Source organism: Neophocaena asiaeorientalis, unplaced genomic scaffold, assembly GCF_003031525.2.
Source record: "Neophocaena asiaeorientalis asiaeorientalis breed wild unplaced genomic scaffold, Neophocaena_asiaeorientalis_V1.1 scaffold603, whole genome shotgun sequence".
NCBI classification, from domain to species: Eukaryota; Metazoa; Chordata; class Mammalia; order Artiodactyla; family Phocoenidae; genus Neophocaena; species Neophocaena asiaeorientalis.
Genome location: NW_020175662.1, coordinates 3,108,210 through 3,231,289, shown reverse-complemented (window position 1 = coordinate 3,231,289; position 123,080 = coordinate 3,108,210). Strand labels below are relative to the sequence as shown.

The 123,080-nt window shown below is 40.7% G+C and overlaps 1 protein-coding gene across 3 annotated transcripts; it reads left to right on the top strand.

The window, feature by feature from the left end:
• Window positions 1-7,559: 7,559 nt before the first annotated feature.
• TMEM260 (transmembrane protein 260) lies at window positions 7,560-67,344 on the top strand. Of its 3 annotated transcripts, none has more exons than XM_024731461.1 (16): window positions 7,560-7,808; window positions 13,140-13,171; window positions 13,900-14,051; window positions 33,602-33,779; window positions 35,192-35,305; window positions 38,744-38,923; window positions 40,443-40,483; window positions 43,535-43,618; window positions 44,819-44,933; window positions 46,254-46,423; window positions 48,731-48,902; window positions 51,613-51,761; window positions 57,137-57,313; window positions 58,804-58,857; window positions 60,595-60,685; window positions 65,034-67,344. In XM_024731461.1, exons 1-16 carry the CDS (start codon window positions 7,649-7,651, stop codon window positions 65,286-65,288), a joined length of 2,124 nt encoding a protein of 707 aa, XP_024587229.1. In that variant the 5' UTR covers window positions 7,560-7,648; the 3' UTR covers window positions 65,289-67,344. The 3 variants fall into 3 exon arrangements, with proteins under 3 accessions (XP_024587229.1, XP_024587230.1, XP_024587231.1); XM_024731462.1 differs by having other exon boundaries at window positions 7,562-7,808; window positions 64,990-65,216; XM_024731463.1 differs by lacking the exon at window positions 48,731-48,902 and having other exon boundaries at window positions 7,562-7,808; window positions 46,254-46,394.
• Window positions 67,345-123,080: the final 55,736 nt, after the last annotated feature.

Sequence of the window (123,080 nt, the reverse complement as noted above, 5' to 3'; positions counted from 1 at the left end):
CTTCTCCCCCCCCCCCAATTTCCTTCCTTAGAGGCAACCACTTTTAACCTTTTCTGATTTGGGTTCTTCCCATGATTACCTCCCTAAGTAACAGGCCTCTAGAAGATCTGTTGATGTATCACTTTAAGACATTATCTATTAGTCCCCAGACACGATGAGGATGTAGCTCATTGCTACAATCCTCACCTCCACTTCTAACTTTGATAGTTGTAGGTTTAGCTTTTTCAATTGTTTACTTTTGTGTCTTTAAACAATATTTCTTTTTTGTGTGATATCTTAGAGTGTTGTCGGAGAAAAAATTGGTTCATTAAAACTTTGAGGAATACTCACAGATACCAGACTATGAAACCAAGTATTTATTTTTGCCAAAGATTTTTGCCAAATTGAAGCACAATTCACAAAATTTATGTTTAAAAAGAAAATTGGTTTCGTGAGCGAGTTTAGTACTCTATTATATTATATCACCAGAAGGGATTTTGAAAGAGAATTTACTTTCATGCTGAAAGTTATTTTCCTTGAGTATAAAACACCTCCATATAACCACTTATATTACAGGGAACTAAACAAATGCAGAAATATTCATGAGTTATTGCATGCTAACTCAGGGTAATATTCTTGCTAGCATTCATTACAAAACTATCCATTAGGTAACAGCTCTGCAACCTTCCTTCCCTCCTGTCTACTTTTTTTAATCATGAGATATATCATATAGATAGGAAAGTATATATTTATAAATAGTTTAAAGAATAATTATAGGACAGTGGAACTTCCCATGTCTGTCATCATTAGAATACCATTTTTTGGATTACTAGTTAGGCTGGTATTGTGATTTTGATTTATTAAAGACTGTAATTTATTTTAAACCAAAAAAAATCAAAAAAGAATAATTATAAAGGAAATACCCATGTAGCCACCACTCAAGTCAAGAATAGAAACACTGAAGAACAGAATAGCACATAAAGCCCAAAAGTACCCCTTCCCATCAAAGCGCCCACTCATCTCTAGAGGTAACTACCACTGTCTCAACATCTGAGACGATGATTTTTTTATTTTCTTTATAGTTTAAAACTCTATGAATATATCTCTAAACTATTTATCTTTCAGCTTTAAATAACTAGAATCATTCTGTGTGTATTGTTTTATCACTTGTTCCTTTTGCTCACTATTTTTTGTGGGAGTCATCTATATTATTCCATGGTAGCTAGCTGTAGTTTGTTCATTGTTATGCAGTATTTCATTGTATAAATATGCTAGGATTTATTTCTCTATTCCAGCGTTGATGAGTGTCTGAGGTCATTCCTATTTGGGGGGTCTTAGAAACAATATTGCCATAAACATTTTGTATCTGTCTCCTGGCTCCTCTAGGTACAAACATAGAGTAGAACTGCTGAGTTGTAGGCTCTGCATATCTTCGGCTTTACTAGAAAAAAATGTTTGTTTTCCAAAGTGGTTGTACCATTTTGCTCTCCTGCTAACATTTCCATTGTTCTACATGCTTGCCGACTTTATATACAGTTAGACTTTCATTTTTGCTAATCTGGTAAGTGTGTAGTATCCCATTGTGGTTTTAATTTGCATTTCTCTGATTACTAATAAAGTTGAACACATTTTCATATATTTACTCACAATTCTAGGTCAAATTATATGAGTATCTTACAGATTGTTGATACACATAGGTACATTGCCCTATAAAATGTTATACCAAATTCCTTTATCACCGGTACTCTAGAGATATTAAATATCTTTGGAATGGCCATCATCAAAATGTCTACAAATAGTAAATGTTGGAGAGGATGGGGAAAAAAAGGACCCTCCTACATTGTTGGTAGGAATGTAAATTGGTGCAGCCACTGTGGAGAACAGTATGGAGGTTCCTTAAAAACTAAAACTAAAAAAAAATAAAAAATAAAAAAATAAAAATAAAAATAGGGTTTCCATATGATCCAGCAGTCCCACTCCTGGGCATATATCTGGAAAAGATAAAAACTCTAATTTGAAAAGATATATGCACCCCAATGTTCATGGCAGCACTATTTACAATAGTCAATATGTGGAAGAAAGCTAAGTGTCCACTGACAATGAATGAAGAAGATGTGTGTGTGTGTATATATATATGTATTATATATATATATAATACATATATACAATGGACTATTACTCAGCCATAATAAAGGATGAAATAATGCCATTTGCAGCAATACAGATGGACCCAGAGATTATCAAACTAAGTGAAGTAAGTCAGACAAAGACAAATACCATATGATATCACTTACATGTGGAATCTAAAAAAAATGATACAAATGAACTTATTTACAAAACAGAAACAGACTCACAGACACAGAAAACAATCTTATGGTTACCAAAGTGGAAGGGGGGTAAATTAGGCATTTAGGATTAACAGAAACATACTACTATATACAAAATAGGTAACCAACAAGGACCTACTGTATAGCACAGGGAACTATAGTCAATGTCTTGTAATAACCTATAATGAAAAAGGATCTGAAAAAGAATATATATATACATGTATGTGTATATATATATACATATATACATATATATACACACACACATATATATAGCTGAATCACTTTGCTGTATACCTGAAACTAACACAATGTTGTGTATCAGCTACACTTCAATTTTTAAAAATCTTTGATAATTAGAAAGGTGAAAATGGCTTTTCTTTCTTTTATTTTAAATTCCTTTGGTTACTAGTATATTTGAATGTTTAAAATTATTTTTCTAAGGCACTTAACAGGGATGTTTGCATCTTCTTGTATTGTCCTATTGTAGATGGCTTATTGGATAGTATTCCATGTATCTAATTTCTATTGTTTCTAATCTAAAATTTCACAGGTATTTGTAAGATTAAGATACATTTGACTTTATTTCAAGTGGGGTTTTGGGGGATAATGACAAAAATTTCAGGTGAATTTCAGTGCATTAATATCTGTGAAGCTGCCCTGAATGCTCAGAAAGAATAAAACAAAGCGGAGGGACTTCTGCTTCCAGAGAGATGGAGTGGCCATAGTTTTCCCTATTCCTCTTGCTAAGTACAACTAAACACCCTGGATATTATATATAAGACAAATGTAACAAGACGGAAAGGTGGAGAGAATAAGGTAGACCAGACAGGAGCCTTGAAACCTGAAGAACAACACGGTGGTGAGATCCCTGGATTTCTTTTTGCTTCGCGCAGCCCAGACCGTGTGCCAGAGAAGTGAGCAACCCAGAGACACCAACAGCACAGCCAAAAAAAAGACTGCTCTCCCTGGTCAGAGGACGAGGAAAAGGCAAGATAGACACATTTAGAAAATAACTCTCTACTGTAGCCAGAAACCAAAGAGAAAACTGTGGCCATCCACACTCACTCCAGCAAAAGCTGAGTGGGGAACCTTGACCTCCACCCTCTCCAGTCGCCCCAGCACACCCACCAGGCTGATGGCAAAGAAGGCTGAACAGGGAGCCAGACCTTTCATCCATGGCATCAGTGGAGTCCACGTGGGGAGCACACACTCCCACCCACCCAGCAGTAATGAGCTGCCCATCTTTTCCCTGCTGTGGTGGTGTTAGATGGGCCCTAGAGGAGAGTCAGGACTTGTGCCCAGAAAAAGGAGGGCACTTCCCCGCTCTGCCTTCTCCTCACCGTGGTGTCGTGTCGGCGGGGGCAACGGGGGAGCAGTCACGGGCACTCTTACCCCTTTCCCATTTGAGGGCGGTATCTATCAGTGGAGGCCTGGTGGGGAGCTGGGACACCCACCTCTGCCTGGCTGTAATGCGGAGCCTTAGACTGTCCGTAGATGCTAGACTTGGCTTTCCCTGTGGATTTCTCACTGGCCTAGCCAGCCCCACAATCACATGAGACAATTCCTTGCAATAAATCTCCTAATATGTATCTCCCACTAGTTCTGTTTCTCTGGTTGGATCCTAAACGATCCACATATTTTTCTGTTGTACAGTATGTATTTTTTTTTTTTTTTATCTTTGGCTGCGTTGGGTCTTCGTTGCTGCATGCTGGCTTTCTCTAGTTGCGATGAGCGGGGGCTACTCTTCGTTGCGGTGCATGGGCTTCCCATTGTGGTGGCTCCCTTTGTTGCGGAGCCAGGGGTCTAGGTGCGTGCAGGCTCAGGAGTTGTGGCACACGGGCTCAGTAGCTGTGGTGCGTGGGCTTAGTTGCTCCACGGCATGTGGGATCTTCCCGGACCAGGGCTCGAACCTGTGTCCCCTGCATTGGCAGGCGGACTCTTAACCACTGCGCCACCAGGGAAGCCACACTGTATGTATTATAGTAGCTGTCTCTAACCCACTGTGGTGTGAAACAGAGCATACATAACAGATAAATAATACTCTTTGCATATTTTGCTAGTCTGCCCAAGGATAAGGTCCAACTGTCATGTGTTTCCCTCTTTCTTCTACAACTACAACTCTAACATTTTCTGTTTTCATCTCTTCTCTTCTTCCCTCCTTGGTTCCATCCCCTCCATCCTCCAGTACATCTTTATCTCCTCACTGTTTCTCTCCAAATACTCCCTTGGATTACCAAAAACCCATTTGACACTTCAATCCCTGTGACTTGCCACACTACTTCTCTCTTTCCCCTCACTGCCAAACTTCTTGCAAATGTATTCTATTTTCCCTTCTTCCATTTCCTCACTTCTTACCCACTATTACCTTGTTTCCATATGTACTACTCTACCAAAACTCCATCCTCAAAGGAGATTAGCCATGAAGCTAACAAAGCTTAAATTTCACAGCCCAAATTTTATGGTTACGAAAGGGGAAGGGGAGGGAAGGGGAGGGAAGGGATAAATTAGGAGTTGGGGATTAACAGATACACACTACTGTACATAAAATAGATAAACAAGAACCTACGTATATCACAGGGAACTATATCATAATAACCTATAATGGAAAAGAATCTGAAACTAATACAACATTATAAATCAACTATACTTTAATTAAAAAAAATTTTCACAGCCCGTCACTAGCACAAGCTCCTTCCAATGCCCATACCTAATTTTGTATCTGCAGTTTTGTATTCTTTTGCTTACACGACTCTCCAAATTGTATAAACTTAAGCCCCATAAACTTAGATGTGGCTCTCCTCACCATCCTTCTCCTCTCTGTGACAACCTGACCACACATACATCACTGATATCATTTCATCCTTAGGTCCCTGTGGTGCATCCCTCTCTACCACTGTTCTCTCCTCTTCTCCTGCCATTCCCTAAATGAAGATGTGGTCTAACATTTGACCTCAACCTTGTTCTCCCTACATTATGCCTCTGTAAACTTATTAATTCATCTCATCCTTACATGACAACTCCCAAATTCAAACTTCCAGCACTGAGCTCTACCTCTCAAACATGGGCAAATAATAATGTGCTTCTTTTTTTAAGGGATCACTTGGAGCCCTTCTTTTTTAAAAAATTTTTAAAATAAATTTATTTATTTTAGGCTATGTTGGGTCTTCATTGTTGCGCGCGGGCTTTCTCTAGTTGTGGCAAGCGGGGGCTGTTCTTCGTTGTGGTACGCGGGCTTCTCATTGCGGTGGCTCCTCTTGTGGCGGAGCACGGGCTCTAGGTGCACAAGCTTCAGTAGTTGCAGCACACGAGCTCAGTAGTCGTGGCTCGAGGGCTCTACAGCACAAGCTCAGTAGTTGTGGCCCATGGGCTTTGTTGCTCCGCGGCATGTGGGATCTTCCCGGACCAGGGCTCAAACCCCTGTCCCCTGCATTGGCAAGTGGATTCTTAACCACTGCACCCCCGGGGAAGCCCCATAATTATGCTCTTTTGAAAGTAATTGCCATGATAAAAACTTATTTTTTTATAAAGCTCATAAGCAAAAGATGAAGTGGATAAAAAAGGAAAGAAGCATATGCTTGGCTCAGTAAGTATTAATCACTGGCATACTCTTTCAGAAAAGAAATTGAAGGCAGGCTGTCTTAGTAATCTATTGCTGAGCAACAAATTACCCCAAATTTAGTGGACTAAAACAACAACATTTATTATTTCAGTTTTTGCAGGACAGTAATCTGGGTGAGACTTAGCTGGGTCCTCTGCATTAGGGTCTGTAGTCAAGGCTGCAGTCAAGGTCTTGGAGGGAGTTAGTCATTATCTCATGGCTCACGTGGGGAAGGCTCGGCTCCCTAGCTCCCTGGTGAGGTATTAGTGGGATTCAGTTCCTTGCAGGTTGTTGGACTGAGGGCCTCAGCGCCTCGCTGGCTGTTTGGCTGGAGGTGACGCTCAGTTCCTTGCCATGTGGACCTCTCCATAAAGCACCTCACAACATGGTAGGTGACTTCATCAGAGTGAACAAGTGGGAGGGCAAGAGAGGTAGCACCCGCCAAGGGGAGGGCAAGCAAGATGAAAAGTCGGTCTTTTATAACCTAATCTCCAAAGTGACATCCATCACTTTTTCCTTATGCTATTACAGACAGAAGTGAGTCACTAGATCCTGCCCACACACAAGAGGAGAGGATTACACAAGGGAGTGAATACCAGGAGTCAGGGATTACTGGGGGTCCATTTAGAAGCTGCCTACCTACTCTCCAGGGCTCACAATATAGCAGAGAAAGCACTATGTAGTACCTGAGATGCTGGCACAATGGCTGCCTATCTATGCAAGTGTGTTAATCACTCTACATTTGAGACTATGTTCCTGTCAGATTGCTTGTAACACGTTTTAGATTGTCACTGATCTTCAGTGTATTTTGAGATGCATTCCAGGGAGCTTGCCCTCCTCTCCTCCCACTCCAGAATAATTGCTATAATAGTGTAAAATGTAAGCTTAAAGATCTCGCCAAGAGCCATGCTATGTGGTGACCCAAGAGTCCCCATTCTTTTTTGCATCACAGCTAGTTGGAAAATGCAGTATCTTCAGTTCATTTTCTATTGTGTGGTCAAATCTTCATCTAAATACTTCTCTTCATTAAAGTAGGAGACAACTTTATCACGGTGTAAACTATTTGTATTACTACAGAAACTCAAGTTTCTCAACTCATCTCCCAAGTTTTCCTCATGCTATAAGAAACAAAATAGACCAACTAGCTTATTTTAATCTCTCTGAAAATAACTCAGCGATTTAACAATTAGCACACGAGCTTATAATTACTCGCAGTAAACATGCGATTAATGTATGTATTGGCTTACTCGGCACTTATGTGCGCACACGTCCCCTCGGGCTGGCGGTCTGGGGCCCCTTGTGTAGTTCCACGCCACACCGCAGGGGGAAGACGCGGCCCTTCCTCACGCCCGCTTGGCAACCCGGCTCCTGTCTCTGTCAGACCCGACCAAGTCTCTAGGAAGTTGGGGAGGCCATAGAGACGGAGGCCTTGGGCCCAGGCTTCCTTTCTTAAAAGACTGTCAAAAAAAAAAAAAACAAAACAAAGAAGACTGTCGCTTGTGATGCGCTAGTGGAAAGCATATTATAATTCTGTAAACCCGCGCGCCAGAAGGCTGCCTGGGCCTGGCTCCAGCGAGACCCCGCATTTTCTCCCCCCGCGCCGGCGCAGAAGGTGCGGTCCCGTCCGCCCGGCCCGACCCGGAAGTCGCCGCGCGCCGCGCTCGCCCGTCGGAGTGGGGGTACCCGGCTGTCCCGAGTCCTGGGGCCTGCCGTGTCCTCCTTCCTCGGTCCCTTCTGGCCCATGGGTCTCCATGGCGACGGCGGGGGCCCGGCCGGGGGGCGGGCAGCCCGAGCGGGGCCGCGGCGCTCTGGGGGCCTCCGCGGTGGCGTCGCCGTGTTCGCCGCTGTGGCTGCCGTGTTCACCCTCACGCTGCCCCCCTCGGTGCCGGGGGGCGACTCGGGTAACGTACTCTCAGGGTCGTGCCTCCTGCCCCCCACCTCTGGTCCGCACTGTTCCCACGAGGTCTGGTCAGCTCGACCCCTCCATCCACCCGCCGGGGCCCCCGCAGGGTTTCGCGTTCCAGAAACAACCTGTGTTTCCATTCGTGTAATTTTTCTGTAATTCTGGTCTCTTTAGTTCTCAGGCTTTCGAGACGGGGCTGGTTGGTTTCGCCTGATGGGACTTACCGACCTCTCTCTCCACTTCTCCGATCATTTTCCTGGACCTGAGTTTTTGCTTTCCATTCCTTTTTAGTCCACAAACATTACTTACTGAGTGCTTATCGTGTTCCAGACAAAAGGACTAACAGGAGTGGTGGACAGGTGTCTTGGAGAGTGTTGTAATGCGGGCAGAGACAATACTACTGAATAGCCAGCAACATATTAGGTGGGGAGAATTTAGTGGAGACAGAAAGAGGGAAATGTGATTGACAGTGGGGTAGGCAGTGGCTCCATCAGAATGGCTAGTTGGGAAAGGCCTCTGAGGAGGTGATGTTTTAGTTGAAACCTGAATGTTGAAAAGGAACCAGCCTTGCAGACTATTTGCGGGAGAACGCCTGAAAGGGTGGAAGCCAGTTGCGGCTTAAAGCTGCTTCTATTGAAAAGCGTGACCCGTGGGCCATTTAAATCACATGAATAATCGTTATGTATTTGGGATGAGAGGCAAGATGCAGGCTTTGTTTTGCTGCCAAATTGACTAATAATGCCTAATAATGGTCCGTAATTTTGTTAGAATGGTGCTGTAAATTTGGGTCATGAATGTATAGACTGAAAAAAAACTGAGTGCCCTAGTTTCTGCATAACAAAATACCCCCAAAGTGAGTGGCTTAAAACAAAAAACGTTTACTAGTTCACATTTTCTGTTGATCAGGAATCTGGGTGCAGTTTAAGTGGGTGCTTTTAGGACAAGGTTGCTGTCGTGGTATGGGGTAGGGCTGCAGTCCTCTCAGGGTTCATCTTAGCGAGGATTAACTTCTAAACCCCATCCAGCTCTTTGCCAAACGGGTTTCTCTGTAAGCTGACTTTTGTCAGGAGAAAGAGATGGCACCTCTGCCTGACAACTCTGTCATTTCGTAACCTGATCTTGGAAGTGACAGACCACTGCCCTGTTTTATTCTTGGAAATGAGTCAATATGTCAGACCACATTCAAGGGCGAGAGGATTACACAGTGAGAATACTGGAGTTGGGAAGCTTTGGAGGCCATCTTCAAGGCTGCCTACCACATTGGGGATCCTTGATGTTCCTTTTACACGTCATTACCTTGACTCTTTCTTTCAGGTCCTATTGAACAAATAGGAGCAATGTTTCATTAGTATAGTGGGGAACGGAGTTACCGTATTTCTAAGGGTTATACTAAATAATAGAAATAGCTTTATAGTTGTGAGAGTTTTGACATTGGAGAGCATTATTACTCAGAGGTTGAGTAGTTCTGTAACTTTCAGGAAAATCATTGACAGTTCTTTACCATGGTTGTTTGAGCCTGAAGGACGGGATTAGGATGAATAATAATAATACTTACTGAGTACTTACTATGTGCCAGTGCTTTACGTGAATTATTTTAATCCTCCCAGCTACTACCCTGTGAGGTAGGTACTATCAATTTCTTTATTTTATAGATGACAAAACGGTTAAGCTGTGTCCAGAATCACACAGCTAGAAAGTAGAGGCCGTCAAGGAAAGAAACCAAGTAGACTGACTTTAGAACATGCTTTCTTAACCAGCCTGTGCTCTAAAGTCTTTGTTAAATCTGTCATCACGTGTTTAGTGATAAAGTCTATTTAAAATTTACAGTTGTGTTACGGAGCCCAAGCTTGGTCTGCTCACCACATGACAGGCCAATAAATCGAGAGATGTGTTGTTAGAGCAAGGAATAACCGCTTGAATCGGAAAGCTAGCAGACCGAGAAGATGGCTGACTAGTGTTTCAAAAAACATCTTCCCTCAATCCAAATTTGAGCTTCTTTTATACAGATGGGGAGGAGGAGGGGGCCCACTGCAGTGCCAGCCAATGGCTGAGCGGGCTGCTACAGCTCACACCTGTCCCGCCCCTATTACAGCTGTTGCCTTGTTTTTATTAATACTGTCTTTTTTCCCCAAAAGAATAAAGTTATCTATTCACTTTGAGTTATCAGACTTTTTAGGCATTGTGACTTGTTTAGTTTGACGCTGAATAGTGGTTGCTTCTAATAGTTCTATGTTCATTTTTGGGAGTGATAAACTGTTTTCCAAGTGTTGCCAGTAAAATTTGTATAATCATGTCTGATGATTTTGTTTATATGTTGAATGTACTGTTCTCTTTGAATTTTGTGTTTATGAAAATTTTTTTTACCAATAAACAGAAAACATCTCAAAACCAACATAAAGCATGTATTCTTCTTCCTGATAAGTCTTAAATTATACTCCATGAATCCATCGCATTGTGTGGCCTTGCCAAAATTTGTTTTTTGCACTGCTTGATACACATAGTTGATTTATGGGCAGGAGCACTCCTGGTCCTGTAGAGGAAAGGGTAGGAATCTAGCCTTCACTTCTATTTGTTATCCTTGGGAAAAATAAATTAGCTTATATATGTGTTTATATATTTTTAAGATACTGTCTTTAACACACTTGATATATGACAATATAATTTTATAATTAATATAAAAAGTATAATACGGAGGGAGCTGGGTTTTGTAAAGGTGAAGCTTCTGCTAACAACTCTGAGCTTGCCACCCATTTGTGTCCCAGATGAAAAAGCTGTGGTTCTCAAACTTGAATGTACTGGAGAATTGCCTGGGAAACTTGGGCCCCAATGCCAGAGGGTTTAGTGTAGGTAGATTTGGGTTATGGTCAAGAAATCTTCATTTTAAAAAGGCATCTGGGTAATTCTGATGCAGGTTGTAGTAGGACTTAACATTTGAGGCAACCCTAGTGTAAAGGGTTGAGGGAAAGCAAGCACCCTTTTATCATATTTACTTTCTCGTTTGTATCATATTCAATTTTAAGAGTCATGTTTAGCTTTTTATCAAGGGTGCATTCATAGACTTTGAATAGTAGCATCTTTTCTATTTATATTTTAGTTTCACATTTGATAAGAGTTGGTGATGGAGTTTAGTCACATTCCAGATTCATCTTCTTACCGACAACTCCAGCAAAGAATAACAGCATATTGACTTTTCAGTGGTAAAAGGAAATTAGAGAAAACAGGCTATTTTTCGTAATGTTGAATGTAATTCTAAGTACATTTTAAATGGAGGAGAATGAATAGCAACCTTGGAAATCTGAACTGAACTGTGCTTCATAGCACCTACAGAAATATAAAAACCAAAAATTGATTAAAACCATTTGGGACTGAAGACATAAAGAGCAAACCCATTCTAGAGTAAAACTATGAAATACTATAAAATACTGGTAACAGCTACAAAGGGAGGAGTTATTTTAAACATTTTAAAACCATAAACAATTTCTTTATATAAGATAAAAGAAGGGCCTTTGGCTTGTAAGATGCTCTTGAATATCTCCAATAAACGTCAAAGATGTCCTTAAGTAAATGACTTGAGTGAGCAGTATCTGTCTTTGGTGCCCTCGGGATTTCTGTGAAGTGAGCAGTCATTCAACCTGAGATGGGGGTGTCTTGAGTAGCAAGGATGACAACGTGATAGGTCTTTTTGTCAGTCTCTAGGTGCGGGGCTTTTCTGTGTGGCAGGAGGAGGGAGAGGTGCTGATGTCTTGACAGAACCCTGAAATGGATAGGATATTTTCAACTTAGTGGAAAAGACAAATGAGAACAACTAACCAGAATAAAAGGCAATCTAAGTGCTAAATAGAGAGGTTCCAGCAGGTTCTAAGGAGGAAGAGGAAGTGATTCATTCTGATGGGTGAAGCTGGGGAAGGGTATGTGTAAGGAAAGGTGTCACTGAGAAGGTAGCAACTGAACTAGGCCTTGATGGATTTAGGAGAGAATGCTGGATGAGAAAATGAGTGGTAAGAGGTGCAAAAGAGGACCATTCAGAGGAACAGTGGGTAGTCAGATCTGACAAAGGTGAGCATAGGTTTCATGGACATAAGCCTTGGAAGGGGACCTGGAAGCCATAGAGGGCTTGCATGTCACGCTGAGGAATCAACTTCATTCAGTACACAGAGAGCAGCCATTGAGCAGTATTAGTCTAAGGAAACAATCTGACCTCTGGGGAGTGGGGATGGCAGTAATTAGTGATTTCAGTAGGAAGATGAATTGGAATAAAACGTTGGTCAAAGCTATCGCTGTAGCCCAGGCCGGAGAGAGGAAGGGTCTAAAATACGGTCAGGGCAGTAGAAATGAAGAGTACTGATATCCACTGAAGGATAGAAAATGGACATTAATACATTTCCCAATAGATAATAGTACTTTCATAAATCATCAATTAATATTGATTGATTTGTTACACTGTACTGTATTAAGTGTATAGGGATAATCAGAAATAGTCCCTGTGCTCTGGATACTTAAAGTATTAACAAATAAGCACTGAATTACTACATCATAATTTTAGAAGTAATTACTAATGGTGAGGAACTACAAAGAACTATGTAAATAATATGATTTATTGGTTTGAAAAAAATGTACTTTGGTAGTCAAAGCTTACCAAAATAACCTGGAGTTAATAAACATTTGGCAATTGTTTAAAGATATCCAACATAATTAATGTAGAGAATGTATCCAAATGTCAGTTTAGGGCAGAATGGCACATTTTATAGACTGTTCAAATCTCCAGTGTCTGCACATTTTACATATCATAAGGTTGCATCTTTACCGACAGTTTTGTACTAAATTCTTGAGGGATAATACAGCATTTTACACTAATGCTCTGTAAGAGTTTTTTTATATTTGCAAGGGTAGACGACTTTCAGGAGGGAAAGTAGGCATATTTTTAAAATTGAAGGATAGTTGATCTATAATGTGTTAGTTTCTGGTGTACAGCAAAGTGATTCAGTTATACATATTACATATTCTTCATTATAGGTTATTACAAGATATTGAACATGGTTCCCTATGCTATACAGTAGGACCTTGTTGTTTAAAATAAGCATTTTTAGAAACTAGAATTCACATATATTTACACTGACCAGTTATTAAAAACTAACAAAGGTAGTTTGTTCAGTAATACCTAAGGGAGAACATATTCTGAGACTATTTCATGCTGTTAAATCTCCACAGATTTACAGTTTTATCCAGTCAAATTAATGCAAAACCCCAATGCAAGCATTTGGATTTTGAAAACTTTGGAGGAGTGTCATTTTCTAATAGTAATTATTGGTTTTCCATTATTTTTTCACAGGGGAACTGATCACAGCCGCACATGAGCTTGGAGTAAGTATTAGTTTTATTGTTTAATCAATGCTCTCATTAACAGTTTTAGGAATTAAGAAAGTTTAATTAAGCATGGAGTAAAGTAGATTAATTTATTTTCAAACCCCAGTTTTTAGTAACTTATAAGTACAGTACATGACAATTTACTTTAAGTTTTAAATCCAATTAAACTAAATCATAAAGCAAAGCCTTTACTATATATACAGTAGCTGGCTTATTATCACCCCAAATTTTGTATAAGCTATGGAGAATAAAATAAATCGGGTTAACAGTTTTAATAAGTTTATTATTTAATAAACTTTATTGTGGTGCATGATCCCTTTAGGCAAGACCTTAGGACTGTCGGCTCGGCGGTAATCCGATAGCAGTGTGGTCTTTCAACTTACTAACCGATACGATATTTCAGAACCCGCTTTTTTTCAATAGCCTTTTAAATGACCCTAATGTACTGTGAACCCAGAGAACAAACTGCTTAAGAACTGACAATGAAATATGTCACCCTTTCTCTAGGTGACACACCATGTGATAGACCCTGCCAAATCCACTAAAGAAAATATTTATTTGTATTGGCACAAGAGGATTACAATAGAAAACCACTATTCAAACATTTAGTCATTGTCTCTTAATCTTTATACTTGCCTGAGAAAAGCGCTGCTTTTCAATTAAAGCCAGTGTGACTCTTCCTTTACTAGATGAAAACCTTCTGACTGTTGCTGATTTTCCCTTAGGTTGCCCATCCTCCTGGCTATCCTTTGTTCACTCTGGTGGCTAAACTGGCAATTATACTGTTTCCTTTTGGTTCGGTTGCCTACCGAGTCAATCTTCTGTGTGGCTTATTTGGAGCAGTAGCTGCAGCATTACTTTTTTTCACCGTTTTCAGGTAAAGTAGTTGATTAGTTAATTTTGACTAATTGGAGATGGCCCATGTACATACATTACAAAAAAAAAATCTTTTGTTGCTTGAATGGTTTTTCCTAATCACTCATGTGATTTCACTTTCTCAATTTACAGTAATTTCATATGCGTTTGACTGCTTAAATGATTACACAGTTGGTTCTGCTTCATACAACGGAGAGAAGGTGTCACCAGTTCATTATCACAGTTCTCTGGTTAGGCAGAACTAATAAGGTTTGTCATTTCAGGAAGATGCAGATGGGCCAGTTTAATTCAACAATATAAAGTTCATCTTTTGGTAAATGGTAAATATCAATTACTCACAGTATTGCTGATGGGCAGCTGCCTATCAGGTCCAGAGCTAATACCTAATTATATTGTATTTTAAATATGCACATGTATACTTTTTGAAATGAGGCTGTTAACTAAGGAAATCAATTTGGGTTGTGGTTTTAGTAAGGTTTCACTTTGTTCCATTATTGCTGTAGGGAAGACAGGCGAATTAGACACTTACTTCATGATGGAAGGCTTTCTTAGTTTGGAAGGCTATGCTGCTTTTAAAAAAAAAAGGTCATTAGTTTAGGATATTGCTAAACACATTTGCCTTTGCTGTTTCTCTCTCCTTCGGTATTAACTCAGTCTAACTTATGCCTAAAAGGCTTATAGTCAAAAATACAAATTATTCTTCCTGCAAAGGGGAAACCAAGTTAAAACATTTCTTTCAAAAAGTATTGCAGATTTTATTATAAAAACAAATAATTTTTGTATGTAAATAGAGTATAATTTGAATAGACAATTTCAAATGTCATTTTTGGAGACTAATGTTTTTATTTACATTTGTCATATCACTGCCCTTTGACTAAATTCTTTGTAAATTCTCTTTTGATTATTTGTAGAAAGGTAAAAGTTACAATAATTATGGCTAAAGCTTACTATTAAATCTATTTGTGGAAAGCTTTCAGATTCAAAGTTGTAATTGTTGATCATTTACTAAACCTTAATCTGTATTATTTAATTTGTTTCTATTTTGGTCTTACAGGTTTTCAGTGATAGCCATATCTTCAAGTATGAAATGTTTAAAATAACATTTCTGCTTGGATTAATTAGTGTTATGAATACTTTCTCTTTCTAAATGATTAGAATAATCATTATTAGAATTGTTCCTTCTGATCCTTTATAATTAAGACTGTCATTTTCGTTGAGAGAAAAACTTTTTATTTTTAAATATCTAGGTTGAAATTTAGAACTTACCTGTCTTATTAAATGTATGAGTTTTCGCAAGACATTTAAGACAAAGACATTTTAAAGAAAACTAATACTTGTATTTGTTTTGTTAGTTTTGTTAGTTCATCTGTATTTTAGATTATTTCTACAATATATACATATATTTAAATGCTGTAGCCAGCTCTTAAGCAAGTAAAGTGATTCGTTTTCTAAAACTTTTCCATGTTTTCCACTATATTAATTGTCAATGCCCTTCCACATAAAAACCTCTGTAAAAATCATATATAAAAATATTTATCTTTCCAGAATCCGAATAGTTTGGGACAATAATTTTCCTTTGAATTGTCCACATTTTAAAATAGCTTTGATTAGTTATTATGCTTGATTGTAATGGGTTTTAGATTAGCACACAAGCCTGTGACCCTTTTCTTTTAATATACAGTCTTAATGATAAATTCGTATACTTGCTGACATATGTTTTAAATCAAAAACTCTTCATAGACTAAATTGGATATTTGCATGCTTTTAGTAATCTAGTACTTTGGAAAAGTTGCTTTCTTTCTGAAAAGGGACCTGACAACATTATCTCTTACATACTTTTAACATGAAAATACTTCATTATTTTGAATACAAGTAATTGACAAGGTACATGTCCTTTGGGAACAACCTAGTTCAAGTGGCAAATCTGTTTTGTCAAACAATAGCCACCCTTCAGGAAAGAGCAAGCCATCTCTATGGTAATAGGACTAACAGTAGCCTATTGATCCAGTGGAAGAAGACATTATACAATGTCAGCTGGCTTGTTACAATTTCATTTGTCGTATGACCTGAACCTAGCCTTTAAAACCTTCCTTCTGTGAATATAAGCCCAAGAGCAGGATGCGGTTTTTGTGCAGCCATTACAGTGACGGCTATTTTCCTGTCCCAGTGTACAGTAAATGTATTCCTTCACAGGTTGACTCCTTCACCAGCACTCATTCAGGAGACATTTCACTACTTTATTCATTTGCCGACCAAGTCATCATTCCATTTTGTTGTTGAATATTGAAGGGTTTTGATCCAGGAGACAGCTGTATTCTTTCTTTCCCCCATCACTTAAGAGAACATTACTGTACATGTAGGATTAGTGCTGACTGGTGTGCAGGAAATTAATTCTTTTAACAGTTTTAGTTTTTTTTCAGGTAATTGTTCACGTAGCATTCACTATATTTAGCTCTTGGGGTGGGTATAAAGACCTTCTGTACCTTTTAAACAAAGATTGTATTTCAAAAGCAAATTTCTGTTTAAATATGTTGATGTAAAAAGCTCCATTTTTTCGGTAAACATGACTTAGATTGAAAGAACAATTTATTTGTTGTTTCCAATTACTTTGTAATTTTTGCTTTTCTTACATCTTGCTTTTAAAAGCCTTTAAGATGTCATTAACACTGCATATTTTGTCAGTCTTTCCTAATGGTTGGCAAGAGCTCTTTTATATTTGCTTTGCCCTAATGTAGAAAACATGAGTAAAACAGTACATTGAAAGTTGTGTCACTGTAGTTTATTGAATTAAAAATAGTAAGATTGTGGCAGTTGTTTCTGCATGTATTTATTTATGTATTGTCCCCTTCAGGGGTATTTTAAAGCATGCACTATGTTAAGGGAGTTTAATCTAATCTATTTCATTTATAGGAAAGAGTATTCATTTTATTAATATGTACATCTGTGCATTTGACTGTACTACAATTAGTGATTTAGAGAAACTGGGATTTTCTCTTTTAAGGCCAATGAAGTAAATGATTTTTTAGCTTGATAGTATGATATTTAAAATGTCATATTAGAAATTCACAAATCCTATTAATATAAAAATTTAAAAGTTATAGGTATGTAAATCACTAATAGGAACATCATTTAGCTTTCCTTAGTACTTGAATTTCAAAATTGTTTTCTAAGAAACCTCAAACTAGATCCTATATACTTAGTAAGGAAGGAGTACTGAAATCACTGTAGTTAATATCAACATGCTTACATTTCATATGTTCTGGTAACACTGAAATAGAATGGAGTCTGTTGATAGTATCATATAAAAATTCTTTACTTGAGGGAAGATTTAAATTGCTTATGATCTCAGGTGAGGGCATGTCTTGTATCATGTATTTTGATAGTTACAGGGCAGGGAATATATTTTCAACAGGCTTGAGAGTCAGCATATCCTTTTCAAGCTAGTATGGGCCAGATGGAACTATAGAAAAATTCATTGAACAATATTTGTTACACACTCATATGAATTGAAAGTAAAATTCTTTTAGTTTTTATAATCAAAATTCAGTGCTTACTTTAAAGAAAGTAAGACAAAGTTACTATTAAATAAACAGTTTTTCTAAAAGGCACTGTTTCAGGAAACTTGCATAAAAAAGCTTTCTAACACCATTAACATTGTACAGTAAGAAATCAGATCTCTTAATGTCAAGCAGGTTCCCTAGAATATATGAATATTAATTATAATTAAAGGTATCTTGAAACTATGCCTGCTTACTACAAAGAACTTACAACCAATTTCAGTGATATTTAAATATCTCCTGGAAGACTGTTTTGTGGCAGTATTTTATTGATGCATATTTTATTTTTTATAAGTTATGGATACCTAAACATTATGCCGCTGCTAAAAATTAATTTTATTAAACTTTTGGAACAGGAACACTTGACTCTGAGCACTGTGTCTGCTGTTCTTATAGCTTCAGCTAAGATTCCATTCAATAAAAATCGAAAATTAAAATGCCATACCTTAGAGAACGTAGAATCTCCTGCTTAAGAGACATTTGGATTTTCCAGCTCAAAGAGTATTTTAGATTATTGCCATAGAGAATAATGTGAAGCTCTTCCTAATTTCAGAGGTAACTATGCATAAGTAACAAATAGTCACCAAGTTTTTGTAGTTGAAGAAGAATGCAAAGTACTGGAGTATTAATTTCTATTCAGGAGAATATCTGTCTTGATCCCTGGTTAATTGATCATATATTTCTCTCATACTTGTATTAAAACTGCATTGACTCAGACTGGCTAAGCATATTAAGAGCTTGGTTCATTTGCATTTTCTTATAAGTAGAGGGACATATTAGGCTCAAATAGCATTTCGTTTTGAAGGGAAAAAAGCAGGGCAAAAACTCTTTTTTAAGACTGTAGAGTCTCTTCTGACAGCTAGTCAGAGTTAGAATTAGTTCAAGGAAATGTTAATAATGCATTGCCTGGCCTAATCCCTTTGATATCACCAGGTATCCTCCTGTTCATGGGTTAATTGCTTTAAAAGCGAAGGCAATATTCTGAGCGGTGGGCCGCTTCACCTTTTCACAGCTGTTACCATTGAGTGACAACTAAATCCCATGTGTAAGATGAGGAAGAGCTCAATCTCCAATTGGGAGAAAATTTATGTAAACCACAATCCCTTCAGAATGTGCGGAAGTCATAGACTTTCTTGATTTACTCTGCTTTTCCCAGAAAGCTCTATTGTTCACTTTCCTAAGTCCCATCAACCCTTTGTAGCAGAATATCACAGCGGCAGCAGATAGCTTGAAATATATAAATGCTATCATAGCTCTGATTAATAGCAGTGCTTATGAGTCAAGTCTGATAACAGTGCAGCTCTCCACTCAATTTCAGATACTGCTAATGGAATCTGTCTTCTCCAATTGTAATATGAGAAGGCCTAATTTGCCATGGAGCTTGGAGCTGTCACCAGTAGGGGATTGTGGGGTCAGATGGGAGCTGCCAGGTTTTTGCCCTGCAGCTTGTATCTCTCACTTTGAATAGAGCAGCCCCCTGCCTGCCAGTTAGCTGATAGGCCGCCGTGGGGTTTATGCCACTATATACAATAGGAAAGGGCTACATAGGCTGACTTTATAATTGTGAAGCTAGCTCATATTTCCACAGCTACTGTGCTGCATAATTTCTAATAAGTGGTTTTAACAAACGTCAGATTATGAAAAGTTTCCTCAATTACAGAAACTTATAAAACATTTAAATTGCTAAATCTGTTTCCTGCCGAGATTTTGCCACTGGAACTAGTCATCAGTCATTATGGCTATAATAATAAATGCATATATTTCTTAAAGTTACAAATAAAATTATAAACCATAACTCATATAGATTTGCTGCTTTTCAAAGCCATACAAAGTAGAAAACAGTCTTAATGAATTGAAATATTACGATATACTTCATAACTTTGCATAATAAGACTACTTTCTATTAAATCTCTGTTGTTAGTTAGTGTTGCTGATGAAAGTAGTTTAATACCCTCATTCTGTTGATCTTAGTTATTTGGATCTTTTACGTTTACTTCATATACCTTTAGTGTATAACATTTTTTAAATTATGCAGCATTTTCTAAGTTTTCAGTTAAGAAGGACTTTGAGAATAATATGCTGGACTACACTTTTAACCAATTTCAGTTTTGCTACCGAATACAAAATACACTGTCAAGATGGAGTAATAAGCTAATCTTGAGGCTTTGTGTGTGTGCTTTTTTCTTTTCTTTTCTAAATTAATTTATTTGTTTATTTTTGGCTGTGTTGGGTCTTTGCTGCTGCGCGTGGGCTTTCTCTAGTTGCGGTGAGCAGGGCTACTCTTCGTTGTGGTGCGCGGGCTTCTCACTGCGGTGGCTTCTCTTGTTGTGGAGCACGGGCTCTAGGCGCGCAGGCTTCAGTAGTTGTGGCTCGCGGGCTCTAGAGTGCAGGCTCAGTAGTTGTGGTGCACGGGCTTAGTTGCTCCAGGGCATGTGGGATCTTCCTGGACCAGGGCTTGAACCGTGTCCCCTGCATGGTCAGGCAGATTCTTAACCACTCTGCCACCGGGGAAGCCTAAGCCCTTGTGTGTTTTTAAAAATTTCAAACAAAATTGATGAAAATCTGTAATTTGGGAGTTATTTTAAGCTAGGCTGTACCTTAAGATATTGCCTCCCATGGTGCAAGTCATTTGGCATACTATGGAAACTTGGTAAAATGTAAAGTAAATGATGGTGATTCCTATAAAGCTCAGTTCATTGTTTTCCTTTTAGATATTTGGGTATAAGGTTGATGAGCTGTAATAAAGTGAATTGTTCTAAGCCTTGACTAGTTTCATCATTTATTGGTTAGTGAACAAATTTTAATTCTAATGGAAATTGTGTAATTACATTTTATTTATGGAAGCTATTCATAATCTTGTTCCTTCCATTTCACTTGTGCCTTTTTCCTTTTCGAAGCCTTTTCCATTTTTTTCCCAAGTTTATTTAGTGGTTTTAAATCAGGAATAATACTTCGTATTTTTCCTTTCAGTGTACTGGTAGTTGATATTTACGTAGCTGAAAATTCAGGGTAGAACAGTTTTCTTCCTTTTGATAGAATCGCATGGAACAGAATAAACCTTGGTAGAATTTTACCTGGAGTGAAAGTAAATTTTTATAAAATATAGGAAAATGGGATTACTTGCAAATTTACTAAAGATGGAAATGTTTTACATTATTTTTTAGGTGCAGTGATGGTGGCTTCAGAGGTAGAACTTTAATATACCATGTCCTCAATTATTGATTTATGTTTATTAGGTCTAAACTTGAAAATGACAAGAAAAAATTTAGATTCTACTGCTCTCCAAATGCCCACTGACTTATAATTTGCCCACCTGGAACATGTTAGCTACGCAATACGTATTTGTTGAAAGGGTCTTGAATGAACTGCCACTCAATGAGAAAGGTTCAGCTGAAACTGAAAACCTTTCTTGTCAGTAGCTTAGCTTCCCAGTTTGACCATCTCCAGGTACATGGAAGAGAGAAATATATGGGTGTTGATTTTGTGCATGGGAGCCAGAGATAACATTTGTATAATCTTCATGAACAAGACCCAGAAAGATAAGAACCTGGGAGGACAGGGGCAGTAGATTTGCCACTAATTGTACCCTGCTTTACCATATGTGTTCCCTGTAATCCACTGTATTTTTTTAAAGTCGTGAATATGAGTTGACACTAATAATAATTTATTTAACAGTAATGCTCAGATGCTGCATTGTGGCCTTCCTACTCGATTCTACTCACTTCAAGTAGGAGTTTTCAGTGTTGAAGGAAAGTAGTGTACCCTCCATGTTGGGTTCTCTGCACACAAGTAACACTGAAGACAAATACATTCATGGATTTTATGAGGCATGTCAAATGTGTGTTCTGAAAGAATTTCAGGTTTCTGTTATTTGCCTTTTGATTGAGGGTTAGACAAACATGTGACTACACATGAAAATCAAATACTGTATAGCGGAAAGAAAAATATACCTTATCATCAATAGCAAACCTGTGTCAGTGGTGTAAATTGTAACCTCCTGATTGATCCATTGTGTCAACAGATGAATAGCATTCCATAAGTGAGAAAACTGCTGCACAGTCAGTACCTTTCTTAGGAATCTCATGTAGGCCTTACAGAATTCTGAGCCTCACATTTGTTAGGATGCTCTTAAAAGCATCACATAGTCCTTACCCTAGTGGAGAATTTCTGTCATTTGCATTTTCTGGGTGAAATTTTAAATACTTAACCACCTTTCCCATACTATCTGTCATACTCTTGGTATATCTTTTCTCAGTGACTGACCACTGTGATCTCCTGGAATGTGAACTACATGGTTTTAGTGTTAGCCCAAGTTAAAAATAATTAGGAAAATTTATTTACTGCCAATATACTGCAAAATATATTTTATATATAACATATTTGTAAGATATTTATTTATATAAAACATACTTCAATGACTTTTAGGTTATTTGTTATTTTGAATCATCCGTATCATTACCTTACTCTGTTAATGTGAGACCTTGAAAATTAAGCATGCCTCTCTAATAGTGTAAAAACTTGATTTTGATTGTTGGCCTGTGACTATCTTTTAAAATACAATGGTTGTTTTAGTAAACTTTCACAGTAATGTTTGAAGTGTGTGTTCTTCATATAGCCTTGTGAGACATTATCTTTCTGTAAGTCAGGTTAGATTCTGAGAATATGTATTTCACTTGAAGAAGTGTCTCCCTTGATATCCTTCTATGAGGCTTTATGAGCCTCTAGATTGGGAATAGAAAACAGTTTTTTCTCATATTATATATAACTTATCACGAGGTGTTCTTTAGTTCAAGTGGAAAACAGTTTAGATTATTTTGCAATTTATTAGTGAGTTCTGCTGAAAACAGTTCTCATTTTATTCACAACCTCACTTGAATTTCCCTTTTTTTCCCCTCCAGCTTCCTATTAGTGTGGTTGAAGTAGGTTCATCAATTTCAGTAGAAAAATGTATGTCTTTTAATTTTAATGAGCTAATTTTAAGATGTCACTTTAGCATATTAAGGGTAAATAAATTCATTAATTCCTTAGTTGCTTTCTAAAAAAATAATAATTACTTAAGCATATTTATTTAAAAGAATGAAATGAAAATTGAAAGTAGGCCTCCTTGACTGCTAAGTGAAAACACAATGGTGTTTTTGATTATGCCAGTTTTCGTTGGGAAGAAAACCCTTCATACTTAGTCTACAGATAGATGACAATTGTTTATACTCCATCTGTACATTTGACTTTATGGATGATACCAAACAGCTCGTTTTGTGGACTCAGAACAACAATTTCATTTAAAACTCATGTTTAAATAACAATATCAGATTAGATATTCCTTTCATATATTTTTGAAAGAAATATTGCTTAGCCAGAAATTTGGACTACCAATTCATGTACCAGTATTTATGCATAGTGTTTCACTCTACTTATATAATCTGACTCTGCCAAAAAATTACAAATATATGTTGTAGCCTTTTCAGGGGAAAAAAAATGTAGAATGTGTGTTCTGGTTAGAATTATTGCCCAAAAGAGTTAGATTACAACTAACTTGTTTAATCACCCATTTTGGGGAACCCTTCATCGAGAAGGCTCATAATTGGTCCAACTCATAACAAAGGCCCCAGCAATCAAAACAGATTATGGATTAATTAGAGGCTTTAAGAATTCATGGGGAAGGGTAAGCTGGGACAAAGTGAGAGAATGGCATGGACATATATACACTACCAAACGTAAAATAGATAGCTAGTGGGAAGCAGCTGCATAGCACAGGGAGATCAGCTCAGTGGTTTGTGACCACCTAGAGGGGTGGGATAGGGAGAGTGGGAGGGAGGGAGACACAAGAGGGAAGAGATATGGGGACATATGTATATGTATAACTGATTCACTTTGTTATAAAGTAGAAACTAACACACCATTGTAAAGCAATTATGCTCTAATAAAGATGTTTTTATAAAAAAGGATTCAGTAGATTCATAGTATTCATAGAATTCATGCCATTTTTAAAAAAACTGATAAACAGATTTAAAACAGTGCTTGCTAAGTCATCTTTTCTTTTTAATTTATTTATTTATTACTTATTTGGCTGCATCGGGTCTTAGTTCCGGTATGCGGGATCTTTCGTTGCAGCGCGCAGGCTCTTTGTTGTGGTGCACAGGCTTCAGAGCACGCAGCCTCAGTAGTTGTGGCACGTGGGCTCTCTAGTTGTGGCACATGGGCTCCAGAGCGCATGGGCTCAGTAGTTGCAGAGCGTGCGCTTAGTTGCCCTGTGGCATGTGGGATCTTAGTTCCCTGACCAGGGATTGAACCTGTGTCCCCTGCGTTGGAAGGTGGATTCTTAACCACTGGATCACCAGGGAAGTCCTGCTAAGTCATCTTATTTGCTTAAAATGTTTAAGACCAGATTCACCTACAGACATGTTTGTCAATGTGATTTTTGCAGCATCACTTAGATAAGTCTCTGCACATTTAATGTCTTTTTCTATCTCAAATTCACAGTGGCTTATTGATATGAAAGGTTCATTGATATTTGGCTCAAAAAGACATAAAATGGAAACTTTGAGGTATTTCGTTTGAAATTTCACAGAAGTTTGAGAAACTGTAAGGGATCTTCTTTACACATCAGTGTGAAAGGCAATATGAGTAACTGTGAACCTTCCATATTTTATTTTTCCCTTTGAAATATTTGTGTTACAGACAAGGAATAAATCAAGTAATATGAAAAAAACTTTTAAAGTAAATTATTATTTCTATACTGTTACCAAAAGAATATTTAAACACTTGAATTAAAGTACAGAATGATGAAATGATTATTCCCTAGTTTCTGAAAGATATATCCATATGGACCTCACTTTATTTTAAAAAAATCAGCGTAACAAAATCAAAATGAATTTTTTAGTTCTTTTCCCTTAATCGCATTTGTTACTAAAACATCACTTTTATAACAGTAAAGGACAGCAGTGATAAAGGACATGGTCCTTAAAAGAAACAAAATTTACTCCACTACCAAAACATCTTTTCTTTCAATTTTTTACAATTAAAAGAGAATAATTTCTAAGTAATGGCATAAGCTATTTTATAAAGCATTACTAGAGATGGTTGGACTTAGGTTGAGGTAATTAGAAACCATTGCTATTTGGATATTTGAAGAGCATTAAAAACTGAAGATAAAGTATATCTGAAATTATATATATATATAAACATTTAGTTTTCAGAAAATCATATAGCTTTTCTATATGGGATACACAAATACACATATATGTAAAGTGCAATATACTTTTACCTTTTAAAAAGTGCTAAAATGCTGACATGGCTATCTAGTGGTATCAGTAATCCAAAAATAATTCTCTTGGAGAGTTTTAAGTTCCTCACATCTGGTTTCCTTCCTATGTTTTGATTAGGTTACAGTTAAAATATTCTATGCCTCAGAAATACAGAAAAATCTGCCTATTCAGTACCCATTTAATATGTTTAATTTAATGAGAATCGCGAGATGGAGCAACTACCCTAGTCTTGGTGAAAGCACTTTCGGGAAAACTTCTTGGAAAGGTGACGCCCGTATTGAGTTGTACACAATGAGTGGCAGTGGCCAAGTGAAGGCAGAACCATGTTCCAGATACAGAGAACCTCCTGTGCAGAGAAACCCAGAGGTGGAGGAGAAAGAGCCTGTGAGCACAGGGACTTAACAAGTCATTCAGTGTTGCTGGAGCACAGCTCGAAATGGGTTATGTCAAAAATGAAGCTGCAGGTGGACTGAGACCAGATCACGAAAATCCTTGTCTATTGTCATGGGGAGCTTGGAATATGCTTGATAGTCAAAGAGGAATCCTTAAAGGGTTGGAGGCAGAAAAGTTCAAGATCAGATATGCTTGAGGTCCCTCACTCTGGTGGCAGTGGTGGGCCTAGCACTGGAAGCAGGCAGCACGCAAAGCTGCAGTATTGGTGTGAACCTGAGGTGTGGATTCAGATGAGCTGAACTAGGGCAGTGGTGATGTGGGTGGAGAGAAGAGCGTGAGTTTTTAAAATGTTGATGAAGTACAGTTGGCAGGATGTGATATGTTTTGCAGGGAGAAGGGGAGAGGAGCTCTGATGATGACTCATAAGTCTCTTAACTTAGATTACTAAACGAGGAAGATAATGAAATTTACTAAGATAGAGAACACGGGAGCAGGAATTATTTCAGGGAGGGGGATGAGAAATCAGTTTTGCATGTACGGACACTGAGGTTCTATGGAATGTCCAGAGTTGGGGTGGCTTTGTGGTGAGGGTACAACAGTAAGTTGGGGATAAGGTAAGTTCAACACTAAGGGAGAGGCATTTCTGGAGACATTTGGTTCCTTTAGTTTGTAGCTGGCAGATGAAATCAAGATGGTGAATAAAGTCACCCAGGCAGAGCAGAGTGAGAACAATGTCCTGAGAAAGAAATCTTGGGAAACGCTGGCTTTAAAGGAGTTAAATGCAAGAAGAGGAGCCATTTGGAGAAAACACATAAGGAAGATCCAGAGCCATAGAAGGAAACCCAGAGGATGTGAGGTCCAGATGTCAACTCAATGAGTGTGGCTGTGGGAGTGACCCAGGGCAGCAGAGGGGTCCCCAGAGCTTATTGTATTTGGCAGTTAGATGGTCATCGGGGACCCCAGCGAGAACAATTTTAGTAGAGAACCAGGGTGAGAACAGAGGGTGGAGGCTGCAGATGTGGACAGTGTGAAGCCAATCCTGAGCCTCACCATGACCCTGAAACTTGCCTTCAGAAAAGCATCCTCGACGTCAGCTTGCTCTTTAGTCGTTTATCTCCATCTCAGTAAGGTGAAACGAAGCATGCGCAGATAATGTGTATACCGTGAACAGTATAATGAGACTGCCCGCCTACAGAGTCAGTGAATGAACTGGAGACCCCCTCACCATTGCTGACATCATCCTTTGATGGGTTAGCCAGTCACAGGCCCAGCTTGCTGTGTACTCACGTGGGGGGGGGCACATCTCCTCGTTAGCCTGCGTGTGATGTGGCACTGGGCCGCACACCTGTCTTCCTACACTGGGCTCACCCTGCAGACTTATTAATGTGTGATGTACTGCTTGTCTTTTGAGAAAAATGCTTAATTTTAATGAATATCATATGACTTTGAGAACAGCTTTATTAAACTCTTCCATCACAGGCCCCTTTCAGCAGTAGAGTCATCTTACTTTACAGGCCTGTTCCATCCTTCAGCAATTTTCCGTCCCCTTTCCCAACCCACTTCCCACTCCCTGCCTGACTTGAGCTTTCAGCTCCCTCATTTCCTCGATGCCCCTACACTTGTCTTCCATTTAATTGACACCTAGATCCCTTTGCTCATCTTTTTGATCCCTCCATCAGCCCCCTGCTGGCTCTGCTTCCGTCCCCATCCAATGTAGACCCTGTGGTTCATACTTTAACACCTTTCCCTCTTGTCCTTCTGTCCTGCTTACCTAGTAAAGCCCCTAACCCCAGCTCCGTCCAGCCTGCCCAGGCCCAGCTCAGGCTGCTGCAGACCTTTCCACAGCCATGCGGACTGAGGCTATAGTGCCCCATATCCATAGCCCCTGTGGTCTCCAGCCTCAGCTGAGCATTTATTATTACGTGTTATTTGCTACCTACAAGTCCTTGTTATGTAGCCCTCCTCAGCTTGTGGAGTTTTCTCACAACAGATGTTTCAAATTATCTCTACTTTTCTTAATCCATTAATTTGTACATGTGACGTGGTCAGTAAATGTTGGTTGATTCTGAATCTTAGTATGAAGTAAACTTTTAAAGGCAGTGTGTTCAAACGTGTGTGTTTGAAGAGACATTCACAGTTTGACTTATAAAACGCTGTTGGAATCAAAGAACTTCTCACAGGCTTAGCCTATATACATTATTTTATGGAAAACATAAATAGTAAAATGACGAGGCCTCCAAAATGTTTTAGTATATTCTATTTATGGATGCACACGTAACTTTCTGCTCTTAAGCATACTGCCGTCTCTTCTGTGTCCCACAAAGCTCTGACAACTTAAGCATTTATTTTCAGAATTTCCTCACACAGTTTTTCTTGAAGACTTAATAGAAATAATAAACAGGGAAGGCAGGTTGTTTTAGTCAGGATTCTTGATTGCAAGCAATTGACTCTGGCTGTGTTTAGCAAAAAAGAAACATATTGAAAGGAAGTTGGGAAGAATGCTACAACTCAATAATAAAAAGACAACACAATTTTAAAAATGGGCAAAAGATCTGAATAGACATTTCTCCAGGGAAGATGTACAAATGGCCAATAAGTGCTTAAAAAGTTGTGCAACATCATTAGCCATTAGGGAAGTGCAAATCAAAATCTCAATGTGAGGGACTGCCCCAGTGGCGCAGTGGTTACGACTCCGCACTCCCAATGCAGGGGGCCCGGATTCGATCCCTACTCAAGGAACTAGATCCCACATGCATGTTGCAACTAAGAGGTCGCATGCCTCAACTAAGGAGCTGGAGAGCTGCAACTAAGGAGCCTGCCTGCCACAACTAAGACCCAGCGCAACCAAATACATGTTTTTTAAAAAAGTGCTTTAAAAAAAAATCTCAGGGAGATCCACTTCACACCCACTAGGATGGCTAGAATCAAAAAATCAGATAACAGGTGTTCACTAGGTTGTGGAAAAATCAGAACCCTCATCCATTGCTAGTGTGAATGTAAAATTATGTAGTGACTTTGGAAAACAGTCTAGCAGTTCCTCAGATGATTAAATGGGTTGCCGTAGGCTCCAGCAATTCCACTCCTAGTTACATACCCTAGAGAAATGAAAGCATATGTCCACACAAAAACTTGTACACAAATGTTTATAGGCGCACTATTCATAGTAGGCAAAAGGTGGAAACAATCCAAATGTCCATCAACGGAAGAATGAATAAGCAAAATTTGGTATATCTATACAGTGGAATATTAATTCAGCCATAAAAAGAAATGATACTACAAGTTGGATGAACCTCGAACACATTGTGCTAAGTGAAAGAAGCCGGTCACAGAAGTCCACATATTCTATGATTCCATTTATAAGAAAGCCCAGAAGAGGGAAATTCACAGACAGAAAGTAGATTAGTGGTTGCTTAAGCCTGGCAGTGAGATTGCGGGTGGGGATGGGGGGAGATAGTTAAAGGAGAGAGAGTTTCTTTCTGAGGTGATGAAAATGTTATAAAATTGACTGTAGTGATGGTTGCATATATCTGTAAATATACTAAAAATATTTAATTGTACACTTTACATGGGTGAATGTATAGTATATGAATTATGTCTCAATAAAGCTTTTTACAAAAGGAAACATTCAAATCTAGCATTGGAAAAAAAAAAGAGAAGGAAGTTGCAGAGCTTGCAGAATTTCTAGGAGGGATGGATTACCAGGCTCAGAGCCCAAAATATTCAGAGTCCTAGGCAGGTATATGCTAGTGAAACCACCACTGCTGCCATCTCTGGGCCCCAGACACCCCAGCTTACACCACCAACACTGACCTGGATTCTGAGCACTGCCCTTCCAAGTGCTGCCATCGTTGTCTGTGAAAATGATGCACAAATCCCACCAGCCATGTCTGATTCTGTCTCCATCCCTGCTTCTTGGCCTCACGATTTTCCAATTCAAAGAATGGAGCAGGTGATTCTGACAGACAGAGCCCAGGTCATACACACCCATGCTCTAGCTGCAAGGGAGGTTGGAAACGTATCTCATATTTTTAGTGTGTATAATAGGAGGGGCCTTGCCTCATAAACTCATATCCCTCAAGCATAGGAGAGGATTTTAGATGTTAAGCAACAAAACCAAAAGAAAAAAGGTCCACTATCCTTTTGTCTTCAATTTATATTAGGACTACAACCCAAATTCCTATAGACTGAGTTGATTTCTAGGCAAGCTCATTTGAGATGCTAAAAAGATCATGATTATAGGTTTGATTTCCATTACTGGTTTTATAATCAGTTATTTTCTCTCCTATCACCTTACTCACAGTCTCACAAATTATTTCTCTGATACCAAGAAAAATCTAATGAAAGAGTATACGGATTGTTTGTTGTAAAACCATCCTGACCTTGGCAGGAGGGTGGTGTGGGACAGAAATCAGGTGGGGAAAATTCAGATTATAAAGACCTTGCTGTTGTAGGATAAGTCTTCAATAAAATGCTAATGTACATAACTATCTGTAATAGTCTAAGGTGACTGGATAAATTTTATCACTGAAGTTGATAATTTTACCTTTACTCTTCAGTTTCTAAAAACTTATGAAATATTTGAAAAGGCAGTTAACATAGTTCATTCATAATTCCAATAATTAATGTCAACAATTCAAACACTAGGATGTCTTTCTGAGTATAATAATGTGTTAAAAATCATTGTAGATTAGTGAGTCATGAGTTTTCTTATTGAGGATTTGTACATATCAGTTCTCTTTAATTAACTGTTTGGTGGTTTTAAACTTTAATTGCCCTTTCAAAAAAAAAAGGTTAAAATCAATCTTGACAGGTGTGTACAATTCAAGTTGGTAGTATGTTGTGTTGATAAAACATAGACATAAACACGATTCTAATAATGGACAAAACTTCTGTTCTATTTACTCAAGGAGAGCATAGTTAACCAAGTAAAAGTACAATGTATCATTAGTCTGAAATAAATTATTTGACATTAAAACTAAAATAACCATCTTTTACCCCATAATGTCATGGTCCTAAATAGCTAGACTAACAATTTCAATCCTGGTTCTGCCACTTAATTACCTACCATAGGACTTGGAAAAATTACTTGGCCTCCCTGAGCCTCAGTTTCTTCATTTGAAAAAAGGAGACAAATCCCATCTACTCATAGGGTTATTGTGCATATAAAATGAATTAATATAAAGAAGGCACTTAGAGCAATACCTGAAACACAGTAGCAAGAAACTCAATAAATGTTAGCAAAGTATCTTGGAAATTTGCTGATTTTTTTTTTTTTTTGCGGTACACGGGCCTCTCACTGTTGCGGCCTCTCCCGTTGCGGAGCTCTGGACACGCAGACTCAGCGGCCATGGCTCACGGGCCCAGCCGCTCCGCGGCATGTGGGATCCTCCCGGACCGGGGCACGAACCCGTGTCCCCTGCATCGGCAGGCGGACTCAACCACTGCGCCACCAGGGAAGCCCCTGATTTGTTTTTTTAACTTCTTATTTTGCCGTAATTTCAGATTTATAGAAAAGTGGCAAGAAGAGCCCAACTCTGTCTACCCTTTACCCAGGTTCCCCAGATGTTAGTATTTTACCACATTCGCTTTATGCTTGACTCAGTGAGTATGCATGTATTGTTTTGTTTTGTTTTTTAACCATTTAAGAGTAAGCTGCAGTCATAGTATCCTTTTACCCTTAAATGCTTCAAGATATGTTCCTTAAAAACATTTTCTTGTATATCCACAGTGGAGGTCTCAAAGAAATTATCAGTGATACAACACTGTTACCTAACCTTCAGACTTGATTCAGTTTTTCCAATTTTCTCAGATAGTGTGCTTACAGTAGAAGAAAATCCTAGATCATGTCTTTTATTCTGTTGTGTATTCCTCTTTAATCTGAAACTGTTCCTCATGATGTTTTTTTTGTTTTTTGTCAAGACCTTGATATTTTTTGATACATACAGGCCAGTTATTTTGTAGTGTCCTTCAGTTTGAGTTTGTCTTTCGTCTTGCTTAAATTCAGGTAATGCATTTTTGGCAGGAATGCCGTAGAAATGATGCTGTATTCTTTTTATTGCAATAGCTAAGGAAGCATATGACGTTTGTTTGTCCCATTACTGGGCTGTTAACTTTGATCACGTGGTTAAGATTGTGTCTGTCCAGTTTGCCACTGTAAAGTTACCATTTCTCCCTTTGTAATTAATCTATTTACAGGATGATACCTTTAGACTATGTACATATTTCTGTTACTGCAAACCTCTTACCCACTATTTTGGTATCCCTTGATTATTATGACAGTTGCCAAATGGTGATTTTAATTCCATCATTTCTTCTACAGTTATTAGTTGACTTTCCATGGACTTTCTCTTCTCACCCAATTTTTGTATCACTATAGATTCATAGATTCTTATTTATTCATTGGGTTACAGTCTATTACTATAATTTTCTTGATGATCAAGTTATCCCCAGTTTGGCCATGAGAGCCCTGTAAGCTGGCTCCTATGTCCTTTTGTCATGTCTCCGTTTGAGCACTTCCTTTCTTTTAAGTAGAGGAAGGAATCTTGTATCTTATGCTGACTGTCCAGAGTCATATTGAGAGCTGAAACTTAGTTCCTTTAAAATGTTACTAATACATGAAGATTAATTCATTCTCTCATTTGCTAAGTTTCCTTTCTGTGCTTGGGGCTAGATGCTTCCAATCTAAGTGAAGTTTAACTCCAGTTCATATTTCAAAAACAATGTAAAAATAATTGTTACAGACAATTAAATGCTATCAATATGCAGAGATGGGCTAGAAACCAGGGAATTGAAGAGAAAATTGAGAAAAGAGCAGAGTTTTAATAAAGGAGCAGCGAGGATATTCAGTTCAGCACTACAGCATGAGCAAAGGTGCAGAGCTAAGAATAGTCCTGTCTTAGGGAATTTTGAGGAGCTTGACTAGTTGGTGGGAGATCATGTTGGTAATTAGTGGCTAGGGGTGTCTGGTTTATTGGGAGCCTGGATTCCAGGCTAACTCATTTCTTATTTATCCTATAGGGATGGAGAGAATTCACAAAGAGTATGTTTCAGAAAGTTTACTCCGATGTTATATTGCAGAAGCGTTGGAAAAACATAAGACAAGTTAGGCAACTATTAAAATAATTGAGTCTAAGGCAATAGGAATACAAATCGAAAGGAATCTGGGAAGGAATTTGGAAGGAAGAAATAACTTTAGGGTCCTGAATCAGGATAACTGGGAGAATGGGGTACTCTGCAAGAAATAGGAAACTGATGAATTTTATAAGGGAAAGAAAACAGAAAAATTGTAAAGAGAAACTCAAAGAAAAACAGGTTTGGTGATACTGAAATTTTTTAGCTTTTTTTTTTTTCTATTAAGATTGATTAAAAGCCATGCAATTACCCCATAAATTTTATACAAAGCAATACAGCTAAAAAGTAATGCCCTGGGACCATATAATATCATAATTATTAGACATAGAGATGCTTGCTGAGTAATGCTTGTAAGCAATAGATATTCAGTAATAGCTTTAATTTTCATAGCTTTAGATTTATAGTGAAATAGGAAGTTGTTTTGGTTTGATATGCCACATTACCAGTCTGAAATCTTATCTCTGAATTGAGATCCAGTTTCCTTGACTGATTTGAAATATGGGGCTCTTGTTGGCATTTGGGGGCGAAGAATTTGTTTCCAAGTGTAGCATTTGATTCTTCTGGGTTTCTAAAATTCACATTCCCATCCTTCTCTTTAAAAGATATATCATTTTTAACTTTGACTTTGTGTAAAGAAGAAATCATCAGAAACTAAGAATCTAGCTTACAAGATCTTAAAAGCACCAAATATTGTGACCAAGACATATTTTGCCAAATGTTGGGAGATAAATGTAGGAAGTACCTAGATCCAAACATTCCACAATAAGTGAATGTTCCTGAACAGATATTCTGCCGTTTCATTAATTTTTACAATTAAACGCATTTCAGTCTTAACCAGTCGTTATCATTCTTCTTCTTAGATATAGCAAGAAAAATGACACAGGTTTGTTATCTCTCTAGCTACTGTCTCTTCAGGCTTTCTGAACTGGCTTGAATCCTAAAGGTTACATCTGAGAACTAAACCTCATCCAATCCATAGGATACCAAGCAGGTTTGTTCATTTGTTTGTTAATAGGTTAATATATGGACTTCATAATTAAAATCTGTTGAAAGGAATTATTACATGAAGTAATGTATTAACCATCTAATGTGTTGGGATAGTGCTGGGCGACTGTCATAATTGCTGCTGCTACAGTTCACAAAAAGGAAAGTAAAGTCGGTTCTTTTGGTTGGGAAAGAAGATTTCATGTTATCTGTATTTGCAGGCTTTCTGGCTCATATGCTGGAGGAATCCTTGCTGCGGGGGTGTTTTCATTTTCTCGTCTAACATGGCAGTGGTCCATTGCAGCAGAGGTTTTTAGCTTAAACAATCTGTTTGTGGGGCTGCTTATGGCTCTTACTGTACATTTTGAGGAGGCAACAACTGCACAAGAAAGATCAAAGGTAACCTATTTTGATCAAAGTGAAATCACTTTTTGTTTTAATTTTTTGACAGATGCTCTATTTCTTTTTAACTTTGGTTTAGATATTGTTTATCTATTCTGATTACTGTCAAGGTAATCTAGGCATGTTGAGAGAGAAAATATTCTCAATTCTTTTACTATGAACGATGAGAGCCTTTATAAAACATGGAATTTTTTTTTTTCTTTCACAGTTCAGAAGGTTTTTGAAGAATGAGGGTATTCTGAAATCCCTTTTGAGTCCTATGAGAAAGATAGACTTGTTGGTTAATCCACCATCGTGTGTGTGTGTGTGTGTGTGTGTGTGTGTGTGTGTGTGTGTGTGATCTTAAGATGCCAAGTCCTAGGTTGACTACCTTAAATTATTTACCATTATGGCACATTGACTTATTCTCTAATTGCAAAAAAGATCAAATTTGCACTTTTTTTTTTTTTAACTAAAAGGAGAGGATCAACTGTAAAATGAAGTAGTCCCAAAGAGATTACAGTGACTTCTAAGGCCAACACTATCATCAAAATAATTTGAAATGTGGAGGAACCCTGTCTTCTAAGGGCTTACCGTCTATACATTGAAGAGTGCCAGATCATCTTAGTATATGCACAGCCTGTGTCATTAAAGATTATAGAAACAAAAGAATATAAAAGTTTATCTGAGGCTTCCATAAACAAACCTGTGGTGCTGTTAGAGTTTATTTATTTATTTATTTTGTGGTACGCGGGCCTCTCACTGTCGTGGCCTCTCCCGTTGCGGACCACAGGCTCCGGACGCGCAGGCTCAGCAGCCACGGCTCACGGGCCCAGCCGCTCCGCGGCATGTGGGATCTTCCCGGACCGGGGCACGAACCCGTGTCCCCTGCATCGGCAGGCGGACTCTCAACCACTGTGCCACCAGGGAAGCCCTTAGAGTTTATTTTTTATTTAAAATAAACTTTTTTCTGATTATGAAAATAACACATGTTCAAAAATAGCAGAAAGACCACCCATAGAGAACCAGGTTTCTAAATAAAAGTGTTATATTCAGTTTATTTAATTCAATAGGAGAAAAAGTCAAACAGAATTGTTGAACTTCAGTTCTAGATTTCACTTGAATGAGAATTACACAATATCCTGTTACTGTTAGGACATGTCATCATATAGGACTTTGTAAAACTTAGTTTGAAGACAGTAATTTAAGGTCACACTCTGCAATGATTTGATGAGAATGAAAAATAATAATAAAAAATAATGGTGATAAATATTAGTGCATGTTAAAGCATGACTGTTTGCATCTAAGATGTTGATTTTAACCAGACTTATCGTACAAATGCTTAGCTTTAATATAAAGAATAGCTTTTTACTATTGTGCTGTTTTTGGTGAATTTTTAACTTGGATTTTTTTCTTTTATTTATTTTCAGATATCTAAAATTGGTGCTTTCTGCTGTGGCCTTAGCTTATGTAATCAGCACACAGTAGTAGTCTATGTTTTGTGCATAATACCATGGATTCTCTTTCGACTTTTAAAAGAGAAGGTAAGTTTTTCTGTTTTTTTTTTTTTTTTTTGCGGTATGTGGGCCTCTCACTGCTGTGGCCTCTCCCATTGCGGAGCACAGGCTCCAGACGCGCAGGCTCAGCGGCCATGGCTCACGGGCCCAGCTGCTCCACGGCATTTGGGATCTTCCCGGACCGGGGCACAAACCCGTGTCCCCTGCATCGGCAGGTGGACTCTCAACCACTGCCCCACCAGGGAAGCCCCGAAGGTAAGTTTTTGAGTAAAAACGAAAATTCATAATATTTTATTTATGCTCACTATGACATTTATGGAATCAGAAAACACGGGCTTGCTTTATTTATTTCATATAAAGCTTGATAGGAATATCATTGAATCTATAGATGGCGTTGGGTAGTATGAACATTTTAACAATATTAATTATTTTAATCCATGAACATGATATATCTTTTCATTTGTGTCTTCTTCAGTTTCTTTCATCAACGTCTTATAGTTTTCAGTACACAGATATTTCACCTCCTTGGTTACATTTATTCCTAAGCATTTTATCTTTTTGATGTTATTGTAAATGAGATAGTTTTTTTTTCCCAGATAGTTCATTGTTATTATATAGAAACACAACTAATTTTTGTGTGTTGATTTTGTATCCTGCAACTTTCCTGAATTTGTTTATTAGTTCTAACAGCTTTTTGATGGAATCTTTAGGATTTTCTATATAAGATCATGTCATTGGCAAACAGAGACAATTTTATTTCTTCTTCTTTTTTTTTTTTTCTTTTGGCCCTGCTGAGCTGCATGTGGGATCTTAGTTCTCCCACCAGGGATCGAACCTCTGCCACCTGCAGTGGAAGCGTGGATTCCTAACCGCTGGACTGCCAGGGAATTCCCACTTCTTCCTTTCTAATTTGGATTCCTTTTATTTCTTTTTCTTGCCTGATTACTCTGAGTAGGACTTCAGTACTATGTTGAACATGAGTGGTGAGACTGGTGAGTGGGTACCCTTGTCTTGTCTTGTTCCTGATCTTAAAGGAGAAGCTTTCAATCTGTCACCACTGAGTACGATGTTAGCTGTGGGCTTGTCATATATGGATTTTATTACATTAATGTATGACCCACATCCATTAAATCAGAATTATTTTAGATTGGGATCAGCCACTGGCTCGGCTCTGCAGATGTGCAGAACTGCTGGCTAAGATCTCTGCTCTGGCACTGCTGCAAGCAGGAACGTGGTCTGCCAAGATGGGAGACTGGTTGCTGTAAGCCTTGCTCCCCTTCTCCGTCTCTATCTGATCCCCAGTGGTTGAGCCCTGAAGATCCCCCCAGTGGTCCCTGCGAGGTGAGAACTGAGTGAGCCTCCTGGGAAGCATCCTGCAATGCTGGAGGAGCGGGATATCCACCTTGGGCTCTCTTTTCCCACTGGAAAAACTGTAGTCCTAGGGGAGTCCTCTTGGTGCAGTGCTGTGCTGGCCTAGGGGAGGGGTGATGTGGTCAGAGTGCCCCCTGACACTTCGAAAGTGGTCCTTCTCAGTCTCTGTGGTCCAGGAATATGCTTTAGCCTCAACCCCAGTTTCTGGGATTTTCACAGTGGTGCCATGTCTATGGATGGTTGCTGATGGTGTTTTGTGAGAAGGACTGAAGTTGGGAATGATTTATGTTGCCATCTTGATGCTGTCACTCTTAGCCAGTCTTCTGATATCACGGGAGGTGCATTTAGATATCAGAGAGGTACATTCTCTGGCATGAACTTAAAAAGCAAATCTTTTGTGTTAGTTCTTTGAAGGGAGAGCCGTATTCTTATATAAAACATGCAAGACTCATGGTTGACAAGTTAGGAGCCTGGTCTGAGAGCCTGTTTACTCTACTTAGATCAGCTACTGCTGAATGATGAAATTTGGGAAAGTATGACTCTTCAAAGGACCTTTTATTTTCATTATTTAAAGAGCAGAGGCTAGAAAATAAGATCTACCAGTGAAGTGACAGGGAGTTGGATCTCACTGGTCAGATGACCTAAGGCAGCGCTGGAAGTCCTGAGTCAGTTGGTTGCGACCCTGACAGCTCACTTAAATTATCTGGGAAGCTTTAAGAAAGTAAGTAAGAGAGAGTGTGCGTGTGTGTGTGTGTGTGTGTGTGTGTGTGTGTGATCCCACCACCCTAAACTAATTCTGATTTAATTGATTTGGGGTAAAGCCCAGATATTAATATTTTTTAAAAGTTCCCCAGGTGATTCCAGTATACGTGCAGCTGGGACTCAGAACCTCTCTCCTGTACTCTCTGAAATAGATCTCATGTGATTGTTTCCCTGTTTATTTCCCATACAAAAGGAAAATTCTGCAACAACTGCACCTTGCCATTCTAAACTGAACCTTATAATATGCAGAAACTACCAAAATCTAAACATTTACTTTCTTTAAAGGTACTCTTAAGAATAGCAAAGCCATATTTTTCAATTAGTTATTTCTTACACTTTTTTCATCCCATCATTTTTATGAATCTCATTACCACTTTAGAAATGTCAAGCAAAATTAGTACTATAATAAAAGCACTCCATTTTCAATTAAGAATGTTTATTTGAAAATGCTGATGTAAGTCAACTGCTTTTCTACTTCTGGTGAATGCAAACTTTGGTACTTATATTCACTGTCACCTATGAATTTTCCATTTTGTAAAGGAAAGATGGGCAATTTCTAATCACAATATTTGTAAGAGACCCTTTTCCCAGTTACTAAAGCAACCACTATTTGAATCTTTCTAGTATACCAGGATTCTTCTGGACTTAATCTTTATAAAAATTTGGCAGTGTTGTCCTTTGTTTTAGAAATGTGAAGATGAGAAATATATTCTCCTTGAGGCAAGACTGTTGCATACAACAAGTTTCCTTCCTTCCTATGTAAATTGAGAAAAAAGAACATTTGGATGAACTGGGATGTTACTTAAAAACTAGCTTCATTTGTGCCAAGTATTTTCATTAAATGTCCCAAACACTTGTAGAAAGAACATATTGTCAGTGTACAGTCATAATAAAGTATATAATTGAAGTCTGCTTCTGATGATGGGAATGAAGTGAATCAGTATTAGAACAATATTTTGGGCATTTTCAAAAACTGCCAGACACCGTAATCACTTCCAAGTGGGTTATCTCAGCTGTGCAATGCTGCATGTCATGACATGGTTTTAAATGTAAAAGATGCAATAGACATGATACTCATGAGTCTTTGCTAATATTATTTGCTTCACTCAGATTTCACCTGCCATGCAAAGGAATTCAGACTGATGCAATTTTCTAGTAATCCACAGTAATCAGAAAGTTTAACATCGTATTCTGTGGTGACTTAATATAAATTGAGAGATCAGCTCTGAGTAAACATATTTGATGTTTTCCTTGATGTGTTCTTGAAGTTCCAGGATGAATCTGACTAAAATAAACATTATTATACATGTGACACCATGTGCTCTGATGCAGGAACTGTCCCTGGGCTCTTTGTTGAAGTTGGGTCTGTACCTCTCTGCTGGTTTGCTGCCCTATGTCTACCTTCCTATCTCATCCTACCTCCATCAAGCCCGTTGGACCTGGGGAGACCAGACAACATTGCTAGGATTTTTGACACATTTTCTCAGGGAAGAATATGGAACATTCAGTCTGGTAAATTTATATTTCAAGCCCTTTTAAGGAAATAAGTGGCAAAATTTCAGTGTTCTGCCTGGACCTTGAGTGGAAAAAAAAAAAATCAGTGTTTTTGTGTCAATGACAGTACCTGGAATTTTCATTTGTTATTTGTATAGCAGACTTGCCCCTTGGAATGTAGCCTTTCACATATGTTAGAAAAAAAAATGGATCACTTAATCCGACATCATCCTGTTGTATACCCTGAATGTGTTTTTCAGGATAACAAGCAGTAAAAAGATTGCTGCCCGCAGTTGAAGCATTTCAGTCTTGTTAGCATTCGGTATCACTTTGGGCTCTTGGTCTGTGATTAAAAATATTTGGAAATGATTAAAGGGAAAAAAATCTCAAAAATTTTAATATACCTTAATGAGTATATTTGTTTCTTTTTTTAAAACATATTTGATGAACAGTGTTCATGTTAGTATTCAGTGGGGGATCTAAATATGTAAATGCTTCATAAAATATGATCTCACTTAATGGAAACTGTATGTTCTAAAGAATTTCAAAAGGCCTTTCTTTCCCTAAGACATAAATTAGGGGAAAACACTAAATGTGGCTGTAGGTAATGGCTATCTGAAAAGTGAAAGGATAAATAGATGGGTTTTTATTTTAAGAAAGACAGTTGTGTCTGATTTTTCTTTCATGGTTTGCACTTTCTGTGTCTTAAGAAGGCAAATCTCAGAAGACTACAATATTATATGATACCATTTATACAAAATTCTAAGCCATGCAAAAACTAAACAGTCTATTGCTGAAGGATACATAAAAAGTAGTAAAACTATATAGTAAAACTGTATATATATATATACAGTTACCACTGGGGGACAAGAAAGCCCCTTTGAGAGCTTTGTGAGATACCTTATGGTATTCGTGCAGTTCTGTTTCTTCAGTGAGTGGTGAGTCTATAGATTTTTAAAAACTCTTTATTCCCTAAATATATATTATATATGTTTTTTTTATGTAGGAGGTATTTCATAATAAAGTCATTTAATAAAAGGATAATTATTATTTTTTGACTTAGAAAGTTTGGTACTTTAAATTTATACTCTGGTTTACTTACATTGGTTATTCCATTGAAATATTGCTTGAGGGCCATTCCAGATTTGAAATGTGTATAATTCACACATAATTGTGAAATTACAGGCAGGCGATAATGAGCTTTAACCAAAGTGCCCAAAAAAAGAGCTTAAAGAGACTTTGTAATGAAAGTGTAAAATCTGTTAGTTCATTAATGTGTTAATCATTCCCGCTGGAAGAGTTTAACTGATTTTTAGCCAATTATTGTCTCTGAAATTATTCCTAAGGGATATCTGTGTTTAGTTTTCACTGACTTCTCCTAAAAAATCCAATAAGGCTCTGAAGTAAACACTTTGAATGAAGAGACAAGTTGCATTGTATATTTAAACGTGTATCTTTTAAATCAGGGTAATTAAAACACAATAGTCTACCAAAGCTTCAGTTTAATGCTTATGCAAATAAACTTTTTTATGTTTAGGCCAAATCTGAAATAGGATCCAGTATGTCTGAAATATTGCTGTGAGTATGAAATATCTTAAACTATTTTTAAATGAATTCTTTATTAGTTCCTTTAAACGATTTTAGGGATTTCTGAGTTTATCTCTTTGTGAAGCAGTACGTCTGAGATGTAGTTTTCACCTCTGTGGTTAACAGTTTTTGTGTATAATGACAAATATTCCAGCATTTCCTTCAATAAGATAAAGCTTAAAATGAGTAATAAATAAAACAGTAAATAAGACTATTAGGAGACTAAATAGAATATATAAAATGAAAATGTTTCAACTTTCAGTTGTATACAAAATTACCCAATGTATTGTTGCTTTAGAAATAACTTTTTCTTTGTTTATATCTTCTTTCTTTTGGAGACATTTTAGAACATTGTATTTAACACAATTTGAACAATTATTTTCTTGTTATTTTGGTTTGAGCTATATTCATTTAATTCTTCAAACATTAATTTATTTAATGTTTTTTAAGACTTCCTTCAAGCTGTCTGTAAGCTCTATTTTTGACTTGCGTATGTTTAAACATCCAGCCTTATTAGAACCAGCTTAAGCAAATATATTTTCATCTATATTATCTATTAGAGTTCTTTGAAAAATGGGTTAATATTTGCTTTAAAACCTATACAAAGCTGGGATGAAGTGAGAGAGTAACACTGACATATATACACTACCAAATGTAAAATAGATAGCTAGTGGGAAGCAGCTGCATAGCACAGGGAGATCAGCTCCGTGCTTTGTGACCACCTAGAGGGGTGGGATAGGGAGGGTGGGAGGGAGATGCAAGAGGGAGGGGACATGGGGATATATGTATATGTATAGCTGATTCACTTTGTTATAAAGCAGAAACTAGCACACCATTGTAAAGCAATTATACTCCAGTAAAGATGTTAAAAAAAAAAACTATACAGATTAAGGCAACTTGAAAAATATACATACCAGTTCTGTAATATTCTTACAATATTTTCAATATAAAATTAGGGATGAATAGGTTTCTCTAACACTAAAGTGATCTCCTAAACTATTAATATGGAATTCACAGGACTACTTGAAAACTATTTTTAAAATATGGGGGAAATATTTCAAATCTGTATGTGAGGTAGTTCACAGGTTCTCACAATTTCTGTCTTGTTCATTAGCTAGCTTGTTTGCTTCCTTCCATACTTCCTTCTTTTCTTTTTAAATTACTTTCTTTTTACTCCAATAAATGATACATAATTATTACAGAAAATTTAGCAAATACAGGCAAGCAAACCAAGAAATTAAAATTACTATAATTCCAACATGCAGAGATAACCACTGTTCTCAATCCATTAACATTTTTGTCTATATCCTTCCAATATTTTTAATATTTTTGCTTGTTTTTGAAAATGTAATCATAATGTATACTCTGTTTTGTTAGCCTGCTGTTTTTCATTTAATACTATATCTTGAAAATATTTCCCTGCCACCAGTTATTCTTATATAACCTTTTGAGGTTCTTACAATTGACTTTAAATATTTCTTTTTATGTCTGACAGAGACTTTTGTGGCTCCTTTTTCTTTTCTGTTGGGAAGAAGGTAGTAAGAAGCTCAGTTCCCCTTTTAAAGATAAAGACAACTTTATCAGTGTCTCTGGGCTTCTCCTTTGTTCTGCTTTTCTCCATGCCAAGACTCCCTGCCGGCTCTTTTCTACCTACCTTCCGAAGTTGTCACATTCAGGATCACTAGTATATTTTGTCTTAACAATCCCACATGAACTCCAGAGAAGCCTCAAGACTAATCCTAGACCATACATCTAACTTTCATTAGTAGCACATAAAAGTCATTTATTGGGGAACTTAAAGGCCTCCTTTACATTGAAATAATAGCAGTTAGGTCATATACTTAGAAAAAAAGACAAGAGCGATGACCACTCACACCGACACTGTTTGCTCAAACGAAATCGTAATACGGTATGGGGGCATAATCCTAGCACTCTCTGAATGAGTGAGAGAATTTCTAGTCTTTGTTTCAGGTGGACAAGAATATTGAGAAAGGCAACTCATAATTAACTTACTAGAAAATCCTTCAACATGATGGAACCTAATCATCTTCTCTTTTCCAGTCAAGCAAATTACGTTCTTTCTCCATGCATATCTTTAAATTGCAATCCTGTTGAATTGCATTCTGGAAATTATTGAATCTAACCCTAGGCAGTGACCATGTTTTAGAGCTTACATTTAAGCAACAGATCTCCAAGAATAAATTTTGAGACTGACTTCATTCCTTTTGAAGAATGGTTTGAAATGGGCCTCATGCTGGAATCAATTTTTCAAGTGTATTTGAAAATGAGGAAGGATATCTTCTCATAGTAGATAAGTTTCCATTAGTAAAATACACACTGTGTGGTTTCCATAATTATGGCATCACATTTTCTCCAGTAAAATTGCCAGTAGGGAGAAAGTTCTTTGAGATAGTGTATAGAGTCATTTCTTTTTTAAAAATTGGAGACTGCTAGAGCTATTTGAGAACTCAGATAACACTTAGAAAATGCTTATTAGTTAATGAAATAATTTAGATTAATTGTAGGGGAAAAATACATTTCTTGGAGATTGCTTAAACATGTTTTGAACCAAATAGTATAGAAAACAAGGAAGCCTTTTACGGAAGAAGATAACCTAGAAAACGATGGTTAGAGATCACTTCTCTTTCCTTTTTTCTTCATGATTGGATCTCCAGAAAATTATTTGAATTGTTTTATTTTCAGTTTCATATGACTTCTTATCAAACTAATCTAGGATACAAATTGGTTTATAATATCAGTATAGTATACCAATATCAAAAATACCGAATAATTATTTGTTCTTATCTCAGGTCACATTGTGTAAGTTGTTAACCAGATGTTACAACTGGAAAATATCTTAGACTGTTTAACTCTTTCTTGTGGTACTTTTTCTTCCCAATTTAAAAGAATACAAAATTTTAAAATCTGACTCAAAGCCTTAAAATTATTCATTGCATAATCAGATATGGTCTATAAAGAATGCTTTATTTGGAACTCACAAATTTGGTTTTTGCCAACAATAAATTAGATTGTCTTTTACAGTTCTCAGGTGACAAATATGAGGACCCAACTCTCATTCAACATTCAAGCCCTTGCAGTTTGGGCAAATATATGTTTAGTAAGAAAGTGAGTAAAGTAATTCCTTTTTCCATTATTTTTCCCATGTTCATTAATTGAATTAATATATTCAATGTCATTATAGAACATTGCCAGTAGTATTTTATATTCCAAATAAATGACTCTAACCAGTTGTATTAAGGCAAATATGTATTGCTTTTTTGCTAGGTGTTTTTTCTAATTATAAATTAATGACTTTGGAACATTGAACAGTATATTATAATCTAACTAAGTGGGCCATCTGATATCTTAAACTTCTGGTTTGATCTCTTACTATCCCATAGCCAATTATCGTTGCTTTGCAAAAGAGGCAAACAATTATTTGAACTCCCCTGGAGAAAAAAGTAACCTCCAATGATAAAAGGAAACCTAAAAAAATATAGCACTATTTACCTCCATTATTTTCTTGTTCATTTACTTTCTAGCCTGTTGAGTGTATTTTACGTAAATATATATTTGTATATACATTTATAGTTTTATTTCCTTAACATTATATTTTGAGCTTTTTCCCATACCATAAGAGATACTTAGAATCAGTTAAATTTCTGTATAATATTCCATACTATAACCTAGGACAGTTAATTTAAATGTTCTCCTATTTGAGGGTCTTAGATTGCTTCCACTTTTTCCACTATTATAAGTAATACCAAAGCATTGTTGTGGATTAATTCTTATCCACATTTCTGGTTCTTGCTTAAAAATTTATTCCCACATGTCAAATTACTGGGTCAATGAATGTGAATATTTTCTTTAAGGTTCTTGATATATATTATCAAATTAACTTTTCTTGAACATTGTACTAACATATATTCTCATACAACTGCATTCTCACCAGCACTGAGATTTGTCATTTTTAAATCTTTATTATTTTGATGCATGAAATTACTCTTTTGTTTTGCGTATGTTTAATTACATCTTAAATTTAACAAGATTAGTAATTTATATTTCTTCTGCAGATTTTAACTTCGTATCTTTTGCTGCATAGTTCCAAATTATGCTGTCGACAATATGTAGTGCAGTATATGGTTTATTACTATGCTTTGGTTATCTATTCCAACTCATATTTTTAAACCTACGATCTTTCTTTTTTCCTACTTAAAAATGGAAAGTTTTTTAGTTCCATTTTTTTTTCATAGTTTAAAATTGTGTAATATTATTGATATTCATGTCACATAAATAATTTTGGACATATTTTAATTTTTTTTATAGGGACAGACAGAACTCATCATTAGTATGGCTTTTTACTGGAATGTTTTGCATTTATTCATTGTTCTTTGCTTGGAGGGCAAATTTAGATATTTCAAAACCACTTTTCATGGGTGTGGTAAGTTTTACTTAGATATATCCTTTGACCAGAAAGTTAGTGAAGAATGTACAAATTTGTCTTTCATGAGTCTTGTAGAAGAGCAAGTTATCTCAGAAATAGTTGAAATTGTATATACATTATTATAAATCAAAATTTAAATTATTGAACCAGTAAGGCTAAGCCTTCTTTTTTGGGCGGGTGAGGGGAAGGGGGCGGGAAGCACTGTTTAGTTAACACAATAGTTAAATAAAAAAATAAATGTAAGGTAGATTTCAGTGAGTCATTTTATATGTGTGCTAGGTACTACTGCATTTCTCCTGGGATTTTCTTTTAAAAATAGCAAAGAAATAAGGGTTGTAATTAGGGCCTCTACCAACACATTCCCTTATTTCTTACCTCACCAGTCCAAGCCTGTGCAAAAGAGCAAGTATATTTCTGTTTTTCCCTGACTACCATATCTGAGATTAGAGTACTTCTTCTCCTTACAGAAGAAACTATATAAATGTAGATAGCTCTTTTTTGAACAGCTGAAACAGTTTGTGTGTGTGTGTGTGTGTGTGTGTGTGTGTGTGTGTGTTCAAGAGGCCTGGTGAATAATACCTTACTTGAGCACCCGAGTTCTGAATCAGTTGAGAACACGGTAAACCAGTACATTGGGTGGGAGAATCACCTTTGTTACCCATAATGCTGAGATTGGAGAATGTGGTTAATATCTGTGGGGAAGGGAGTCTCCTCATCCTGCATCCCTGAATGGACTAGTCACAGGCAGTGCTGCACAGGGCGGGCCTCTCCCCTCCCCAGCTCACCTCACCCCAGAGTCTTCCCCTGGACAAGTACTTCCTGTGGGCGGCTCACTTCCAAGAGGAAGAGAGAGGAAAGAGGAGGGCTATGCAGGCCCAGTCCCAGCTCCCAAACTCCCCAGTCAGCTCAGTCCCTACAATCCTTCAGGAAGAAATAAGTGAGGGTAGAGAGAGGCCAGGAGTGTTATACTAGTGGAGCTTCTCTACATGGAAGGAAACATCAGGAGTTAAGCAAAAGCATTTCTCCACCTCTTCTGCTTTGAATGTTAGAATAAAGAGTTCAAGATGAAGTTTGTAGTATAGAAAAGAATGTGTGGATCCAAAAAGGGAGATCCACACGTCAAACAGGGAAGGAGGAATGCTTGAAAATTGAAAAATAAAGTGACATGGAGTTAGGTTGGAGAAGTCAGTTAAGAATACCTAAATGACACAGGCATAAGCAACTATATACATGCAATATATTTTTAAAATATATAAATACCTGATTGATTGCATGAACCAGTCAACTGGACGCACTGTTTGCATGCCTCTTTCACAGGTGGAACGGTTCTGGATGCAGAGCAATGCGGTGGTGGCTGTCCTCGCTGGCATCGGTTTGGCTGCACTTGTTTCTGAGAGTAACCGAGTACTGAACACCAGTGGGCTTCAGTGTCTGGAATGGCTTTCAGCAACTCTTTTTGTAATTTACCAAATATATTCTAATTATAGGTAACACATGGTTATTTTTATGAAAAGTAGCATTCAAGCCAGAGGCATTTGGATATTTAGATTCTAGGGGTTTGTCTTTTACTTTCCACTAGTTTTCAAAGTGAGACAGCTTGGTCTGAATGCAGTGGTTCTTAAACTTTTGAACAAGAATCTCAGCACAAGTGATGTGTAGTTTCAGGCCATTGCAAACAAGGTTTTGGCTGGTGCGTGTAAACACCCTGTATATTTTCCACTAAGGAATCCTAGAGATACTTCGTAGAATCTGGAGTGTACCTAAAATTCCATGATCTGAAATACCACTTAGATGGAGACTAAAGACATTTGGGGTTTTTTTGTATGCCCTAAAATAATTCACTTTATGCTTCAAAGATTTCATCTTTTGAGTAATCCTTGGCCCTTATCTTGTGCTCTCTGTAGTAGTGTATATTAAGTATTTTAAATAATCAAAGTTCTAGAAGTTTCTTAGCCCTGATGCATTATTAGTATTATATGTGTTTTTCAAAATCTGCTTAATAACCATTATAATGAAAACTTCAGTCTAACATAAAAGATGTAAAAGTTTAGACGATAGTTCATTTATTTGCGGCAGTATTGAGTAAACATTACAGAAGTGGAAGAGTCCATTGGAGTTTTGTTACACTGAGATTTGATTGGTACTTTAAAAGGTTACACTCCCCCTTTCAACTTAACTTGAAAAACTGATGTTCTTTATAATACTGAGGAAGAGCCTGTGTTAGGAAGGCTGTGTCACCAGGAGGCCTTGTGGGAAGGGGATGCAGGTCCCAGATACAACTCCAAGTTCAAGAAGGGTTTGCCGAGCCCATAGTGTGTTTCCCACCCTTTTAAAAAAAAAAAAAAAAAAAAACCTTAACTATTTATTTGTTTTTTTGGCTGCACTGGGTCTTTGTTGCTGTGCACAGGCTTTCTCTAGTTATGGCGAGCGGGGGCTCCTCTTCATTGCGGTGTGAGGGCTTCTTATTGCGGTGCCTTCTCTTGTTGCGGAGCACCGGCTCTAGGCGCGCGGGGTCAGTAGCTGTGGCTCGCGGGCTCTAGGCGCGCGGGCTTCAGTAGTTGTGGCACATGGGCTTAGTTGCTCCGCGGCATGTGGGATCTTCCTGGAGCAGGGCTCGAACCTGTGTCCCCTGCATTAGCAGGCGGATTCTTAACCACTGTGCCACCAGGGAAGTTCCACTCACCCTTTTTTATCCCAGTCTTCTCGTGGCTCAGGTCTTCAGGGCAATTCCAGTTCCACACCAGGGATGCCTGCACAGACTGGGTGGTTTGGTTTTGTTTTGATTCTTTTTTTACCCCAGGTGAATGGAATAGACAGCAACTTTCCTGGATGGCAAAATGTGAGGCATTGCCCTGCAATGTAGGGAATCACAGTAGAAGATGGTTGCATCAGTTACAAAGGCAAGGATAATATTTTGTTCCCGGAAGTATTCATTTGCTTTGTGATGCTAACCCAGTGATTCAACTTTAGGCTGTGTTTTTCAGTACCATTACATGTAATGGACCTGATAATAACAGGAAAGACATTGCTGCTTCTGTTTTTCGATGCTTTTCCTTTCTTGTATTCTTTTTCTTTTTTCATGGAAAGCTCTCAGAATTCATGCCAGTTTTTTCTTTGAAGTTAGAAAGTCCACTTCATCCCTGAAAAGAGTTGTACTGCTGTTGTTGGCAATGGCAAATAATGCCTGGAGAGAAGTAAACATCTCAACAAATTATTCCTTCCCTTCTTTCTCATTGGTCTCATTCTCTAGTGATTTCTCAGTCTAGAAGGGAGAGAGGAACACAGGGAGTCTTTGGTCCAGGGAAGTGGTGGAAAGGATCAACCTCTATGTGCAAGAGAGTCAGACAAACGTGCAAATTTATGCCAGAAACTGGCAGATTTCCTTTTGCATTTCTGAAAATTCCTTTGAGCTAAATGGAATTAACATGAAATTACCTTAAACTCCAAGTGGAATCAGAAACGTTACTTCTTTTTAGTGAAATTGGATATGCTTTTAGGAAAAAAAGTACTTATTATTGACCACTAACTGATTCCCTTTTTTATGGAAATGATAATGAATTCCAGAATTAAAGCAGTATGCTGAGTTTTCTCAATTAGTTCCTTCTTTTTTTTTTCCCAGTTAATAGTGTTCCCTTTTCAAATATATGCATCCTCTTAGAAGATATGTTAGAATATTTTAAAGCACTAAATGTAGATTGTGTGATGGGAAAGGAATGGAGCAGGAAATAAGCCCAGTCTTATTAAAACTAAAACAATGTGTTGCTATTTTAATATTTTGTAATCCTTTCATTTAGCATTTGTGACCAAAGGACCAACTATGTGATCGATAAGTTTGCAAAGAATCTTCTAGCCTCTATGCCTCATGGTGCAATTATCTTACTCAGAGGAGATCTGCCAGGGAATTCTCTCCGTTACATGCATTATTGTGAGGGACTGAGGCCAGATATTTCATTAGTGGATCAGGAAGTAAGTATATGAAAGATACACTTAGAATATAGTAGTAGCCATCATTTTAAAACATATGTTTTTTAAAGAACTATTTTTTTTAAACATTGAGTGGGTACAGTTTCTATGATCACTCTTAGGTAAAATATATATCACATTCTTTTATTTATTTTAACTAATAGGAAAAGTCATGAGTTGCTTCTTTCCTTTTTAAACTGAATGTTCTAAGAATTAATGTGTTTCATATTAGATTCAAACAGCATCCTAGGTCTGTAGTTCACGTGACAGACCATGACAATGTTGTGTTGTAAATTTATTTTTAAATTGTTCTTTTACATCCAGCTAACTCAACCATTCAAATGAACACTTCCCAGTGATCCAGGGATTAAATTAAATTAGGCTGACTATAAAATAAGTCATACCGCAGGTTGGTATACATTTCATGCAAAATAGAAATTATTAACCACAATTCTGCTATAGAATTTATTTGTAAATTTTGTTGATCTTAAGACAAAAGTATTTTTGGAGAGGACTTGTGAAAATTTCAAGGTCTATTAAAACAATCTTCTTGAACTGAAAAAAATATATGTAAACTATAGGGTTTATTGTTTAAGCCATAAATAGTTAAAGGGAACAAATCTTTCTCTGGTGTTTTTAGAACGGTTGTCAGGAAAACAGAAATTCTTAACCTTGAAAAAATACATTTAGTTTGAGCAAACTATTAGGCACAATACTTACTTAATAAATTTCATTCAATTAATGAATAATTAAAATTTTTTGAGAACACTATAAACAGATTTGAAAATATAGGGAAATTTGAAAATTACACATATTTTTAGAAGGAGTTTGCACTTATGTACACAAATGATTAATTTGATCTTCAGTCTAGCACCTGACCAAAGCTAGATCATTTGTTGAAAATATGGTATCATAATGTGATTTTAAATACTATTTGGGATGACAGCTACTATGATTGAGAAGCTTGGATTTCAAAGTTAATTAGACCCAAATTCAAGTCCTCATCCTCTCACTTCCTTGGATGTGTGACTTGGGTCTATTGATTTTTCCTCTCAGAGCTTCTGTTTCCTTATCTATAAAATGGAAATGATCATTAGATAAGTAAGTTAGGATGCTTCTGAATGTAAGGAACAAAATCCCTGACTAAAGAGTATCTTAAACTATGGAGTTTTTAATCTCATAAGACAAGTAGTCTGGAGAGAGGAGGCTTTAGGATTGATAATACAAGCAGTTCGATGATGACAGTGTTCTGGGGCAGCTTTTCTGCAGGTCTCTTGAACTGATGGATGCCTGGTTCCAAACATCACATGCAAAGTGCTTCTCCTGGGGTCTCTCTCTTTCTCTCTCTCTCTCTGTATTGGGAGTAACATGTACCCCAGATGCCCCCAGCAGACCTCTACTTGGGCCCCACTAACCAGTATTGGGTCACTTGACCACTCCTAAACTACTCACTAGCAAAGGAGAATGACTAGAACTACCTGATTAAAACCAAGATTGTGTTAGTTGGAAAGGATTGGCTGTTGAGTGGGCAATCAACAGTGTCTGATATAACTTAATTATTCTCACATAATAAGGTTATTATGAGAATTAAATTAGAAAGAGTAAGGCCATAGCACACAGTGGGTAGTTAATGTTACTATACCCAAGAACTGAAACTGTTGGGTAATAAACTCTAATTCAATAAGTATTTTTTGAGTATTTACAGTGTACACGTAGATTAAAACTAATTTGTCGCTTCTAGTTAAATGACTTGTATAGACAAGTAAAACATAAGCATAATTGCTCAAACGATGATATCCAAACTTAATGAAGCTTTGAAGGTGTAAATAGGAGTCTTTTCTTTAAAAAAAAAAAAAAAGAAATCTGTACATATGAAAGTATAGAATGAAGTATATATTAAGTATAGAATTAAGAAAAAATTTTTGATATAATGATTTATTTTAATCAAAAGACTATGTAATTAATTTGGAGCTACTAATAAATTCAGATAATTTAGCCAAAGGGTTTTTAATTTTGAGGCCTAGGTTATCATATAATTGAGCTTCTCAAGGGCAGGGATTGATATCTTCTTCATTATAGGTGAGCAATACTTGTTTTTTGAATGAATGAATGAATGAAAGAACAGAGTAATGACACGTCTCTGTATTTTGCCTAGGTTGTCTAGTCTGGCCATCAGAAAGACATTTCAGGTCCAGCAAACATAGTTTGGGAAGTATTCTGTGCCAGGCAATGTGATAGGCGCAGAGGCAGTGAGATGAAAACAGCCCTTTTCATGTAGGAGCTTGCAGTCTAGTGAGGAATAGGCTAAGAGCTAACTGAGGTAGGTACAAAGTGCTATAAGAGCATGGGACCTGGGGAGGGCATCTGAGAGGCACTGGTGTTTAAGCTGGTTCCGAAAGCTCAGTACACTCTCTAGGCATGAGAGCAGGAGGTCATTCTGGGTAGTCTGGCAAATGCATGGAGGTAAGTGAAACTAGGTGCTGCTTTTATTGGTGGCTGATAGTTATAATTGAAGGCATGAAACCTAAGGTCTAAGGCATTAGAAGAAGAGTCAGTGCCACACACCTCAGTTGCATTTGTATGTACTTTTCAATTATGTTTATATTTAATGAGTACCTCCACATTTTAGAACTTTTTCATTGTCCTTGATAAACTCGATTCTTTTTAAAGAAACATATTAAAAGCATGATACCATATTTTATCTTTCTGGCAGATGATGACTTATGAGTGGTATTTACCCAAGATGGCAAAGCATTTACCAGGCGTCAAATTTCCTGGGAACCGGTGGAATCCTGTGGAAGGAATATTACCTAGTGGAATGGTCACATTTAATCTTTATCATTTTCTTGAAGTAAATAAACTGTAAGCACTCTTTTCATATAATAGCTTTTCTAAAATCTTAAGCTTTTCTAAAATTGTTTATGTAGCAGCTGTGCTTCATCCAAAAGACCAATTTTCTACACCTATTTCCCTGTCACCGGTGAGATTATCTCTGTAATTAAATTGAATATCTGTGCATAAATGAGGCCAGGCAGAAATAAATGTTATTGTTCTGGGTAAAAGAAAAATAAAGACAGATTAGCAAGAATAGCAAATAAGATCTTAGTACAATTCAGAGAAATTGGAGATGTGCCTGCCTACTTGAAATCATTGCAGGTAGATCGCAAGCAATTATAGTTTCCCCCTGATCAACACCATGGCCCCCTTTTAAGTTTAATGCAAATGTTTTCCAGGAATAATCACTATATAAAAATAGCTTAAGGATTTTTTTCTAAAGGATAAGCCATTTTTATAAATAAGAAAAACACCTACAGTTATGTTGGCTGAGATAACATATGAGAATTGTGAATTCTATACTTGAGAACATAAAATTATTCATAGTTAAGGTCAAGAATAAATAACTCCTTCAGTGGTAGAGTGTTGAACATTTTTCCTGTCCGTGAAATGCTTGGGATTGTCCAGAGCGTGAAGAAGAAAACTTATTTCATAATTTCTATTCTCTTATAAAGGGGACTTCAGAAATTCTTTGTAAAAGTTAAACTATCCCTTACCAAGAACCTAATGATGTGGTACTTCTGGTGTTCAGAGCCTGAAGTTTACTCTGGCTCATGAAGTAATATGAAGGTGATAGGTATAAATGTGCTGTGAGAGTAATATTTAATTGTTCTATTGTGGAATAAAATGTTAACAATTAACATCTCCAAATCAGCATTTTTTGGTGAATTTTATTTAATTCAACCTTATAAACATCAATTGAGCGTACTATGTACCAGTTTGTATTAGGCAATAAAGTGAGACAGTTCCAGATTTAAGTAAGACTACAATCTAGTTGTATCTATACACAGATATGAATACAATTGGCCATAATATGATGGCGCAAGCTCTATACTAACAAAGCCTTGTAAAGTGTGAGACACAGTAAATGTTCAATGTGTGTTTACTAAATAGATGATTTAATTGACAGTATAAGCCAAGTGTTCTGGGAGCATGGATGAGGAAGCAATTAATTCTTCCCAGGGGCATTCATGCAGTATTTATTTAATAAATATTGGGTATTCAAAATGTCCCAAGACCTATACTAGCTGCAGATGCATGGGTGTGATCCCTGCTGTCACAGTCTTTCAGAGAGGTGTCAAGTGGTACCTTAAACATGAAACTGATAAGTTATAGTATCAGCTGGCAAGCATGATAATAGTGGTATGGATAAAATGTTGGAAACTTAAAGGCTAAGTAAGAATTTGCCAAGTGGGTAGGAACAATTAGGATACAGGACACATCCATGACCCCAGAAACTCCCTTTCGCTGTCCTGTGTCATCATACTGTCCCCGAAGCCCTAACTCTCACAACCACTGATCTATTCTCTGTTCCTATAGTTTTAACTTTTCCAGAATGTCATATAAATGGACTCATAAAGTATGTGACTTTTTGACATCAGCATATTTCACTTAGCATAATGCCTTAGAGATCCATACAAGTTATTGTTGTATATCAATAGTTTATTCCTTTTCGTTACTGAGTAGTATTCCATTGTATGGATGTACTACAGTTTATCCATCCACCTGCAGAAGGACATTTGGGTTGTTTCTAGTTTGGGGCATTTGTGAATAGAGCTGCTATAAACGTTCATGTACACGTTTGTGTGTAAATATGTTTTCATACCTAGGAGTGGGATTACTGGATTGTTTGTTTTTTTTACTATTGAGTTATGAGAGTTCTGTGTATATTCTAGATTCAAATCCTTTGTCAAATACGTGATTCATAAATATTTTCTCCCAGTCTTTTTGTTCTCTTCAAAGTGTCTTTTGCAAATAAAAGTTTCTTTATTTTGATGAAATCCAGCTATCATTTTTTTATTTTATAGATCATACTTTTTGATCTCATATCTAAGAACTCTGCCTAATACCAGGTCACAAAGATTCTCTCATGTTTTCTTCTAAGCGTTTTATAGTTTTATGCTTTACATTTCAGATCAATGGCCCCTTTTGAGTTAACTTTGCAAGGGTATTGCTTAGAACAGAGGTCTTTTTTTGCATATGAATATCATTTGTTGAAAACATTATTCTTTCTTCGTTGAATTGCATTTGCACCTTTTTCTATACTTACAAAAACATCCTTCTGGGTTTTTGGTTGGTTTTAATTTGATTAGTGTTTTCATGGTATTTCTCTTTTTGTCCTTTTGCTTTTAACCACCTATGTCACGTTTAAAGTGGGTTTCTTGTAGACAGTACATATTTGGCTCTTGTTTTATTATCCATTCTGACAATGTCTATGTTTTCATTGTGTATTCAGATCATTTGCATTTAATGTAAATATTGATATGTTTTAGATGTACATCTATCATTTTACTATTTGTTTTCTGTTTGTTTCTCTGTTTTTCATTCCACTGTTTCCCTTCCTGCTTTGTTTGGGATACTTTGATTTTTTTCTAGTATTCCATGTTAAATTATTTTTACTATGTCTCTTGGTAAATTTTTTCAGTGGTTGCTCTTGGAATTACAGTACACAGACATACTTAACTTTTTACAATCTACTTACTACTTCAAGTGAACTGTAGAAACCTTAGTGGCATATAAGTTCCTTTAACCTCCCCACTTTTGATTGAGTTGTCAAATATATTAGACATGTGATAATTTTTGTTTTCAACCCTCATACATATATTTTGAAATCTAAGAGAAAAGATAATCTAAAATATTTGTCCACATATTTACCAGATCTGTTGCTCTTCCTTCAATCCTCATATTCCAGGCTGCCCTCTTGTATCATTTCTCTTCATCTGAAATTAGTCCTTTAGCATTTCTTTTAGAGCAAGACTGTTAGCAGTGAATTCTCTTAGTTTTCCTGTATCTGAAAATGTCTTTATTTCACCTTCATTTTTGAAGGATATTTCTGGGTATGGAATTCTGGCTTGATAGTTCTTTTCTTTCCCCACCACTTTAACAATGTTATTTTATATCCTTTTGACATGCATGGTTTCTGATGAGAAATCTGCAGTTATTCAAATCATTGTTTCCCTTGTGTGAAATGTGTTGTTTTTCTCTGGCTGCTTTCAAGATTTTTTATTTGTCTTTAGTTTTCAGCAGTTTGATTATGATGTATCTGGGCATGACTTTCTTTGAGTTTAACCTCCTTGGGATTTACTGAGTATCTCGAATCTGAAAGATTATGTCTTTCACAAAATTTGGAAGCTTCCTGACATTATTTCTTTAAGTAGTTTTTCTGCCCCACCTTCTTTCTCTTCTCCTTCTGGGATTCTGATGACACCAATGTTAGACCTTTTGATATTGTCCCACAGGTGCCTAAACTCTGTACATTTTTCTCAATATTTTTTCTCTTTGTTTAAATTGTATAATTTCTCTTGATCTGTCTTCAAGTTCACCCAGTCGAGGAGTAATAGGAATTTGCTCCCAACCTTTGGAACCACAGCTCCTCTGATTAGTGAGAAGTGTTCCCCTTCCTCAGAGCTATAGGGACCTGCCCAGCTGCCACTGCTGTAACTGTGCTGCTGCTGGCACAGTATTGCCCGGTGCCCAGGGAAGGAAAGAAGGGAAAACATCCTGGGGATTTCCTCTGCTCTCCCCAGTCCGTACAAGTTCCTTTTCCTGCCCTTTGGACTAGGAAAAAGGGAGGCGGCCGGGCTTTTCTTGGAGTTCTTTCTGTCCTTACTTGGTATGTGCTTTTGGGTTTCAGGCTTCCTTTGAGTCCAGGCCAGGTAATCCTGGAAGGGGAAAAGGGATAAACTCACTGCGGATTTGGTGGAACTTAAGAATTCTGCTTTCTTCCTTCAATCCTCTTTCTACCATTTACTTTTCAGAGTCTTCAGATAGTTGTTCTAGGTCTTCTGTTCAGAAATTATAGTTGTGTGCAGTGAGAGAGACAGAATAGAATACGATGACTCCATCTTCCCTAGAACCAGAACTCTGTTATGTTTTACTTTATGTCAGATATCTCATTTAATCTTAAACAGCTGTGAAAGATAGTTCATACCAATTTCATTGATGAGGAGACCAGACACAGGTAATTAAGTGATTTCCCCAAAATCATAGAGGTAATACATGGTGGAAAAAATCCAAAATCTAAGCCAGAAGTGTCTTGTTTCAAAGTTCATGAAGTTTTTACTTTCAAGTAATTGCTCCTAATATGCTCCTTTTTTTTTCTACTTGGTAATAGCTGTTAAGGTATACACCAAAAATTGGAATAGAACCAGTCAATTATAATGTTTTTGAGCCAAGCTTATTTAAACCATTTCTGTTACGAATTTTTGCAGGATTTGAAGATGCTAATAGTTAGTCAAATCTAATTAATTTTATTCAGCAAATATTCTGTATTAGCTATGCATCGTGCTGTGGGATTTCGAATTAATTCAGAGATAGAGAGCCTATCCTCAGGATGCTTCTGGGCTTCTCAGAAAGATTTATAAATGAAGATAACAAGTTCAATAAAATAATGTTAAAAGAGATTAAAAATAAAATGCAATGGAAATTTGAGGAAGGAGAGATTAGTAGTAGTAGTACTACTACTGCTACTACTATGAAGACATATTTCCACCTATAAAATTTTAAAGGTATCAAATAATATGTATATTTACACATGAGACAGAACCACAGAAGCGTTCCTTGTAACAGTGCTTATCCCCAAGTGATTTCCTACAGTGTCACAAACGGTAGTTTTATCATTTATGTCTGTGTGCTTCGCCTCAACCTCCCAAACAGCATTTTTTACACTAATATCAATGTAAATTTATTTATTTATTTTTGGCTGCATTGGGTCTTTGTTGCTGCGCACGGGCTTTCTCTAGTTGCGGCGAGCGGGGGCTACTCTTCGTTGCGATGCGCGGGCTTCTCATTGCGGCGGCTTCTCTTGTGGTGGAGCACGGGCTCTAGGCGCGCGGGCTTCAGTAGTTGTGGCATGCGAGCTCAGTAGTTATGGCTCACGGGCTCTAGATCGCAGGCTCAGTAGTGGTGGCTTAGTTGCTCCGCGGCATGTGGGATATTCCCGGACTAGGGATCGAACCTGTGTTCCCTACATTGGCAGGTGGATTCCCAACCACTGCACCACCAGGGAAGTCCCTCAATGTAAATTTAAAACAATCTATTTGGGAGAGATTTAAATAAACCAAAGTGTTCACAAATGGTTTATTGGTAACCAAGGTTTAAAGAGTCAGAAATGACCCTTCACGAGTTATACTTTAACATTTAGAACTTTAAGTTAAAAATGCATATTTTTCTGTTTTCAATAGAAAAGAAACATTTGTTTGCATAGGAATTCATGAAGGCGACCCAACGTGGAAAAAGAACTATTCACTTTGGCCATGGGGTTCTTGTGACAAATTAGTTTCTTCGGAGATTGTATTCAACCCTGAGGAGTGGATTAAACTTACGAGAAACATCTATAACTGGACTGAAGACTATGGAAGGTATGGAGAGCAGTTATGGTTTTCATCAGTGTATAGCCATTTTGTGTGCCTAAACAACTTACTAGATTTTGAGATGCCTTTTAATTATTTGATGTATTTTGTGGCTTTTTATTACTAGTTAATATTGTTATTTGCTGCCCACAGAGTATTGTAATAGAGGAAGAGAACATACGTTTCTTGTCCTCAGGCTTGGAGATGGAGGAAGGGCGGTGGTGGTTGATTGGGCACCACAGTAGTTAAACGTGTGCCACCGTCCACCTCCAGCTCTTGTAATGCTACACGGTCCACCATCCTGTAGCTTAGAGCCTAAAAGTGGAAGAGATTTATTAACTGCAACAGAGCTTTAAAAGGCACTCACCCTGTTGCCCGTGATAGTTTCCACCTGCATAAACTCATATTTTTTTTCCTTCAAGAATGGCAGATCACTTCTCTGTAGGGAAGCCTGGGATTTGAGTAACTTTTTCTTCAGTTGTTTGTCATCAGCCTTGGTCTGTCGTTTTGGGCATGATTAGTCTTCCTGGAAGCATTTCTACCTAGACTTGACTCTCTCCCATATGGAAGATGAGTCACCGTCTGAAGATAGGTGTCTCCATTGCCTGTTTTTTAAATTATGAATTATTCAAAGATTAGATAATTATTGCTTATAATTTAAGAACAACAGTCAAGATCATATGAACAAATGGTACCAAAGTTTTTTGAGTCAATATGAGCAAATAGACCACATTGCTGTGCACCAGCGAGAGCTGGATAGGTAGTTCTACCTCAGAGCACTCTGTGACGGGAATTCCCTGGCAGTCAAGTGGTTAGGACTCAGCGCTTTCACTGCCGTGGCCCAGGTTCAATGCCTGGTCAGAGAACTAAGATCCCACAAGCTGCACGGTGCGGCCAAAAAAAAAGTACTCTGTGACCATTGTGAGGAAAAGTTAGAAAATCACCTGTTCTCCAGACAGCTAACAACAGTACAGGTACATGGCATCACTCATTATCTCCATTCTGTCAAAATAGATACATAATAAAAGAAATTTTAATTAAGTGAAAAAAAATCAGCAAATGGTTCAGCCAGTGTTTTTGGAGCAGCATCCTAGCTCCAGCAATGATTTATCCAAGCCGGGAGTCCCCTCTCTTTACAGCTCAGTGGCTCTTAGCTGTGTCCATAGAGTGACCCAGGCCTCACCCTTGCCCCATCGCCCACCTGACAGTTCTTAGGAACAGCTGGCTCCCCAAATGCCTCCAGCCTCTTCCCACTAATCTTTAGTTTGCCCCCATGAGGCACTGGGGCTCGTTATGCAGATTAAGAATACATTTACCCAAACCTCAAATTCCTAATGATCAAATTTTTCTAGGAGAATAAGTTTGTTATTTTGGTCTCTATCAGTACTTCAGGATGCAGCCTATTTTATTTGCCCTGTAAGGTTATAAAACAAGAATTACATGTCCACAGCGATAAAGGTAGCTAGCAGAAACATGTTACCGTTTTCTTGTAACTGCAGGTTTGCTCCATCTTCCTGGGAATCTGTGGCCAATGAAGAGATGTGGCAAGCCAGGTGAATAATGTACACGTGTGTGTTTGCAGTCTGTTTGTAATGCAGCAGAAGAGCCTCTGGCGCTTTTCACCTGGGGAGTAGTGGTGCGTGGGGATCATAAAAATAATACTTATGAGCAATTATTTTGTTTGAGGCATTGTACTAATCATTACCCGTGCATAATCTCATTTCATCCTCACGATAACCTGTGAAGAAGTTATTATTATCCCCGTTTTACAGAAGAACGAACCGGAGGTAGAGAGGTTACTTGTCCAAGGCCACATAGTTCTACCAGTAGAGTCCAAAACTCACATCTGTCTGACTCTGGAACATTCCTAATTCCTATGCTCTCCTATCTCAACTAAACCAAAGTGAGTGTAATTGATTGAGGAGAAGTTGATAATTACAACCCTGTCTCCATGTGTAATGTGCTAGTTAATTATTTAAGCACTTATTGAAAACTTCCTAGAGACCAGGCACTGTGCTAGGCATGGAAGCTACACATATGAATATGACACAGTTCCTACTCTCACGGAGCTCAGTCTAGTGGAACAGACAGACATGTTCAAAGAGATCTGACTCTTCATAGATACTGTACTTTCCTGTTGTTCCTGTGTGGAACAAACACTTCATGGTGACGCTCTTGACTCTCTGGGTTCCTGTCATTCTTTTAAAATACTCAAAACATCTAACACTAACAGACTTTGGCCTAAATATTAATGTAAAAGTCTTAAGTGTTGCAGACAGGGGTACCAAGTATGAAGTGCTTCCTCCAGTAAAAATGCGTTGATGCCCACTCTGGGCCAGGGACTGTGCTTTGCACCAAGAATTGAGTTAGGGTGTAAAGGGCTTACATACATTTAAAGAGGTTTTTTTAAAAAATTGTCAAGAGGGACTTCCCTGGTGGTCCAGTGGCTGGGGCTTTGCCTTCTGGTGCGGGGGGTGCGGGTTCGATCCCTGGTTGGGGAGCTGGGATCCCGCATGCCTCGCGGCCAAAGGGCCAAAGCGTAAAGCAGGGGCAACGTTGTGACAGATGCAATAAAGACTTTGAAAGTGGTCCACATTAAAAAAATCTTAAAAAAAAAAATTGCTAAGAAATGGTTCTTGACAAAACAACAATTACAAAAAAGATACAGTTTTTGCAGTAGTGTTTTTGAAAAAGTCAGCAAATTGCATATTGCAAGTTATCAGCCCAGTTATAGGAACAAATAGTCGCTTTGAAGAACTAATCAAAGATACACCGAATGTCTCCACAATTCCTCACTGTGATTGAATGCGGGAAAGCTGGGGGAGAAATCACATAAAAGAAGAAAGCAGGTCATTATTCAGGTAGGTATTGATTTAACTGGTGTGCTGACTACAATTTGGATGAGTTCATGTGGTCAAAGAGTCCAGCCATCTTTGAAGAAGTGGTCACACATGGCATGAACTGTCGCGATGGGTACCTTCAGGGATATGCTGACGAACTCAGCAAGTCTCCGCCTCCTAGCCGCTCTTGCATAATGAAGTGTACATCTGGAGGGAAGGTGATGTACAGTAGGGATGATGAACATAAGCTTTTTTCTAAGATTTGGCACTAGGTGTGAGTGCAGTGTCTTGGGATGGTGGGGGAGGATTACCGTTGGTTCAGAGTAAACCATTAATACGAGAGAAGTGAAAAGAATACAATAAATGGTTTTGTATGTTCCTTATCAATGGAAAAGTCTGGCAGATTTAGCTTTGAATGTAAAATTGACATGAACACCCTCCCACTCCCAGGATGAAAACACCGTTCTTCATCTTTAACCTGGCAGAAACTGCAAGTTTGCCTTCAAATGTGAAAGCTCAGCTCTACACTCACGCGTATGACGTATGTTGTACTTTTACATATATAAATTTATTTGGTGGGAGGGTGGTGGCTGTTTGGGATGGAGAAAGGGTGTATCACAGTAGAGTTTTTACTTTTCTGTTTCCAGCTTTATTTGGCATTATAAAGCAGTATAAATGGAAAAATAGTCATGTGTATCACAAATAATATCTAAAGTGGCTGTGGTCCGCAGATTAATGAAAGGAGTTCATGTCCTAATCTCCAGAACCTATGAATATATGGCCTTACGTGGCAAAGGGCACTTTGCAGATGTGATTAAGGATCTTGCGGTGGGGAGATTATCCTGGATTATCCGGGTGGGCCCAACGTAATCACAAGGGTCCTTAGAAGAAGGAGGCAGGAAGGTCAGAGTCAGAGAAGGAGATGTGGCATTGCAAGCAGAGGTCAGAGAGAAAGACTTAAAAGATTGCCACACGTACAACCTGAAAGATGGAGGAAGGGGCCACAAGTTTGGGAGTGCAGGCAGCCTCTGGAAGCTGGAAAGGGCAAAGAAATAGATTCCAGAGCCTCCAGAAGGAACACAGCCCTGCTGATTTTACAAAAACCTTCATTTTTATGACTTTTGACCCCTAGAAGTATTCGATAATACATTTATATTGTTTCAAGCCACTACATTTGTGGTGATTAGTTACAACAGCAATAGGAAACTAATATGATGGCTTTATTTAAAAAAAGAAACAAGTTTTGATGGGTTGCCCTCTACGCAAAATCATGACCCTGGCTGCACTTGAAATGATCGGGCCGTGGCTGATTGGGATTTCTTTTTTTTTTAATTAATTAATTTTTATTTATTTATTTTTGGCTGCGTTGGGTCTTCGTTGCTGTGCGCGGGCTTTCTCTAGTTGCGGCGAGCGGGGGCTACTCTTCGTTGCAGTGCACGGGCTTCTCATTGTGGTGGCTTCTCTTGTTGTGGAGCACGGGCTCTAAGGCGTGTGGGCTTCAGTAGCTGTGGCACTCGGGCTCAGTGGTTGTGGCTCGCGGGCTGTAGAGCGCAGGCTTAGTAGTTGTGATACACGGGCTTAGTTGCTCTGGGGCATGTGGGATCTTCCTGAACCAGGGCTTGAACCCGTATCCCCTGCATTGGCAGGCGGATTCTTAACCACTGTGCCACCAGGGAAGCCCTGGTTGGGATTTTATGAGAGAGATAAAGGGTCATAGAGAGTGGCTCTGTCTTCTGATGTGGCCCCAGGAAACCAAACAGCCTTCACATCCAGCCACACTGAGGCTCTTGCTTAGCTGGTCCTCTGTGATGGCAAGGGGAGTCCAGAGCAGAGGCTTGCTTTGCTGTAGCACTATGTTAACAAGTCCCTGCTTTTCTGAGATTTATAGCACTGGGCTGTTCATCACCGTCAGAGATAGTCTTGGAGCCTGCTGTGTAGGAAATAGACATCCTGGTGAAGGCCAATAAGAACAGAGCCCAGGAGCTGTATGTCTAAGCAAGTGAGGAGGTATTTCTGCTGTCTCTGGGCTGCTGTAGATCTACTCAGCCAGGGCATTTGTTTGGTGCTGAGTCAAAATTGCATGATGTCCAATTGGTATGACAGATTTTACTCCTCACTTTTGTGCTCATTGGTCCATTGTTTATTCATTTATTCATTCACTCACGGAGCATTTATGGAGCACCCAGTCTGTACCAAATACTGTGATGGAGACAATCAGGAATATTCCCGCTGTCAAAGAGGCACAAGCTAGAGAGAGAGGTGGAAGATAAGGTCCTCAGTTAATTCAGTCGTGAGAGTTACGAGAGGTTTGCAGAGGTGCAGTGGGAGCAGAGAGCAGCACATGAGTACAGCCTTCTGGGGAGGGGCTGGTGAGGAAGGGAGGGAAGGCTTCTAGAGGAGATGTCACCGCAGTGTCATCCTGAAAGATCAGAAGGAACTGGCCAGGCAGATGTGGGGCAGGGTAGCGAGAAAGTGGGGCAGGGCAGACAGTCCGTTATGACGGAACCACAGGGACAAAGGTGGAAACCTCCTAGGTGCCCACTCAAGGACAGCCAGGGACTAGTTATAGGAAACGGCATGCTGGAGTTCTGTCTGGCAGTCAGGAGGTCCAGGTTCAAGGCCTGCTCCACCATTCACTGTCAACTGTGAGCCAGTTAACCTTTCCAGACCTCTATTTTTTCTTTAAAAAAAAAAGTGGACTGTAAACTTTATAGATTATCTCTCATATCCTGGTCATATCCAGTTCATCTCTAATACCCTGTATAATTCTGTGAAAAACAAGTAGTATTTAGTTGGGAGAAATCTGAGACTTAACTAATATTTTATATTCTCATCAGTGATCTGTTCCATGGTCAGTTGTTAGGCCACCACTGAAGCTAATTCATGGATTTATTGTCCCTTTGGGCCTGTAAGCATTACTCTGTTCAGTGAACACAAGTCTGTAGCAGTCTATAGGTATCTCCTTCACATATGTCTCCAGATGTGTGACACCATTTGCAAGACAAATGAGGCCAAGTACTCCATGGGTCAACACAAATCAGCCCCTAGTACAGGTTTTTCAAGAACAGTCTTGTTAGCTATAAAAGATATTTTTGTTATTATTAAATTATCCTGCTCAATAGCTTATACAGGACATTAAGTTCAGGTGTAGTGGGAGAGCAAGAATGATCTTTGTTATCTTTAGGAATACATGTGATACATTGAAGATTTCCCCCGCAAGACAGAATACGTTCCACTAACACTAATGTCACAGTGATACACGCCTAGAGGGGGAAATGTAATTCCACATGATGAGAAATGACTCTTAGCTTCTTAAGATACAGCACATGTGGCCTAATGGGCCATCCAGAATGAGTCGATGTTCTAGAAAAGGGTAGCGTAGTTGTTCTGATGTCTGCAGACTGAAGCAGGGAGGTCATGAGCTGCCTCTTATTCTCTTGAGCCATTGGGAAATCAAGTGCTAGCGTCTGTCTTGCACTCCAGAACCTCATCAGGATTTTGAAAACTTGGGGAAGAAAAGAACCTGAGCAGTTCCTGAGCACCTACTTTGTTCCGGGCAGCCTGCCATGCAGTTTACGAGGCTTGGGAAGAGGAGCAACGGATAGGGGAAAAAAAAAGCCAAAAACTATGAGGAAAGGTAGAGAAGCTTTGAATATTTTACCAAGAAAATAAACGGGTAGGAGGCTGACTCAATAGCTTTGATGTCTATGAAAGTGCGAGGTGACTCTCCTATTTTATGGAGTGAAGAGAACTAAGGGGAAAATAGCTTTAAAAGGCAGCTTGAGGCCTGAGGGTTATTAAATATCAAAATGACATATCACATGCGGATTGGGGACTTTTTCATGGGGATGTTGTTTTGAAACAGATTAGGTAGGCATTTGTCTGCTCTGGAGTAGGGGTTGGGGAAATAGATAATGTAATTGGGTCCCTTTCAACTGGATGATGTAATGAGTGTAGTTCTAATTCAGAAAGCCCTTGTCCCTGGAGAAAGCACCATTGCTTGTCCTGTGCTCTCCTGGAGGCTACTGGTTAACTCAAGTGCCTGTGGATCTGACTCCAATTTGATAATCCCCAAGAAGGCTGTGAAATTCCCAAATATGCAAGTATAATATTCTGTTTTGTAGATTTGCATCTACTTTTTGGTTTATTTGTTAAATTTTGATGTTTTTCCTCTGGAAAAATCAGTATTAAAGATTCTAACTCTATCCAATTAATACTATCTCTGATATTGAAAAACAAAACTCTGAATTCCTGTGGGCAAAGTTTTAACTATGAAAATTGTAATTTTAGGACACTGTGAAGATTTTCAATATCTCACTTTAAGGGTGTCTCTTAAATTCTGTTATGCCCAGTCTGTTTGATGCTGGATTTGTTTGATGTGTTTTATTGTCGCTATTGTTATTACTGTTGTTTATAATATAGGGAGAAATTTATGTAAAAATGAGGGACAACATTTAAATTTCTTCAAGTTCTTTTTCCGTGCAGTTTTCTAAAGAAAGCTATCTTTTTCTCCTATAGCTAAATTTAGAGTTTCATCCTTTCTGCCTGTTGAGTAAATAGCTTTCCATGAATTAGAACTAAATCCCTTTCTCAGAACATCTTTCTGGAGGAACAGCATTTTGTCCTGACACAGTGTGTCTTAGGTTCCCTCTGCAACATCCAAAAAACCCCAGAAGCAGTTTCAGGTGAAGCACATTGGCCTCCTGCTACTGTAATAATTATAGTAGCATCCTTGCATTTTCTGCATGGCCTAGCAACAATTAGATTTTTACTGTAGGCTGGTTGGATTTTTTTTTCTTGTGTTAATTTCTCTGTGTTTTCTGTTTTTTTTTTTTTTGAAAAAAGTCAAGGGATAACAATGGAATACCAACATTTTTGCTGTCTTCCAGCTTTATAAGGAGATTGTCTATTTACGAAAGGAACATCCAGTGAACTGGCATAAGAACTATGCCATTGCCTGTGAACGGATGCTGCGCCTTCGGGAAAGAGGTGCAGACCCTGAAGTCTTGTTATCTGAAACCATCAGACACTTCCGTCTCTACACTCAGAAGGCCCAGAATGATCCACAGCTGGCCGATATTTCAGTTGCTCTAAAACACCTAAGAAAAGAACTGCAAAGTCTGAGAAATATGAAAAATGGCTGAGACAGCAAACTGTGAAAAACCTGCTTGGCGTTTGGCTTCCAAAATCTAAAAGTTTTTCATCCAAGAAAAGAAACAGCATAAAAAAATGGGGGCCTAAGTCATCTCCCAGATATAAGTACATGGTGCAGCCGTACTGTTTCGGGGGAGGGGGGGTGGTTAGAGACCGAGATGTGCTATTTATGCAAATACTATTTAGCCCATGTTACTGAATTAGCATTTCAGCAAGAATATTTTGAAAAATCTTCCTAATTCCACAGTCTTTCACCAAATGAGTTGCTTGATGAGATTCTAGAAGAGAATGAACTGTTTTCATATACTTAAAATATTGACCATATATCTTAAAGGCCCTGCTTATTGGGATTGGGATTGAAATTAAATTCTTCAAACATTAATACCATACCAAAGACATTCTTTGTTTTCGAGAAGTGAAATCATTTTTTTTAAGAATGAATCTTGTTATGCTTCAAGTTAGAATACTGTTGGTTTTTTTTTTTTTTTTTTTTTTTTTTTTTTTTTGAGTAGCTGTGGTTGTTACATAATCTCACACTTCAAACTAAATACCAACCAAATGGTATTTTGAAAAGGTTAGGGTTTTATTGTCTTAGATCATTCTCTGAAATCACTAAAAAATTAAGCTAATTGTTGTTTGCTTTTTTTTTCAGTTGCTTAAACTGATTGGCAAGTAAAAAGGATTTTGTCTTTCCTTAATTAATTTTATATTCATGTTTTACTTCCATTTGGGCTCATAAATCTGGGCCCAATAATTAGTCCTGCTGCCAAAATGCGAAAAAAAAAAAAGGGCAGGGGCTCGGGGGGTGTGGGGAAGTGGTTCAATAAATTCATTTCTGTTACAAGCATCTTTTATACATATTACTAAAGAGAACATAGTAAGAAATGCAAATAATAGTTCTTTATTTTATTATGACAGTTAATTAATAGCAACCTGTTTTAATGAATAAAGTCACTCAGAGTCCTTCAGCACTTCCTAAGTAGAGGCCTGAATCTGTAGGGATTCTTTTCCCCCCAATTGTATAGCTCCTAGACTCCAAGAACTATATAGGCCCCTGTATAGAAATGCTCACTAATGAAGAGGGAGGGCTAGAAGCTTGTCTGCATTCAAAGATCACTGGTGAGTCATTCAGCAAGAAAAGGCCCCTTACCAGGAATAGTCACAGTTCCGTGGCATTGTACTAGCAAAAGGGTCTGATCAAAGGTCTCCTGTGGAGCTTGCATGGTTCCCTTTCATACTACGACCATAATTAAAACCACTAATTCTCTTTTAAAATGCTGCAGGATGCCATGTAGGCATCTGTCTGGAGTGTCCTTTGTGATGTCATAAGCTGTTAAGGACCAGTGCCGAGGGCTTTTGAGTGAAATGCCAGTCATGAAGGTGCTTCAAGACAAGGGTGCCTCTAAAAGCTTGACAGGGCCTTGACTGCACAATTCGAGCTGAATTTGCCCCTTGTCAGCTGCCAGTAAATAAATCTCAAAGGGGGAAAAGCTGAAGTTTCATTACCTGATCCATGGGGCTTTGTTGGTTTTGGCATCACACAGGGGAAGCTCTTGCCCCTCCATTCTCTGGATTTGAAGATGTCCATTGGAGCCTGCAGTGCCTGGACGGGGTTCAGAGCGGAACCTTTTGAAGAGTGTCAATAGTTGTAACAGTTCAGCTGTTAGGAAGACAAATAAATGGAGGAGCTCATTAATCCGCTTTTGGCTCTCGGTGCCTTTTGCCCTTTTATCACAGCCTTATTAGGCTCCTACTCATCTTGAACCAGAAAAAAATGAATTGAAGTTGTTGAGTACTAATTGGCAAAGACTTTTAATCATGGGCCAAGAACTTTCACTGACTTGAAAGTAACTTCTCCACAGGGAAGAACCAAAAACCTGGTTTACCTTAAAACAAAAACCTGTTGGAGTGCAGTGTGGTGTAAAAATTTAAGGAAGCATTGATAAATTGTCTAAGTTGATCCATTTGAAAGAATTATATAAGATGATGATTTCCACTTTCCTTTAAAAAGAGTACAATAAAATTCATATATGCCTTCCCTGGAAATGCACTGTCTTTATTATTTCAGAAAAGAGATTGCATGCGTATGTGAGATGATCATATTGGTTTTGAACATCTGCATATTGTATATGGAATAATATGTAAATATTATTACAGCATCTACATACACATCTGGTGTTGGAGTAATAGTTCCTATTTATGGCCTTAAGAATGGAAAATAAGGGCCTCTTTTTGAAAATATCTGCATTTTAAATGTGTCGATAATGTGGACACACATATTCAGCATATGCCTGAATATGCTTTGCGTATTGACTGTTGTCTGATGGTACATAGATTATTCTGTATTTGTGCATCAGTGGCTTTGGACCACTCTCTGTTTGAGAAAGCAATGATATGATGGCCCACAGTAGACAGGCTCATAATCATTTAAATTTCCAAAAAACCAGCAGTGAATGAAAAAAGAGCAAACTGAGCTGAGATTTTGGGATGTTGGGCTTCATTCCCAGATCAACTACTTTTTGAAGAATTCTTTCCTTTCTACTGTGTGAGGTTAAACAAGTTGCTTTCTTTTCCTTTCTCTTACTTCTCCTTGGCTAGTACACAAACACCATAAGATCTGACAGAAGGGGTATCCTTTAGTCTAACCCCCGACATGGAAGAGGATGTGAAGGAGGTGACTTCTGCACGTTTTGGCTGGCATTCTCCTAGCAGTGTCCCTGGAGTGCCGAGGCTTGGCAGGATGACAGGAACCCTGCAAGGCCAAGTTCTGCCTGGACTTTGGCCTGAGGAGCAAGTGGGAGCCAGCAAAACTGTCTGCCTCTCCACATGCTGTGGTGCCCTCCTGCCCGGCACCGAGGCTGGCACACACCAGAGAGTGAGTGGAGAGGGAGATTGTGGCTTCCATGTTCCCTAACAAACCGCCCCAGCCCTGTTCCCGATGATGGAGGTATGCTTGCTTCTTGCTGTTGACTTTCCTCTTCTCTTTGTTTTTTCAAAGGATCCTTTTTTTTTTTAATACTTTTGTTCTATGACTCAAAATGCAGCCAAAATAGAAGTGAGTCAATGACTAGTGTCCTATTTTGAAGTCTTCTAATAGAAATTGTGAAATGTTATTTCTGCCTATATTCGTAGTCCTTTCTAATGACAGAACCATGATGTTTAGCCTTTATTATACTTAAATAAAGCCATTTTGAGTGTTAGGATTATTTGTATGATACCCTGCTGATTTCTTTAAGTCATCAGATTAGGATATGAAGAGTAGTTTTTTAATTTATATTTTGAAAGTTAAACAGTGTGTGAGTCCTTTTTCATAGTTCCTACCAATATCCCTCAGAATTTAGAAATGTTAATACTTTTAATATTCAGGACAAAAAGTTAACACCAAAGATTTTTTTTAAAAAGTGGATCCTATTACAGCAAATCCTTTTACTCTGTTTTAATTCTGGTATATTCTGTAAAAGCACCAATGTAGAGTATTACTTAAAATTCTGTTCTTCTAACTGGCTCCAAGCCCTATGGTTCGGTAAAGAAAAAAAACTCAAACTCAGTAAGAGATTCACACTGCTTTGTTCACCCTCATATTTTGCTGTGAATGCAAACCCATTCTAAGGCTTATACTCACAAACAAATAAGTAATGTTTCCAGGGATTCTGGAAACATCTAAAAGGCCAAGATCTTGGCACAGCATTACAGAGCAAACAGGGAGCTAAAGCTTTAGCCGCGATCATATTCAATGAAGACGTCATTGTCAGTACCCTCTAAAGGTCTGTTTGACTTGGATCAGCGTGGACGGTATAAAACAAGCCTCAGGAATAGCACGATGTGCTTACCTGGATATCGGAAGGTAAACTAGTACGAATATATCTTGAGGAAGGGATTTTTCTGAAAAAAAAATCTGATTGCTCTTCAACAATGTAACATATATTTGTATATCCTGGAAAGATTAGCTTATGTCATATCGCAAAAAGAAAAAGATGGGAGAGACAGGTAGAGGTTACAAAACTGTAAACACAGAGCCTGAAATTATTGCCCTGTAAATAGAGTTATCTGGATCTTTTCCACCGATCCCGTGTTATTGGTGAGGGTTAATTTTCATTAGCACAGATATTGTTATGATTTTAAAAAGTTGATAAGGTTGAGAAAGTTTCAAGGTACAGATCGAATACAAAGACAAATAATTGGACCATGTTCCCATCCACGTGATCCAACTTCACAGAGTACCTAAGTAGTTGCAAGTCTTTTTGTACATAATTGCCATTAGATGAGGTTAATGTTAAATAAATGTCTAATAAAAGATTAAGAGAAATAAGCCCAATCGAAGTTTTAACCCATTCAGAATGTTAATTGTTCAGAATCTGTTATAAATCTGTACAAGTAGTATGGGGGGGTGGGTAACATAGGTGAATTATAATTTTTATATTGGTAAATTCATTATATATTATAAACTAATAAATGAAGATTACATCCTGTTTTTTAAAATATGCAAACAAACCATAACCATCTTCTATTTTAGAAATGTTATCTGGGGACTTCCCTGGTAGTCCAGTGGTTAAGAATCCGCCTTGCAATGCGGGGGATGCAGGTTTGATCCCTAGTCGGGAAACTAAGATCCCACATGCCACAGGGCAGCTAAGCCGTTAAGCCTCAACTACTGAGCACATGAGCCACAGCTAGAGAGAAGCCCATGTGCCACAACTAGAGAAAAGCCCGCGCACCACAACTAGAGAGAAACCCGTGCTACAATGAAGAGCCCATGCGCCGCAACGAAGATCCCGCGTACTTAGCTGCGTTACAACTAAGACCCAACGCAGCCAAAAATAAAAAGTAAATAAATATTTTAAAAAAAGAAATGTTGTCTGAGGAGTTATTTTATAATATAACCTTTTAAAGAAAATCTTTGGAGATTTCTCTCATATAAATAAGATATTCCCTAATGGTTGAACCATTGGAAATACCCTCACTTATATGCAAAAGTATGTGTGATTAAAGCCACAAGGGAACAATGCTTGTGAAGTCAGACCCAATTTTCTCTTCCTTGGATTATAGTGTAATGGAACCTAAATGAATCACTTATTACCACACATCCTTGAGTACCATCTGAGACACAAGAAATCCCTGTAATATCTGGCATGCCAAGACTTTTACTCAAAAACTGCCACAGAGGATTTGAGGACAGGGTAAAAGATGCAAGGACTAGAATCTTGTTACAGTATCTCCCCAAAAAATGGGTTTTGAAAGTGGAAGGAAAACATTATATAATTGTTTCATTTATTTAAAAAAATTTTTTTGGCCTGCACCATGCGGTTTGCGGGACTTTAGCTCCCTGACCAGGGATCAAACCTGGGCCCCCTGCAGTGGAAGCACGGATATCCTAACCACTGGACCACCAGGAAATTCCCTAAAATTGTTGTATTATTAACAGTGCTTTTAAAAGTTAATATTAAAAAAAATCAAGGGCTCTTTTAAAATACTCCAGCAAAAGCCACAGAAGCTTTAAAAGGGGTGGTTTATAAATAGAAGATGATTCATTTATCAAAACTCTAGGTTCCTTTGCTTGAAGACTTAAAAGCCAATCTACCAGGTGAGAGGAAGTTTCAAAAATAGATTTGCTTATAGAAGAATGAAAAACCAAAGTTCAATTATGCAGAGTTTAAAATGGGTAAGTTCACTGATAGAGAGTACTTGTACTTAGTGGTTGTTTCTATTTAGTGTGTCATAATTTTTCACTAAAATTAGAGCATATTCCTTCAATATGTGGAATGGTATCCACACAGTTTTTATATTTTTCTTTCAGCGATCAGAGAGTTAACCATTAACCTGTGCAGTAACCTGCGTTCATCTGGAGGCAGCTGCCCAAAGTGCAGCACTGTGCCTACTTACAGCGATAGTAAGGCTGGGTCGTAACATCAATTTAAAGGAAATTGACCAGCTTTTTCATAATGAAATAGAATAAAAAATATAATGCATCAGAGGTAACAAGGGTAGCTGTTGTTTCACAAAATTTTGTTTCATTTCACATATATGTGTGTGTGGTTTATGTACAGCACATATATCATACTATGAATGATATATAGATATAACATTTACATATAAATCTATAAATGTATGTGAACAAGGTCATAATATAAAATGTACTTCTTATTGTGGATCACAGTAAAGAATAAATGTGAAAGCCGCTGGCCTAGGAGAATTTATCCAAATTTATTGAATATTAATGCCAAAAAGGTTGGCTAAGGGATCATCTAGTATAACTAGCACAACTAATCTAGTTAGGGACTAGAAACAAGGTTCTTGGCTCAATCTGGTATACTTTCCCCTCTTCCATCACAGTTAAATGAAACCAGTTACATTCTACTATCAACTCTGTGTCACATTGACCCAAATTATGCAGTCATGTTAAAATTATGATAAACTTTTCTAGCTGTAAAAGGTGTGTGAAATCAAGAGCTGTGTCGTAGGAAATTGTTTAAAAGCCATACACTGAACTGCTTTCTTGCCCTCCTCCAAACCTCTGGAATATAATTTCTTTTTTTTTCTTCCTTTCTACACAGGGCCAGTTGTATCCCTGGCTTTTGATAGAGAATTTTCCTACCCATTCTGGACTTAGGAATATATACCCAAATTAAAGGTTTTAGTGTGATAAGAAAAAGTCACTTTGAAATCCAGGAACTTATTAGCATAAATTACATTCCAGCTGAATCAGCTACTGAAAGCTCCATTTGAAAAATGTCGCTCTAGATTATATACTCCTTCCCCCTCCTATGCAGGGTTCAGAACATAATAGTGTTTCTATGTTTTACAGAAGGAAATATGTCCCAGCTCCACTGGAATGTTCATTGAGTTGGGAATTAGACTTTTCCTCCCAGAAACCAAAACCACCTAGAGCCAGTGTTCATGATTGTTCTGTTTGGTTCAGCCACTCTATTAAACATTTTTGACGGTGTCCAGAAGGCCAGAGGCCTCTGTGAAGAACTAAATATCTGTTTTCCTAATTATGAGCCTTACCAATTCGGTGTTTAGATGATAATTTCTTCCCAATTTGGTTCTGAAGTCATAAGTATGATTTGTAAAAAGGTATAACGACAGTAACAATTATTGTTATAACAGCGAATTCCACTTGACATCCATTGAATGGCTTCGTGCCTGCATTTACTGTCAGAGCTGGAAGTAGTTTGGCTTTTCATCTGTGGGAGGCAAATAAATTTAGTGTCATTCGTGCGACAAAGACTCCTTCTGATGTGACCACACAAGCCATGCTGCATGCGTTTATGTGACGATACTTTTCTCCTTTCACATGTCCCCTTGTGAACAATTAAATAGTTGATCTACAGAGCCTAAACCTGTTGAATACTATGAGCTCATTTGTACGAGATAAATGTGGGAGCCTGTGCGAGAGTCAAACAAAACTAGAGCTTTATTTTAAATCAATGCCATAAGATTTCCTAGTAATTGTGCCAATAATTGTCACGTGAAACATGTGGCCTGCTTGAAATTTTGTAAGCTAGACCTTTCATGTTCCTTTTTTATTATAGTGCTGCTGGATTAAAGAAATACTTCAACAAACACCTTCATCTCATCTGAAAGCTCCCCCAGCAGTGTGCAGTCTCCTGCAGGAACTCACTGTCACCTCCCGTGGAGGGAAGGACAACTCGAGATCTTGTTGCCTGCGTGAAGCGGTACACACACACACACACACACACACAGAGGGACGTGTGCCTGGCGGGGTCATCGTGTCCCTGAAACAGCAGAATCCTAGTCCTTCCCAACTCTTCCATTCACATTTCCAGCTGCCAGGCTGTTCCAGATAGCACGGGCCTTTTCTAGACTGCACTAGAACACTGTATAGCACAGTGGTTAGGGCTGGACAAGGGCTCTGCCACTTGGTAGCTGGATGACGTGGTGCACGTGTCTGTGTGCCTTAACCTCCTCATCTGGAGAAGGGAGTTATAGCAGACTTACCTCACGGTGTGTCTGTAAGGACGAAATGGGCCGATGCAGACAGCGTGCACGGAAGCGTACCCGGCGCATAGCCACCGTTCGGGGTGCTGACTGTTATTAATGCGCCAGGACACCAGTGCTCCACTCTACACACCTGAGTAAAACCCATTCCACGCAACCCCATTACCATCACTGTCTTCCCTTCTTTACTGGCTTCCCCAAACCATGGTCCACGAGGCAGGAAGCTCCAACATTAGTACTATTTGCCTCTTCCCAAACTGAGATTTTGCCATCTACACATTTGATCTGATTCCACTTTCCCCCAAAGAGTGTAGATTCCGTTGTAGATTCCCAGGACCTCTCAAAGAACAGCCTCCCCACAACACAGCTTCGCCAGGCACTTTGAGGACAGATATGGGTCGGAAAGCTTGGAGCCCTGAACTCACAGCCACCACTGGGCTTCCAAAACCATGCTGGGGGCGGGGCCACAGACTTGCAATAAAGAATGAGTGGAGTGCCTGTCAGTGTGTTTTGTAAATGAGTATCTCATCCACTCAATTTTTTAAAACTCATTTTAAAAAATTCATTTAATCAATAAACACATTTTGAGCTCTACAGTGTTCCAGGCCCCGGGTACTAGGTTTTCAGAGGGGGAGGGGAACCAGACAGACTAGGGCCTGTTCCCTAGGGAACTTCCAATCTAGAGAAGGAGAAAACCAAAATGCAAGCATTTAAAATCTGCCCGAGGGTCCTTTTGTACCACCACTACATTTAACCCCACTGAGGAAATCAAACCTGCCGTCTCATTGTTACAAATGCTGATTGAGAAATGTTTACCACCACTGCCTCAACACAAATTAACACGGTTCCCACCCACGGAGACGTCCTCATCTCACTCCTAGGTCATAGAGAGCCCTGCTGAATCCACAAACGGCTGCACTGGATCACAAAGCAGTTCCTTTCCCCACACTTCCATCGTGGTCCTCCTCTCCCCACACCTCTTCTCCCCCCAGCATCCATAATACTCCGCTTTCCTTGGCTACACCTTGTCCTTCTGTGGATCTCAACGGCGCCGGATTAAGAAAATACTAGTGCTATCTGCCTACAGAGAAGAAAACTTCTCGCTTCTCCATTGCCACCATGGTAACAGAGAAGGGAAGAGACAGGTAAGAAAAGCATGCTGAGTGCTCTCAGGCTCAGTGCCTGACTCTCTGGGACCCACACCCAGGTTCTAAGAGGTGCAATGGCTCCCTCAGGCCCTCAGCACATGCTGCTGCTTCACTCCGTTGCTGGAAGAGAACAGGCCCCTCTTCCACAAAGCAATGAGAAGGAATCAGCCCTTCTGTAACATTCTTGCCAAAAATGTATAACCTCAATGTAGTCACAAGAAAATAGCACCCAAACCCAAATTAAGGGACACTCTGCAAAATACCTGACCAGTACTCTTCAAAAGTGTCAAAGTTGTGAACGACAAGGAAAGACAAAGAGTGTGACACAGATTGAAGGGGACTGAGGAGTTGTGACAACTAAATGCAATAAGGGATCCCGGATTAGATTCTAGAACGGAAGAAATATTAGTGGAAACGCTAGTGAAACCAAATCCAACTCTGCCGTGTAGTTAATAGTTAATAATGTTGCACTAATGTCAGTTTCTTGGTTTTGATCATTGTACTGTAGTCACCTAAGCTATTAAATTAGGTGGAATCGGGGGACGGGTATACAGGAACTCTCTGAGTTATTTTTGCAACTTTTCTATAATTCTAAGATGATTTCAAAATAAAGCGGTTTAAAGAATTTTTTTTAAGGCAAAGCACTTCTTTTCTCTCTTAGTCCTTGTCGTTCTTTATTGAAAGCTTTAAGCCTCAAGATGAGCAATAGCTAGCACAGTGGTCTTTACTACCTGGGCGCACCAATGATCAAAGAGACAAGATCCTTAAGGCCAAAGGCCACAGCCCTGCCATTCGGGTAGGTGGTCCTCACTGGCCCTGGGCCTGAGTCCCCTCCTAGTGGCTGTCCAGTGGGACCTGGGTGAGGATTGGGCATCTCCAGGGAGCCTGAGGCTCTGTTGCAGCATCTTGGCGGAGGCTCAGGAGAGGTCTGCGGGATTAACTTCCCCGAAAAGCCACTGGACTCACACCCAGTTTGAAGACAGCAGGCTCTCGCCTTGGATTATTCCTGTGGTCTGGGTTTCTCTCTTCAGGCAGTCCTTCTCCAGGAGAAGAGGGAGTGAAGGCAAAGCACCCTTAATTCCCTAATTCTTTCCAAAGATGATTCAGGTTTTTGCAGCTTCATTAGCATTTGCAGATAGAAATACATTTTAAGTGGCATTATGCTAAGTAATTATTCTTACAGGATGTGAAATTAAACACATTTTACTCAGCATGAAATTATTCCTGCCATGTACAGAGTTTGGTGACAGCTTGAGAGTTGGGACAGTGGGTTGCACGAAGGGGAGAAGCAATCTATGTATTAAAAAAAAAAAAAAAAAAGGCCAACCCAAAATATTCCACCAAAGGTAAGTCCTTGTAGCAAAATAATTTTGGCTGGATGGAACATTAAACCTGCTACTATAAATTTCACGCCTTGCATTCTTAAAGCAGATGCAGAGGGATGATGCCAAAAATTAATTGGAAATAACGCGACTTGTCTTGTGTACTCTATCCAGTAGAGGGCATAGCAGATAAGCATTGTGTGTCTTGGCGACTTAGCGACTGATAAGGCTTGTGTGTAATTGCTTCTGTAAAGATATGTAGCAGCATGCTTGGTTGCTTATTTACATTTAGGAATGTGGTTCGGAATAGGAGGTTTAGATTTATAACTTTGTTTCTGTCTGTCAGCACATGGGAGACTTTGGGTCGTCGTGAGCATTACATTTACCAATGCGTAATGTTAAATTGCTGGATTTAATTGTTACAGTACAGTGAATTATTCTATTATTTCTTACTTTTTTATCCTAAGGAAAATTCAAACTTTCCAGGCTTTAGGGCAGGATAAAATGGCTCTGAGCATGTCAATGTCTCAAGAGCACATTATTTTCTTATTGGATTGTATTAACTTTACAGATGGAAATTTGAAGGAGAATTAGAAGGCTTAGAGATGGGAAATTTGGAGAAGAAAAGAATAATGTCTTAAGATTTCTGGAGGGGTTAACTGGTAAGTCATTTTGAAAGCTGCTGATGCTAATTCTCATAGCAAGAGACATAGCAGACCCTAAAAATATCAGGAACGAGGCACGGAACTGCTAAGAAAGAAGAGAATCTTGTGTCACACTCAGAACTGCCAGAGGATTATTCAGGTTTTCTGTCTCTGTCTCAGTCTGTGGCTCTGGCTCTCCCTCCCTCCTCCTCTCTCAATACCTGCTATAACTGGCACCGATTTTTCTTCCGTAAACTCCTAATAGGGCAACTTTCCATGTTCTGGGCAGAGGGTGTTTGGCAGTTCCACTTAGTTTAAAAAACAAACACGGCCTCCCGCCTCAGATGCATGTATTTGGACCTGAAAGGACAGCAACATGACATATATAAACAAACATTCATCCATAAGCACTCTACTTTGCAGCTGAAGGGAAAGCTGTGGGAATAAACCACAACATAATAAAACCTAGCAGACAATAACCTTAAAGGAAAACGGCACAGGCCCGCCTCCTGCCAGGGAACGGGCTATTTCCTGAGGATCAAGCGGCTGGGAGGCGGAAAGCACAGGTGTCCTGTCCACGCTGCGGGATCGGATCTCGGCCAGGCACCAGCCGGCTGGGCTGGAGTCCTGGCCGTCACCGCCTCCGCCACCACCATGGACGCCCCTTCCTCCACCTTTACCCCCAGAGCTCTTCCCCACCATTTCAGAGGCTTCCATGCAATGCCCAGGTCCGAAGTGCCCCTTTGGGAAAACGAGCTGGGGAAGAAACTCACCACAGTGCTGGCTGCTGAGTCGGGGAGGAGGAGTGTGGGCTCCAGGGTGGCAGGAGACTTGCTGTGTGCCCATTTTTGTACCATGAGCAAGTACTGCCTAATCTTAAAAGTGTAGAGTAACGGAACCTGAACCTAAGAGAGATGAAGAGAGACTTGCGGGTTCTCGGACCTGCTCTTGTTTACTGTCTCCTTGCCACATTGTCTTTCTCCCCTTGTGCTTTTCATAAAGGAACAATGAGCCTTTCTCCCCGGGACAGACTCTACTGCAAATCTTGTTATTTCTCCTTGGAAACTTTAATTTGTTGTTTATAGCACTCTGTTTCTTTACAAATGGACTCCTCCCTTGTGTGTGTGTGTGTGTGTGTGTGTGTGTGTGTGTGTGTTTCTGTGTGTCTGTGTGTCTGTGATGGGTGACTAGAGGTGGTGAAGGGCCCCTGTAGGAGGGGAGGGAAGGAACCAGAGAGATGACAGGGAGAGAATGGGGAGGGGCTGCTCATCATTGGAAAAGTTGGGGCAGGAGAATGTGACCTGAAAGCTTATAAACTTAGGGTTGAGTTTTAGGATAAATTCAAGTTAATGTGGAAGTTAGGGCCTCCAGAGCTCTGCCTCCCATCCATCACTCAAACCCCTGTTGGCACAGAAAGTTATATATGCACCCAAAATGGCAAGAGCCTCCATTTGGTTCCTACATAGCTGCAGCTGCCAATAAAAAGCCTGAATCGGGCTTCCCTGGTGGCGCAGAGGTTGAGAGTCCGCCTGCCGATACAGGGAACACGGGTTTGTGCCCCGGTCCGGGAAGATCCCACATGCCGCGGAGCGGCTGGGCCCGTGAGCCATGGCCGCTGAGTCTGCGCGTCCGGAGCCTGTGCTCCGCAACGGGAGAAGCCACAACAATCAGAGGCCCGCGTACAGCAAAAAACAAAACAAAACAAAAGAAAGCCTGAATCTTGCCTCTCTTCTTAGATAGCTGCTTCTCTTGCCTTAAAATCTTTCTAAGCAGAAGCTGTATTTAATATTGCAAATAACTACTCCCATGGTTTATCGGTCAGGGTCCCCCTTGCAAAGTCCGGAATCCATTCCAGCTAGTGTCAGCAGAAAGGGCCTTAGTACATGGCCTTAAATGGCTCACAAATTAGCAGAGACAGGCTCTAGGTTGGTCCTTTCCAGGATGAGCTCCACACTGCTCTGCAGAGCTGGGTCACCAGCAGAACTGTGGCTTCCACCACCAGGAAGCTCTCTGCCAAAGCAGGAAGCTACTCCAGAACCACAACACCCCTGCCGCCCTCGGGAAGCTGCCATGGCCAGGAAGCCCCTGCATCTGCTACAGCCTGAACCACCCGAGTGGACACTAGAACCCACACCAGGAAACAGCTGACCTGCTATAGCTTTCAACACACAGAGCCAGTGATCAGACACAATGAAAATAAATGTGCATGACCACACCTCCAGCGAAAAGAACAGAAGCAAGGGCTGTGTCTCACTCCTGCCTTCCAAACCCCATGCATCTGAATGGCTGAACGGAGCTCACTTCCAGAATCCCAGCTGCAAGGTTGGTGTCTGAGAAATACAGTTTTCATTTCCCAGCCTCTGCAGTATGGACGGCATTCTAGAAGGCGGCTGGAATGAATGTCAAGCATCAGTGCACTGTACCTGCTACACTTCAGAGTTACAGTGCTGAAAACATGGTTTTTTGGAAAAAGCTTATTTACAAATAAGAGAAAATAGTTTCTTTTGAACCAAAAATAAATGTGCATTCTGAAATGGACAAATTCGTAAAGCGGGATTGTCCCAACAAGAATTTATAGGTATTGAGGTCAACACACAAAGAAGCCGGGGATGGGAATTCTTTCATTTCCTCTATCCTAGTAATAGAGGAATCAGCAAAGGCCAATATACTGTAACTGCTTATGTGATATCTGGAGCATGGTAAACAGTACATTATTAGAAGATGGAGCAGAAGGGCAAGTAGCAGCTGATTTCACCTAGTAATGGCACACGAACTGGCGTGGACTCACCTGTTGTGAAGGCTAGAACTGAGAAAGGAAACTATTACATCACCAATGGAACGGGTTAAAGATGTAAAGTGGTCACGGTGGGAATTGGGTCTGCGTACAGGAGTAGTGGAATCAACATGCCTCCAACAAGATCAGAGGGCCTGCTGATAGGAGAGAAATACGTGTTGTATTTCTTTTCCATTGTCACTTGAGAAGCCATCTGAGGACAACTTGGGCATGAGTGGGAGTATCTCCCTGGGCCACTGCTGGAAGGCAGAGCAGGAAGTACCACTCAAGAGTCAGAACTAGGACAAAGTGGTTTTTGCTGCAGGAAAAAAGCAGCTTAAAAAAAGAATTTCTGAGAACTCAAAATCCAATGACCCAAGAGACTACAATACACACACTGTCCCAAGACTTACAGAAGCTGGAAGACCACTTATAAAGAAAAGCATAACCTATAATCAAATAACAGAGGCCACAGATTGTGGAAGGAGGTGGATAGAGCAAAAAGACAGCAGAGATTATCCTGTGGGGAACCCTTACAAAGCCTCGCGCGATTTATGATGGAAAGTCAGGAGTCCAACTGAGAACCAGAGCGTGAAACAGGTAGCTGAGTTGCGATGGCCATGCAGAGTGAAGTTCCCTGATGTCACAGCATAAAGTTCAATCGCATCGTGCCTTGAGGGGAAGCAGAGTCAACCGCTCTAAAGCTTTGCGTTACTGACGACCTTCAGCATAGACATTAACTTGTCTTCGTCTTTTCATTTATTTACTTTTTTAATAGATTTTAAGTATCCACTATGTGTAAAGTAATATGAAAACCATAGGTATGGTACTTTAGGGGGGTTATTGCTTTATGAGGGCCAAATAGAAATGAAAAAGCAATTACATTGTAATGTGGTAACTGAAGGAGAGCACAGAGGGTTATGCAGGAAACCCACCCAAACTCGGAGTGAGGGAATGGCAGAGAAAGCTGCCTGGGGAGGAGACACTGAGAGGGGAGAAGGAGAGTCAACCAGGCAGACAGCGGAGGGGGCTAGAGCAGGAGGAGAAAGTATTTCAGGAAGAAGGAATAGTGAGTGAAAGGCCTCAGAGTGGAGAGAGAGTGGAGCACTTTCAAGAATTTGTAGTAATCCTGGATGTTTGAAATGTGGAATTTGAAGTAGTAGTGGCAAGAAATGAGGCTGTGAAGCGAGCATGGACCAGCCCATAAAGGACCTGAAGACTCACGTGAAAGAGCTTGGGTTGTATGTTAGGGTGATGGGAAACTATTGGAAGAGTTCTACGCTGGAGTGTGATACCACGTGAATGTAGGATGATCAGAGCGACAGCAGTGTAGAGAATAGACTGGAGTAGGGGCAAGGTTGAGAAAGAGGAACCCATCAGATGTGGCTGCAGTCACATAGGGGTGATAATGTGGCCTGAGCTGGGGCGACAGTGAAAGGCAGAAAAATGGGCATATTCTAGAGAACCACAAACCTGGAAAGGGCTCTTAACTCTCCTAGCAATCCTGGTACGCTTGATCTCTCTCTCTCCAAGACAACTATCACAAGTTTCTTCTCTCCTCTAAACTCCAGCTCGTTTCCTCCTTTCCTCCTTTCCTCTTAGCTATCTCCCATTTAATTGAAAAAATAGAAGCCATTAGAAAGGATTTCTCTTTTCCTCGCCATCACACCTACCTGCTCCTGTACCCATCTTCCCCTTCTCTGCTTTCGAACCCTCCTCCTATCACAAGCCAACCCTGTCCCAGCCGTGACATCCTACGATGGCCACCTTCTCAAGGACTCTGATCCTTCGGACTTCTTATCTTCCACATCATTCGTACCTCATTCCTTCCCTCTCCCTCTCCCTCTTTCCTCCACCATCTGGCTTTGCCTCTCTCTGCAAGCTTCCGTGGGTCTGTTCTACTCCTGACACCTACACTTTAGCCACACTGGCTCCAAACACTCCAAGCTCCTTCCTACCTGAAGGGCCTGTGTAAAAGCTGCTCCACCTACTTGGAAAGGATCTTGCCATTTGTACTGGGTTGAATCATGTCTCCCCCAAAATTCATGTCCACCTAGAATTTCAGGATGTGAACTTATTTGGAAATAGGACCTTCGTAGATATAATTAATTAAGATTAAGTCATACTGGGTAAAAGTGGGCCCTAAATCCAATGACTGGTATTCTTATAAGAAGAGGAGAGGACATATAAAGATATAGACACAGAGGGAAGGGGACCATGTGAAGATGGAGGCAGACGTTGGAGTGGTGTGTCTACAAGCCAAGGACTGTGGGTAACCATAGCAACCAGGAAGGGGCGACAAAAAATCCTTCCCTAGAGCCTTTGGAGGGAGCATGGCCCTGTTGATACCTTGGTTTCTGACCTCTAGCCTCGAGAACTGTGAGGGATAAAACTCTGTTGTTTGCAGCCTCCCAATTTGTGGTCCTTAGCTATGGCACCATTGTCACATGACCCATCCCTTCTTAGCCCTATGCCTTCCCTAGGGGGCTCTTCCCTGGCCACCTTATCTAAGAGTTTCTCTCATATTTTTCTTCTTTGCTGAAACAAGTTCATTTTCTTTATAGTCCTTATCATGAGAGGATGTCATATGTGTATTGGCTTATTTTTGTCTATATTTTCTATTTCCCACACTAAACTCTAAGCTCCAAGAGGGCAGGGATCACATCTGATTGTTTACCTCTCTAGTACTGGCCTAAAACCTGGTAAGTATTCAGTAGAGAGTTGGTAAATGAGTGAAATAATAAATAAAGGAAGGAAGGAATGAGGTACTTAGACGTTGGAGTGGACAGGATTCATGACTGGTTAGATGGAAAGGAAGGGGGCTGGAGTGGTCAGGGATTCCAGGTATCCCACTCAAGTCCTTGGTGGATTCAGCTGCCTTTCACTGAACTGCAAAGCGTGGGAGGAAGAGCAAGTTTGGGGAAAGGTACTGAGTTCGGTTTTGGAGTTTTGAGTCTGAGGTGTCTGTGGGTCATTCAAAAGTAGAGGTCAACTAACTGGCATCCCTGTTTCTGCCTTCCCCCCTCCCCCAGCCTGTCTGTAACACAGCAGGCCAGGGGAGCCTTTAAAAACATGAACAGATGACATCCCTGCTCTGCTTACCACCTTCCAATGGCTCTCACTATTTATTTTACTGGTTTATTCATTCTCCGACTTCTCTGATTCTAGCGAGATATTTGTTCCATGAGGGCAGGGCTTTCTGTCTGTTTTGTTCACTACATATATCCAGTACCTACAACAATGTCTGGCAGGTAGGAGGTACCCAATAAAATGTTGGATAAAGCAATAGGATTCCGTTGGGACTCTGGGTTATGGGTCTGGCACTCAAGGAGTGAATTCTGGGCTGAAGATGACGATTGGAAGCCGTTGACAGGTGATAGATTAGATGGGTAGATAGATAGATAGGTAGGTAGAGAAAGCTCCCACAGTGGATGTGATCTCCCTTGGGCAGGACATAAAGTGGAAGAGAAAGTGGGTTAGGACCAAGCCCCAAGAAACATGAACCTTTAAGAGAAGGGCAGAGAAAGTGGTATCCTCAAAGGAGACTAGGAGGCAACAGCCGGTGTGGTATCAACCAACCAAGGCTAGAGAGCATTCCATAGAGGGAGTGATCCACCGTCAAGTACGACTGAGAGGAAGCAGACAAAGAATGGCAGCTTCATGAGATGGTAGAGGTGACAATCCAATTTCAGTGTGGAGGAATGAGTTGGAGGGAATATGCAGACAGGAAGTTTAGCAGCTGGTATGGACAAATCTCCAAGAAATCAGACTGAGGAGAGACTGGATGATTACTGGGGTCAATATGGAGGTTTTCATTTAATGATTGGAGAGAGAGCCAGCTTCAATGCTGATGAGAAGGAATAAGCAAAAAGAACAGTTGGTGGATGTAGCTGAGAGCCTGAAGTGCCTGTTCTACAGCAGTGAGAAAGGGCTGTAGAACAGGTAAAGAAAAGGGACAAGTCCTGTGAAGGAGGGGTCAAAGAAAGGTGGGGCAGTCACTTACAATGGCAAGAATTTGTTTCTCGCTCACAGTCTGTAATTAGATTGGAGATCGGCCGATCTAAGTTGGAGCTGGCCCTTGGCTCCAGGCTGTTCAAAGAATCTCTCATTTTCTGGGACCAGCAGAGCATGTTCTTATTGCAATGGCAGAAGCCAGTGGAGAAAACCCAGCCATACAAGCACATCTCTAGCCTGTGCTGACATTCCATATGCTATCATCCCATCAGTGAAGGAAAGTCACTTGGCCAAGCTCAAAATCAAGAGTTGGGGAAAGGATACTTTGCCAGCTTGAGGCCATGGCAAGGTTGTGAATGTGTAATTCTATTATGGGGGTGGGGGCAGGTGAAGAATTGAGGATGATATTATCATTTTTATTTATTTTTTTTACATTTTGGCCACACAGCTTGCAGGATCTTAGTTCCCTGACCAGGGATTGAACCCACACCCTCAGCAGTGAAAGCACAGAGTCCTAACCACTGGACCACCAGGGAATCCCTGATATCATTTTAATGACTATCACCTCATCTAGGCTGTATGTGGTACAATTGCTGTAGCTCCCAACCAGCCTCCCCACTTCTGATTAATCCTTTAAGGCATCAGATTCATCCTTCTCACATGCCATTATCATGGTGTCACATCTCTTTCCAAACCCTGTCTATAAGATAAAGTCCAAAGTCCTTGGCCAGGTCCCCAAAGCCTCCCAACCCAACTCATGCAGTGTATCCCCTTCACTGTCCCAGGTGTGCGCTCCGCTTGGGCCAGTTCAATACTACTCACCCACCCCCAACACTTCCACTTCACCACTTACCTAAAGTTTCCTTATCCAAGGTCTAGCTTCCATGGATTCATCCCAAACTCCTCCAGCCCCTCTTCTGAACGCCTAGAAGTAAACGTCAACTGAGTTTTTACTACCCTTTTAAAACTTCATTATATAGGAACTTAAATATAGTGACTTAAATTATGACTATGTTTTGTTTACATATTTGCTAAACAAATATTTGCTCTTTTCAGACTCCATTTGTCGACCAACTAATATTGTGATTGGCCTCCTACCAGGAGCTGAATGCTCATTGGAAACCTGGCAGAGCCCTGCCCCTCAGGAGGCCCCAGTGGAGTACAAAAACAGGGCAGTGGGTACTTATAATGCAATAAATGCTACCCTGGGGGGGAGTATGGAAAGTCCGTAGGAGGGCACTGTCCCAATTTAGAGGAAATGGGAGGCTTTCCAGAGGAAGGTGAGATAGATCTGGATGGTCAGGGGCTAACTAAGTCTAAGAGAGGGTAAGGTGGTCCAGGCTGAGAGGACGGCGCTGGTAAAGGCATGGAGGCTTGAAGGAAGGCAGTGTGTTTAGGGAATAAGGTCTGTGTGATTCCTAAGTAGGAGCGAGGGCTGGAGTAACAGGGAGACAGCGTGGAATGGTGGGTTGAGGCCATCTGCTGAAGGATTTTGTGTGCCACCCGCAGGAACTTCAACTTTATCGGGGAGTGGGGACGAGATGAGGCCAGAGAAACATATGGGGTGGACGGGCCTCCCCTTTATGTTTCTTCTCAGGGTTACTCATGGCAGTATTTGCCCTCCAAACGGCAGCCAAGGGATGAACATACAGCGAGAGCCCCGTGCCATCCTAGAGCCTGCTTCCCCTCTTAGCATGTCTCAGCCCTAAATTGAAAGGGGGATCTTTGAGATGATTTAGCAGTTTCCCATTGCCAGACAGTCTCTGGATCCTCTGTCCTACCCACCTCCCAGGACGATGAGCAGTGGGTCCCATTCTGGGGTAGGGCTGCATCAACACATGCACGACCCTCTTCACTCCTGCCCGTGGCAGCCAGGGAGTGGACTGTCCTTTTAGGAACTGTTAACGTAGGCTTGATCTTCAATTTGATCTCCAATTTATCCCTAATTTAGAGGCAGGGAAAAGTATTTCATCTCCCTCCATCTTTTCAAAGTGTTTTCAGGCACCATCCATAGGAGCCTCGGCTGCTTGGCAGAGAGATCCCTTTGGAAACTGGCGCCCTCCGAGGCTGGCGGTAATTGGAAGTCCCCATCACAGGGTCACCTCTCAACATGGCTCTGTGTGTTCTGGAGTTTGATAAATACCAGGAAAGATAAATTTGATAAATACCAGCATCACAACGCTGTTTCCTTTGTTAACTCGTTCGTATGCTGTCACCCTTCCTCTCATCGTTCCATGCAGGTGTGCATGGTTCATTCACAACGTTGTCCCACTGCCCCCAGGCCCTTCATGCCCTGGCCCTGTGCTTGATAAGGTGGACATTGTCTTCCTCTCATCTGCCAGAGACAGAAGCAGGACCTCCCCAGCGTCCACAGTTCCATGGTCCCCACTTAGGAGTGTCCTACTCAATACTGCTTTCTGGCTACAGCCCCTTTCTTTGCCTTCAGAGATTGGCAGAAAGCTTCCCACATAGCTCTCTACCTAGACATTCAGAATGACATGTGTAATTTTATTGTAACCTGAGATGTTTCTAGAGGAGGTCAGTGAACCACACTGAGCCTTCGAACATTCCTCACTAAGTCTTTTGCCCAACACACCTTTACATCTTACCGCCACAACCTGTTTGCTTTCTTGAGATGACTGCGCATCTCCCTGGTTATGAGGATGGAGCGGGGCCTGCCGGCTCCAGCCTCCAGTTTGCGTCTCTAGGCACTTCTTCCAGGAGGGCTAGCCCGGGGTGAGGCCCTGGCGTGTGGCATGTGGTCAAGAGTGTGAGCTCTGAGCCCAGGGGACTTGTGATGCCACCCTCCCTTCTCATTTACCAGCTACGGGGGTCTCTGTCTGAGTTGAAGCCACCAGCAGGTGGTAGGAATTCTGTTCTTCCAAAGCCCTAAGTTTGAATACCAACTCTGCCATCTTCTGGTTGAACAATCTTACCCAAATTCCTGAACTTCCCTGAGCTTCTTTTGCTACCCTGTAGAATGGGCACACTACTTACATGGAACTTATACATTGGAAATACACATGGGAGTTAATACTACATTATCCATTTCATCCCTCTACCATTAGGTAGTGGCAATGTTACCATCTGGAGAAAGAGGGAAGCTACCAGAAGCCATCCTATAACTACAAGGAGAGTTCTGACTCTGTGGAGTACAATCAGCAAGACTGAATGAACCCAAAGTCTTTAGTAAAATATTTATAATGGTTGTTTGAATTGTTGTCTCTCCAACAGACTGTAGGCTTCTCTAAGATAGGGACTTTGATAGGTCTAGCACATAGGTAGTATCAGTCCTCAAACTTCATTCTTCTTGAATATTGTGTTGACTCTGCCGGGTCTTTTGCCTTTCTATATGAAGTTTCTAATCAGCTTGCTAATATTCACTTGCTGGGATTTTTATTTTATTTAATTTAATTTTATTTTTTTGCGGTACGCAGGCCTCTCACTGTTGTGGCCTCTCCCGTTGCGGAGCACAGGCTCCGGACACGCAGGCTCAGCGGCCATGGCTCACAGGCCCAGCCGCTCCGCGGCATGTGGGATCTTCCTAGACCGGGGCACAAACCCGTGTCCCCTGCATCGGCAGGCGGACTCTCAACCACTGCGCCACCAGGGAAGCCCTCTTGCCGGGATTTTGATAGGAATTACATTAAATCTATATAGATCAAGTTGGGAAGAATTGACTTCTTAACAATATTGAGTCTTCCTAGCCATAAGCACTGAATACCTCTCAATTTACTTAGATCTTCTGCGATTTCTTTCATCAGAGTTTTTTGTTTTCCTCATATAGATCTTGCACACATTTGTTAAACATACACCTAAATATTTCATTTTTATGTGCTAATGCAAAGACTGTTAATGTTATGTTACAGGCAATAGGAAGTCAAAGAAATGGCTAAACAGAGGAGTAATAATGTACATTAATTTTTAAGGAGATTGTTCTACTAACAGTGTGAAAGATGGATTATAGTTAAGTAAAATTAGAGGTAAGAAGACCAGTCAGGAGAATTTTTTCTCAATGTGTACAAGTGGAAGCAAAGACCTAAGAGAAGTAAGTAAAGGCAGAAGGTATAGGAAATGTTAAATCTGACTCAAGAAATAAGGCGAATAATAAGGATGCTCTTTCTCTGAGAAAGCCAAGCAGACAGATGTTGCAACAGCCTTGACGACTATTCACCTACACCAGTCTGCCCAGGGAAGTGGTATTTAAAGACCAAAAATGGCGGTGTTAGCTGTCTACTCCAGCATCCATTAATCCCCTGCCCTTTTTCCTGCCTAACACAATCCCAGTTTTGCTCAGGAATCCTCCTTCCCCACCTGGCCAAGAACTACAGGGTTGGCCTGCTTGGTCTATGGGTGCCCCTATCCCCCTTGCCAGGACTGAATCAGAAATGGGCAAGTGGGCCAATTCTGGCCAGTTGGACAAAAAAGGCCATCTGCTGAATGAGGTGGGGACGGCAGCAATAAAAAAATTTTCCTCCATCCTAAGTGAAAGCCGCAGGAAGAAATGGTCTCCTACCTTGCTCTGGAGGTTGTCCTGAATTTGTGACTTCTAGAGCTACTGTATCCAAATTGCTATCAGCCTGAGGATGGAGCCAACAGTGAAGGTGGTGTAGCACAAGGAAAGCACTGTTGAGCTGCTGAATCAAAGAAAGCACATTTCTTTATTGGTTGAGCCAGTATAAGTTGGGATTTCTGAGACTTGCATCTGAAAGCATCCTCTCTGTTACACCTGACCTTATTCAGCAGCTAAGCTAAAGAAAGCTCACCTGCTACCCACCCACCCCTCTGAGGATGCTAAGTTCTTTCCTAGTGCCAGGTTAGATCATACCTCTAGAGTAAGGACTTTGCCTGCTTGTTTACTGCTCTACTCTCCACATCTAGAACCTGACATTTAGTAGGAACTTAATAAACATCTAATATATCAGTGAATGAATGAGACACTGAAGAGCTAAAATTTGAATCACATTTGTTTGGCTACTCCCCACCCCACACTCTGTTTTCTCCCATTAAAACTTACCATTATTGGGCTTCCCTGGTGGTGCAGTGGTTGAGAGTCCGCCTGCCAATACAGGGGACACGGGTTCGTGCCCCAGTCCGGGAAGATCCCACATGCCGCGGAGCAGCTGGGTCCGTGAGCCATGGCCGCTGAGCCTGCGTGTCCGGAGCCTGTGCTCCACAACGGGAGAGGCCACAACAGTGAGAGGCCCACATACTGCAAAAAAAAAACAAAAAACTTACCATTATTGAGTTGTGAATGTTGTATGCCTTTGACAAGTGACAAAGATTATAGCAAGAAATAGCTATATCAGAATAGCCTCTGCGTTTGCTATATGAAAAGACAGTCCAACACACATCTATGATGTTTTCAGAGTTCCTATACAAAGTCTTCTACAAGAAAATTAATGCCAGAAAAAAAGCATATCTCTCTTGGAGAATTGTTCTACTTCCTTCCAGTAGGTTGTATGGATGATCTAATTGAATGTCCTTTTTCACCCTGGCTGCCAGGAAGCTCAAAGCCTAATCTGATGCTAAATCACAGTAACTCTATTACACTTCACAGTCAATGCTTGCTTCTTCTTCCTTTCCATGGCTCTGCTTTTCTAATTTTAGTTAAATGACCTTATTGTGTTTGCCTTTATTGTAAGTTGCTTCAAATCCTTTTCAGAAAGAGGTGCGTATTTTAAAAAAAAAATTAACAACTCAATTCTAAAAAGCCATGCAGAGCCTGAGTTGGCACCACTTGCTCTTTGTAATAGCCTGGAAGGGCCCCCAAAGTAGCCTGGTGCTTTATCTTTACAAACACATGTCAGCCAGAGCAGCGGTGCTCACCGGAGATCTCCCGAGACAAGGGCAAAAATCACCCGTCATTTTCTACTGAATGGGTGTCTGGAGGACCATTCAGTCTCCCAGTGGCTGGATTTGGTGGAGCGGATTAACGTGGAGAGCCCTTGGAAAAATCAGCATCGCCCCTGCCTAAACCAGCTATTGTGCCAGAGTTGAGTGTTCTGTCTAGTTTTGGAGATAGAATCTCTTTCCTGCCTGGCCCCTAGCCCCGCTGGCTTTGTATGCAGAGTCCCGTGCCCTTCCCCTTCCCCGCACACCCCCTCCCCCGACTCTGGACCTCAGGTCTCTCCAGCCAGCCCTCTGTGCCAACTGGCAGAGGGTGCTCTTGTATAGCAGATCTGAATCCCTCCCCACCAATGAGCTCCCGATGCCTTCCTGCTCCAGCCAGGCTGTCTCCACCAGCTGGAGGCCCTGGAACCCTCACGTGGGGCAAATTGCTATTTTTCTTTCCAAAGACTGGCCTAGGCCATGCCCCCAAACACCGCTGAGCTGGCCTCATTCCCCTGCAAGCTTGTGTACCCCTCTCTGCGCTCCAATTTCCCCACAGGTGGAACAGAATGAAGCTAAATATGGGAGGACATAGTTTGATTTGTGATATCTATGTTGAGTCAGAGAGAGAGAGAGAGAGAGAGAGAGCCCTCTCCGAGCTCTGCAATAATACATTCTGTGATTTAATTGGAAATTTAGTAAATCTGCTAAAACATTTAGTGGTTTAAATTTTTCCTGTTCTGCAAAGAAACAAAGGCTTCTGGTTTACCCTGTGTCTTTCAACAACTTTAATTTCATTTGTAGATTACGGATGGAAGTAGCATTTCCACTCGATTGCATACTGGGCATTAAGAAGACAAAAACCTTCATTGTTTGCAGCCCTCGGAATTTTTTTTCAGACATTAAGCTGTAGGTGGCATTCTTTATACCTGACATCAGAGCACTTTTGTCAGGCGTTTAGTTGACAGGATTTACTGCAAGCCCATCCTAGGTGTGTGAAGCAGAGAAAACAAGGAAATATATCGTTCGGGTGGGCAGACAGAGGAGTGCACAGGCCCATCAGCCTGACTGGGTAACCGCTGCTTTTCAAACTGTGTAATTAAAGATCTTTAGAGTTCTTTGAAGGGAATTAATTAGTAGAGGAAGGCTGTTTCGTTTACAGTCTTTATCATCAACATAATCAAAAGCTAGCCTTGATATTGGTGGCAAATTGGACTGAATTCTCCCGAAGCGAAACATGCTTCCTGCAGAGCTGTTCTTGTTTTTGGAGGTTTGTTCCATCTGTGTGTTAGCTTGCCATTGGGTGGAGGGGAGAGGCCGGTGGGGAAACAGAGCACTGTGTCTGGGACGGGATTGCCAAAACACCCGTGGCCCACGTAGAGGCCCCATCACCAATCCCCACGTGTGGATGGTGTGTTGGGAGGTTGCGGTCAGTGTTTAGGTTCACCTGTTTGGATGCTTTGTCCCCGGGTAGCTGTGTTTTCAGGTCTGGGAAACCCTAAAGAAATCATCTGGTAATGTGTCACAGTGGATCTCACTGTACTGGCCTGGTGGCATCAGTGCTTCGTAGTCAAGGCTGACATCTGGGTCCCACTCAGACCTACTGAAGAACCTCCTGGGATAGGAATCAGGAATCTGTGTTATTAACTCACTACCCAGGTGCTTCTGATATGCAGCCAGGTCTGAAATGTCGAACTACTGACTCATGCCCATGTCCTTTTGGTGAAAGGACTGGGGGCAGCTTCGGCCCCATTGCTCCCCTTCCCCCAAGAATCCCATTTCATGGTGCCAGGAAATGTTCTAAAGGACCAGCATCTTAGGGGAGGGAGCTGAGTTGGTCATATGTTTATCCGAGTGAGAAGCAGGTCTTAGTAGAATCTAGGTTTTATAGGCCAAATTTCATCTGATTACCTTATGATCATATTCCAGAAACTATCTTGTCTTGGTCATTACAAGAGCTCAAAGACTTCCTCGGTTGCCCAAATTGTCTTTACCTGGCCACCTCTGTAATCCATACCCACCAGTCCTATCCCTTTACTTTAGTTTCATTTTCAATGAAAAGTTTCTATTGTAGAAATAATACAAGTGTGTAGTTAGGAAGAATTTTCTTAAACGAGAGAGGTGTTCAAAGTGGGGAGGGAAAGCTCTCCCTGCAATCTCACACTTCAGAGAGAATCCCTGTCAAAGGTATCAACAACCTCATTTTCCAGATGTGGACACGAGGGTCCAGAGAGGTGAAGTCAGTGATTCTGTGGCAAAGCAGGAACAGGGGCCCCTGACCTCTCCGCCCAATGCTCTTTCCACCTATTCCTCTTTGAAGGAGGCCTCTTCCAGCACCCCAAGCTGTCAGAAACTTTTCAATGCTATTGACAAGGAGATGACTTACTCATTTCTCATGAATCAGTAAAGGTGATCAACACACTTCTCTGGAAGCCTGAAGCCACACCTCAAAACCGATTCTTCGGGATTACAGGAAACACCTCCTGTGGCTGATTTCTCTTCCACCCCTCTGGCCTTTATACCCATCACTTTCTCATCACAAGGTTTCACTATTCTGAACCAGGTTCCCAGAGGTTACAGATTCTCAACTAGGAAAGCAGAACTGAGCATGCTTCATCCCTGTTGGCCAGCTGGGGCCCAAAAGCAGAGCACCTGCAGCCATGCTGAAAGATGCCGTGGCGAAAGGAAAGAGGATAAGGCAGGTGGAGTTAAAGTCCCCTAGCAGAGCCCACTATGCTTTTCTAAGAGTTCTCCAAAGGGATTTTTCACTTTTTCCCAACATTCGTGGGGACTCAAGCTTCCCCAGGGTTGTCATATCTTTATACCACACACAATCTGGTGAAGAGGTCGTGAGTGGAGAATTAAATATTCTTGATTCCCAAGTCCTGGGGGGCATCCAGGCGCAGTTTGATTACAGTGAGAGTCTTTCAACGACACTAGAAAAGCGGAGGTTTATGCTTCAGGATGTGTTTTGTTTTGTTTAACAGACCCAGGGCACAGGTGCTCTCAGCCCGGTCCCCAGTACTTGCAGAGTCATAATACAACAATAATAAGTTTCATTGCATTAACTCACGTATTAAGAATCAAGCATGTGCCAGGCACTGGGCTAGCTGCTTCACATAAATTACCTCATTTAACCAACTCAAGCAGAGGGAGTTATTATCACTTCATTTATAGATGAAGAAATTGAGACTCAGAAAAGCTACCCAAGGTCACACAGCCAGTTGACAAAAGAGTGAAGTTTCCAGTCCAGGTTGATTTCCTTGCAAAGCCGGATAGTTTATGAATATAAATGCAGGCCTGGTGTTGGGTGTCAGCCTATACCTCCCACACCCTGAGACAAAGCTCATGGGGGAAGGCAAGGTTGGCTAAAGTGAGGACTGGTTTCCCACCCTGCACCCCTAGTGGATGATGAGCCATGTCCACCTGTCGCGTTGGGAAGAACTTTGGGGGCCACCATGTTCCCTGAAAACATGACAACTGCAGACTCAGCTGAGGCTAGGAATTGGTTATTCTGCCTTGTTGATTTCTTTATTTTACATTTAATCCCCTTTTTCCCTAGAAAAATAATCTCCACCTCTTTTGAAGCCCTTTACCAATAGTTCTGTTAACTGCAGTTATGTATGCTGAGCACAGCAACTGATAAAGAAATAAAGGCTTCTGTCAGATCTCAGGGTGGAGGGAAGCCAAGGGGGCACTAATCAGCGAGGGAGACCTGGCCAGCTTGAAAGTAATTTTCAGGCTAGCCAAGAGCCCAGAGTGGTGGGGGTTTTTTCCTTTCCTTTTCTTTTTTTCTTCTTTTACCATTTTAAATCCATGTCGGCAGAGTCAGGTTCTTGGTGCACCCCTCTGAGAAACCTCTTGCTTTTTCAGCTTAGTCTGAATCTCCCCTGTATTGGCCATGCCATTATTGAAAGAGATCTCAATTTTAATTCTCTTCTCTTCTGTGGGCCCCTCCTTCTTTCCCTCCTCCCCAAATGTTTTAGCATCTGTTAATCCCAGTTGGAAACCTCAGCAGATAAAAGTCGTGTTCTGTGTAGATTGCTTCCAGAACAAATACGGGGTGGTAGATAATTTAGCATTTGATTTCAAGAGGGCTTAGCATAGGGGCTGCAGAGGACACCACCTCTTCCTCATAAGACATCCAGTAAAAGCAAAAGCAAAGTTAATTCCCAAGCTCAGATGGAACACATGTAGATCAGGTTCATTTCCAGGACGGCGGCTGCCTGCGTTTAGGTGATATTAGAAGCCACCATGACAGCAAAGTTGTTCTATGCATAGCGGCTTAGTGAACACTCTGAGAACTAGTTTTTAGTGAAGCTATCAGGTTGAAAAATACCAAGTCACAAAGTTTTAATGAAACTAAATGTGGATCAACGTATCATAAAGAGCATCCAGGACGACTTAAAAGATCCACGGGTGGAAATTAGAATGGATCTTCAGGATTTATTTGGCAAAGCCCGTCTATTTTGACCTTTTTTCCGTTTCATATTAGGGCTACTCAAAGTGTGTTTTGTTTGGCTAAGGCTGGAGGAGTTCAGCAGCTACTGGGGCTGTTACACTGATGCCGCCACTGAAGTTTAGAGGCATTAATTGACTGATAAGGGCCTGGGCATCAAACAGCAGAGAGAAAGGCCATCGGAGATTTTCTTGCTTTATTTCTCTCTGCACTTCATTTACATCTTAAGCCATATTGGTGATCCAGATTTGAATAAAGCCACAGCTTAAGCAGTGATTAGATCTCAATAGCTTGGATTTTCTATGAAATTGCAGCATTTTTACTAGATGTATTTAGAAATACTGGTGAAAACTGACACCTTGGGTAACTTTATCATTTAAAATGGAGCTTCGTGTAGATAAAAAAAAAAACAGCTAAGATGTGGGTATTAGTCGCCAGGCCTTTGACTCAAGCAGTGTCAGAGGTTAGAATTAGACAAAAGCCAAGCTCAGCACGACTTGGGCAGGAAAGAATGCAGATAAGTCAACCCACCACCTTCCCCATCAGCCTACTCTCCCCGCAAATGTTAATTGAAGCAGTGATCCCATAACCTGAAGAAAAATAAGGAAGCCGAAAGGAATATATAATGCAACAGGGAGCTTTTTTTATTCTGAGATTTTTTTTTTTTAATCACGAAGCAATATTTTTAACTCTGAGGTTAACCTGCTAATCCTTAAGCTGGTGATATGACAGTGTCAAATGTGATGGGATTTTTGTGATTCTCATTATTGTTATGTATTGTTCTTTCCCTGGTATTCCATATTAATATTTATAAATGCCCTTTTTATAGAACCAAGAGGACCAAAACCCATTATTAAATTTTTTAAATGGACAAACCTTGCATCCAATATAGTTGATTACAATTTAGAACAAAAAGGATTTTGGTAGTAATCCACTTCTTGTTTCTCATTGTTGTTGATTTGTGTAGACAGCAGAGCTCCTGACGTTATAAACTACTGTTTGCACAAAGTAACATCCAAATGACAGAGAATAACAGAATATCGATTGTGCTCCACAAGAAGGAGGTGAAAGGCACCATGAGTAGGTAAGAGGGCATAATGGAGAAAAGGTGTGCATTTAAAATGCTAAGTCACCCACCAAGAGCAAGGGCAAAATGAAAGAATCGATAAAAATTTTTAAAAGAGGGGTTGTTCATTCAGTTGTTTTCAAGTGCCTCGTTTTACTTGACAAGTGGCCTCTGGAGGGTTCGGTAGGCATCCACGTATGTGAAAGAGGAACTCTTGTAATAAAGAGAGGCAAATCAATCGTGCCATGGCCTAACCATAGACTACAGTCAAAACTCACAACTAATCTACCCAGTACCTTCTCCTTTCAGCATCACGGGATGATGCAATCAAACATCCTTTGGAGTCAGAAGGAAGAAAAAGTCTCCACCCAGCTCAGGGTAGACTGTGTTCCCAGCACTAGGCAGCCAAGAATAGGCTTCAGCCCCAGAGAGGAATATTCATGGAAGGAAGATATTTCATGGCCGACTGGCCCCACCACTCCCTCTGCATTTAAAAGGACCTAAATAACTCAGCATAATTAGCCGGAGTGTGTAGGGCTAATTGGTTGTGGTTTGGGGGAGGGGTGGGGGGTGGTGGCTAGGTGGCCTGGTTTTGTAGAAGAACAATCAAGAAAGAGAAAAGGTAGCATCTCTGCTCGTGAGGCCGAGAATCCGAAGCAATTATGACAAATTACTAGAAACGTCTCAACTCTTCTTAGCCTTTTGGAGAGAAGGTGTTTTCATGGGGGATATTTTTATTCTTGTTTATAAGAATCATTTTTTCCCAATTCAATGTCCAAAGCCTGGGCTTCAGAATCAGACCTAAGCGTGAGTCCTGGGTCTTCCCCTTCAAGCCGTGTGATCTTGGGCAAGTCACTTTGTCAAGCTCTCTTGATTATAAAATTGGGAAATGGGGAAGGATAAATTAGGAGTCTGGGATTAGCAGATACAAACTACTATACATAAAATAGATAAACAACAAGGACCTATTGTATAGCACAGGGAACTATATTCAATATCCAGTAATAAACTATGTATAATGGAAAAGAATATGAAAAAGAATATATATATGTATAACTGAATCACTTTGCTGTATACCAGAAACTAACACAACATTGTAAATTAACTATACTTCAATTAAAAAAAAATGGGGCAATGGACACCCACTTCATGCTGTTGTGGTGAGGATTAAACAAGGAGATGCATGTTACGTGGGGCCTGGCACACAGTGCAAGCATGCAAGAAACGGCAGCTCTAATTAATAAATCTATGACTGGAGATTTGAAACTCTTTTTCTTGTGGATTATTTTCTCTCTTTTATCCTCTTCTGGTTTAGGAATCACAACCCATGCATATGGATCTCTGTAGGTTTGCACATGTGAAAAATAAACCACGTGGGATACTGTGGAGGCCCAGGCTGCTTGAAGAATTCCAGGCTATATTTGGCCTTCTGGGATAAAACACTTGGGCACTTATTTTTACTTGCAGTTTTTTATTTTTTAATTTTTTTATTGGAATATAGTTGATTTACAATGTTGTGTTAGTTTCTGCTGTACAGCAAAGTGAATCAGTTATACATATACATATATCCACTTTTGTTAGATTCTATTCCCATATAGGTCATTACAGAGTATTGAGAAGAGTTCCCTGTGCTATATAATTTATTTATTTTTGACTCTGTTGGGTCTTCATTGCTGCGCGTGGGCTTTCTGTAGTTGCGGCGAGCGGGGGCTACTCTTCGTTGTGTGGTGCACGGGCTTCTCATTGCGGTGGCTTCTCTTGTTGCGGAGCACGGGGTCTAGGCACGTGGGCTTCAGTAGTTGTGGGACGCGGGCTCAGTAGTTGTGGCTCGCGGGCTCTAGAGCGCAGGCTCAGTAGTTGTGGCGCACGGGCTTAGTTGCTCCGTGGCATGTGGGGTCTTCCCAGACCAGGGCTCGAACCCGTGTCCCCTGCATTGGCAGGTGGATTCTTAACCACTGCGCCACCAGGGAAGCCTGGGCATTTATTCTTAAACACAACTATGGTATTTTCCAATGACAATAAAGAAAGAAGGGTCAGAACCGATGCCTAGTGGTTCTGACAGTTATTGTATTATAGCACAGGGTTCCAGCCACAGAGCTGGCTTGTTAGCTCCCAGCTGAGGAATATTGTATGTTCAAAGCAGCAATAGTGTAACTCAATTCCAATGAAACCCAAGTTTGATGAAGCAATGAGAAGGCTATTCATGACGACCAATCTTTGTAGAAACTGGCCTCGCCTTCTGGGGAAGCATGTCTTGTTTCAAGTATGCGCAATGGCCTGAGTTTGCAATTGGCATTAGTTTAAAAAATATGCTGAGGATGCAAGCTTCTCAGACCTCTCGAAGACTTGTCAGCCTACCTCTTCTTGAAGTCCCTGAGTCCTGAGTAAAGTAGCAGAGATTTGCTTTGGGTGCTTTCCTCTTCCTTTTCACAAGATACCCCAGGCTTCTCTCCATGCTCTCCTCAGGTGACCTGAGTTGGCCTCCTGGGTCTTCCCTCTCCATCATCAAACTGTTCTCCTCCCACTGACTTATCAAAATCTACTGTCCTCTACTCTGTTTCCTCAGGACCCTGAATGAGCAACCCAGCACTCTTGATAAATGCTTGATCATAGTTGAATACATGTATTCAGCGGCTGGCACTAACCTAAAGTAATAATGACTTATTTCCCCTCAGATAACATTTCCTTTTTGCCAGACAGCTTTTGTGCCCTTCCCCATATAGACTAAGGGCACCTTTTCGCTCCAGTGGTTACTGTGGCACACCTGCACCCAGCTGCTGCCCGACAGTCCCTTTCCTCAGCTGTGCCTCCTTTCTCCCACTTTCTGCCCAGGTCTCCTCTCCCTCCCTGCCTGTGGGGACCAGCTTGGCCACCCTAATACAACCACGCACAGATCTGGAGTGTGAGGGCGCTGGCACTCCCCAGAGCAAATTTTGACCAATGGAGATAAGAGCCAGTGGGTAAAACTCCCCTCTCCCCTGTCCTCCACGTGGTTCTTCCGAAACTCCCCCGGGGGACTGATCTCACTTACCCACAGTGATAACCAGCCCCCTAATGCAACCCTGGATTGGCTTTCCTCCACTCCAGATTCCTAAGTTCACATCTCAAAATAAACAACCTGCACATAAGCCCTTAGCTCAGACTCTCCTTTTTCGGAGAACACAAGGTAAGACATCCCTTCTAATAGAGAACTTCTCAAGAAGCTTCGCTCCCTTAACCTAAGACAATACATCTCCATAGTGGCATTTCTGTTCTGTGGGATATATGTTTGGGAAGTGCTCTTCCCTGGAGCCCCCAGAGCTACCAAGGCATAATCTCCCATAGCTTTTGTCATGTTAGATTATCACGACCTGTTTGTTTCCCTCCCCAGTATACCGAATTTAGGGACAGTGTCTCTTCTTTCTGTACCCATGTGCCTAGCCGAGTAACTGGCATGCGGTAGATACTTAATAAACATATGTTTGATGGATGGATGAATGAATGAATGAATGAGTGAATGCAAGAGAACCACGGCTGTCCCATATCACACATGGTAGTTAACTATTTACATAAACCCTATCTACATCCTCCCACATACAAATATAGTACAATATAAAAATAATAGAACAGAAATTAAATTTTAGGGGAAGAAAACAGAAATATAAACTCTCATGGATAATCCCTCCCACACACAAAGAACGCTTCTGCCATTGCACACACCCCTTCAGTGGCGTCCCTCTGTTGTCGCTTCTTACTCTTGCTACTGACAAGCCAGTCCCATTTCGGTCCCTTTCTTCTGCCTTCCTGGGTGATCCTTTAGGTATAATTTGGATCTGCATAGATTTACCTTCAGAGATTCCTTGAGGGGATCTGTAAGAGAGTCTTCTCTCAAGAATATCAGGTCTTTCCCCTGTGCTCCTGCAGGAACTTTCTGTCTACAGGCCCTTGTGGAACATTCTGGAAGAGTTTTCCAGCTCCAGTTCGATGAATTCCGGATTGTCAGTAGTTCACATGATGACACAATCCTCATCGGGGACTTCCTAAATGATCCAGCTGCCCAAGCCGAACACCCGCTGCTCTCCTTCTCGAACATACACCTGTATCTCGAGATAAGTAATCATACACTGACCTCCGACTTGCCCAGCACCCATTAAAGTTGTGGTATTTAGTGTATCTGCCAATACCAGGATTAGGAACAACAGTAACAATCAAACTACCACTCACTTTCCCCGGACTAGCATTGGAGCGGGGTTTTAAGACTCCTATTGGGACACAGTTGGTCTGCAGTCGACCCTGGATGGTCTACTCAGCACAGCTGACTGCTTCCATGCTGCTATCAGATGTCTTTTATCTTTTGTGAATGATTGGAAGTTTTAAACCTCACTTCCCTCCCCTCCCCTCCTTCTTTCCCCTCTGCACCCGTTTTTTCCTCATTTGGTCCCAGACAAAGATGACTTATAAATATATTTAGTGTTTTGCCAGGAAAAAAAAAAAAAAGACTATCAGGTCCTTTCTATGAGGCTTTAAGAACACTCACAACTGGAGTGACAACACACATATTTTACCTGGACTTCCCACAATAAAAGACAAAGCCGTCTTGGGAAGTTGGTACGAGAAGAGAAATTCATCTTACAAGGCATTCCAGGGTGCAAACAAGCTCTGCTGAGATTCCCTTACCTTCCATCTGAAACATCCTGTGCAACTGTGAGATTTTTCTCTGAAACCCATATGTTCCATTTGGGGAGATGCTGAACTAGCAGGTCGGGAAGCAGGATCTCTATGGGAGACTATATCTCCAGGGTTGAGCACCCCTCTGTGGCCAGTAAGACTCAGCATCTCTGTGCCATCCCCACAGCTGGTAGACATATTCTCTCACTGGCTTAAGCGGAGTTTAAGACTTAATTACAATAAAGCATTTGGAACAACTGCAGGTCTGGACATCATCTTACTTTAAATTTAGTTTCCCACTAAATGAGAAATTGAGCTTTTAGCAGTGTTTTTCCTATAAGAGTAGTAGTTGCAGTGAACTGAAGTAAGTTTAATCTTGCCTTGCTAATAGCCATGATTTATCAGTTACGATGTTTTTGGTTACAAGTAACAGAAAGTCCAAATCAAACCAATCTGAACAATAGGGAGATTTATTATCTCATATAACGGGGAAGAAAAGTGATATGGTGAGTTCCAAGACTGGTTGATTCTGGGAATTCCCTGGTGGTCCAGTGGTTAGGACTGCTGTGGGTCTGGGTTCCATCCCTGGTAGGGGAACTAAGATCCCATACGCTGCATGGTGCGTTCAAAAAAAAAAAAACAAAAAAAACTGCAGCTTAAAGATGTCATCTAGGACCCAAGTTCTCTCTACTCTGCCACCTTAAGTGTTAGCCCCACCTTTGCGCTGTGAGTGAGATAGCTGTAGCAGTCCACCCCAGGCTTCACACCCAGACCCAAAATCCAGAGGAAAAAGAGAAATTACCTCGTGTGTGTGTGTGTATGTGTGTGTGTGTGTGTGTGTGTGTGTGTATTTAGAAGAGAGGAAACATTTCCTTAAAGTACCCCATCAGACTTTATCTCACATCTCATATCTAGAATAGGATCATAGCATAAGCTAAATTACACTCTAGTAAGAAATAATCCCCAAACCTCAGTGGTCTCACACAGCAGTTTCTTTCTTTCTTCATGAAAAATCTGCTGTGAGTCCAGAGACTTTCCAGGGTGGAGATCTCTATGAGTTGGCTCAGAAATCTTGTAGCATCTGCATCCCCAAATATTCTTCCACACTCATTGTGGCAGAGGAATAGAGTGGTAGAGGGTCTTGTGCAATAATCCAAAGCTGAATCCTGGAGCGATACTTGCCACTTTCATTCATTGCCCACTAGTCATATGGCCCCATCCAGACACAAGTGGATGAAAAGTGTGATCTTCTTACATCCTAGGGAAGGAAAGTAGAAATAGATATGGAGGATGCTGGAAAGCCTCCACCACTGTACCCAGTCCTGACCAACTGCTTGCAAAACTGGTGGGAATAGAGCAGTGGAATAAGATTAGGCTAATCTAAGGTGGGATGGATGTTGGGAGTAAATTACAAATCTACTCCAGGTAATTTGAAGATTAAGAAGACAACAAACATAAGCCTTTTAGATTCTTCGACGATGACGCAGAGATCTGAGAGCAGTTCTTTCTGGATTGCTCATGTATTGATTACCCAATCATTGATTTGATCATCAGAGAAAAGGAGAAGAATGCCAATTCCAGTTTCACGTGTTAGAATCTTACCTAAACACACCACTACCTAAACAACTTGAATTTGGAGATACAGATGTTTTTTACATCAGGATTCATTTGCACACCACAATAGAATATTTGACGGCCCATACCATGCTTTTTGACCCTGCAGAGCTACCTCTATTAAATTAAAACTCAATTAAATCTCTAGCAATAACACTCAATCCTGGATATCAGTAAGAAGCTGGTGGGCAACTTTTGGAAGCTCTTTTTTCCTATAATACCAAACAGAGGACACTATAAAACGGTTCTTCATGTAGTCTCAATTTCTCAAAATGGGCCTTGGACTCCTCTCTAACAGCATCTGCCACTTCTTTAAAAACTTCTTTTAGTCCTCTCGCCCATCCAATGACCAGCTGCATAAAAATTCCCCAGAGAATTGTGAAACCATGCACAAACAGGTAAAAGTAAATAAATAAGTATAAATAGAAGCAGCTCAAGTCTGGAGATTCAGCTAGAGGAGCTGTAGTATGTGGCTTGGGAATCTGCATTTTTAAAAAGGCTCTCAAGTAATCGGGATGTGCTGCCAGGTCTCACATCACAGCTGCCTGTCAACAGGTAAAGAGCTCCCTATTGACAGTTTTTTTCTTCACTTGGTTAGTTTATTTAACAAATCATGGTTCTCTTTACCGTATTAGGGCAACAAAGTAATGTTTATTGAGCTAAACAGAATGACAAATCCAGTTGGCAGTCACTTTATTGGGTCCAAGTTCAGTTCTTTTGTTTCTTAACGCTTTTCTGATGAGCTGGATGAGGATGTCTCCAAAGGAAGCACAGACGTTTCTTTCTGATTTGACCCTTTATAGAATAAATTGTAATGTAATGGAGCCCACCTTTAATACAGCTTTCTCTCATTATAAGTAGAAGTGTTCGAAAGTGTTCATTGCTTGCCCCTTACAGTAGAAAAGTGGATGATAGAAACCTTGCTTCCAACTTTGTCCCTTAGTTTCTTCATCTGTAAAGTAGAGATAGCAATAGCATCTATTGCAAAGGGTTGTTAAAAATTAAGCAAAACAGAACAGAGAACCTAGAAACAGACTCACACAAATATACCCAACTGAATTTTGACAAAGGTTAAAAAGAAATTCAATACAGGAAAATAGTCTTTTCAAGGTTGCTGGTGCTAGAGGAATTGGATGTCCATAGGGAATGAGGGGGAAGAAAGACTTCAGTGTCACATCTCATATAAAAATGAACTCAAAATGGATCATGGTCTTAAACATAAAATGGAAACTATAAAACTTTTAGAAACAAACATAGGAGAAAATCTAGGACTAGGCAAGGAGTTTTTATACTTGACACCAAAAGCATGATCCATAAAAGGAAAAATTAATCAATTGGACTTCATCAAAATTTAAAAGTCTGCTCTGCAAAAGACCCAGCTAAGATGATGAAAAAAAAACAAGCTACAGGGCTTCCCTGGTGGCACAGTGGTTGAGAGTCCGCTTGCCGATGCAGGGGACATGGGTTCATGCCCCGGTACGGGAAGATCCCACATGCCGCGGAGCGGCTGGTCCCGTGAGCCATGGCTGCTGAGCCTGCGGGTCCGGAGCCTGTGCTCCACAACGGAAGAGGCCACAACAGTGAGAGGCCCACGTACCGCAAAAAAAATAAAAATAAAAAAATAAAAACAAGCTACAGAGTGGAAGAAAATATTGCAGATCATATATCCAATAAAGGACCAGTATCTGGAACATCTAAAACTCAAAAACACAAACCTCAACAGTAAAAAAGAATAAAATAAAACCGAAAACGAACAACAATCCAATAGAAAATGAGCAAAAGACATGAAGAGATACTTTAGCAAAAATGATATACAAATAAATGAGCATATGAAAAGACGTTCAACAGCATTGGGGAAATGCAAAAAAAACATACAATGAAATATCAGTACACACCTATCAGAAAGACTAAAATAAAAAGAGTGAGGGACTTCCCTGATGGTCCAGTGGTAAAGAATACGCCTTCCAATGTAGGGGACACAGGTTCGATCCCTGGTCAGGGAACTAAGATCCCACATGCCACAGGGAAACTAAGCCCGGGCGCCACAACTACTGAGCCTGCGTGCCTCAACTAGAGAGCCCACACGCCCTGGAGCCCATGTGCCACAAGTAGAGAAAGAAAAACCTGCACACCACAACTAGAGAGAAGCCTGCGTGCTGCAGCGAAGAGACCATGCCACAACGAAAGATACCGCATGGCGCAACGAAGATCCCATGTGCCACAACTAAGACCTGACACAGTCAAAAATAAAAATAAATACATAAATAAAAAATAAATATGAAAAATAAATTAAAATAGTGACAACACCAAATGCTGGTAAGGATGTGGAAAAACTGGATTGCTCATGTATTGCTGGTAGGAATGTAAAACAGCTTGGCAATTGCCTAAGAAACTAAACACATAACTATCATACGACCCAATAATTGCAACCCTGGGTATTTTCCCCAGAGAAATGAAGACACACAAACTTATACACAAATGTTCATAATAACTTTCTTCATATTAGCCCCAAAATGGAAACAACCCAGATTGTCCTTCAGGAGGTGAATGGTTAAACAAACTTTGAGCATCGTATCATGGAATACAACTCAGCAATAAAGAGGAATGAACTTCTGATGCAGGAGACAACCCAGATGAATCTCTAGACAACTATGCTGAGTGGAGGAATAAAAAACACAAAAGAGTACATGCTGTATAATTCCATTATGTAATAATCTTGAAATAACAAATTTATAGAAATGGAAATCAGATCAGTGGCTGTCAAGCGTTAAGGAGGGATGGGGGTGAGACTGAAGTAGGTGTGAATAAAAGGACAACGTGAGGGATCCTGGGGTGATGGAAATATTGTATATCTTGACTGTGTCCATGTCAATATCCTGGTTCTGACATTGTTCTGTAGTTCTGCAAGACATCACCAATGGAAAAAACCCTCTTCATTTTTTTTTTTTTTTTTTTTTTGCGGTACGCGGACCTCTCTCTGCTGTGGCCTCTCCCGCTGCGGAGCACAGGCTCCGGACGCGCAGGCTCAGCGGCCATGGCCCACGGGCCCAGCCGCTCCGCGGCATATGGGATCCTCCCAAACCGGGGCACGAACCCGCGTCCCCTGCATCGGCAGGCGGACCCCCAACCACTGCACCACAAGGGAAGCCCTTCTTATTTCCCACAATTGCGTGTGCATCTACAGCTACCCCAAACTAAAAAGTTTAAAATTATTAAATGACTTAATATCCACGACAGACACCTGGTAAGCCTAGTAATACATTTTAGTTATTATTGATTGAACTTTCCTGCAATCACTTAATACAACTTCTGTTTTGTCCCCCCGTCCCTTCTGAAATACCATGAGGCAACATGGCACAGCAGTAAGGGAGTGCTAGCTCGGAGTCACACTCAAGTTCTAATCATAACGCTGACACTTATGACGCAGCTGTGTGACATTGGGCAAGATTAAATCTTTCTTGAGCCTTATTTTCTTCATCAGTAAAATGAGGATAATAATTCCCCTCTGTCCTCATCACAGGGCTTTTGGGTTTGTTGTTTAAGAATCAAATAGATGATGTACAGGGGGTAAAAAAAAAAGCTTTGAAAACTGTTAAGTGCTATAGAAATGCTACACATTCAACATACATTTATTAAATACCTCTTACTCATCTACTACTGCTATTACAAATAAATATGACCATTTACTCGCTTGAAACCCTTGTTGGAATTTGGCATGCAAATTTCCAGTGTTGCTCATTTGCATTGGAAAAAGGGAAAGAGGTGGGAGGCCTTTTGAAGCCATTTGAAAATTGAGCTCACAGGGGATGAATTCTTATCACTGGGCTCAAGGTATAATTGATTTTCTACACAATGGCTCACAGGTGCTACGTTTAACACCCTGAGTAGTAGGAGGATGGAAATGTATCCCAAGGTGCAGCTTTCACTTAATATATCTACATAGTCAGCCTCTTCACTCGGGGGAAAGTTGAGAAGGCTGAGGGACTGGGGTACCCCACCTTTCCACCACTTATCTAAATGTGCTGATGGAGGCACCTGCTCCATACTTGTCATCCCACCGGGAGAACTGGGCTTTGGGTTTCTTGTTTTCAGTGGCCAGCTGCCAAAAGCACTTCTTTTCAGACCTGGATCACAAGGTTAGAGAAGAACACAGGGCAAGCCCACCATGAAATACATATTAATATTATAACAGCTCTTTCAGAATTCACTGTTGCTATGTCAACAAAGCAGCTGGGGAAATTGGGTCTTTGGGAAATTGGGAAATGAGGTTGGCTTTGGCAACATGGCAAATGCTTCCTTCTCTCAGAACGATTGCTCTGTGACACCAGCCAACCTTTTTCTACCTATCCTTTCTCCTTCTTATTTATAGGAAAATTGAGCAGCAAAACAATGGCCCTTAAGATTTGGGATTAGGGCATGTCTGCGTCACCGGTTTGTATCAGTTTCTCACTCCCAGTCTGGACTCCAATGGACTGAAAATGGATTCTGTAACCAGCTCTGCAACTTTAAATGAATCACTGACTTCCTCTCAGTCTCAATTACTACCTCTTGTGAAATTAAGGTATATTTGCAGGATCAGCTACATAATTTAGGGGGCCCAATACAAGGTGAAAATGCAGGGCCCCTTATTCAAAAATTAAGAATTTCAAGATGAGATTCTAAAGAGCCTAAAACCAAGATCAGTGCCTTCCTAAGCATGGGGACCTGTGCAAATGCCCAGGTCTCACATTCATGAAGCCAGCCCTCTATACTAGTTATGAGTCTAGATTTACAAATGAGAGAAGCCAAGTCATACTCATTCTAAAGGTAAAGATAATTTAGTGGATGTTTACTGTGGTATCGTGGGACCAAGGGAGAGCTGAACAACTAAGGGGCCCAAGGGACACCTCTAGGGCTCTGTTCTCTCATCTCTGCTCTCCTCAGAGTAACGGCTCCATCCTACCCTGATGATAAAGCGGAGCCCAGACAGCTCATGAGTTTTCCTTCTCACAGTTTCAGCCACCAGGATGTGCTCTTGGTCTAAATGCGGAATCTTGGTTAGGGCCACTCTGGCTCACCTTAGGTCAGGTGCCCACACTAGATCAATCAACCCTGGGTGGAGGGCCCAGGTGAATTTCAGAATACTGGTGGAAGCCCAACAGATAATCCCACAGCTTCCCTACAAATTGTCAGAACAGAGATAACAGATTTTATCTCAACGCTACTGGGGATCTGTTGGTAGCAGCCGCCTACAGGGAGGTGTAGATGCCTGGGGCTACACGGGACTGTCACGTGGGCAGGCCATCCTGCACGTCTGCCAAGAAAAGTGATGGCCCAGGTGACTGCATTTGCCATCCCTGGACTAGATTCTGTGAGCTCCAAGTTTTCTTACAGCCCTAACACTCTATGAGTATTTCCTCTTGTGCTCATGTTCAGCCCCAATTCAACTTTTAGGAAGGCTTCACATGTAGGGACAATTTATTTCATTCAACGGATGTTGGTGAAATGTGATTAAATCTTTTAAAAATAAATGGATGTATTTGAAATACACAAGAGAAATGCTCAGGCTTAAGCAAATCCTTTGGTAGCGAATCCTTTGGTAAAGCAGACTCTTATTTAAATTGAAATGAATATCTTAGTTCCTTAGCTAAGACAGAGAGACTGAGGGTCCAACTTGGAAAGACAACCACTGAGGAAGAAGGTGATTGCAGCTTGTAGAAAAATGCACCAATAGGCTTCAATCTATCCCACTCCCACCTAAGCAACAAGGGGGGATTCTCCTTCATCTGTACATGCTTGGGTGGCTTGCCTCCTTCAAGGATGTCTAAGTGTTTATTCTAGCGTGAGTCCACTTTAAGAGCATTTTTTCTTTTGGGGGATGGGGTGGGGCAAATACCAGTGACAGGGCTTTAGACCTGCACTGTCCAATACAGTAGCTGCTAGCCACTAGCACTTGAGAGGTGGATTGAATTGAAACAGGCTGTATGTGTAAAATACACACCAGGTTTTGAAGATTCCGTATAAAAAAAGAATGTAAAATATCTCAATAATTTTATTGATTGATTACAGGCATACCTTGGAGTTTGGTTCCAGACCACACAATAAAGCAAATATGGCTATAAAGCAAATCACATGAATTTTTGGGGTTTCCCAGGGTATATGAAAATTATGTTTATACTGTAGTCTATGAAGTGTGCAATTGCATTATATCTTTAAAAACAATGTACATAACTTAATTAAAAATAGTTTACTGCTAAAAAATGCCAACTGTCATCTCAACCTTCAGTGAGTCTTAGTAGTAACATCAAAGACCACTGATCACCATAATAAATATAATTAAAAAGTTTGAAATACTGTGAGAATTACCAAATGGGACACAGAGACACGAAGTGAGCCAGTGGTGTTGGAAAAATGGCACCAATAGACTTTCTCAATGCCGGGTTGCCACAAACCTTCAATTTGTAAAAAATACAATATCTGCAAAGCACAAGAAAGTTAGACGTGCCTGTATATGTTGAAATAAGTTCTTCATATATTGCGTCAAGTAAAATATATTAATTTCACTTGTTTCTTTTTTACTTTTTAATGTAGCTACTAGAAAACTTAAAGTAACTCATGTGGCTTGCATTATATTTCTATTAGACAGAGCTGCTCTAGACTCCATTGTCCAGTGGTGTCCTGGGTCTGGCCATGATGTCTCATTGATTCAAGCTTTGCCAAAGGAGAAGATAAGAGTAGGTCAGTTAAGGGAGACTAGGTAAAGGGCAGAGGTAAAATAAGGGGAGAAGTGAAGATTTTTTTTCCACTTCAGGGCTATGCTGACAACAGGGTCTGAAAGAAACTTGTAGAATTGTAAAGGTGGAAGCTGCAACTTGACATCTGTGCTATAATATCACCCATACAGTTAATCTACCCTGTCATGGAGGATTCGAGTCCACTGTAAATACTTAAGACACCTCCCATCAGGAGCTGGGTCTGTGTGTCTCTCTCTCTCTCTCTCTCTCTCTCTCTCTCTCTCTCTCTCTCTCTCTCTCACACACACACACACACACACACACACACACACACACACACACACACACACACACACACACACACCTGCTCCACCAGCCCTGGGAACAGCCTTTAGGAGGACTGCAAGTCTCTGCTGCCTTCCTCTCATGCCCTGAGCCATTATGGAAAAAGTTCCATTCCCTCTCTGGGTAGTGGAGACCACATAGAGGAGAGGAAACCAGTTGAGCCTAGCCTGCCCACTGTCTACACTGAGATGACAGGACATGCAAAGGGAAGCCATCTTCGATCCTCCTGACCAGACCAGCTCCCAGCTGATACCACCAAGCACCCCCGTTGACACCACATGGAACAAAAGAATTGCCCAGCAGAACCCTGACCAAATTCCTGACCCAAGGGTTTATAATAAAAATAAAATTGGTTGAAGATACTAAGATTTGAGTAGTTTATGATGCAGCATTAGTCAATTGAAAAGGAAACAGTAGAGAGTAAGGAATGTGAAGGCCAGTTTGTACAGTCTTGAATGCAAGGCTAAGGAGTTAGATTTTATTACAGAGGCAGTAGAGAGCTACTCAGTGTTTTGAACAGGGAGTAATTTAATCAGAGGTGTGCTTTAGAGACATTACTTAACAGCTTTGTGAAAAATGGATTGGAGAAAGGAGAGATGAGGAGTGAGAAGGCCAGTTAGAGCGTGCAAAATCCAACACCCCCATGAAAGTAAATTGTCAGAGTCCAGGGCAGTGACACTTCCTGTGTGTCTCAACTGGGATGACATTGAGCCCGGGGGATATTTGGGGAAGTTGAGATCTGTTTCTGATTGTCACAGTGGCTGGAGGGCATTACTGGCATTTGGTGTGCAGGGATCAAGAATGCTAAATGATCTGCAATGCATAGGACAGTCCCACAAAATGAAGAAGTATTCTACCCACCACGCCCTGTTGAATAATACTAGTAGATAGAAGACTCTGCATGGGGTAGAGTCAATAGAACTCAGCAAGTGATTGAATGAAGGTGGAGCAAAGGGGGAGACAGGAGTCAATGACCATGCTGAGGTTCTAGATTTGATGACTGGTATCATAAAGAGTTGGAAATTCAGGAAGAAGAACAGGCTTCGGTGGAAGCTATAGAGTTTGAGGTGGTCATAAGGCCTCCAGATGGAGGTATCTCACCAGCAGTAGGATGGAAGTCAGGACACACTCAGAAAAGAGGCCATGGGGTGGAGGTGTTGTAAAGCCAGAAGCCCACTCTCCCGTTTATGCTTTCCACCACTCTTCAGGGTCTGCGTACCCCCTGCTTTAGGTCTTATATAAGGCTCATGACTCCCTGCTCTAGCAGACCCCCCCTCTGGCCTGGGGACAGCCATCAGCATTTAGAGACCATCTAGCCTGAGAAAGGTGATTTGGGGCAGGGAGGATTCTGGGCCAAAGAGCAGCAACCTTGGTCTGCAACAAACTCTGCTCTTCACCCACCATGCGGACGCAGCCAAGCAGCTGACCTTCTGTAAAACAGCAGTGTTGAACCACTGGATGTGCCATGAAGATGGTGCAAAGCTAAACTGGACTGGGGACCACGGCTCCAGGGAGGGACCCTCATTATGACGGTCCTCCTGCATGAGGGGGAAGGGTTCTCACAGAACCATGGGGGGTTCTCTAAGATGACAAGCCACTGCTCCCCCAAAGGAAGAAAAGGGGGTTTCCATGGACACTCAGGTTCAGATGATGGACAACTTAAGCTTCCCTCTCTCTCTCCTCCTTGATTCTGTTCTAACCTAAGGCCTGTCTTCTGCTCATCTTGCACCTGCTCTTTTCTTCAGGACTGGCGAGACACAGCTCTCCCTGTTCCACTAGATGCCCACATCAGACCTGAGCCTGCCCATCGCTTCAGTACCTTCCCTTCCCTCTCCCTCCAGGCAGGTGCCATAAGACTTGTTTCCTGTGTGAGAAATAAAAGCAGAATGTGGCGATGGACCATCCGTTGCCAATTCTGAGGTGCATTATATAGCAAGGAGATTTGGGGACCCAGAGCAGCTAAGTGACACCTTTGCTCCCCGGGGGCGGTATTTGAAAGTGACGTCACCCCCAATACCCAATTAAAATTCACACCCTTTAACCTCCACAATCATCTGAGATGCATATCATTCAGTTTGATTCTGGTAAGATGCCTCGATATTCTAAATTATTTATCAGCCTGGCACAGCAAATAAACATTTGTGAAATTCATTTCAAAAGATGTTAACACTGGTGAAACCCACGTGCCCCCAGAGGGATTATACAAATTTCCATGTCAAATATTTGAGGCAAAGTACTCGTAGAGAAACAGTGTTTTTTTGTGTTTTGATGCCTTTCATTTCCATAAACTAGATTACTTTCTGAAATTACTTTCACACAGAGAACAGCTTCTATTGAATTCCAGTCAGTGAACTCCTCCGAGTGTGAGGTGAATAAAATATCTCGGGGCTGTGGGGCTTCCCTGATGCATATGCACCCGTGTTGTGTACGGAGGGCAAACCGAGTTGAGATGTTATCTTTAGAAAGCTCATGTACTCAGATCTGCTGTCTAACAGTAATTGCTAAACAACCAATTCATTTAGAGCCTAACAAGGAAGCTCTGGGGCTTTCTCTTCCCCACCATCTCTCCCACCTGGCTAACAATGACTCCAGCTCTGTTGTTAACTGGAGATTTGCTAGCAGGCAGCTGCTTGCTACAGCAAGGTTCTTCAACAGTCAAGTTTTATCTGCTTCTTGCAAACACTGATTCTGCCAAAAAAATTCGCACAAAAAAATTTGATCCGAGCAAACATTGTCCTATTGTCCTAGTTCTGTCAAGCCCATAAAATTAAAACAGACTTAGTTTTCTTAAAGGGAAGAAAAAAGAGGAAAAAGTAGTTGAAGGCCCAAGTACAAGAAAGCTGCTGGGTTAAATGTTGCTTGAAACAAACAGGTGTTTCCTATAGGTGTGTGTTCTGAGCTGCCACATGACAATGTGCTGATTCCTAGCTGGGTGGGGACAAAAGGGACAACCTCTCCTTAGATAAAGCCACTAGAAGGTCTTATCTTCCAGGGCTGGGAGGGGGACTTCCCGGATCTGGGGTAGACATTTCTTAGCAAATCTAACCTTGACCAACTTTAAAATGACCAGCTGATTAGCATGTGAGGATAACTGGAACCAGGGTGTGGCCCTGAAAACATCAGCAGCCCTGGCGCTCTCACAAGAGAGCGAGGGAGAACAAAACGGTGTTGCCTAGAACAGGCAAGGCTTGTTTTTTTGTTTTTGCTTTTTTCCAGAAAGCAGCAGTGAAGAGAGCAGCTTCCAGCTTGACTCCTCAGGGTGAGCAAGAAGCCAGTGGAGGGCGTAATCCAAGGAACCAGCTGATCTGAGTTGCTTTTTTAACAAGATCACTCGGGCTGCTGAGTTAAGAGTAGACCAAGGGAAGAAAGAGCAGGAGGCTGTTGGAATAGCCAAAGCAAGACATGATGATGGCTTAGACCAGAGTGGTAGCAGAGGAAATGGTGGGAAAAGATTCTGGATTTATTTGGAGGGGAACCAATGCTTTCAGGGTGTTACAATAAAGGAACAGTAAAAGATGACCCCAGATTTGTTGTCCTGAGCAGCTGGGAAAATGAAGTTGCCATTTACTTAGATGGAGAAGGCTGCAGATGGATACCAGGATTTGGGCATTATAGTTGTCATCTTAAGATGTTTATTAGACTTCCCAGTGGAAAAGTCAGATAGGCAGAGAGGGTGATCTACATGGAATATAAATTTGAGTTACCTATTTATCTATTTATAGATGCATTTAAAAGCCTTGAAACCGGATGAGATCACCAAAGAGGTGAATGTAAAGGCAAGAAAAAGTCCTGGGACACTTCAACCTTAGGCAAATTTGTAGCCTATCAAAATGTAATACAAATGCATAACCAGATAACTTTGTATAGAAAAAATTAACCATCTGGTCACTTAATGGACCCTGGAGGATTGAACCACAGGATGTGTATTATAAAGGAGACAAGGCAAGGTCACAAGGAAATGGTGACATCTAAGGGGCTGGAAGGGACGGTGGTGATATCTACCATCTTCAGAGCAGATTCGCCCAGGAAGAAGAGGATGTAGCAAGGGTCACAGTGCAGGTGAAGAAGATTGGGTGTGCTGGGAGTGTTGAAAGAGAACATAAACAGACAAATAGGCTGATGCCCAAGGAACAAGCCTTCTTTGGAAGTTTTGCTTGGTCTCCTTGTTCCTCCTCTCTCTCTGTTTCACTGCCCTCACTCCCAGCGTTCCATGCAGTGCAGGTGCCCATTCGTGTGCCCACACGCACCCCCGCCTGTTCTCTTCTCGTCCAGGAAAGAGACTGGCAACGCAATGCACTCTGCTGGAGACACGCCTGACGCTGAATGGACAGGCGCTCAAGAGCCACCCCCTGCTTTCATTCTCCATCCCCTCCCCCCTGCTTCATGTTTCTTCATCTCCTTGCCACTGCCCAACATCACATCACGTGTCTGTTTACTGCCTTCTCAACCATCAGGTTAGAGACTCCATGAGGAAGAGACTTTGTTTTGTCACCACTGTATCCTTAGTGCCAGGAACTGTGCCTAGCACATAGTAGGTGCTCAAGGAAGTTCTGTATTGATTAAATGGATGATGTGCTGAAAGGCAGTGAGGGTCAGCAATGCCAGTACCTCCTAGTTACTTGACTTCATACAAGTTTCATCATCCCTCCTAGCCTCAGTTTTTTGAACTATAATATGGAAATCTTGGGACTTCCCTGGTGGCACAGTGGTTAAGAATCTGCCTGCCAATGCAGGCGACACGGGTTCGATCCCTGGTCTGGGAAGATCCCACATGCCATGGAGCAACTAAGCCCATATGCCACAACTACTGAGCCTGCACCCTAGGGCCCACGCGCCACAACTACTGAGCCCGTGTGCTGCAACTACTGAAGCCCGTGTGCCTAGAGCCCGCACTCCACAACAAGAGAAGCCACTGCAATGAGAAGCCCATGCACCACAATGAAGAGTAGCCCTTGCTCGCTGCAACTAAAGAAAGCCCGCACGCAGCAGTGAAGACCCAAAACAGCCGAAAATAAATAAAAGATTAAAAATAAATGGAAATCTTACCTATCTGTGGGTTGTGAGAATTAAAATTGAATGGGATTATTTTTGTAAAGCATCTGGTCTATAATAGGTACACAAGAAAAGTTTTCTCCCTACATGCCCTCCACTTTGGTCCTATGAGAGTCAAGGCAGAGAGTTCCAACATTGATCTTAGTGATGGCAACTAGCTTCTGGCACGTGGGTTCTCTCTAGCATCATAGCTTCCTATGAAGGAAAAAGTTTTAAGTGTCAGAGAATGAACTTTCACGGTAAGAACTGCATTCTAAAAAAGTTTAATAATGTAAAACAACATGATTAACAAGGTTTCTCAGAAAAGAACCATATAACATTTTCTAAATGAGAACTTGGCACAAATTAGACATTTGGTAATATTTGATGAATGAATAAATAGACAGTGAGATCAATTTAAATTTAAGTTAAAAGTAAAGACTTTATTAAATCTCACGCTAGATTATCAACAAATTTCATTTTAATGAAAGTAACCCACACTGCATTTTTGTTGTGGCCTCTCCCGTTGCGGAGCGCAGGCTCAGCGGCCATGGCTCATGGGCCCAGCCGCTTCGCGGCATGTGGGATCTTCCCAGACTGGGCACGAACCCGCATCCCCTGCATCAGCAGGTGGACTCTCAACCACTGCACCACCAGGGAAGCCCCCACACTGCATTTTTAAGAGCTCTCATTTTGTCAGTGGGCTTTCCTTTCATCAAATGGTAAAGTGCAAAATTTACACTTCTGCATTGAAAAAAATTATATTTGAGTCTAATTTCTTTAATTTTCTCAGCAAAAATGCTAACTTCTTAGTAATTACGTGTGGGATTTAAGCACTTCAAACATCCCTCATCCTCCCTTGTCCTTTTTTTGTACATCCTATACTGTTTAGAAGGTGTTTCTCTCTACTTGCAAGATTCTCACTAGTGCCCAGGGAAATTCTGGGCACAGAAAGAAATAAAAGGAGTTGATGCCAGGAGGAAGGCTGTGATGTTTGCCCCCAGCCTGTTTCACTCTAGTGGAGTCAGCTAAGGACCTGAGAGGGACACAATTACAGACATTAAGGTCACTTGGCCCTTGCCATTCTTAAGGGAAAACAAGGCTGTCTAAGCTTTTTCCCATGACCTTGTGAGTGGCCACCTGGCTAATCTTGGTGGCCAAGAATGTTGACCTTATCTGGGTTATCAGTTTTTAACAGGATTGGTTTTCTTATTTCTGGGGTAACATGGATGTTTCCAGTTGCTCTGTATCAATCTATGACCACCTATTAGAAAAGAGACTGCCTGTATAGAACAAATGAACGGTCTTTTTCCAGTTATGCTAATGTGGGCTGCTGGGGAAACCTTAGACCCCTCTGATTTCTAATTTTTGTGGTCACATAGAAGGCTTTTGGGACTCAGCAGCAAAGGTAGCCTCCATATCCTGGGTGATAAATGCAAATAAGATCAGATCAGACCAAGTTAACAGCTAGTACTTTACTGACTCAAAATATGTCACAAGACATCTAGGGATTTAGTTGACAGGAAGTGCACAAGCCTCTTCTCAAAAGTAGATCTCCAGTCGTGGCTCAGTTTCCAAATACTTGTAGTTCATTAAAGATGGATAAAGACAGCAAATGTGAGGCCCAGCTCAGAGACCAAGGATAAGGAGACAGACCTGGCCACTGGACCTGGATTGCAGCAGGCCTCCACTGACCACCTTCTCCCTGGGTGGGTTAGGCCTTGCAGTACCAGCCCAATACTGCTCAATCACACTCCCTGCAGCCAGGTCGGCTCTGGAAGGACCCTCTCCCCTCAGTTCCTGCCTCTGTCCCCTGTCCCCAGGGCCTCACCATATCCACATCCATCTTCACCTCTGCCCTCTCTCTATGCTTCCTTACCTCCCTCCCTCACCTTCTTCACCACACGCCATCCTTAGTCTCAGGCTTGGAACCAGGGATACTCCCGAGGCTTTTTTCTTGGGAGCGGAAGTATCAGAGATGTCTTAGAAAAATATTTGAGAGTCGGTGTCTTAATCAGGCTCCTTGAAAAAATCGTTAGGCAGGGCTTCCCTGGTGGCGCAGTGGTTGAGAGTCCGCCTGCTGATGCAGGGGACACGGGTTCGTGCCCCGGTCCGGGAAGATCCCACATGCCGCGGAGCGGCTGGGCCAGTGAGCCATGGCCGCTGAGCCTGCGTGTCCGGAGCCTGTGCAATCGTTAGGCAAATGTGAAGAGGGGCAAGAGGGCCCCCAATCCCATCCTGAAGGCCTTAGCTCTCGCCTGTGTCCCCACTACCCACAGACAGAAACCGGCCGGCAGTGGGGCTCTTTGCTCCCAAGAACCCCTGGTTAGTGAAGCTGCCATCAAGGGGCTGCCTGCTACTTCCGGTATTCAAGGTAAGCCCTCTCTCTTCTCCAGGGCCTCCCAGGCAGGCGGGACATGGAGAGAACCATAGGATGACATCTGTCCCCACTTGCCTTGGGGAGCAATTCCCCCCCACCCCCACCTATGGGGGTTAAACGCACGCCCCTCAGGAACATAACAGCTGTCCCTTCCCAGGTAGCACATGGCTGTCCTTTCCACACAGTGTCACATTTGGAAGATTTGTTTATGTTTTACAGGTAATTAATTCATTGTGAAAACAAACACCTACAGAAAGCAAACTTTTCTCAGGGATGCAAATAACCGTGGATGTTCTATGTACTAGAAAGACGACGGAACACTGCTGGTTTCATGAATGGCTTTATGCAGAAATTTAGCCTCACTCCCAATCAACATGAGTGATTTGTAATCACAAACTTTGTGACAGAAAGACACATGAGGAAATCTCAGGACCAAATTAGGCATAATTAGTATCCATACAGGAAACTCTCCAGTAACCTGGCAATTTGCAGCCAGGGGAGGACACATGCGGCATTGTCTTAACAACAAGTTCATCAAACATGTAATTAGCCACCGGCCACCAGCCACCTTTGCAAACTGAATCTGAGCTGCTGCCAGTCACAGACTGGCCCGCGGATGCCTCTTAACAGAAGCCTAGGTGGATATGCAAATGCGGTGTGTGCCGGTAGGGGCAAACAGCCTGTCTGGCTTTTTATTTGATGGACTCACAGTATTTTTCCTCATTTTAATGAACTTGGATTTCAGGGGTCAGTTTCACTCAAGTTACTTTCTGAAGCAAGAAGCTCAGGGCATCGCTTTTTGTCAGAGTTTACTGTCAGCAATGAAGAGAGCTGGCCTGTAGAGGATGGCCTTGATTCAGACAATCAGATTTTCCATCGGAAGGAGTTGATTTCAAACATTTCTAATAAGGAGAAATAATCGGAACCCCAGTACCCCTACCCCCCTACATCCAGTACACTGAGAAAGGCCTCAGGATCCCACCTTCCCATTCCAGCATTGCAGAAAGAATTAACTGAAAAATGTTGTCTCTGCAAATAAAAAATAATAGTACATCCAATTAAGCATGACCAATAAAGATTAAAGTCTGTGGCTTTTCTTTCTGGACATATCTGTCAATTCACTCTAGGACCAATATAGACTATTTCTCTCAGGAGGTAAGATTACAAAGGAAGAAAAATGTTCTCAGAGCTCAGTTGGTAATTAATCTTTGCATATGACTTCCTCATAGTTCCTATTAATTATCAATATTCAATCATGCATTAAAAATGGATTTTTCTTTGACAGAATTTAGCTGTTTATAAGACTTACTATATCAAACTTACTTCTAACATAATCACAGAGCTTGGCCTTGTAAACCTTCATTACGTTTTTACAAATCCTTTAGTGGAAGGTTACATACAAACACATTAATAATAGCCAATTCAGCAGGATCAATGTTCAAAAATGTATCAAAAGCGAACATGAGCATGTCAATCAACTGTAGTGTGTGGACTTTATGTGTATTCTGATTCAAACAAATTGAATTTTTAAAAAAATTATGACATTTTGAGATTGGAAATTGAACACTGGATATTTTTAAGAAATGTTTGTTTTTAGGGGTGATAACCATATTATGGTTATGTTTAAATATTTATGGATAAGATAATATGATATCTGAGGGTTGCTTGAAAATAATATGGGACGAAGTGAGTACAGTTAAAATAATATTGACCATTAGTTGATAAATGCACATGGGAGATTTTAATGTCTCCTCAGCCAGATATTATATTAAAAAAAAAAAAGTAAAGCACATGAAGTCAACACAAGTGTTGTCTCTCTAAAGATCATTTGCCAGGTAGCAGTCACTTAATAGAAAAGAAAGCCAGTTCTTTTTAATAATAAAAACTCTAAGTCAGAGGCATCAACCCAAAGACCTGCTGATTGAATCCGGCTTGCTGTCATGTTTTGCTTGGCTTGCATAGTGTTTTATCAAAATTTTGTATTTTTTACTAACATAATAAAATCAGGATCTTTTGCCAGATTCCTGGCTTCTCTCGAAAAGTCACAAGCCTTGGCAACCCAAAGTCCACGTTCCTACTTAGCAGTACTCAGCTGGAGCTAAGTAGAGGCTGCCCCCTTTGGATGCGGCAGGATTACTAGATTGCCAGTCCTTACCAGGCCCACTTAACTCACTGACATTATGGATGTATCTGGGCTTTGGATGCTCACTCTTAGAACAACCCTCCAGGGTTATTCAGGAACCCATTGCCTGAGGGCAAAGGACTTTAAATCAGCTTTTTAGCAATTACAACCAGACACCCACATTTTCAAACAGAGTCCCTTTTCTCAAAAAGGGCACAATTCTCTCAGAGGCTGGAGGAGACCTTGAAGACCACCTAGCTCAGGGGTTCTCAACCTTGGCTGCAAAACTAGAATCACCCAAGGGGATTTTAAAAATTCCAAAGGGCAATCTTCAATAGAGCCCTTTAAATCAGACTCTCTAGGGAATTCCCTGGTGGTCCAGCGGTTAGGACTCAGCGCTTTCACTGCCCTGGGCCTGGGGTTCAATCCCTGGTGGGGGAATTAAGATCCCACAAGCCTCGCAGCGCGGCCAAAAAAAATCAGACTCTCTAGGGGTAATATGTAAATTCATCGGGCCCTCGCTCTAGCCTGGCAGTCCGCCTTCCACAGCAGGCTTACCAGGCCCACACTGTCCAGGCATTCTTGGCTGTTCCTGATGGCCTAACTATGCCCCAGATTTCTCATGCCCTTACGCAGCTTTCATGCCCTTACGCAGCACCCTTACGCAACCTTCAAAAACGTCCTCTGCCTGATGAAATCCTTTCAAGTCTTCAAATGCCACCTCCTACCAATGCCTTCCCTGATTTCATTCCCCAAGGGAGGTATTTTTCCCTCTTCTGACCCCCCCCCACCGACAGCAAGAAACTGATAGCTTTCATATAATGTTTACTCTATTCTACCTGTGCTACAGCTATTTTATATACTTGCTTTGCTATACATACTAGATTTTTTTTTTTTTTGGCGGTACGCAGGCCTCTCGCTGCTGTGGCCTCCCCCGTTGCAGAGCACAGGCTCCGGACGCGCAGGCTCAGCGGCCATGGCTCACGGGCCCAGCCGCTCCGCGGCATGTGGGATCTTCCCAGATCGGGGCACGAACCCGTGTCCCCTGCATTGGCAGGCGGACTCTCAACCACTGCGCCACCAGGGAAGCCCTATACATACTAGATTTTAATCCCCTGGAGGCCAGGGGTTGTGCCTTCATTATTTTATCCCCACAGCATGTCTGGAAACAAGTATTCCAAGATGTCAGTGAAATGAATTGAGTTGCATTAGATGACTGGGAGCTCATTAGTTTCACAATCTTAAGTAATACCCACGTATTTTTAAAGTTTGTTTTGTGTTTTGTTTTGTTGGTTTACTAAGAGGGGGAGTGGGAGCTAGGTATTTTTATTTTAGAGATAGGCCTATTAGAGTAACAAGAGGATTCTGCCTAAAGCCATTTGGAGTTGATGGCAGAAAAGGAGCCAGACGTCCAGCTTGCTGGCTCTCACATCAACCTTTCTTTTTCTCCCTGCCCTGCTTGGATGGGGTTATTCCAGTCAAGGGGCCAGAAACATTCCTAGACACTTTCTATGCTCAGCAGGTATGGGGCTCTCTGTTCTTATTACTACCAGGTAAGACTGAGGGCTCTAAAAGGAATGCTGGGACTTCCCTGGCGGTCCAGTGGTTAAAGACTTCAAGCTTCCACTGCAGAGGGCACAGGTTTGATCCCTGGTTTCCTGATCGGGGCACTAAGATCCTGGAGCTTGGTGCTTAGTGACCGCCTGGAGGGGTGGGATAGGGAGGGTGGGAGGGAGGGAGACTTAAGAGGGAAGAGATATGGGAACATATGTATATGTATAACTGATTCACTTTGTTATAAAGCAGAAACTAACACACCATTGTAAAGCAATTATACCCCAATAAAGATGTAAAAAAAAAGTGCATTACATGAAAAAAAAAAAAAGATCCCGCTCGCTCGCGGAGTGGTGTAGCCTAAATAAATAAATTAATTAATAGATGTTAAAAAGGAATGCCAGTACCTTTCCCCCACCCCTGCCCCAGTCAATCAATGACAGCACTCAGCAGAGCTGGCACCTAGTAGGTCCTCAACAAATCGTAGTTGTTGATGTATGATTGTTACTAAAGTATCTGGCCAAATCCAAGTGCAGAATGAGAAGCATGTGTGTTGAGTGCCCCAAAGCCCTCAGTCACTGGTCCTCATGGAAAGCTCAGGGCAGTAGTGCTTATTATTTTTTGAATCATGGAGCCTTTTCAGAACTGAAGAAAGCTATGGACCCCCTCCTCAAAAAGGTGTACATACATACAAGTTCTGTATACCAGTTCAGGGACTCAGTGGCTTGGCTGAAGCTCACCATTCTTAACGCCTTAAGAAACTCTGCCCCACACTGGCGAGACTCTGTGCGCTTAGGCCTGAGAGATCGTGCAGAATGCCAGCACTACGGGGGTACGTGGTCATACGCACACTTACTGGCTATGTGGCCTTGGACAAGTTACATATCCTCTCTGCTTCTCATGGTTTTTAGAAGTAAAATGGGGATTTTTAACCCCATTTACTCACAGGATTTTTGAGGCACTTAAAAATGAGACACTGTTAGGTGGGTTTTTGTTTTCTGTTTTTGTTTTTTTCTTTAATGCCTGGCACATTGTAGATGCTCAGAAAAGGTTATTTCCATCTCCCCAAGCAGAAAGGACTAGAACTCTAGCTCACTGATTACTAGTCCAAGAGAATGTGAACAGTCAACATGTTTGACCTGTCAGAAGTCTAATCAAATAAAAGGACTTGTACCGCAACCTGAAGGTCAAACCCTCAGGGTTTGTCAGCCTGGGGTGGAATGATCTGCTTTCAGAGGCCGACTTCTCTTTTTACTGCACACAGAGAGATGATTTGGCACATTTGAATTGCAATTGAATGTAAACAGAGCTCTTGTGACTCACTGGAGAATATAGCTGGGTGCCTCGTGGACCAGCGAATCCCTTTTTTACATTACTCTGTGGTCTTGTTCTCCAATATCACACTCCAAACAAGGAAATTAAATTAAGCATTGCTTAAAATGCCTCATACAATAATATAAATTTGTATTAAATGAATTTAGTGTCAATTTCTTGTTTGGAGTGGAAGGTGGGAAAACACTGGAGTAGTGAGAAGAGTAAATAGCTAACTCGATTAATCCTATTGAAGGAGAGGATGGAGCCACACGAGCGACTTTTGTGTGTGTTTGGTTAATATTTTACCGAAAATTGCTATTAGCTCTAACTGATCCGAATCAAAATCCACTGTGTAATATTAGCCAACAACTTAATAGCTGAAGTATGGGATGCAAGGCTTGGCATGATACCATGCTATTCGGGGAAGTAGAAAGAACAACAGAAAAATGAAGGGAGGTTGGGGTGGAGGTGCTGGAGTTTGAGATTTAAAATCTAGTGAAGGGGGCTTCCCTGGTGGCGCAGTGGTTGAGAGTCCGCCTGCCGATGCAGGGGACACGGGTTCATGCCCTGGTCCGGGAAGATCCCACATGCCGCGGAGTGGCTGGGCCCGACGGGAGCCATGGCTGCTGAGCCTGCGCTTCCGGAGCCTGTGCTCCGCAACGAGAGAGGCCACAGCAGTGAGAGGCCCGCGTACCGCAAAAAAATAAAATTAAATTTAAAAATCCAGTGAAGGGAAAATTCAAACCAAGTCGAGAGAGGGGATGATTGGCGGAGAGGAAGTTCAGGGCAGGAGGAGGCTGGAGGCCAGTACCAAGGCCTGTTCTACTGGAAATCTGCTGTTTGTAATTCACAAAGGACTAGGACAGCGTGTGGAGTTGGGGGATAGAGATCTCAAAGTGAAACCCCAACCTTACCCTCAAGAGCCACGATTATAGTAGCTCTCATCTTCCCTAGGATCCAGCAAAGCTGGAGAGACAAGGGGGAGAATCCCCATGCCGGCCCCTGAGCCTGCAGGGTAATTGTCGTTGGGGCATCCCTAACCTGGAGAGGGAGGGTTGTTTTCCATTTCCTTTTGTAGGGACATGGTGGGGGAAGGCCGAGAGTAGGGGTCCAGTGGAGGACGTCCCGTCAAGCCCTTGCCTTATAGCTTGCGTCATCTTGTCTACTCTTGGGTATCGGGCAGTGAGGCAGAGTTGCTGGGGGACAGGGGAAGATGCTCTGAAGGGCCCAGTGAGGCCCAGAGCCTGGGAATCTCCCCTTCTTGAGTCAGTACAGCCAGGAAAACACGGATGGTGCTTCTTTCTTCTCCGTTGTCCCATCCTAAGATACACAGGCCTCAGAATCTGGCAGTTTGCAGTTAGAATCCTGAATTTGCCACTTACTTGCTGAGAGCAGAAATTTATGTGAAGAACATTTTGGAGAATTGAACGTTTAACACTTTACTTTCTGGAGCCAGGAAGTGAAAAGTCCATCTTTACTGTTATTATTACTTCCAGAGATTCTCAAATTCCCACCCAAGAAATGAGAGCCTAGACCAAAGGAACTGACCACAATTCAGATTATATCTCACATCTTCCAAAAAAGGATTTCAGCTGACTTACAAGATGAAAAATCATATCAAACAGGACAATTAAAGATAGAACAGAGACAATCTGGGGAAGCAGGGAAGCAGGTCTTCCAGGAACTCTCTAAGAGGAGTTAATTAGTGTTGCTGAAGATTGATTTTGGCTTTCAGTCTCTAGGTAACTAAGGCAAAGAGGAAAGTATGTTGGGTTACATGGTGCCCTTCGTCACAAAGCACACTCGTGCACCCGCATACACACATACATGCACACATGCCCATGCACACTTGACTAAAGAAAAATTCTTTTCTGGGAAATAATTTCCAGGAGAAATTTATGATGTGGTTTCTTGAGTACGGTATGTTGGATAACAGAATAATGCTTTCTGTTTAATGGCTTTAAATATTCAAAGAGGACTCTTCCACTCACCTCTATACACTGTGTGGTCAGAAAGCTCATACCTAAATTATGGCTCCGTGGGAAGGGAGCAGCAGCTGAGATAATGTAGTACTAAGTATTTTGCTTTCTCCTGATTTTACTTAATAAAGGGAGAGATCTTGGAGGATCTAGAAAAATGGTTAATGAACATGTCCTTTTGCTATCCTGTTAAAATTCTCTGGCTGGTATTGAATCACTGTCAATTCATGACAGAAATCTCCAATAAGTGCAAATCATGATGATATTTGAGGGTAGTAGTTGATCTGAGAGCCACGTGCTTTAGCCATCAGATATGAGGGCATTAAAGAAACATACCACTGACCCAGCTATGCCTTACTTACTTAGCTGAATATATCAAAGATGTTAGCACATCAATATGAGTAAAGAAAAAAATAGGAAGCAAAAGAGAAAACACAAGCATAATATTTCAGTTCAACAAATACCACCTATCATGAAACAGTAGCCATCCCTTATAAAACTAAAGGGCGAAGCGTCAAAATAGAACTAATCAACTAATTTAATAGTGGCCACTAAGATAACATATAAATCAGTAAAAGTTGTTCATGGAGTTATTCTAGTTAATCATTACCATGATTTTGACATGTAAGCATGAATTCTAGTCTTCGAGACAAATTTGGGAGTCTCTAAACAGTCTTGCTGAAAAATCATTTTTATTCATCCATCTAACAAATAGTTATTAGTGTCCACCATGTGCCAGGCACTGTTTTAGGTCCTTGGGATACATCAGTGAAGAAAACAAAGATTCCCACCCTGGAGTCGCTTACACCCTCAAAGGAGCGACAGATAGTGACAATATACTTGACAAATAAGTAAAATATGTAATACATTAGAGGTGATAAATGTTGTGGGGAAGGAAAAGCAAGGACAAGAGGAGTCAGGGCACA

What these genes read in the sequence shown, in the direction of transcription:
- TMEM260 (XM_024731461.1), top strand. Translation starts at nt 7,649, where the DNA reads ATGGGTCTCCATGGCGACGGCGGGGGCCCGGCCGGGGGGCGGGCAGCC. An exon ending in AACCACTTTTCATGGGTGTG is followed by an intron (nt 44,934 to 46,253) that starts GTAAGTTTTACT and finishes CCTCTTTCACAG; the next exon opens with GTGGAACGGTTCTGGATGCA. An exon ending in CAAATATATTCTAATTATAG is followed by an intron (nt 46,424 to 48,730) that starts GTAACACATGGT and finishes CCTTTCATTTAG; the next exon opens with CATTTGTGACCAAAGGACCA.